General features: G+C 36.2%; 5 protein-coding genes across 5 annotated transcripts; 3 read left to right on the top strand and 2 right to left on the bottom strand.

Annotated features, from left to right (window-relative positions):
* Positions 1 to 8,856: 8,856 nt before the first annotated feature.
* On the top strand, positions 8,857 to 21,192 carry GPRC6A (G protein-coupled receptor class C group 6 member A; the record flags this gene model as incomplete). Its single annotated transcript, XM_082669403.1, is given in 10 exon segments — positions 8,857 to 9,050; positions 11,471 to 11,622; positions 11,625 to 11,770; positions 14,154 to 14,237; positions 14,241 to 14,457; positions 14,460 to 14,737; positions 14,740 to 14,865; positions 14,869 to 14,991; positions 20,689 to 20,703; positions 20,706 to 21,192. Coding segments are annotated over 10 exon segments (1,557 nt in total). The 3' UTR covers positions 20,928 to 21,192.
* A 5,295-nt stretch (positions 21,193 to 26,487) lies between these two features.
* On the top strand, positions 26,488 to 37,757 carry FAM162B (family with sequence similarity 162 member B; the record flags this gene model as incomplete). The annotated part of the gene is given in 6 exon segments (XM_082668709.1): positions 26,488 to 26,492; positions 32,941 to 33,313; positions 33,315 to 33,378; positions 33,523 to 33,634; positions 37,088 to 37,196; positions 37,716 to 37,757. Coding segments are annotated over 6 exon segments (696 nt in total). The 3' UTR covers positions 37,749 to 37,757.
* Positions 37,758 to 50,473: 12,716 nt separating this feature from the next.
* KPNA5 (karyopherin subunit alpha 5) lies at positions 50,474 to 97,183 on the bottom strand. Its single transcript, XM_082668974.1, has 14 exons — positions 97,071 to 97,183; positions 92,094 to 92,227; positions 90,605 to 90,706; positions 90,392 to 90,491; positions 85,802 to 85,896; positions 83,495 to 83,626; positions 81,492 to 81,580; positions 67,121 to 67,220; positions 64,348 to 64,511; positions 62,250 to 62,328; positions 60,177 to 60,302; positions 59,479 to 59,606; positions 56,350 to 56,528; positions 50,474 to 51,560 (listed from the first exon to the last, which is right to left on the bottom strand). Exons 2-14 carry the CDS (start codon positions 92,220 to 92,222, stop codon positions 51,373 to 51,375), a joined length of 1,611 nt encoding a protein of 536 aa, XP_082525100.1. The 5' UTR covers positions 92,223 to 92,227; positions 97,071 to 97,183; the 3' UTR covers positions 50,474 to 51,372.
* Positions 97,184 to 98,504: 1,321 nt separating this feature from the next.
* ZUP1 (zinc finger containing ubiquitin peptidase 1) lies at positions 98,505 to 121,552 on the top strand. Its single transcript, XM_082668943.1, has 10 exons — positions 98,505 to 98,802; positions 100,048 to 100,623; positions 103,535 to 103,645; positions 105,375 to 105,496; positions 107,088 to 107,256; positions 113,499 to 113,687; positions 113,975 to 114,140; positions 116,790 to 116,941; positions 118,023 to 118,243; positions 119,739 to 121,552. The coding sequence occupies exons 2-10, from the start codon at positions 100,062 to 100,064 to the stop codon at positions 119,784 to 119,786; spliced, it is 1,740 nt and encodes a 579-aa protein (XP_082525069.1). The 5' UTR covers positions 98,505 to 98,802; positions 100,048 to 100,061; the 3' UTR covers positions 119,787 to 121,552.
* Positions 121,553 to 122,637: 1,085 nt separating this feature from the next.
* RSPH4A (radial spoke head component 4A) lies at positions 122,638 to 138,203 on the bottom strand (the record flags this gene model as incomplete). Its single annotated transcript, XM_082668942.1, has 6 exons — positions 122,638 to 122,875; positions 124,391 to 124,508; positions 127,927 to 128,074; positions 129,137 to 129,865; positions 134,876 to 135,110; positions 137,527 to 138,203. 6 exons carry the CDS (start codon positions 138,201 to 138,203, stop codon positions 122,638 to 122,640), a joined length of 2,145 nt encoding a protein of 714 aa, XP_082525068.1.
* Between the last annotated feature and the right edge of the window lie 5,976 nt (positions 138,204 to 144,179).

Here is a 144,179-nt window from a genome sequence, read left to right as displayed (position 1 = left end):
CTTTTATCATCACTTGTTTACTAAAGCAAGTTATAGTGGTTTTAAACTAAGCATGAAAGCGAAGTGTGAAAACACACTAAGTAAGAGATAGTGACAGAGTTCAAAAGTTGAAAAATTCAAGTATTATTCTTTTCCTGTTTTCCCTTTACTGTCTTTGAAGCCAAATGTTTGATCTTTTGCATTTTCCGAGATGGACATATTCTGTTATTGTTAGGTAAACACAAAGACAGAACCATGAAGTTCAAAATAAATGTTTCGGCCACACCTCATTAAAAATAATATTTACTATATACTTAGTAAGAGAAAAGACAAACTGTTTGCATTTTATCTTTTATACCATTTTATTGAATATCTTAGGATAAATATAATAATGGTACAAAATATTGAGAAATATTATGTAGTTTTTCTTGAACATTTATCTACTTCAAAATATAGTCTCTATAGCCAAGTAATTTGACTTCCTGAATCTATACCAGCGTCCTTAGTGTAGCTATATAATGGAAACTGAGAAATGAAAAAAATATTTTAGAGCTGGCCATTTTTCTAAGTAATGATGTCAACAAATTCTGCTGGCTCTACTTTTTAAATACATCCAGAATTTGACTACTTCTCACTTTCTCTGGTGCTACCAGACTCATCAGAGCCAGCCTCATCTTGCCTAAATTATTGCAACGGCTACCAACTTGCTTCCAATCTACTCTCCACACAGAGACAAACTGACCCTTTAAAAATGTAAACCAGGTAGCACAACATTGTCAATCAACTATACTCCAAAAAAAATTAAAAAAAAAAAAAGAAAATGAAAAAGCAATGAAGTGATCTAAGAAAAATGTAAATCAAGATATATCACTCTACTACTCAAAACCTTCCAATAACTTCTCATTTAAAACCAAAGTCCTTGCAATGATTTGCAAGGCCCTCATATATGGTCCCTGTCATTTCTCTGATTTATCTCTTACTACCCTCCTCTTTGCTCCCTTTACTCCAAATGCACTGGCCCCCTCGCTATTCTGGGTGCTCCCTCTTCAGGCCTTTGTACTCCTCTACCTGGATCACTCTTCCCTCCCATATCCATAGGTTTCTCTCCCTCACCTTCTTTAAATCTTCGCTCAAATGTTATCTTTTCAGCAAGCCCTTGAATAACCAACTTGCCTGACCAAAATTCCAGACTGACTCTGGAACTTCCTATGTCCCTTCACTGCTTCATTATTCTTTATAACCTTCTTAATACCTTTCAATATATTATAAAACATACATTTTGTATAATTATTTGCCTCCTTTATTAGAATGTAAGCCTCATGAGGGATGGTTTTTTTTCTGTTTTGTTCACTTCTGTTTTTCCAGCACCTATGCCAGAGACATAGCAGTAAGTATTTACTGAATATGAATACACTATAGGCGCGGTTTAATACGCCTCTTTACCAAGAAAGGAAAGAATCTACAGACAAATGAAAAGTAACTTTGATCAATTGCCAGGCACTGACACTAATTTAGATAAAGCATGCCTTAGATCAGAATTGCAAGTATAAATGATCCAAGTTCTCTCTACATTTCCTCAAAAGCACTGAACTGATACATAATCAGTTTACCTTTGATAGTACCTCAGGAAATGGATAATAGTCTATCAGCACACATATGTTTATGATTCAACTTTATTTCTTGTTTCTAACTCTCATTCTCTACTTTACAGATTTAAAGAATTATATACATTTATTTCTACAGTATTTGAGGACAAATTGATGGATTCAAAGAGCTAAATGATGCTGGTCAATTGAGTCTAACCAACTAGGATTCTATATAGCAGTCATAAGTATATTGTTATCTTTCTAAATAAGTTACCTGTTACATTGTCTTTTGTAACCATAACAGAGGAGATTTTACCTGTTTGTTTTCAATAGCTCTGTTATCTCTTTCTATAAGTAAACTTTGAAAAAACCCTTCAGTGATTGCTTGCCAGCTGAAGCAGCCAGATCTGCAATAATTCACCAACCTGGTTTAAGCAAATTTGTCTGCCTTTGTTTGAGGGATTAAATCTGTTGATTATCTGGACTCTCAAGGGAGAAGAGCTGAGCTTGTCTCTTACATAATGTCTTATTTCCCACTCAAACTCACCAACCTCTTTATTTCTGCCTATATTGATGTGAAACCTATAAAGGGAAATACTCCCATTCCTGAGCAATCTTGCAATTTTTCCACTAATAACCTGTTCATATGACAGAGTTTCTGAGTTTGTTGTCTAATTACTTATCATTTACTTTGGCCTGTTCCTGCTACTGAACTGAAACAAACTGCTGCATGTGAAGCACATATAAAAAGTTATTTATCCTTAAAACACAGACATGTGACATTCACAATGTGAACTGTGAACCCGATGGAGTATGTTGAGAACAAATAACAGGTCATGAACAGTCTGTTGGATCTATAATCAGCCAGGTGCTTACTATTCCACCTCATTAGGAGTGGAGGGTGGAGAATGAATAAATAGGGGAGCAGGTATCACTGATTCCCCAAACAAATCTTCCTTCTGAGATCACAAACCAGAGAAAACCAATGTGAACTTGGAGTTTCTGCTTTTAGCTTGTGAGTGGGATTTACCAATATTCAGCTTTCAGAGTTCCCCTGGGTGCTGCAGGTTCCTAAAGTTACACGCACCCAGCCGAGAAGGGCAGTCTAAACTGTAGCCACCCATTTTTGTACTGTTCCAATGTACTCATTCATTTGTCCAAAAGCTTGTTATTGAGTGTCTACCATGTGCTAGGCCCTGTAAAAGATACTGGATATAGCCAAGTAACCCTATGGACATAATCTCTATCTTTATAGAGTTTTAAAATATAATGGAGCAGATGGGCAGTAAACAAATAACTAACTGTGAGAGATATTAATAAATGCTGTGAAGAAAATGAATAAGTTCTCTAAGGAAGTGACAGTTAAAGCCAAAACCCAAATACAAACAGGTTGAAAATACTCTAGTATCAACATCTGTAGGGTAAAAAAAAGATTATCTTCAGACTTTTTCAACTTTGAGCTCAACACAGTAACCTAAGAAGGAGTAGGTTTCTCACCAACATAAGCATCTGTTGTATGCAGAATACTTATTAAGGAATGTGGGGATACAGGAGCACAGTTTGCCAATTCCTGAAGAAAATTTATTTTATAAATTATGCATTATTTATTTACCATAGAGAAAAGAGAGCTAAGCACTTGTCTTGGACTATGTATGTACACATCAAAAAACTGAAAAGTAGGGCTTCCCTGGTGGCGCAGTGGTTGAGAGTCCGCCTGCTGATGCAAGGGACATGGGTTCGTGCCCCGGTCCGGGAAGATCCCACATGCCACAGAGCGGCTGGGCCCGTGAGCCATGGCCGCTGAGCCTGCGCGTCCGGAGCCTGTGCTCCACAACGGGAGAGGCCACAACAGTGAGAGGCCCGCGTACCACAAAGAAAAAAAAAAAAAAAAAACTGAAAAGTGAGATGTTCACTCAATCAACTAATTGTATCAACAGCATGAAAGTAGTGATTCAGCAGATTTGTTTTTCCAATTTAGCTTGATATTGAAAATGGCTTTAAAGCATGTGTAACTTATACAAAAGATGAAAGCCTTTTAACTTTTTTATAATTCCACTGAAGATAAAATATAATTTGAAATTTGAGATTCAATTAATACATAAAAAGAAGTTGAGGCAATGATTGGATACTGAGGCAAATCCTTTGGGATTTTGATCTCCTTGCCTATTTTACAATTAGGGATGAGCTGGGTGACAGAAGTACTTTTATAACTGGAAGAGTAATATCAGAGCTAAAAGAGAAGATGATGAAATGCAACATTACCATTCCATGTGAGATTATGAAATGTAGATCTAAATGGTAACCTAAATTATTAAAGTTCTCCTCTTAAGAGGGAAACACACACACACCCTCAAATTACAACAAAATAATTGTTTTAATAACAGCATTTTTTGCATGATTGGTAGAAAAAAATAAAATGAAAATAGCTTTGAAAAATGAACATTTGGCCTGTTCTGTTCTGAACTAATGAAACAGTATAGACTGTTTCTGCTGCTTAACTTCACTGGAAAACAACAATCCTTCCCTTCATTTTGTGGCAAGTAAGGTAAGCAGGCCTGGTCTTCTTAGGGTGGTGAGCTAGTTGTGCTCTGCTTTGCGATGGATGAGAAGTACTTTGTGGGTCTTTTGACTGGTGGTGTTAAATGATGAATGGGTATCAAACAAATGATGAAGTTGTTGGTGGAAGATTAGTGGGGATGATTTGAGTTACAAATAGGTAACAATAAAGGCAGGATCATTATCTCAGGAAACATTCCTGTGTTTCCTGGGAAGCAAGGCTCAAGTTAGTCATAATAGACAGTAGTGCTTAACTTCTCTGGGGGAAACAGACTCTGATAATCTGATAAAAGCACTGAATGCTCTCCCCAGAAAAACCCATATATGCATGTTCACTCAAACTTTTTATGCAATTTTAAGGGATTCACAGACTTTTATGAAGTCTATCCATAGACATCCTAGGATGACCTGAGTAGGATAATATCCTCTATGTTGAACATTAAAGAAAATTAATTTCCTAATGCTAAAACTATATATTACATAAAAAAGTGCTAGGAGAGAAATTTCAGTTACAGACAGGAGTACAGCAGACAGGGTATGATGGAGCAGAAGTGTTGCAGTGATAACTGACAATTCAATGTGGAGTACACAGTGATGGAATACTGAGACAAGCTGAGTAAGTACAGGGGAACAGGGGACCCAACAGAGGAAAGATTGCAAGACGACCAAAACTTGACTCAATTGTTTTATAAGCTTCTTAAGAACCAACTCTAAAATTATTGATATATTTGAAACCCACCTAAACAAAATCAATTACTTAGCTACGCAGCCAACTGGGTCCACTGGGGATTTAGGCCTCTGCCATCTAATTTTACCTCTAGCTGAAGTTTGCTGAACTTTGTGACTTACAGTACAATGGTATCCCTCTAGCATTCAATGCTGCGTAAGCATCATATTAATTGATAATTTGATTTTTGCAAGTGAATGATAATAGTAATAGGCCATCTAAGATGCTGATCATATCTAGTGACTACTGTAGCTCAGATTAGCTTACTGGGGCTGTAGTAAGTCATCCCATCGAAGTGCTACAAACTAATGATAGAGCAAAGCACCCTTACTCATTGATTTTACATCCCTTACTATACTTGTCCCAACAGGGCAATGGTGTCTTTATAAGAATTACTTGGGTAGTGCTATCACTTCTGTACTATTCTCTTTAAATAATATTAGGCAGATATTTCTTCATATAAAGATAGTCACAAAGAAATATAGAACCTTGAGATCAAAAGGAGGAGTAAGCTACTGCCATCAGTAATTCATCTCTCAAAACTTCTTCCAGTTTTTGTCTTTCAGAAACAGTTAAGGCTAAAAAAAAAATCTTTTGAAATAGTAAGACTTATTGTTGTCATTTTTAAGTCTTTGTAAATTGCAGAAAATGTACAGTAACTGTAGATTAAAACTGATGGCTAAAAGTTTTGTCCCTAGTCCAAAATCAAATCTTGATAATAATAGAAACTACAACAATGAGGATAACGTGTCCAGTGAAATTCTGAAGTAATTAGTATACTCTGTATCTTCCTTCACCCTGAACTCAGTAATGGATTTATATTTTAGGGAGACAATAACCAGCTAATGGTTCAATTATAAACATCATCATTTCTACCAGGCATGCATTTAAGATGTTTGAGAAAGAGCTCTGAACAATGATTTAACCAATTGTGGAAAGCATTCCAAATTCAGGAATTAATAACTTTCAGTTTGATTTTGGGAAGGGGAAGGAGGGAACTGCTATGTTCTGAATGTTTATGCCCTCCCAAAATTCAGATGTTGAAACCTAAGCCCAAAGCTGATTGTATTAGGAGGTGGGGCCTTTGGGAAGTGATTAGGTCAGGAGGGCAGAGCCCTCCCAAATGGATCTGTGCCTTTATAAAAGCAACCTTGAAAAAGCTCCCTTGTCGTTTCCACCGTGTGAGGTTTATAGCAGGCTCTTGGCAGACACTGAATCTGCCAGCGCCATGATCTTGGACTTCCAAGTCTCCAGTACTGTGAGAAATAAATGTTTGTTGATTACAGGCCACCAAGTATATGGTATTTTTGTGATAGTAGCCCTGATGGATTAAGACAGGAGCTACTTATTGAGTGCCAACTAGAATATAGGAGCTTTACAAAGCAAGCCAGCTCAAGTTTCAAAACATATCCATGAGATAGAGTATCTTACCTATTTTATATATGAGAAAATTATTGCTCAGAAAAGTTCTCATTTTATATATGAGAAAATTATTGCTCAGAAAAGTAACTCATTCATGGTCACATTCATGGTCACCCAGTCTGTCAGCTTCTGAAGCTTGAGCACTTTCTGCCACATGACACTGAATTTTACAGGACAAAGGCTTTTGAAAACTTTTGTTTTCCTACTTTCAGAAGGCTCCTTTATAGAAACAGATTTTCCAACTTAGATTATAGTTATTAAAATAAGAAAGTCAGGGGCTTCCCTGGTGGCGCAGTGGTTGAGAATCTGCCTGCTAATGCAGGGGACACGGGTTCAAGCCCTGGTCTGGGAGGATCCCACATGCCGCGGAGCAACTAGGCCCGTGAGCCACAACTACTGAGCCTGCGCGTCTGGAGCCTGTGCTCCGCAACAAGAGAGGCTGTGATAGTGAGAGGCCCGCGCACCACAATGAAGAGTGGCCCCTGCTTGCCACAACTAGAGAAAGCCCTCGCACAGAAACGAAGACCCAACACAGCAAAAATAAATTAATTAATTAATAAACTCCTACCCCCAACATCTTCTAAAAAAAATAAAAATAAAAATAAATAAGAAAGTCAGATAACAAAGACCCTAAATATTGTTAAAATTACATCCTAAGAGATCATGGGTATAACTTTTGTCACTGATTTTTCAAATAAATGTCAGGTCTGAGCAATATGGTCACATGAGGGTCATATCTTCCAAATCATTCTGAGTTGCTTAATACCTATTATATACTTTTGATAGACAATTATCTGAATTTCTTATTTTTTAGTATATTTTTACCAAAATCATCTTTGAACTTATAATCATAGCAGATCTTGGAGATATCTGAGCAAAATAACTAAATTCATGAAAACATAAATTTAGCCAATTGCACACATACACAAATGAATAATAAAGATTAATTAGGTAAAATGCAATTGCTAAACATCTGAAGAGTCTTCAGACTCCTGTATATTAAACTTTCTGGACAACTGAAGTTCACTGGATTGGATCCTAAGAGGAATTCCGGCCGCTAGTAAAAATGGTAAGACTTAAGGAAACATGTGACACCGTGTGAAGGGCTGTGACTTCTCCACCCTTCAGCTGGCACAGCTCCACACGTCAATGGAACCTAAGGATAATTTCAATGATGAAAAATATCATAATTGCCACTGGACTCTTTTATTTTCTGAAATTCTTTTAAATGTATCTGCTACCCATCAAATAAACTGGATGTATTAGATTTGGAATTGCTTGCCCATGATATATTCCTCCTTAAACCAATGTTTGAAAAAGACTGATTTTAAAAAGTAAATTTAAAATTTTTTAACTTCTTGATAGTGCCAGTTACTGAGGCTTATCTATCTTCTGTTAAATTCTATAAGATATCCACAAAGTCATGTTAGTTCAGATTCTGAAGCACTGAGAACATGTAGCCTGAAGAGTTCCAAATGTATAAAAATAGAATCCACAAACAGCGTGGAAACGTCAATGATCTATGACAGAACTTTCTTGTTCAAAGCAAAATACTACTACATCAGACAAGTTTCATCTCATGTTTAGTTTTGCCCATCACCACAGAAACTACTTATTTCTAACACATGTGAACTCACAGTGATAAATACCTAAATATAACTGAAATTCATTTTTTACATAGAGCTTTTCTGGGGAAATAAATTTGGAATGCTATTTTTCTAAACAGTTTATAAGCTACTTTTCAGCTTTTGTGCCTTGAATGTGATACCTCGGAAAATGCAAAACTGTCCATTTCTTTTTGTTTTTTTTAATTTTTCAGAATTTTTTAAAATTTATTACTTCTAAAATTTATTTTTATTTTTTGGCTCGTTGGGTCTTCGTTGCTGCACATGGGCTTTCTCTAGGTGCAGTGAGCAGGGGCTACTCTTCATTGCGGTGCGCAGGTTTCTCACTGTGGTGGCTTTTGTTGCAGAGCATGGGCTCTAGGCACGTAAACTTCAGCAGCTGTGGCACGTGGGCTCAGTAGCTGTGGCTCGCGGGCTCTAGAGCGCAGGCTCAGTAGTTGTGGTGCACGGGCTTAGTTGCTCCACGGCATGTGGGAACTTGCCGGACCAGAGCTCGAACCCGTGTCCCCTGCCTTGGCAGGCGGGTTCTTAACCACTGTGCCACCAGGGAAGTCCCCAAACTGTCCATTTCTGAAGAGGGAAAACTTTCCCAAACTGCTCCCTCTTGAAGATTCTATATCTTACTTCAAAAGAAATGCCAGCATGACTCAAAGCCTTTGACATGTCAGTTGAGTAAAAGATGCTTTCACAGTGAGGAGCTGTGTTTCTAATTCTATCAGCTTTACCTGGCATTACTGCCATCACACATCAACAACGGAGTGTGAGAAAGTCTGCTATGTTCTTATTGGTGAAGAACTGTTTTGACTGTCATCAAGGATGTGAACACTGAGTGTTTCTGGCCCTTGACACTATCTAATACGTTATATGGTGTTTACAGGTGAAATAAGAATGATGTTGCTGGCACTCTGTGAGCTCAGTGATTCCTCAGAACTCGCAAGAAGTGAGCAAATGAGATAGAAACATGGCACTACTGATAGTACTGATTACCTGTTTTGTGATTATTTTTGCTACTTCCCAGCCTTGCCAGACCCCTGGTGACTTTGTGGCTGCCACTTCTCCAGGGCATATCATGATTGGAGGTTTGTTTGCCATTCATGAAAAAATGCTGTCCTCAGAAGGCTACCCCAGATGGCCAGAAATCCAGAAGTGTGTTGGGTGAGTAAAGCTTCAGAGAACACATTTAGATTTCAAGATTATGCAGTGAGAATAGGGCACGTAAATGTTTACTTGTGTTAACATCTAAATTATTTTAACAAAATGTAAACTCATACATTTTTAAGTTGCATAAAGTTAAGTCTTGCTATTCTTCCTTACAAGAAAGATATATTAGCGCTATATGTATAATCAACCTCCAAGTACAGAGGCAATGAATGCTTCCATTAATATATTTATTTGGATTTTGCCTATAAAGAATAACCCCTGAAGTCACAGGAGAAAACCAATAAGACACAGTAGCCCGTCCACTACAAGCATAAATAGCACAATTATATTCCTATCACCCACAGATGTGGGTTGTTTCAAACATGGATCTTTATTTAATTCTTTGTTTAAAATAGACTGCACTTAAAATTTTTCTCCATACTAACATTTTTGTCAACACTGTATTTATTTCATTCTTGAAATCGTCTAATTCTTTCATAATGAATTAAGAACCCTACTTCAACTCAGAATGTTCCTTCTTCCTTGATGAACACTTTATATTGTGAAAGTTTGACTGTAGACATTTGTCACGGTGTATTATAGAAAAATAAAGCTGGATGGAGGATACTACAGATGGTTTTCTTTAAGGAGAACAGGCTATTTGAATTCTAATTTCAGTTTGGTGACAAAGTAATTTTGTAGATTTAGGCAAATCATTTAAACTCTCTGAGTTTCAGCTTCTGATTTTTCTCTTCTGTAAAATAAGGGCCTGGATAACTTTTAAAGACAGGCAGCATCAGCTTCTGTTGCTATAGCAATGTGATCCCAGTGCTTCCTTCTAACTCTCAAATCCTGATTTCTATCTTGATACTTTTGTATATAAATTTAGTCTCCTCTTTTCCCCTCCTTTTTTTTCTTTTTTTAATCACAAAGTGTTTGGCATGCCCTCTATGAATGCTTTCAGGTGAAATGTGATCCCACATCACTCTAAGATTCCTTCCTGGCATTAAGTTGGGTAATTTGAGCTACTGTCATCTTAATCATTGATTATCAGGAATACCAGTGAACACCCTGAAATAGCTAATGAGGATTTTTCAGAGCACTAAATAGACACTGCAGATTTAAGGCCCACAATCATAGGCCAACAAATAAGGATGGAAAATGATTTAAAAAAAATCATTTGGTCTAATAAGCAAATTTATTCTGGAAAAAAAAAGTCACTGAACATCATTTTGCTTTACTGTCACTCCTTGAGAGAAACAGTATTCATTCAACATTGAACAACTATTTATGAAATGCCTACATTACCTAGGTCGCATTCTAGGCATAGGAGATCCTGAGGTAAACACCAAAGGGGTTCAGACTCTCATGGAGCTAACATGTGGGAGACTCTGAAAATATTACACATTTTATTTGCCAGACAATTCATTACTTTAACCTTTCTTCTTTGTTTCTTTCTTTAAATTAAACACTTAATGTTCATTGCCAAACTTCACATTTAGATAGTCTGTAATGACAAACAGCATTATCCAAATATTATTTAATTTATCATGACTAAATGAATTAAAAGAAACTTGAAAATATCAAAACCCTGAACAACAATATCCCCTTTTATTCATTCAAAAAGTATTTATTGAATTCTTACTCTGTATTAGGCACTGTTTGTAACCTTCTGTATAGAGTGGTGGGTGAAATAAACTTAACAGTAAATCAGTAATTAAACAACTCAATGCTCTGGAATAATCACAAGTCCAGAAACCAACTGGAAAAACCCGCTAAAAGGGGAAATATCTATGCCTTGGAACTGAAATAGTGCATGTTATCTAGGAGAAAGCTATTGTGCGTTTACCCAGAGCCTGTTTTATAAGTCATTCTTAAGAGTCTTATTTGTCTGCTTTCCAACCACAATAGATTAGCCTCACAAAAGTAAAAAAAAGGGAGAGTCTATAAAAGCAGATTCTTGGACAGCAATAAAATGCTGACATCTAACTACAAAAACATCATCATACTGTAGAATACTAAACTGAATATTCAAAATGATCCTGAAATTAACCACGAAAAGGTTAAATCCTGTTCTGTAGACTCCATTTGAGAAACTGTGGGCTCCTATATACTCTTTTTTTTTTTTTATTTTTTATTTTTGGCCTCACAGCATGTGGGATCTTAGTTGCCCAAACAGGGATCGAACCCGTGCCCCCTGCATTGGAAGCACGGAGTCTTAACCACTGCACTGCCAGGGAGGTCCCCTTATATACTCTTGAGAAAGGTTTCCATCAAAAACTATTTTTAAATAAATAAAGTTTAGATCCTTCAAGAGATAAGTGTCACCAATTCATAAATTGTCTATTATACGGCAGAAATGAGAATAAAATAGGATATCATCATGTCTGTAGAAGAGTTATGTTCTAATTTCAAAAAAACTTGTTTCTCAACAGCTTTGAAATATCAAATTTTCTTCAAACTCTTGCCATGATACACAGCATTGAGATGATCAATAATTCAACACTATTATCTGGAGTCAAACTAGGGTATGAAATCTATGACACTTGCATAGATGTCACAGAGGAAATGGCAGCTGCTCTGAGGTTTCTAAGTTCAACTGCTCCAGAGAAATCGTGGAGCTTAAGTGTGACTATTCCAGATACATGCCAAGGGTTAAGGCTGTCATAGGTGCTGGCTACACAGAAATAACCATGGCTGTCTTCCAGATGTTGAATTTACAGCTCATGCCACAGGTGGGTTTTGTTCTACCTCCATACTTTGGGTTTGATCATATTCTTTATCATGAAAGGATCAGGGTAATCTGGGAAACGAGTGGGGGAGGTGCTTTTACTTTAACCTTTCTTTCTCTTCAGTAAAAGAAAAAAAGAATGTGCCCTATTATGGATAGCATAGTGATCAAAGCACTAAGGGAGTAGTCATCCCTCAATCTGTCAGGTCTAGTTTCTGACAGTTTTCAGTGTGATTTGGATAAGACAGAAACTTCTGATCACCTCAACTGCCTTGTTTCTAAAATAACATCAGTCAGGTACCATGAAGAAAACTGCAGGGGAAGTGAGGGGTAAAGGGGTGTGGAAGTCAAAGAAGACTCTCAAGGAGGTGACGTTTAGCCTGAAACTTGAATGAAAAGGGACAGTCAAGAGGAGAGTACCTAGGCTGAGAAAGCAGTAAGTACAAAGTTGAAATGTCCAAAGAATAACAAAAGGTCAGTATAATTAGGTCAGTTTGAGCAGAAAGGAGCAGAGTAAGAGATGCATTTGTAGAGAGGGGTAAGGGCCGGGTCATATAGCATCTTGTAAGCTGTGGTATGGTTTGCACTTTGTTCTGAGTATGATGGAAAGGCTTTGAGCAGAGACTGTGAACTACTGAGCTTCCTATAATGCAAACCATTAACCAGGAAGTAAGCAAAATGGTCTCTGAAAGACCAAAGTGTGTATTAGACAGCCCTGCACTAAGTCCTTGCACATTACTCAGAGTCAAGCAAGCTCTCTTGGCTTTGATTTTGAACGAATTAATCTTCATATCACATCACTCTGTAACTCACTAGGTCATTACTTTCTAAGATCAAGGAAGATTAGAAGCAAAATGTTAGAAAAGGCTTATAGTCAGATTATCAAGAAATCACCATCTGATAGAAATGAACAGATAGAAATATATACATGTATAATATAAGTACATAAGAATTCAAAATATATAACTTTCTGGAGCTAGACTAAGTAAGTGCATATACCCATATAAGACTCTGAGAGTTCCATTATATTATAGCTTAGAGAAGTTGATAATGAAAAGTTTAAGTCCAAAACAAAACAAAACAAAAAGAACTATTCCCCCAAATATCTCAGAGATAAGGTTTTGGCTCAAAATTTCTAGACTACGTATAAAGTTAGTTAAGTGACAAGTAAGAAAAGTAGACTATTTTTAACAATGGTTGTTTAATGTGAAAATGTAATTTCCATGATAGACCACACAATAGGAGAGGGGACTCTCTGTGGTAACACGGATTTTGCAGAAGCCCGGGCGGCACAGTGAAGGTGAGCATAGTTATGTCAGGTACTGGGAAGGGAATTAAGGTTTAGTGAATGTCCACTGTGTGCCACTATCCATTTAAAACTTCTTCAGTCTTCACAAGAATCCTGTTGTTTCACAGGGAAAGAAGTGTTAACTAACTTTGCCAAATTTATTGGAGTCAGGATTCTAACAGTTTGTTTGACTCCAAAGCCTATTGTCTTTCCCCCATACCATGTAGCTGCTGTAAATAGTAAAAAAAAAAAAAAATCACTGAAGAAGTGGCACAGTGCAATTGCAGCTGTGGAAGGTAATAACCCTCCCTAGAATAAAATCACCAAAGCTGTAAATTAGGCAAAACTTTGCACACATTAGGGAGGTCTCCTAAAATGCTGCTGCTCTTTTGAGTAGATTAGGAGTCCGAAAACTATTGAATGTATAGCCTGTGGGTCAAATGTGGCTCTCAAGCTCTTGAGATGTCAAGCTAAGCATGATTTTTAAATTTTTTAAAGGTTGTAACAAAAAATACAAAAATATTATATGACAGAGACCACACGTGACCAACAAAGCTTAAAATATTTTACATCTGGTCCTTTACAGAAGAAAGTTTGCTGACCCCTGGACAGATGATTATTTGTCTGGATGATTTATTTTACCTAGAATAAAAATCATCAAAGTTGTCATTTATACACATTTTGAACAAACTAGGTGTCTGAAAATTCATTTTGCTTATTTGACTGGCTGCATTTTCCCATATTTATCTCTAAGTATTTAAAAAATATCCACTATTGGCCCTGGCCTGAGATATAAGATAGATATAAATGGATATAGGAGTGTAGATGGAGATTTAAGATAGAGCCTAAACCCTTGAAGGGCTTATACTATACACAGTACCAAATGATTGAAAAGCAATGACCCTCAACAGTCACCAGGTACTAAGTATCGTGATTCAAGCCATTTATAAAGTAGTTCATTGAAGGGGAAGGATGGAAAGGATCAAAGGATTTAGAAAATGTTATGGAAACTCACAGAAATCAAAGAGAAGAATATCTACTATGAATAGCCACCTGCAGCTCATCAACACCGTAACTAAAAGTTTCTGTCCATTTCCAGGTGAGTTATGAATCAACTGCAGAAACCCTAAGTGACAAAATTCGCTTTCCTTCATTTTTACAGACTGTACCCAGTGACTTCTACTAGACTAAAGCAATGGCCCACCTGATTCAGAAATGTGGATGGAACTGGATTGGCATCCTAACCACAGATGATGACTATGGACGACTGGCTCTCAACACTTTTGCACTTCAGACCTCAACAAATAATGTGTGCATAGCCTTCAGAGAAGTTCTCCCAGCCTTCCTCTCAGATAATACCATTGAAGTCAGGATCAGTCAGACACTTGAGAGAATCATAGCAGAAGCCAGGTTAATGTCGTTGTGGTATTTCTGAGTCAGCTCCATGTTTTCAATCTCTTCAGTAAAGCCATTGAAAGGAATATAAATAAGTTCTGGATTGCTAGCGATAACTGGTCAACGGCCACCAAGATCACCGCCATTCCTAAGGTTAAAAGGATTGGCAAAGTTGTGGGGTTTACCTTTAGAAGAAGGAATATGTCCTCTTTCCATTCCTTTCTTCAAAATCTGCATATGTTTCCCAGTGATAATAACAAGCCCTTAAATGAATATGCCACGCTCAAGGCTCTGCCTGTGCATATACTAAGGACAGTGATCTGAGTCAATGCATTTCCAACTATTCTCAGGGGACTTTGTCCTACAAGGCTAACGAGGATATAGAAAGGAACTTCTCGCTGAGAAATGACTTCCTGTGAGATTACACTGAGCCGGGACTTATTCACAGTATTCAGCTAGCAGTGTTTGCCCTTGATTATGCCATTTGGGATCTGTGCCAAGCTCGAGACAGTCAGAACCCCAATGCCTTCCAACCATGGGAGGTACCAACTCACATATCTGAGAAAATTCCCCTACCATCATTTCTCTCCTTTCTTTAATCTGCAATATTTATATAAACTGCTCTTAACTGTATTCCTTTTATAAGTAGATACTTGCAGTGTTTGAATAACCTGAATTTCTATCACTAGTTCTTTGTTCTTAAGAATAATAGAGTTTTTATTTTACCTTCACCTCCTACTCTGACCCACCAAAGTCGTGTTCTTTTAATTTCCAAGAAGACTCTGTTGATAGTGCTCTTTTCCTTTGGTTTATGTATTTGTATCTGATCTTGCAGTTTTTCAAAGCTTCAAATGATTATCTCTTTTGATGCTCTTAACAAACACAAGACCAGGCATGTTTAATGATCCCTTTTATTATTGCTAAATATTATGCATAAAGAAACTAAAGCTGAAAGTACCAGAAATATGACTCTCGTCTGGGTCTTCTGACTCCATACCCTCTGGTTTTCATGGTATCTCTGGTGGTTATAGTCCTAATGCCTCCAGTTATGACTCTTACTTAGGGCAGTCTCCCTAGGACTCCAGTCTTCTTCAAATGAATGTTGTTAGGTCAGTCGTAACAAGTCTTATGATATCTCAGGTTTAAATGAACCACTAATTGTGTAAAAGAAGTCTTTCCCTTTCTTCTCTTTGATTAGTTTGTAGAAACTCTAATTAAAGCATAATATGGCCCTATTTAGTGAAAATTTTCCATTGTGTTTTTAAAATGTTCATAAACAAGGCATTTAAAAGCAAACTGCTGCTTTATATGATAAATTTTACTCATTAGAAACAAATTTCTCATTAATGTGTATTCAAAGCCAAACCTGTCTGTCTTAAGGCAGAATCATGTTCCAAAAAAGATATTTATTTTACATTTGTTAGGGAAAAAAGGTAAAAGGGAATAAGATCCAATTCTTCTGATCACATAAGTGAATGTCCATGGCAAGCTGTTTCTACTTTTTTCATTCTTACTTTAAACACCCACAAACACAAGCTCCAAGTGATCAGCTTACATCTGGGTGAATCATGTGATGGTCATAGGGTGTTTTAAGTTGCTCATTTTAAAACAAGTTTTCACCTTGTAAATGCAAGGCAAGAAAAACCTAATGAAGAGGTAAGACTAGAGATTAGAATTTTTACTTTTAATTAAAACTCTCTTTAAAATATGTGTGTATACACACACACACACACACACACACACACACACACATTTATTTGTCTAGTGATTTTTACTGTTGTGGCCTCTCCCATTGCGGAGCACAGGCTCTGGACGCACAGGCTCAGCGGCTATGGCTCACGGGCCCAGCCACTCCGCGGCATGTGGGATCTTCCCAGACCATGTGGGATCTTCCCAGACCGGGGCACGAACCCGCATCCCCTACATCGGCAGGCAGACTCTCAACCACTGCGCCACCAGGGAAGCCCTGTCTAGTGATTTTAAGATAACTGTTTGAAAGCATACTCTTTGTAATGTAAAACTTTAATGAGGGATTGGTTTAAAAAAAAACTCTAAGTTAAGTGGACCAACATAATGAAACCACTACATGAAATTTTAAGAATGAGAGGTTGAGAAAGAGTAATGGAGAGAAAATAGACAATCAGAGACAGATGGGATAAAGGGGAGAAGCTATATAATTGCTAATTGCATTAGCAATTCAGAGAACATTCTCCAAAGATCATGACATCTCTGGTGAATATGATAGATGGGTAGGAGTTAAGCAGGACAGAAATTCCCCAGCAAAGTCACAGAGAGAGAAAGCATGGCATCTTCAGGGATCAGAAAGTAGTGCCATAGAACTGGAGTCTTTTGTGGAAATTACAGGCAAACGAGAGTGGAGGGCTAGTGAAGCATCCATCATCAGGGCCTTATCAATCAGAGCGTCTCAAACTTGATTACCTGGTAATATGATTATCATGCTGATGCTAATTCAGTAGTTCCAGTGTGGGGAACCTGAAAGTCTGCACTTCTAACAATCTCTCAGGTGATGCTGATATTGCTGGTACAAAGACCATCCTTTCAATAGAAAGTCTGCAAGCTATGTTTAAAGGTTTGGACTTGAGAGAGCAAAGGGGAGCCAATTAAAGCTAGTTTTAGACAGAAGAGTGATGTGACCTGCTTTCCATTGTAGAAATAGTATTCCTACTGCAATGTAATTGACTAGAGGAACACAAGACTAGACAGAGAAAGACCAGTTTGGTAATCCAGGCATACAATAAGGATGCCTTATACTTCAGGTATAAGTGCTACAGGTACTAAGGGTGTGACAATGAGGATGGAGAGGCATATACTTAAGAGGAAAGACGAAGAGTATTTGGAGATAGATTGGATGTAAAGAATGACAGAGAAAAGCAAAGATGTCGCAAATGATTCTAAATTTGGGCAACTGGTGCCATTTATTGAGATGGAAACACAGAGAAAAGTGAAGGTCCAGAAGCGAGAAGAAGTATTAAGCATTCCATTTTGGACATGTTGAATGTGAAGAACTTATGAGACATTCAAGTGTAGTGGTCCAAAAGTCAGAAGAGACATGAGGACAAAAAGGGAACGATTGTGGAGCAATGAGGAAAATAATAACTAATAATTTTTAAGGCCTACTATACTAAGCATTGACACACATCATCTCTAATCTTTAAATATTATGGTAGAGTCACCGATTCTTGTTCATTACACTTCGTCCTAAAGAACTGGCAAGAAGAAGTGTTACTGGTGACTGAGAATTGCAGCAGTTTAGAGATGGAGGGGACCTCAGCCATAAGGGTCTGGCCCGTGGGCACTCATAGAGTTAGCAGTGAAACTGTCCCAGCCTTAGTCATGTGCGTTTTTGCTACACCATGGAAAAGTTTACAAAAGAAAAAGACATAGGTTGGGTACCAGACAGAGATGCAAGGCTGCTTCCTTGCTAGTCTCTAATTCGCTCACATAGATACCTCTTTTCACAAGCACAGCTCACTTACGGAGATGTAGTGGACAGCAGAGAGGCTGGGGACATGGAAAACAGCATCAACCACAGCAGCTTAATTGGAGTGGTCTCCTGACCTCGTGTTTTCAGAAACAGGTCATTACCATACAGAGGTGAATTATATATAATCATGGAGATGCAAATCCTACTCTCTAAATATTTTAGAGTCAAGTTATCATGAGTTTCAGAGTCTTGATGAAAAATAAACAAATAATGGATGGAAAAGGCCTTAAATAGCTTAATAACTGTAAGCATTAATGTTCAAAATTACCTTAATCCAGAGCAAATGTTCGATAGAATATTTAACAAGTGATGAATGTACTGTTTTGTTTGCCTCCACCCTCTTTCCTGTAAGAACAAACATGGAATTGTGCTAGTTTATTTACATCATACAATGTTATCATTATTTACAGAACGTATATGTGTCAGAAATTTACCCTGTAAAACCTGATTAAATGGAGGAAAAAACTGGTGGAAATTATAGTTCAAACAAAAGAATGGAAGAGGATATGCTCTCTAAACAACTAAGTTCCTGGGGCTTACGTGTGTATATTGCTTAAGGAAGGAACAGAAGAAAAATCAATACACAGGTAGAGATGGGAACATTGAAGGCAGGGCTTTACTTGTTCTATTTTTGTTCCCTCCATATTTTTTGTTCCAGGCAATTGCTGGAATAAGATTTTGTCAGTTAATTCTACCACCTTAGATCTGACATCCTGCTTCTTTAAAGCAATACTAATTAATTTGAATTGATTAAAAGAACTAAGAAACCTGTGAGGACATATAATAAAATCAATATACATGCTTAGAGATTTTGCTAAAGTGATATTTGGTTATTGACATGACTACTGTAGCTAATATATTTACTTAAAATACAATTTGATTTTCTTATATTCTATTTGCCAAAGGGGAAAAAAACTGAAGGAAAGAAACACTCATAAAAGGTTAACTAAGGGACTTCCCTGGTGGTCCAGTAGTTAAGACTCCACGCTCCCAATGCAGGGGGCCCGGGTTCGATACCTGGCCAGGGAACTAGATCCCACACACCGCAACTAAGAGTCCACATGCCGCAATGAAGATCCCGCACGAGGCACCAAAGATCCCACATGCCACAACTAAGACCCGGCACAGCCAGACAAACAAATAAATAAATATTTTTTAAAAAAAGATTAACTAGGAAGAAATAGAATAAGAATAACTCTATTCAAATAGAATAATTTCAGCCTTGTTCCATAGATTTTGCACCCAACAAAAGCCACATAAACATCACAGATATAGATGCACGGGACCGTGGAGCCAGAACTCAAATGTTTCCCTCCCTCCCAGTCCAGTATTCTTCTCCTGCAGCACAAGCTCAATACGGCTGCCTCATTTGTCAGTAAAACATTTTCTGTTCTAGCTATATTGCATACAAGTTCTCACTGAACAAACTGGGTAACAAGAAAAGTACTTTTTCATTATATTTCTTCTCAAGTTAAAAAAAATCATTTTCTGAACTAAATTGGAAATAGAATTTAGAGATCACTTTACTATACTTTCCATTACTGAAACAGACTTGAAAACCATTGGAGATGAGAAGATCTACACGTCCCACCAAACGAGTATGGACTTAGAAGGCAGGCACTAGCAGTTACCTTGGGCTCACCAATTAAACTTCTCAGGTAGGGACGCCCCTCACCCTGCCCCAAGAGCAGGGTGCTGTTGTTACCGGACTGTTGCCCAGGTCTGTAGTTCTGTCCCCTCAGCCTTCATTTTGGGGCTGGTGAGCATGACAGCTACTGGCTTGGATTACCTACTCAGACTTGGCCAAAGGCCCAGGCTGATTGTGACTCTAGAAGGAAAGGACGAATTTCCTGCCTTCCATAACTCCAAATGGCACAGGGGTGATTGCTTTGAGTCAGAAGGAAAAAAACAATGAGGAGAATTTAAATGAATATATTGTTAGGTGCAATGGCAAGACCTCATAATGAAAGTCAAGATGTGTATCCTCAGATAAGGTCCTTCACCCCTTGGCTGGGGTCCTCCTCTGAGAAAAGAGGAAGACGATCCCTGCTCAGCTTGCTTTGCTGAGTTGTTATGGAGTAAAAGGGCATCACAGATTTGAGTATTAGCATGTAATGTATGAATGCCAGGTGACTTTATTAGTTGGTAGATGCAAAGTATTTTTATTTATTTGCACAACATCCCTATTAGCCAATAACAGGTACTTAAAGGTATTAAGCTAATCTCTATTAACCCTTAATCTGTGCCATATACTGGGCTAAAGTGCTTATATCCATAATTACATTTAATTCTTATAATAATCATATTAAGTAGGTTTCATTTACCTCAACTGTGGCCCAGAAAGAAATTGTAACTGCCAAGATCACACCACTAATGAAATATGGAACCAGAATTAGAGAGCCCAGGCATCTGCCCCAGAGGACCCATTAATTCTGCAACGTGGAGAAAGTAAAGATGGTCAGATTTCAATTTTGTAGGCTAGAGAAGCTACCTCCATAAACATTAACTTGCTTTCTCAAATTCACAGAGCAAGCCTTTGGCAGAAATTCTCAACATTTCTCAAATTGTTGCCTAGCAGTTAAGCACCTTCTCAACTAATTACCACACTCACTGATCCAGAATGTCCTTTTTCCAATTTTTAAGTGATATTCCTGTAAGGCAGTGTTACAGTTGGGATAATGGATACACTTACAATATTTCTATCAGTCTTTGCTTCTGTTTTTATTGTTCATAGTTACTTGATGTACTGAAAAAAATGTGACGTTCACAGATGGAGGGAGTTCATTTCATTTTGATGCCCATGGAGATATGAATATTGGATATGATGTTGTGCTCTGGAAGATCAACAGCCACATGACTATTGCCAAGATGGCACAATACGACCTGAAGAATGATGTCTTCATTGTCACAGACCAAGGAACAAAACATGAGTTCAGGAATCTTAAGGTAATTTTGCTGTTGGCTGCTTTGTAGCATTCAAATCAATTGGTACTTCAACTGCGAAAGTCCTTGACCCCGCCAGGACCTCCAGTGGTCCTACTGCCTGTTCTCTGTCCCCAACTTCCCTCCTTAAATTCCATAGTCAACTTGTATATCACTCCCTTGTACACACCCTCAATTTCCTTGCCCATCTCTCTCTTCATCTTATTCATTGGACCGAAGTATAATCCTGGTTATATTAATCAGTATAGCCCCCATGTAGCTGAACTTGGCAAAAACAAGCAAAAAAGAAAAAGAAAAAAACCCCACCTACCTTGCTGACTGTTCTCATTTAAAATTCATGATCTCTAACCTCCAGTGGGTCCTAAATGCTATTGGGCAATCAGACTATTACCCTAGCCCATAATCTGTCCACCTTCCTAGATGGCTTTTTATACTTTCTTTTCTCTCCTTTGACTCCAACACATCTTCCCCATCTTCACTTTCAGTGGACCCTGCTTCCTATTTGACTAACAAAACTGAGACAATCAAAAGAGAACTCCAGTGTTCTGCTGCCACCACATCTGTGCCTGTATCCCTGCTTTCCATCTGGCACTGTGGATGGACTGTCTATGCTCCTAGCCAAGGTCAGCTCCTCCAGTTGACCTCTGAACCCCAACCCCTTTTACTTACTCAAGGACATTGCTCTGGCAATTCTCCACTCTCTTCTGCACCCTCAAGTATTTTCTGTGTTATTTAAACAGTGATACAAACATGCTGTTTTTCCTCCCATCTTAAGAAAAAAACCGAAGAACTCCATTGACCCCCCACTTTCCCCTCCATATACTACCCATTCCTCGATTTCTCTTTACTGCAAAACTCCTTGGAACAGTTGAATATATTCACTGGCCTCAATATCTCTCCTCCCATCATTCTTTTGAACTCTTTTCAGTCCATCAAAATTCTTTCTCTCTAGTTAATAAATACAAACATCATCTTACTTCACTTACTGGCTAATTATTCTCCCTTCTTTATTTGCTTCCACAACAGCACACTCCCTTGGTTTTCTTCCTCTGTTTCTGGCCACTACTTCTCAGTCTCCTTTGCTGTTTCCTTACCATTCTTATTGCCTATAAATATTGGTGGGCCCAGAACTCAGAACCGCTCCTCTTACTGGTCTGCACTTTTCCTTAGTGATCTCATCCAGGCATTTAAATAATGTCACTATATAGAAGGCAGATGACTCCCAGATTTTTATCTTCTGAATTTCAACTCAAGTAAATATACAATTGTCTGACTGACATCTCTACCTGGGTGTCTGGTAGTCATCTTAACTAATTATCTCCAAAACTGAGTTCCAAAAGCTACCCCCATTGCAATAAATGGCAACTCCCTTCTCCTAGCTGCTCATGGAAAAATCTGGTGGGATCCTTGTCACTTCTCTTTCTGTCACACTTCATATCCATCCTAAGTTATACTTTCAAAATGAGTCCAGAATCTGACACTTTTGTCCTCTACTCTGTTGCTACCACCCCACTCCAAGCTAGGATCACCTCTCACCCAGATTCAGATAGTAGGTTTCTAACTGCTCCTTGCTTCCACTCTTAGCCCCTTCAGTCTGTTCTTAAGACAGAAGCCTGAGTCATCCTGTAAAATATCATGCTCTGCTCAGAACCCTCCCTATACATCCTATTTCTCTCAGAGGAAAAGCCAGTGTCTTTAAACACCATACATTACCTGTCACCAGCACCTCCCTGACCTCATCTCCCACTACCTTCCTACAACCCCACGGGCTTTCTCAATCTTCCATACATGTCTTCCCTTCTCCTAGCTCGAGGCCTTTTACCTGCTGTTTCCTTTGCCTATAATAATCTTCTCTGATGTCCACATGGTACACTTTCTCACTTCCTTTCTGTCTTTCCTAAAATGTCACCATCTCAGGGAGGCCTTCCCTGGTCACCTTATTTAAAATTGCATTGTCAACCTAATACTCCTTCTATACCCTCCTGTCTTTAGTTTTTCTCCTTAGCACTTATCACTATCTAGCATTCTGGACATTTTGCTTATTTTTATTTTGTTTATTGTCAATCTTGTCAACTAGAACAGAAGGCCTCTGAGAGCATGGAATTTTGTATTTCATTCCTTACTGTGGCCCCAGTAATTGCAACAGTGCCTGGCATATAATAGGCCCTCAAAATGTATGTGTTCAACGAAAGAATGAACATAGAAATGCTTTAAGCCACTATCTTATTCTAATTTTCCCTGTCATAATTTCAGTTAAGTAAGGTACTTTTTCCTTGAAACACAGAAACGTAGCCATCCTTCTGCGTTCTCAAACTTTCCTCATTGTCTTCGTTATCATCACTATCATCCTCACAACTACATTGTGAACCCAGCACTCTGCTAAACACCGTAACTCACGCTGGATTTTTTAAACCACGCTGTGACTCATTTTATTATTGAATATAGAGAGGATTCCCTATTATAATTTCTGCAAGAAGTGCTACTTTTAACCGTTACCAAGACATCTCCAGACTTTGTAGGGGAGACACTAAATGTGGGGGAGATGATAGGATGACAGATAACTGAGTGGGGCTTTTAGGGACTAAACGGAAGGGACTGACAACCATGAAAAGAGGGACAAGGCTTCCTTTCTGATGGAAACACCCATACATATTTCAAGGAGGTAGCAGAAACCAACAAGATCTGAGATCAGTTAGGTCAGACTTCAAGAAAATGACAAACCACGCTTCTAAGACACGTGAGAGAGGGTCCTTTTCCTGTTCTCCTTTAAGAGCCAGTGTGTACTGAGTTCCGGGGCTACCCCTAATAACCTAGTGTGCAAGGCCCCAAATCAGTGCTTGTAATGAAGCTCTAGTGGAAGTTGAGAAAACAGAAGTACAAGTTAGATGTATAACCAAGGCTTCCAGTGGTGACCGAGGCAAGAGGAAACTTGCCTATTTTATTTCCACTGGGCATGGGTGAGGCGAATTGCTATACAAAGGCAATGGCTGTCTAATAACTCACAGTACTTTTATCATGTACACATTTCTAAATCACACACATATTTCTATTTTCTGGTAATTAAACTTTTCCCTATAACTGTATACAAAGAGTTTTGGTGGGAAAAGCGGAGGGAAAACAGTTGGTCACAGACTGGTCTTTTCCTCATTGTAAACATCCTCAGGAACGTTGAAGAAATGCCATACGTACACAGCAGTGCCTGAAACTATTTGCCAGGAACTCTTATGTAAGTGTTTCCTTGTCCTTGGTAGTAACATTAATTTGTCAAAGAAACGTTCCTTGATATTGTTACCACATCTTAACCGTGGCTTAGTTTTCTTATGTGAAAAAATGATGATAAAAATGCTTGTTCTGTCTACCATATAAGGTTACTATAAAGATCTACAGAGATAATGCACGTTAATGTGTTCTGAAAGCTATAAATCACTATTCGAAAATATTATTACTATCCTTATCATAGTTGTTATTTGTTTTCACAACAATCTTGTGAGGTCGGTAACTATTACCAAGGAGGAATTTAAGGAACAGTAAGATTAAGTGTCTTGCCTAAAGTCCACAGCTTTTTGGTGGCCAAGTTGATGTGAATTCAGACAGCCCAACTAGCTGCTATACCATACAAATCCATATACACTGCAAATTAGGGAGAAAAAAGGTTTCCAGAGTTGTATATCAACACTTATTTTCATGCCTTTGACCTAAAATGTTTAAACTTTTAAGGAGATACATTAAATAATCTTACAGCCATCCAAGTATCAGGTTAGAATCATAAACCTGTTTCTCCAGTGGGTCAGTCAAAACACATACAGGACAAGAGGAAAGGGTATGTTCCACACAGTGCTTACCCAAGTAGAAAAAGATATTCTTGGACCTTCAAAATTTGTTAAATTTACTAGTTTGGAAATAGGAATTATTATATTCTGTAGATGAAACAGTAATTTAGAACACCTGGTTTGTCAGTATCTATCACAACTGAAGACAGTCTCTGACTTAGCAATTCTCCTGATAGAACATTTAGACCTCAGAAATAAATTCTCAACTACATAGAAATACATGATATTCCTTGTAAAAATCCTTATAAGAATAAAAAAATTTTAACTTCAAACAAGTTAAATGTCTATAAAGAATTCATTAAATAAATTATGGTACATTTGTTCAATAAAAGACTGTTCAGCCACTTGAAAAAGTGAAGTAAGTTTATACGAACAGCGACTAAAAGGCCCTGCCATCTATTGTGAATGATGGAAGCCAGTTGCAGAATAGTATAATTTTTGTATACATACTATATATAAAGATTGGGAAGACAAGTATCTAACTGGTAATACTAGTTTCCTCTAAAGGGTACATGATTTAGCAGACTTTCACTTTCTGTGTTTTATTACTGTTTGAATTTTAATTACAATGAGCATGTTTTACTTCAGAATAAAAATTTTAAGAAAAATAATTTCTTAACCAGCCCATTTGCTGATCTGGTATTATTGCAATGAAAATCATGAAAAGCTGTTTTATATAACAAAAATAGAAAGTAAGTGGTAAAGAACATTCTAAAAGAGAATAATAATGATAAAGGTGGGAGAACTGCCAGGAGTCAGTAGTTCTTCCAGATAAAGTAACAATAATTAAATGATGCAATATTGAAACAAACATAAATAAAATGGAATCTTAAAATCCAAATAAACCCATTTATATATTATATTTAAGCATTCAGTAAAATAAGAATCCCATAATTCCAGGAAAGTGAATATTACTTAATAAACAGGGAGGGATAATTGTAGTGCTGTATAGGGAAAATTGATTTAGATCGAAAACTTATACCCCAAATGAACTCTATGTCAGTTATTTGGTCACAGAAATGCAAAAAGAAAAAAAAAGTAAAGCATTAGTTACCAAAAATAAAGTTATGCTAACATATGAAGAAACATCATAACATTGGATTACTTGGACATTTTTTGTGTGTTTGAACTATTTCCTTAAGTCAACTTCCCAGAGTAAAACTGTTGGTGTGCTCACGCGCACACACACACACACAAACACACACACACACACAAAACACACATTTACATGGTTCTTGACAGGAGTTGGGAATCAAATTCAGAACACATGTTTTGAAAAATATGAGAGTACATATTTAGAGATAGAATTAAACAAAATATCTAAACTAAAGCCCATCCAGAACATCATATATTCTGTAATTAATTACAACAGGTAAAGTTAGAAACAACCTACGTCCACCATAGAAATAAAATAAATTATAACATTTCTTTATAACTAAATATTAAGATGCCACATAAAAAGATAAATATAAAGATTAGGCTGCAAAATGGAAATGGTTTATGTTCTATAAGTGAAAAATTTTAGATGTTATGGGTACTTTACTTAATAAAGATTCTAAGGAAGCATAGAGAAATAGAAAATATTTGTGTTCAGGATGTGAGAATATGGGATAATTCTATGTTCCCTTTAATGTTATTTTAATAATATGTTATATATTTAAATATCATAATGGAGTATACTGAAATGTACAGATGATAAGAGTAAGATTGTTCCCATCAACTTGCAATTCTATTGCCACTAGTTAGGGCGAAAGTAGACTATGAAGTAAGTGTAATAAATGTGAACTGGATGCCCTAAAGCACAGCTGCTATCTAATCCAGTTTTAATTGTCTGGAGGCTGACAATTAATTTAATTGTCTGGAGGCTGAGAAAAATCATGAAAAAAAGCAATGCCTGAAACCACATATGTTTCTAGCAGAAAAACTATCATAGAATGTCTATTAGATTTACCTTTGGGGACTGGGGGTTGTGACACTAAGCTCATAATTTGCTTCCAGGTACAGCACATAACACTTGGTAGCTCAGACTCCACACTGGCAAAATGGCTATATTAAACTCACTTTTTCTTCTGATACTTGAGAATAGTCTATGCTTAGAATTTTTAACGACCAAAAAGAAATGAAAAAAAAAAAACAGAAAGTACGTATATTTGAGCTGCAGAATACAGACTGTGAGCTAGTTGAGGGCAGGGACAGACCTCATCCTCTTCATATGTATCATGAGAATTTAGGAAAACTCCCCTACTCTGTAGGTGTGTATTAGTAGAACAATTTGGAATACTGTTGCCACCTAGTGGGCAATTATATTTTTACTTTTTATTTATGGTCAATAGTATAACAGGAACTAGGACCCTCATGGAACACTTTTAGAACAGCTTCATGATAAACACTTATATAGATGTTCCTGCTTAATTCAATACTAATGAATACAAGCATTAAACTAAAATATATTTTTTATTAGTTTACCAAATAAAGTAATTAAGAAATGGTAATGTAAAAATATATTCTTAGGAGCGAAGAAGTTACTTTTAAATTGACTCCAAAAAAATTACAACTTTTAATTTTGGCAGGGCAATAATCCCTCATTTTCAACTTATATACATTTTTTTCCTTGGGGAAAAGTATAGAAATTGCCCTTATAGAACTTGCTCTTTCTTCCTAAATATTCAAACTATAATAAATACATATGAACAAAATCTTCACAAAAAATTTAAAAACTTTTTCACCATTTATTCATTCATTTAATATTCCTTGTCATAGCCTTTCCCTTTTCACTTAAGGAAGATCCTTTACACTTCTGTAAGGTCAGTTTAGTATAGATGAACACTTTCAGTTTTTTCCCGCCCTAGAAGCTTGTTCTCTCCCCTTCAATTATGAATGATAACCTTGCTGGGTAGAGAATCCTAGGTTATAGTTGGTTTTTTTTTTTCTTTAAGCACTTTAAATATGTCATGCCACTCCCTTCTGGCCTTATAACTCAATTTTTTAATAAAACACTTACACAACTATCAAGTGCTTCGATGGACTCTTAGAGCAGTCCAGCTTTTTATGAACTAGGTTTCAAGATTTTAAATGACTACTAGAGGAAGCTAGGAAACACTTCAAACTCAGAACATGATGTTTGTAACAGAAGTAAAGACTACTTAACATTTAGGTACCTATGCCTCCATTCCTATTTAACCTTTTTTGCATCATCTAAACAGAACTTTGTTATTGAATCAATGTTTCACCCTGTCAGTGTCATAAATTCTTTTGGTTTAGAGTTAGCATTTAGTCAAAGTACACATGGGCCTTCCAATAACAAGTATATATTCAAGGAGACAGCTGTTTTTGATACTTTTAATGCTTTATTTTTGGACAGCCTAGCAGGGATAACTCTTGGATATTTTGTAGTACTAAGCTTTTGAGAAAAGGTGTTTAATCTACACTTTCTGGTTGAATGAAAGAATGAAGGAATAATGAACAAATAATAGCTGATTTTTAACCTCTATAACATTCTCTCTCCTAGGTTATACAGTTTTAATCTTAAAAAATTTCCCTAGATTTTGGGTTTTTTACCCAACCCAGACCTCTTGTTGGAGAGCTCTGATAATTTAAATGATTTGTGGTATTAGTGCCCTGCCAATTATCCTTAACAAATTCTGTTGTTAATCTTCATTATCACGATCATAAATAGTAAATAATAATTAAGTGTCCATTTGTAGATAGTGGTGAAAGGAGAAATATGAAAAAAAAACTACCTGAGACTCTGTCATCTTAATTAGCTATGCCTAGATATTATTAGACTTCACATTGGAAATTAGAAATCGGTATGAGTAGCCCCAAGTAAAAAGGTTCAGAAGAGAAAAAAGAAAATTATTTTGATAAGTTGATTTTTTAAATTCCTGAATAGGGAAAACATTCAAATAGGCCAGTTCTCTGTCTCCAAGAAAACATGACCATATAAACCAAGAGAGAGACAAGCAGCTGAGGGAAGCTGAAGAACTGTATGAAGGCATGTAGGACAAGAGGTAATTGTCTTAAGGGAATATAAGGTGGCATCATTCACATCATGATTATGAAATAACAACCCTTCTTCAATTGTAACTATAGAAGTAAGGTATTATATTGTACACTTATAATGGGTAGGATTAATTTTGCAAGACCACTTCCCTATACGTGTATGAGGAGGGTGGCGTGGGACACGGAGCTGGAGAAGCACTGGCAAGTCATCATAAAAGGCTATTGCAGGATACAGATTTGAAGCACATAAAGTCATAATTGTGCCTCAAGTGTGAAAAGTCTGTAGCAAATTCAGTGTTGGGGACCATAAAATCCTCACTTTTTCATACAAGATTATTACTAGGGGGCTTCCCTGGTGGTGCAGTGGTTGAGTGTCTGCCTGTCGATGCAGGGGACGCGGGTTCGTGCCCCTGTCCGAGAGGATCCCACATGCCGCGGAGTGGCTGGGCCCGTGAGCCATGGCCGCTGAGCCTGCGCGTCCGGAGCCTGTGCTCCGCAACGGGAGAGGCCACAACAGTGAGGGGCCCGCGTACCGCAAAAAAAAAAAAAAAAAAGATTCTTACTAGGAATTTTGGAGTTTGAAATTGATCACGGGAGCCAGAGGATGCTCCACCAAAAATGATTAGCAATTACACACAATCTGACATATATGAGTCTTAACAGACATTCAAGTAGGCTACAAAAATAACCTTTCAGCCAACGAATGTGAGAGACATGATCATTGCAGATGCCTCTTCACCGTCCTGGGGGCAGTTTGCATAAATAGTACTTCATAAATATGCATATATTTCAGATTTGCTATTTCTAGAACGAATACAAGCTATGTATTATTGAAAGTATGAAAGGTTTTGATCAGTGCAGGAGCAATTAATCCAACCTGGTTTCTTCTGAATGTATTTTTTCAGACTAATGTTTAGAACAATGGGACAATAAGCAACTCAACCAGTCAGAACTCAGCCATGCCCTGATGATCGCTGGTCACACACACAGTGCCTACCCAGCTATACAAGCCAGAACTAAACTGTGATGTCAATTGATAGTTGTTGTGCATCACTATTAGCACAGAGTAATTCAATGTAACCTACCTACCTGTGCTTAGTGACATTTTAAACATCTAGGGATATGACAAGGGCATAGATTTGAATCAGACTATGCAAAATATCAAAGCAGAAGACTTTGAAAGAGTCCTCCCTGCCTCATTATAATATTTTTTCAGGTTGTTTCTGTAGTCTGTGGATAGGGATGTAGGGTGCAGGGTTAGAAAAAAAAATAGGAAAGAGATTGGCGTCATGAAAGTTTTATACGATAACATCCATGTTTTAGAAAACTATCTCTGGAAGCTAGGCAGAGAAAGGATTGGAGAAAGAACTGACCAGAGATGAGGAAAATACTTTGGAGGTCATTACAATAGATGGTTGAGAGAGAATAAAATACTGAACTACAGCAATGAAAATGGGATTTAACAGGAATAACATGAAGAGCTGTATATAGATCTTTTTTGGGAGGTTGAGATCTCATTTTGAGCTTTTGCTGGTGTCCTCAGCACATGCTTAGTACCTAGCAGGTAATCAGGCACTTGCCTGGACCACCCACTTGATAAGGTTGCCGGAACCACTGGAGGCCACTGTAAGCTGGGTCTGCAGGGAAACTGTCACTTTAGTAACTTTCCCTACAGAGAGACTAGTAGGGGATGGGAAAGCAAGTTAGTTAAGGTCCCTCCCAGCTCCTCCTTTGGAAGCAAGGCATTTTCTGATGAGGGAATATAGTGCCAGCCAGACTGGGAACTTCTTGGGGACTGCAGCAATCTTTGCATTTCCTGCCTTAGCCCAGTGCAGAGCACACACTAGCTTTCAACAATAAAAAATAATAATAATTTTTAAGTTACCACACTTTCCACTTAATCTATGAAATCACTTTATTTAAAAATTATTCCTAGCTATAGCAGTATACCTTAAGAAGTAAGTAAATTAACTGTAGGAAATGGGAACATAAACCATACTAATCAAAACAAGCCTTGAAGGAACAAAACTGTAAATAGTATATGCAAATTAGATGAACCATTGGACTGAGAAATAACATAGTACAGAACGTATAAACTGAAACCACTGTGGATTAATAATAAACTCTGTGAGGAGCAAAGATTTTTGTATGCTTACCTGCTATGCTGTAACCTCAGAGCCCAGAACAGTACCCAGCACATAGGAGACATTTAATGAACATTTGTTCAATGAACAAACGAACTGTCCTGGTTTAAAAGAAAGAAAGAAAGGAATATAATTAGTTTTTCTTCTATTAGAAGTTGATTCGAGTTTTTGTTTTTGTTTTTTTTTTTGGTTGTTGTTCCAATTCTAGAGCTAAAGAAAACATCTCTCATGCAACTGTGTTTTTTTTTTAATGTAGAACACTGCCGAATAGTGATATTTTAATTGCATCAGGAACAGAGAACAGAATGCAAACTGTTCTTTCTCTCATGACATAAGCCACGATTCTCTTGCCCTGTGGTTCTGCAATGCTAGAGAAGCTTGAGAGAGAAAATCATGTGTAGATACCTGACATTTGGTTCTCTCCAGGGAAATAAACTTATTTAGTTAGTTTAATATTCCTTGGTTATTATATATATAAAATTATAATATATTATAATATTACAGTAATATATAATATTACTGATTGGCTGTTTCACACAGATGTTTTTCTCTAGCTCTATGGGTATTTTCAGTGATGTGAAGAAAAATAAAATATTAAAGGAGAAAACAACACATTTGAATAATGGGAGAATTTTCAAGTAGCATATTCCTGCAACCATCAAATATTATCTATGGCAACGGACTTTTTCAGGTAGGAATTCATTCTGTTCATCATGCAGCATGTCCTCAAGTATTCAGTCTTTTCTTAAACTAGCCCAGATAGAGTCTATTTCATTATTGAAGATTTTCATTCATTTTTTCATCTATTTAACAGATTAAAATTAAGGATCTACTAAGTGCCAATGTTTCAGCTACACTCTTAGGGAGCTCATTGCCTCCTACAGTTCCCTACAAGAGATTTCATGAATTAAAATGCCCTTGTGTTTGGGGACTAGTTAAAGAATGTGAAGGGAAAGAAACATCTTTGAAGTGTTATGAACGTACCAGGCACATTTAGAGGGGCATCTCTAACCATCCTTTTTAAATAGCGTCCACCCCCATGCCTGCTTACTTTTTTTCATCCTGCTTTTTTTTCTTCATCTACTAATCCCCACTTGACATTGTTCACTGCTCTATACCCAGATCTGAGAAGTCGCTGGCATACAGTAGGGTTTTTTTTGTAGTTGTTGCATGAACGAACTTGAAAGGAAGCAACTCTTATTTTACAAATGAGACCAAGACAAATGACTTAAATGATTTGCTTATAATTGTGTAACCCTTAAATCACAAATTAGGGGATTAAACCTTAGTGTGAAGGCAAAGCTCATGGTTCCTTCCACAATTGTGTCTCTAACTGCATATTTCTTTACTGAGATATGAATCTGTCCTCTTTCGTTAAAACGCCATTATGTGAAAGACGCAGAGTTACAGAGATCTTGCCTTCAAGAGCCTGGACAGTCTAGTTAGGAAGGAAAGAAATATGTGGGGATCCAACTAAAAGTAGGGCAGTGTCTGTGTTGGGAAGGGACCTCCGAGACAGTAAGGAGGAGGGTGCGGTAGCCTGGGGCTGGGTCCTGGAGAGCACTTTAACGTGGCTGGGGTCTGTTGTCCCTGGAATGTGAGGAAGTAGACTAGGTAGATTCCTTCGGAGTAGCCAGCTTTCCTACAAGCCCTTTCTCTGAGTCCCTGTTCCCATTTAGATACCAGAGAAACGTGGATTCTCCCCTCTTTTTGAGAGGGAAGATAGAAAAAAAGCTCATTTTGAAGGGAGTTTGAAGAGTTTGTGGTCTAAGAAATAAAAAGGTGGAGAAAACCAGTGGTAGGAACTGAGGTCGTTTTACCTGGAAAAGAGAAAAGGACGGGAGTGGAGAGTGGGGTGAAGAGCTAACTTCAAAAAACCTCTTCATGGGAAAATCAGAAGTTCGTTGAAAGTCCTGACACTTACTTGGTAAACATCTGAAGCGACCTGAACTTGAAGGCCTGACTGTTGCCCTTCTCTGGAGGAGAGAGTTTAGATTTATTCTCCTGGGCACCAAACAGTGGAACCTAAAAAGCTCTGACGGAAACTCGTTTCTACTCCACACCAAGAAACGCCTTTAACACGAGCGGCACGGAGCTGCCTCAGGGGGAAAGTAGTCCCGCCGTCAGGTCGCTACCGGGCCCCGCCTGGCGACCGTCTCAGCCCCCGTCCCGGGTCGCCGGCTGGGGCCGCAGTCCGGGAACCCAGGAGGCGCACGACAGACTCCGGCTGCGCATCCGGGGCTCCCCTGGTAGCTGCGCGGGGCGGGGCAGGCGTCCCGGGAGCTCGGTCCCTGGCTCCGGCTGGGTTTCGGCCGGGAGACCAGGACGCAGCTTGCTCGCCAACGTCGGGCGCCTCCTGCACCTCCGCCTGGGGCGCATCCCCCGCTGCGCCCCGGGACCGCCCCCAGAAGCCGCGCGGCTGCCCGTCACGTCTCTCCGGCCCCCCCGGTCACCCCCAGTACTCCAGCGGCTGGGCCCCCGGCGGCTCAGAGCCCCCAGGCTCCTGTGAGCAGGGACTGGGAACGGCCTGGGAGGGAGGGGTCCGCGGAGAGGCGGACGAGGAGCCGGGGCTGGGGGACGGAGGCGTGAGCGTGCACTGGTCTCTGTGCCGTCTCTCGGTGCCTCCGTACATCCCTGTCGCTGTCGCAGCAGGGAAGGCCCATAGGGTCCCCGCCGAGCACAAGCCGTCGCAATTAGACAGGGAAATCCTGCTGTGGACCGGGCGTTTCACAAAGATGGAGGAGATCCCGCCTCGGACTCCGTAAGTGTGGCCTGTGCCCGGCCCGGGTTGCGTGCGCCCGGCAGGGTCGGCGCCGGGCCTGGGGGTCTCGGGGTCCATCCACTTCCCGACCAATGCGCACCCTGGAGCGGAGGCGGCCGCGGAGCCACACAGGTCTTCACAATAACACCTACCACCTTAAGGAATTTACCCACGCCCCCCGAGTGCGGTTAAATGCCAGGCTCCGTGATTGGGCTGTGGGAGCTAAGCTAAGCTTACAGAAAGATTCTTGAAGTCGGGTGAAAATCCAGAAGTTCAGTGGGCACTTCCACCGTCGCTTAGATGCCCGCCCCCAGCGAGCTCCGGGCCATGAGACAGTGGAGTATACTTAGGCCAAACGGAAGGCACCGGCCTTGCGTGCACCCGGGTGGCTGAGAGGGAGAAGGGCTCTGGCCTGGGAGGGGAGGGCGGCTCCCTGAAGCACCCAAGGAAGCATCATGGCTCGAGGGGTGGCTAGAGAGTCTCTGGGAAGAAGCCACATCCATGTGACCTCCTCTTCTGGGGTGGGAGATGTCAGGTGTACGCGGTCCTGCAGCCCTCTTGAGTACGGGTTTACTCGGACTGGGACCCACGGCGCATCAGCGTCGCTGGCCTCTTCCTCATCCCAAACCCAGGACAGAGATTCGCTTAATAAAACTTAAGCTGACAACTTCAACTCCAGGGTAAATTTAATATTTTTTTTTTTTAAAAGTAAATGTAACCTGTAAAAACCATCTTTCTACAGCTTCAGTTTATGCAAAGCCCAAAAATCTTCCGGGAATTTTACAAGGCAGTGGTTACAAGGGGAAGGAAGGAAACTAAGGATAACATCAATCTACTACTTTTTGAACTGATCTCAAAAAAAAACGGGAGACTAGAACTATAAAATCAAATAAAGATTTCAGATGTTCAAATATTATATTTATATGATGTAATCAATGCCTATTAGAATGGATAACGGAAACTGGGCCTACATCTTGTGCTGTGCATATTGCCCACACTTTTATTGATTGTTAATTTATTAGTCACCAAAAGCATCTCAAATAAATGGAAAACAAAATAAGGCGGGAAATGTCCATTCAATAATGAATTCTCAAACATTTTTATTCCTTTCTTGTATCAAATTATTTAATGAGGAATGGACATGGAATTTGAAATAACATGGAATTTGAATTCTATTTTCAGCATTTATTCAACCACGAAGATGTTTTTTAATATTATAAAGCAAATTTTGTTTTCCTTGAGATCTATAGCCTCTAAACTAAAGACTTAGCCCAAAGAAGAAATTAGCCCCAGAAAAGCTTAAAAAGACCATGCTCAGTGTTTTTGGATTTTGAATTCTAGTGCTACACAACAGAGTAATCAAAAATGTAAAGAACCTGCATTATTGTAAATTAATGCTTGTCAAGAGAACCTAGATCCATTTTAGCATGGCTGCATATGTGAAGAGACCCATTTTACAGAAATAATTTAATTTCCCCAGGATCACAGTCAAAAAAAATATTATAGGGCTTCCCTGGTGGCACAGTGGTTAAGAATCCGCCTGCCAATGCAGGGGACACGGGTTGGAGCCCTGGTCTGAGAAGGTCCCACGTGCCGCAGAGCAACTGGGCCCATGCGCCACAACTACTGAGCCTGCGCTCTAGAGCCCGTGAGCCACAACTACTGAGCCTGCGTGCCACAACTACTGAATCCCGCGTGCCTGGAGCCCATGCTCTGCAACGAGAGAAGCCATCGCAATGAGAAGCCCACGCATCACAGCAAAGAGTCTCCCTGGATTACCACAACTAGAGAAATCATGCACGCAGCAATGAAGACCCAACACAGCCAAAATAAAATAAAATAAAAAGAAATATTATAAACAGAAGAATTTAACTTTGAGCAAGGTGCCTAGAAAAAGTATTGTAGTTTTGGGTTGAAAACATGAAAGTATTTGAATATTTTATTATTTTCTATAATTTTTTAAAAGCATTGCTATTTAGGAGAGCTATGCCTCCTAAGCTAAGTGTTAGATTTACAATATAAACAGCTTTCATTTTTATGCTTTTAATGGACATATAATTAAGTGACCTATAATTTTTGGACCATACACTAATGATATTTAATAATAACTGTACTTTTTCTTTTCTTTTCAGTGTTAAACTAATTTACACTAATGATATTTAATAATGACTGTACTTTTTCTTTTCTTTTCAGTGTTAAACTAATTTGGTATAGCTGTTCGAAGCCAGATGGATGGGTAAAAAAGATCAGATCTTTCAGGTTCCATCTGGAACAAAAGTCAACAACAAGTATAATCTAATAATGTGCTAAAATTCATCTGTTGACAACTACCTTCAAACTTACATTAATCTGCCTAAAATCTGAGGAAAGCAGGCTAGATATTGGTTTTCTGTGTTCTTTCAACTAGTGGAAAGTTAAAGAAAAAAATTTTCATTTTTAAGAAGAATTGCAAATTGTCTTCCTGGAATTCTTTTTTTATGTGACTACATTCTATTTAAACTTGACAAAGATAAAAAATACTGCTGAATACATTCTCAAAAGTCATTCTTTAATTGTATGTATTTATAAACTGCCACTTCATGTTACTGCAAATTGTTAAAATTTATTTTATCATAAAGGCCTACAGGCATGATTACTTTTGTAACACTACTTTGCTAAAATCTGGATAACTTGCATATAACTTTATTAATAAATAAGACTATGCAGTATTCAAGTAAGCATATAAAATGTCAGAATAATAATAAGAAAATGTTTGTGTTTGTGTTTGTGTTTGTTGTTTTTGTGTTTGTGTTTGTTGTGTTTGTGTGTTTGTCTTTTCTTCAACAAATCATTGTGATTTTGATCACTTCTTTTGAAAACTTCATGCAGAAGCCACGAAGGAAACACCCTAATAGACATTCTCACAAAATATATAATGTATAATAGCAGTATAATAAGAGTCATCTTCACAAAATGTAAAATAGTCTCTTTAATGGAGTCAGGATGGGAGGGGGCAAGAAGAGATTTGGAGGCTAGTGAAAAACCAAAATGATGAAAATAAGTTTTCAGAAACAACCTGTTCAAAACTGAAAACAAAGCCCACTTAATAACACAGGGGCCAAATGAACATGAGTCATAGACATACATAGGCATTAATTCTTACTTTTATCCCAGTCAGTGAAACAAAAATAATGGAGAGTCAGGTCATAATCTCCAGTAGTTATATTTTGAACAGTTAGAAACCAAATATACTGCATTGTCATTTCATAGTGGCTAACATTATTTAGGACCTGAATAAATACCTGTTAACTTGAAATCGGTAAGATAATGGGCTAGCATTTGGAAATATTTCACATCTGCCATTTGCATTCAGGGACACTTTTGGAATATTTACATAAAAAATCATTGTTTATTATGCCAGTCAGAAAATCATATTGCTTTAATATAATTAACAGAATACACATCTTGGTTTAGGCCAGAAACGATAGATGCTGCAAGAAACAAAGCGCGAGTGAAAGCTTGTTACATAATGATCGGACTCACAATCATCGCCTGCTTTGCAGTGATAGCGTCAGCCAAAAGGGTGAGTACCTCTTTAAAGTAAAGATAGACTTGTGAATTTTAAGAAGGATTATGAGCTTTGTTCTCCTTTGGGGGATTATTGCTGTTTTCTCAATGTAAGAACAATTTCATCTCAGACACCTTAAGCCACCTGCATATATTTATCATACTGGAAACAGCATTGTTCATGGAAATTTGAGTCAACAAATTAACTATATGGACAGGAGGGACAGAAGTTGTTTCCATTTATAAGATAAGCAAAAACAAAAATAACAGTTTATAACATGGTTAAAATCTGCACAGGAAGAACTTTGTTGTATGAAAGTTATCCAGACTACATCATTCCTTAAATCATGAACTCAGTTAGCTATTGCATAGAATCATGAAATAGTTAGAAGTGCAAAAGTTGGAAATGATGACCAAGGCGGGCTAGTTTGCCTGTATCCTGTGTATAAGCCCTTTCCTTGTCATCTCCAATATGTAGTTTCTAGAGGGGAATTAAGAGCTAATTACTGTCTAATTTTGCTTCTTGCTTCCCCAGATTCTTTCATCTGCTGATCACTTTTTGCCATGAAGAGCAGCCCCACAAATATTGGGAGATACCTGATACTCCTCTGTGAGTCATCTTTTCTCTACTCTTAATTTCTCCATCCCTAACAGCTTTCCTCTATTTTGAGCTCTCCTCTGGACACACTCCACTTTATCAGTGTCCCTCTTCATTGTGATACCTGCAACTGAGTCCCTTAGAGTGCGATTATAACCTCTTTGTTTTTGAACACTGCATTTCAGTAACACAGCCAGAGTTGGAAATAGATTTTGGCAGCCACATCACACAGAATAGTTTGCCTGGATCCGTCTTCACTCTCTAGGCACATTTAGCCAATGACCATTCTGCCTAGACCTATGGTCCTGCTCTTCTTTACTTCTCAGGTTTTCAAGGGTATTTGAGCCCAATATTTCACACAGGGACTTGGTCTTCTGAGCTTACTGATGTTATATACATGTCTACTCATTTCTGTTGGCTCAGCAAAGAGCTTATGCTTTGAAATTATTCTCATCAAATGGAAAATTTCTTAAATGTTTGCTGGCTGAACACTTAAACATAGAAATAAAGAAATTCAGTCATCTCTTGTTTTTAACCTATCCTAGATAAAATGACTGTCTACCCAGTTGGTGATTCTCTAGCTCCTAAACGATAGATTGGATTTTGATACTACCTGGACCCTCCGTGTTTCATACCATCCTCCCTTGGTTCCTTATGCTTCAGCCACACTAGTTCTTTTTTGTTTTTTAAGGCGTCAGACCCTTTATTCTCTCTAGGCTTTCCTTCCTTCTCTTGGCCTTACTGTAGCTGACTCATTCTCCTTCTTCTCAGTGAGAGCTTCCGTGACCACCCCATCTGAAATGGCCTTGCTCAGGCACTCACTATTTTATTATCTTTCCAACTGCTCATGAGTAAGTCGTTATATACCAGCAATCCTGTTGACTCCACTTAAGACTATATGCACAATTGGACCACTCCTCACCATCTCTCTTGATATCACCCTGGTCTGAAATAACCACCATCTGTTGCCTAGTTTATTGCAGTATCTTTTAAATGGTCTTACTCTGTCTCTCTTGCCTCTCTCCAATTCACCTTTCATTTTGAATAATTAATGCATGTACCCTAAATAAGATGGTGTCATATAGAGATGGAGAAATGGTTAGCAATTTGAGATGTATTGGGGGGTCAAAAGGATAGAATTTTGTGGTAAATTCAATGTGGGAAGAGGAGAGAAAAAGGAAGAATGACATCAAAACGCCTGGGTTTTTGCTTTGAGCACCTAGGTGGATGGTGCTGCCATTTGTTGAGATGTCTAAGGCTGGGGAAAGAACTGATAGGCATGACAGGCAAAATATGTCAAGTCCTCTATTTCAGATATACTGAATGTGAGATGCATATTAGACTTCCATCACTATCTATTTTTATTTTTTCCGCTAAGGACTTTGTATGTTCTTCAGTCTGAGGACCTATAGCTTTCCTCACTTCTGAAAAAGTCTAAGCTGTTATCACTTCAAATATGGCCTCTTTCCCCATTCTGACTATTCTTCCCACCTGTTAAAAATATATGTTGGGGGGGAGACCTTCAAGATGGTGGAGGAGTAAGACGTGGAGATCACCTTCCTCCCCACAAATACATCAAAAATACATCTACATGTGGAACGACTCCTACAGAACACCTACTGAACGCTGTCAGAAGACCTCAGACCTCCCAAAAGGCAAGAAACTCCCCACGTACCTGCATAGGGCAAAAGGAAAAACAGAGACAAAAGAATAGGGATGAGACCTGCACTTCTGGGAGGTAGCTGTGAAGGAGGAAAAGTTTCCACACACTAGGAAGCCCCTTCACTGGTGGAGACAGAGGGTGGGTGGGTGGGGGAAGCTTTGGAGCCATGGAGGAGAGCGCAGCAATAGGGGTGTGGAGGGCAAAGCGGAGAGATGCCTGTGCAGAGGATCGGTGCCGACCAGCACTCACCAGCCTGAGAGGCTTGTCTGCTCACCCCCCAGGGCAGGTGGGGGCCAGGAGCTGAGGCTCGGGCTTCGAAGGTCAGATCCCAGGGAGAGGACTGGGGTTGACTGCGTGAACACAGCCTGAAGGGGGCTCGTGCGCCACAGCTAGCCGGGAGGGAGTCTGGGAAAAACTCTGGAACTGCCTAAGAAGCAAGAGACCATTGTTTTGGAGTGCGCAAGGAGAGGGGATTCAGAGCACCGCCTAAACGAGCTCCAGAGATGGGCGCGAGCCGCGGCTATCAGCACAGACACCAGAGACGGGCATGAGATGCTATGGCTGCTGCTGCAGCCACCAAGAAGCCTGTGTGTGAGCACAGGTCACCATCCTAACCTCCCCTCCCGGGAGCCTGTGCAGCCTGCCACTGCCAGGGTCCCGTGATCCACAGACAACTTCTCCAGGAGAACACACCGTGTGCCTCAGGCTGGTGCAACGTCACACCGGCCTCTGCCGCCACAGGCGCACCCCACATTCTGTACCCCTTCCTCCCCCCCCCCCCGCCTGAGCGAGCCAGAGCCCCCAGATCAGCTGCTCCTTTAACCCCGTCCTTTCTGAGTGAAGAACAGGCGCCCTCAGGTGACCTACACACAGAGGCAGAGCCAAATCCAAAGCTGAGCCCCTGGGAGCTGTGAGAACAAAGAAGAAAAAGGGAAATCTCTCCCAGCAGCCTCAGGAGCAGCAGATTAAATCTCCACAATCAACTTCATGTACCCTGCATCTGTGGAATACCTGAATACACAACGAATCATCCCAAAGTTGAGGTGGTGGACTTTGGGAGCAACTGTAGACTTGGGGATTGCTTTCTGCATCTAATTTGTTTATGGTTTTATGTTTATCTTAGTTTAGTATTTACAGCTTATTATCATTGGTAGATTTGTTTATTGATTTGGTTGCTCTCTTTCTTTTTGTTTTTAATATATATATATATTTTTTCCTTTTTCTCTTTTTGTGAGTGTATATGTGTATGCTTCTTTGTGTGATTTTGTCTGTATAGCTTTGCTTTTGCCATTTGTCCTAGGGTTCTGTCTGTCATTATTATTATTATTTTGCATAGTTTTTAGTACTTGTTATCATTGGTGGATTTGTTTTTTGGTTTGGTTGCTCTCTTCTTTCTTTTTTTATTTTAATAACTCTGTTTTATTTTATTTTTTCTTTCTTTCTTTCTTTTCTCCCTTTTCTTCTGAGCCCTGTGGCTGACAGGGATTTGTGCTCCAGCTGGATGTCAGGCCTGAGCCTCTGAGGTGAGAGAGCCAAGTTCAGGACATTGGTCCACAGAGACCTCCCAGCTCCACGTAATATCAAACGGCAAAAGCTCTCCCAGAGATCTCCATCTTAGCACTAAGAGCCAGATCCACTCAATGACCAGCAAGCTACAGTGCTGGACACCCTATGACAAACCACTAGCAAGACAGGAACACAACCCCACCCATTAGCAGAGAGCCTGCCTAAAATCATAATAAGTCCAAAGACACCCCAAAACACAACACCAGACGTGGACCTGCCCACCAGAAAGACAAGATCCAGCCTCATCCACCAGAACACAGGCACTAGTCCCCTCCACCAGGAAGCCTACACAACCCACTGAACCAACCTTAGCCACCGGGGACAGACACGAAAAACAACGGGAACTATGAAAATGCAGGCTGCAAAAAGGAGACCCCAAATACAGTAACATAAGAAGAATGAGAAGACAGAAAAACACACAGCAGATGAAGGAGCAAGATAAAAACCCACCAGACCTAACAAATGAAGAGGAAATAGGCAGTCTACCTGAAAAAGAATTCAGAATAATGATAGTAAAGATGATCCAAAATCTTGGAAATAGAGAAAATGCAAGAAACATCTAACAAGGACCTAGAAGAACTAAAGATGAAACAAGCAACAATGAACAACACAACAAATGAAATTAAAAATACTCTAGATGGGATCAATAGCAGAATAACTGAGGCAGAAGAACGGATAAGTGACCTGGAAGATAAAATAGTGGAAATAACTACTGCAGAGCAGAATAAAGAAAAAAGAATGAAAACAACTGAGGACGGTCTCAGAGACCTCTGGGACAACATTAAATGCACCAACATTCGAATTATAGGGGTTCCAGAAGAAGAAGAGAAAAAGAAAGGGACTGAGAAAATATTTGAAGAGATTATAGTTGAAAACTTCCCTAATATGGGAAAGAAATAGTTAATCAAGCCCACAAAGCACAGAGAGTCCCATACAGGATAAATCCAAGGAGAAACACACCAAGACACATATTAATCAAACTGTCAAAAATTAAATACAAAGAAAACATATTAAAAGCAGCAAGGGAAAAACAACAAATAACAAAAAAGGGAAAACCCATAAGGTTAACAGCTGATCTTTCAGCAGAAACTCTGCAAGCCAGAAGGGACTGGCAGGACATATTTAAAGTCATGAAGGAGAAAAACCTACAACCAAGATTACTCTACCCAGCAAGGAACTCATTCAGATTTGATGGAGAAATTAAAACCTTTACAGACAAGCAAAAGCTGAGAGAGTTCAGCACCACCAAACCAGCTTTACAACAAATGCTAAAGGATCTTCTCTAGACAAGAAACACAAGAGAAGGAAAAGACCTACAATAACAAACCCAAAACAATTAAGAAAATGGGAATAGGAACATACATATCGATAATTACCTTAAATGTAAATGGACTAAATGCTCCCACCAAAAGACACAGACTGGGTGAATGGATACAAAAACAAGACCCATATATATGCTGTCTACAAGAGTCCCACTTCAGACCTAGAGACACATAGAGACTGAAAGTAAGGGGATGAAAAAACATATTCCATGCAAATGGAAACCAAAAGAAAGCTGGAGTAGCAATTCTCATATCAGACAAAATAGACTTTAAAATAAAGACTATTAGAAGAGACAAAGAAGGACACTACATAATGATCAAGGGATCGACCCAAGAAAAAGACATAACAATTGTAAATATTTATGCACCCAACATAGGAGCACCTCAATACATAAGGCAAATACTAACAGCCATAAAAGGAGAAATCGACAGTAACACATTCATAGTAGGGGCCTTTAACACCCCACTATCACCAATGGACAGATCATCCAAAATGAAAATAAATAAGGAAACACAAGCTTTAAATGATACATTAAACAGATGGACTTAATTGATACTTATAGGACATTCCATCCAAAAACAACAGAATACACATTTTTCTCAAGTGCTCATGGAACATTCTCCAGGATAGATCATATCTTGGGTCCCAAAGCAAACCTTGGTAAATTTAGGAAAATTGAAATTGTATCAAGTATCTTTTCTGACCACAACGCTATGAGACTAGATATCAATTACAGGAAAAGATCTGTAAAAAATACAAACACATAGAGGCTAAACAATACACTACTGAATAACGAAGTGATCACTGAAGAAATCAAAGAGGAAATCAAAAAATACCTAGAAACAAATGACAATGGAGACACGACGACCCAAAACCTATGGGATGCAGCAAAAGCAGTTCTAAGAGGGAAGTTTATAGCAATACAATCCTACCTTAAGAAACAGGAAACATCTCAAATAAACAACTTAACCTGGCACCTAAAGCAATTAGAGAAAGAAGAACAAAAAAAACCCAAAGTTAGCAGAAGGAAAGAAATCAGATCAGAAATAAATGAAAAAGAAATGAAGGAAACAATAGCAAAGATCAATAAAACTAAAAGCTGGTTCTTTGAGAAGATAAACAAAATTGATAAACCATTAGCCAGACTCATCAAGAAAAGAAGGGAGAAGACTCAAATCAATAGAATTAGAAATGAAAAAGGAGAAGTAACAACTGACACTGCAGAAATACAAAAGATCATGAGAGATTACTACAAGCAACTCTATGCCAATAAGATGGACACCCTGGAAGAAATGGACAAATTCTTAGAAATGCACAACCTGCCAAGACTGAATAAGGAAGAAATAGAAAATATGAACCAACCAATCACAAGCACTGAAATTGAAACTGTGATTAAAAATCTTCCAACAAACAAAAGCCTAGAACCAGATGGCTTCACAGGCGAATTCTATCAAACAATGGGAATAGGAACATACATATTGATAATTTCCTTAAATGTAAATGGACTAAATGCTCCCACCAAGACACAGACTGGCTTAATGGATACAAAAACAAGACCCATATATATGCTGTCTACAAGAGACCCACTTCAGACCTAGAGAGACATAGAGACTGAAAGTAAGGGGATGGAAAAAGATATTCCATGCAAATGGAAACCAAAAGAAAGCTGGAGTAGCAATTCTTATATCAGACAAAATAGACTTTAAAATAAAGAGTATTAGAAAAGACAAAGAAGGACACTACATAATGATCAAGGGATCAATCCAAGAAAAAGAGATCTCAAACTCTTCCAAAATATAGCAGAGGGAGGAATACTCCCAAACTCATTCTACGAGGTCACCATCACCCTGATACCAAAACCAGACAAGGATGTCACAAAGAAAGAAAACTACAGGCCAATATCACTGATGAACATAGATGCAAAAATCCTCAACAAAATAGTAGCAAACAGAATCCAACAGCACATTAAAAGGATCATACACCATGATCAAGTGGGGTTTATCCCAGGAATGCAAGGATTCTTCAGTATATGCAATACAATCAACGTGATATACCATATTAACAAATTGAAGGAGAAAAACCATATGATCATCTCAATAGATGCAGAGAAAGCTTTCAACAAAATTCAACACCCATTTATGATAAAAACCCTGCAGAAAGTAGGCATAGAGGGAACTTTCCTTAATATAATAAAGGCCATATATGACAAACCCACAGCCAACATCGTCCTCAATGGTGAAAAACTGAAACCATTTCCACTAAGATCAGGAACAATACAAGGTTGCCCACTCTCACCACTCTTATTCAACATAGTTTTGGAAGTTTTAGCCACAGCAATTAGAGAAGAAAAGGAAATAAAAGGAATCCAAATCAGAAAAAAAGTAAAGCTGTCATTGTTTGCAGATGACATGATACTATACATAGAGAATCCTAAAGATGCTACCAGAAAACTACTAGAGCTAATCAATGAATTTGGTAAAGTAGCAGGATACAAAATTAATGCACAGAAATCTCTTGCATTCCTATACACTAATGATGAAAAATCTGACAGTGAAATCAAGAAAACACTCCCATTTACCATTGCAACAAAAAGAATAAAATATCCAGGAATAAACCTACCTAAGGAGACAAAATGCCTGTATGCAGAAAATTGTAAGACACTGATGAAAGAAATTAAAGATGATACAAATAGATGGAGAGATATACCATGTTCTTGGATTGGAAGAATCAACGTTGTGAAAACAACTCTACTACAGAAAGCAATCTACAGATTCAATGCTGTCCCTATCAAACTACCACTGGCATTTTTCACAGAACTAGAACAAAAATTTCACAATTTGTATGGAAACACAAAAGACCCCAAATAGCCAAAGCAACCTTGAGAAAGAAAAACGGAGCTGGAGGAAGCAGGCTCCCAGACTTCAGACTATACTACAAAGCTACAGTAATCAAGACAGTATGGTACTGGCACAAAAACAGAAATATAGATCAATGGAACAGGATAGAAAGCCCAGAGATAAACCCACGCACATATGGTCACCTCATCTTTGATAAAGGAGGCAGGAATGTACAGTGGAGAAAGGACAGCCTGTTCGATAAGTGGTGCTGGGAAAACTGGACAGCTACATGTAAAAGTATGAGATTAGATCACTCCCTAACACCATACACAAAAATAAGATCAAAATGGATTAAAGACCTAAATGTAAGGCCAGAAACTACCAAACTCTTAGAGGAAAACATAGGCAGAACACTCTATGACATAAGTCACAGCAAGATCCTTTTTGACCCACCTCCTAGAGAAATGGAAATAAAATCAAAAATAAACAAATGGGACCTAATGAAACTTCAAAGCTTTTGCACAGCAAAGGAAACCATAAACAAGACCAAAAGACAACCCTCAGAATGGGAGAAAATATTTGCAAATGAAGCAACTGACAAAGGATTAATCTCCAAAATTTACAAGCAGCTCATGCAGCTCAATAACAAAAAAACAAATAACCCAGTCCAGAAATGGGCAGAAGACCTAAATAGACACTTCTCCAAAGAAGATATACAGACTGCCAACAAACATGAAAGAATGCTCAACATCATTAATCATTAGAGAAATGCAAATCAAAACTACAATGAGATATCATATCCCACTGATCAGAATGGCCATCATCAAAAAATCTAGAAACAATAAATGCTGGAGAGGGTGCGGAGAAAAGGGAACACTCTTGCACTGCTGGTGGGAATGTGAATTGGTACAGCCACTATGGAGAACAGTATGTAGGTTCTTTAAAAAACTACAAATAGAACTACCGTATGACCCAGCAATCCCACTACTGGGCATATACCCTGAGAAAACCATAATTCAAAAAGAGTCATGTACCAAAATGTTTATTGCAGCTCTATTTACAATAGCCAGGAGATGGAAACAACCTAAGTGTCCATCATCGGATGAATGGATAGAGGATGTGGCACATATATACAATGGAATATTACTCACCCAGAAAAAGAAACAAAACTGAGCTATTTGTAATGAGGTGGATGGACCTAGAGTCTGTCATACAGAGTGAAGTAAGTCAGAAAGAGAAAGACAAATACTGTATGCTAACACATATATATGGAATTTAAGGGGAAAAAATGTCATGAAGAACCTAGGGGTAAGACAGGAATAAAGACAGAGACCTACTAGAGAATGGACTTGAGGATATGGGGAGGGGGAAGGGTAAGCTGTGACAAAGCGAGAGAGTGGCATGGACATATATACACTACCAAACATAAGGTAGATAGCTAGTGGGAAGCAGCCGCATAGCACAGGGAGATCAGCTTGGTGGTTTGTGACCACCTAGAGGGGTGGAATAGGGAGGGTGGAAGGGAGGGAGACGCAAGAGGGAGGAGATATGGGAACATAGGCATATGTATAACTGATTCACTTTGTTATAAAGCAGAAACTAACACACCGTTGTAAAGCAATTATACTCCAATAAAGATGTAAAAAGAAAAAAAAATTGGAATGCTCAGAAAATAGTCATGCTGAAACCCTAAACAAAGAATATATTAAATTTTGCCATGCTTTTTTAGAACAGTTTAAGAAAACAACCATAACTGAAAGGGAACAGGAGGGATCCCTCAAAAGTAATATTGTCCAAAGTTTAAAACTCCCAATTTTTAAATAACAGGTACTTTGGGGAATTGCACATTAAATTCCCTAAACTGCCTACTGTTTCCAAATTTAAATATTTATTCATAAACTAGTGAACACTCCAAGCTCTTTACTTGGTGGAGTTGCTCCCAATCAACATTTTAGTTCTGGTAGTGCTATAGAGCAGTGCTTGCAAGTGCAACTACTTGAAATTTTTATTTCAAAACAGAATGGAAAATTGAAATGTTAAAGTGCTACTAATAATGATATGATGTATGTATCTCTTAAAACTTAAACTACTGAAGCAAACATGAAAATCATTAGATGTCCTGAAAGGGGGGAATCATATGCTCATTTAATTTCCGTGGTAAACTGTTCAAATATGAAAGGAAAAAAATGAAAGAACAAATATACAACTGAGCAAACACATAATTAAAGGGTATACTTAAGGATTTCTGTGATGGGAACTCCACTGCGTGTTTAAATCTATTGTTTGACCTGTACATTATATTTTCATACATTTTCAGGAATTCATTTCCCACTAAAATTGCTGACCACTTTACTGGGAGCAAGAAACCCTAAAAATAATTGATCCAATTAGTTTCACTACTCTGTGATTAACATAGTTTCAAATACTGAAGGAAATGACGCCAGCCAAAACAAACAAACACCCCCCCCACAAAAAAAAATGAACAACAGAAAACCATGGTAATGGAAGAAGAAAAAAATAAAAACAGTAAGCTAGGAGGGCCTAAGCTTGGCTACTGTGTGATTTTGTGTTTCACAGTATATTAAGGAAGTTAAATCAGACATTCCCTCGTATTTATTAGGTTTAAAACTCTAAGCCTTAAATAAATGCATTGTACTGCATTAAAATAACAGAAAAAGAAAAATAATCTCAGCTGAAACATGTGAATGTCCCACTAGCTGCCAAGACTTGAGCTACAAAGATAAATTGGATATGTTCCCCGTTACAGCTGAATATACAAGTTCTAAAATAAAAGCAACATACTACTTTATCAGATAATGCTACCAATGAAATCTTACTGGTTTTAGAAAGGGGATGGAATTTTAATGAATCAGGGCATCTGTTTTTGCTTTATTAGGCATATACAATCATAAGTGAAAACAAATGAAACACATATAAATGCAATCGTAAAATAGTATTTTATTATTTTTAATATAGTGCTGTAACATTTCATAATATTGCATACTACTCAAATGTTGGTTTATTTAGTTTGGCAAGAATATCTTCCCCTCATCCCACTTCCCAATTAGAATTTAAAGATGCATTATCCTTTTAGAGATCCATCATATTGGCTCCTAATATGTTACATTTCATAAAACAGTAATGCTATGAACTAAAATGAGTAAAGGCTAACAACAATTACTTTGATTTCACAGTTTCACAAAGCAGCCAGTAGATTGCTGAATTTAGAACAGCAACAAAAATCCACGAAGACTTTGTATTATAATTACTTTATCCATAATGCTCCTTCTTGAGAGAAGAAAAAATATGAAGGCAAAGGTAATGCTTTGTCCAACAAAAGTCCTTTATCCAAAAAATCAACCTTTATCTGCAAATAGGTTTTACAGTTACCAAATGATATGCTGTTTCTGTGCCAACAGATTTTATCACTTTTTTTTGGTTTTTATTTTTTGCTTGCTTGTTCTAGTGCTACCAGCAAGTGAACAAAATGACACTAAAAATTAAGTTCTAGGAACAATTTTCAAAATAAAACTTAGAGTAAAAAAAACCCCAGGGCATTGAGTCAAGTACTTACAAATATAAAACAAGTAAGCATAATTGCATAGATTAGCTAGTAAAAATTCAAATTCAGACAAAAATAAAACACCGAATTTAATTCAATAAATGTAAAGCACTCTTTCAAGTATTCTCTTGATTTTTACATTAATGTTGCATGCATTGCCCTTTTACAACATGTTTTCATTGTTTTTTTTTTGGCACAGCTTCTCTCGGATTAAAATATAATAAATCTTAGGAAAGCAAGTTGAAAAAAGAAAATTTTTCCCACAAGGGTCAGTGAAGATTAATGAAAATACATTTTGGAGCATTTAAAATAGTACATTTGAAAAGAGTAGTCATATTAAAAAAATTTGTAGGAACAAAGTATTTGCTAGTATTGGTTCAATAAAGTCATCACCACACCAACTATTACATATTACCCCTTGCATTCACATCTAATCAAATTAATTACCCAAGTAACAGATCCAATGAATTAAATATAATTTTATATATAAATGCTTAAAATATGGTCAAATTCTATACTTAGAGATATAATGCTTATTTCACTGGCAAAAATTTAAAAATCCTCCCCTCAAAGGTCATTCTATTATTTCTATTATTTTTCCTTCTGTAAGAACTATTTTGTTTGAAAGACTTAGCTTAAAGATTTATTAATGTGACTACAGGGTCCTCAAAAAAAAAGCAGGCACAGCTGGTTAGTTTATGAATTATGCTGCATTAACAAGTTCAATTGATTAGAAAGAGTGGAACACCCTGTCACCTGATACTTATAAACTATCTGCATCACAAAAAAGTGTTTATCTGATAAATTCACCATCAATTTGGTGATCTTTAATATAACTACCCTGTTCTTTTGAATATACATATACTGAACTTCATAACTTCTACTACAATAAAAAGGGCACAGATACAATCTTCTACTTAACAATATAAAAGAGGTTTGGCAGATGCAGTCAGCACTGTGGACACCATTTAAACCTGTATTGTATAGCTTGTAGGTTTTTAAGTGTCTTGCCAAAAGCTTAGTTTCATGATATTTAATTTACAAAGTGTCATACTATTTAAAAGTACTCCTATATACATTTCCTTCTTGTAACATACCTCTGATTTCCAGCAGAAACATTATAAATGCTATCATAAATGAAACCTTCTTTACAGAATAGACTATGAATCATATCAAAAATGCTTTTAGTTCCCATCTTAAAACATCAGTAAACTAATTTTTAAACAAGTATTTTAGGTATACAATTGGAAATGTAAATAGCCTGCACATAACTATAATAATGAAAAGACTGATTCAACAGTACCATATCTGCTTAGAAAACTACCAAGTATAGTACTGTGAGAAAAACACACACACACACACACATATATATGTACCTGTAAATAAATATATATATATAATTTTCTATTGAAACTTTTTTTTAAAGTTTCACAGTATGAAGAGGTTTTTGCTGTTAATACATAAACACATACATTATATTGACAAATCTGATACAAATGTAATCTAATACGATGGTTCATTAACAAGCAGCAGTTTGACCCTTTGAGGATCACCAAAGGGGAAAAAAATCCTAATATAGGGTTCAACCAATTAAAGAATCCTTAGTAATTTTCATGAATAGCATCCTTTTGTGTCCAAACCATTAAGTCCATTTAATAAAATTTAACACATAACAAGGTGATTTCTTCAGGAGAATTTTGCCATTCAAGTACCTAAGTTCATTATTACATAGAAAGTGAAACTTTTCAATTACTGCTCTGAAAAATCAGAGAAAGGAATACAGTATTTTTGCTATGCAGCACTACTTTAGATTCATGATGGCATCTCATGATGCTCTTTAAAATGAGCAGTGAAAAAATAATAAAACACTATTTCAAAAATGTTGGCATATTTGGTCAAAATACAAAATATACTAATATAATAGCATTTATATGTTAAAAACACAAACATTTAAATGTTGTGTAATCATTTTAATGTGTTCAACATGAAGAACAGCTTCTTTCTTCACAATTGCCACATTTTAATTGATTATCAGTACAATATTTCTTCTGTATTTTATAAGTAACTTTTACAGGTTTTCTGTAGTAATTTTTTTTTTGCAAAGTATAACTTACAGCACAGTGATTTATAATTTAAGGTAATAGCTATTTTCACATTCTAATTTAGCTTTTTCTCTGTTTCATGCTTCTGAAGCTCTTTTGTTTTGTTTTTGCTTTGAGAGGTAGATTTAGTAAAGAATGGGCATATCAAACTTACTGCCAAAATGCAATTATCGACAGCTGTACTGCTAATGTGCAGTTTCTAAGAATGCTAGAAAAATTCAGAACCATTATTGTAATACTTTACTAAAGTTTTCCTTTTCAGGCTTAAATTATTAAATAATCTCATAATGTATTTAACTGTTCACAAATAGATACAAAAAAAACAATGAAAGACATATATACAGGCACACCAAAATAACAACAAAACTATAATAAAAGGTTGCATATGGATGGAAACTTGTTTTGTTTTGCTTTTTAAAAGTGCATTAACGTCTCTTTTTTGTTCTACATAAAAACACATCAAATATTCCTAATGACATTACAAGAAAAGGGAGATATCTGAAGCTACCCTTTTTAGCCATTAATTTTTCCTCCTACCAAGTTAAAGTTGAAACCCTTCCATTGGTGCTTCCTGCTGCTGAAATACAAACTGTTGTTGGTTTTCATCCACGTGAGGTACAATACTGGAGTCGTCATCTTCTACACCAAAGTAATGTTCAATCAGATCAAAAGCCTTTTGGTAAATTTCCTGATTTTCATGACTTTGAAGAAATTCGATTTTATCCAGGCCTATTAACGCAAAGCATATGTCAAAAACAAAGTTGTTACTCGAATTTCAACATACATTTAAGTCAAAATAATGAATCAATAGCATCCATCAGTCCACTGGCAATTGGATTGTTATTTTTATCTAATTAAAAAGATGAAAATATAATTTTTAAAGGTTACTTTCCATTTACAGTTATTACAAAATATTGGCTATATTCCCTGTGCTGTATACTACATCCTTGAGCCTATCTTACACCCAATAGTTTGTACTTCCCACTCCCCCACCCCACAGGTAACCACTAGTTTATAAGAGTCTGCTTCTTTTTTGTTATATTCACTAGTTTGTAGTATTTTTTAGATTCTACATATAAGTGATATCATAACTTTAATCTAATTTTTGCACATACTGATAACCAACACTTATGCCTTATACTTCAAGAATGAAAGAATGGGGCAATGTGGTATGAAGAATAAGCACAGGCTGGGCAGTAGGAAGATCATAGACTCCACCCTTCCAGTTGTGTGATTTTTCCCAAATAAGTTTGGTTCCTCTGTACTTTAGTTTCTGAATTTTAAAATGACAGTTTTACATTATGTAACTCCACAAGTTGTTTCCAGAGTAACTGTGCTAAATAAAAAGCACAAAAAGGGAAAGCAACAAAATAAAAAGAAAAAAACTAAAATACAAGCAAGCTACCACACAAGTTCTCTCACAGAATGAGCCAAAAGGTATCAATAAGGATAAATGAATACTATTTGCAAATCCAATACAGCCTATAAGTGAAACTGAAAAAGCTCATTTCAATAGTATAAGGAGAATCTACAGTGCTCTAGTTTATTGCTCACAAGAAAATAATCTACATACAAGTCTGGGTGATGCTAAAAATCTTTTTCACTTATTACAGATAAACCTCTTCAATTATATGATTGCAGGATATAAGGAATAAGCAAAGTAGTCATATCTATATACAATCATAGAATAGCCTAAACTCTAGTATAACTTGGGATCAAAATAATGATTGTAGTAAGGAAATATTCTTATATCAGTGATTGATAACTTTTATTTATATGATGTTTTAACCATTGACATTATATAATTTGAAATAAAGGCAAAGTGATCTCCCAGGCTTGGTTCAAGAATCACAAATAAAAGCTTGACTCAACCATATAATATAATAGGACTTAAGACAGAAAGTGAATATTTAATGGAAATATATTGAGAGGAAAAAATACTGACTTAGATTCATGTGTTATCCTAAAATAAATTCCATGTGAGTTAAGCTAAATATCTTAAGACTCCAATCAGAAAAATCTAGCCAATAAATAAAATAATTTTCATCAAATCTCTGTGAGGACAATGACTTTGTAAACTTTGAAGGAATAGAATATTAGGCTGAACCATTTATTAATTATAAAAGAACACAGTTTATCTCATTAAATTAAAAAGGTAAAAAGGATGGGAGAAAAGCTGTATTAAAATAAACTATAAAATAAAATTCAAATTTTTACAAAAAATGACAAGTTGGTAACTGGACAAAGTATAATAAAGATGTAATTGAGATAAGGAAATATACTAACACATGGAAAATACACACCACTTTCTACATGAAATAAAACAAGAAACACATAAAAACAACTTGGTGGTACCATTTTACATTGGCTAAATCAGCAAAATCAACAAAACAAGTAAGAGGCAGTGACACTGCCGAGTAACATGCCTTCAGAAAGCAAAATGAGAAAACATATCAAAAACTTAAAAAGAAGTTTGTGCCCAAGCTCAGCAATAATATCCTTGAAATTTTATCCCCAAGTATTAACTCAACAGAAGAAAAATATTAATAAATATTATATTTTTGTATATTTTGTATTATTTGTATATTATAAATATTAAAATATATTAATGATATATTTTTAATAAAAATATTAAAAAATAAGCATCAGAAAGATGTTTATTTTGGCATATGTAAAGTGCAAAACGAATTGGAAACAAACTAATGGTCAACTACAAGAGTGTGGCTAAAACCCCACATAATATGGCTAAAACAGCAGGCAACATTCTCTTTTTATAACGTTATGTGGCTATTGCAAATCACAGAAAATTATGCAAATCATAGAAATTATGTATTGTTTGGAGAAAATGTAAAATTTCTCCAAAATGTTGAAAGTAGAACACCAAACTATACATGGACTGCAATTATATCAATGTAAACTAATTCTGCATAAGGACAATGTAAAAAGCATGGTAAATAATAAAAAGAAATTGTTAGGATAATAGAATTAAGGGTAACTGTAAAAAAAAGATATCAAAAATATTATACTGCTTTTACACAAAATATTTTTATAGAATTAGAGGGGGAAAATGCCTATGGTAGATAATTAAGAATTGACTAACTCTCAACAAAGTGGGTATATAGTGAATGTACCTTAACATAATAAAGGCCATATATGACAAGCCCACAGGTAACATCATACTCAACAGTGGAAAGCTGAAAGCTTTTCCTCGAAGATCAGGAACAAGACAAGATTGTCCATTCTCATCACTTTTATTCAACATAGTAATGGAAGTCCTAGCCAGAGCAATTAGGCAATAAAAAGAAAAGTCATTCAATTCAGAAATGAAGAAGTAAAACTGTCACCATTTGCAGATGACATATTATATACAGAAAATTGTAGACCCCACCAAAAAACTGCTATAACTAATCAATGAATTCAGTAAAGCCACAGGATATAAAATCAATATACAAAAATCTGTTGCATTTCTATACCCTAGTAACAAACTATCAGAAAGAGAAATAAGGAAAACAATCCCATTTACAATTCCATCAAAAAGAATAAAATGCCTTGGAATAAACTTAACCAAGGAGGTTCATGAAAGACCTGTACCATGAAAACTATGATGAAAGAAACTAAAGAAGACACACATAAACAGAAAGACATTCTATGCTCATGGATTAGAAGAATTAATACTGTTAAAATGTTCATACTATCCAAAGCAATCTACAGATCCAATACAATCTCCATCAAAATTCCAACGGCATTTTTCACAGAAATATAACAATTAATCTGAAATTTGTATAGAACCACAAAAGAACCCAAATAGCCAAAGAAATCTTGAGAAAGAAGAACGCAGCTGGAGGTATCATGTTCCCTGATTTACACACTATATTATAAAGCTATAATAACCAAAACAGTATAGTATTGGCATATAAGCAGATCAGTGGAACAGAGTAGAGAGCCCAGAAATAAACCCACATATATAGTCAATTAATTTATGACAAAGGAGCCAAGAATATGCAATGGGGGAAAAGGACAGTCTTTTCAATAAGTGATGCTGTGAAAATGATAGCTACATGCAAAAGAATGAAACTGGACCACCATCTTACACCATACTCAAAAGCTAACTCCAAATGGATTAAAGACTCAAATGTAACACATGAAACCATAAAACTCCTAGAAGAAAATATAGGCGGTAAGCTCCTCGACACTGGTCTTGGCGATGGTTTTTTGAATTTTGAAGTTGATGCCAGAAGAAAAGACCACAAAAGTAAAGATAAACAAGTGGGACCACATCACACTAAAAAACTTCTGCACAGCAAAGGAAAACATCAATAATATGAAAAGATAACCTATGAAATGAGAGAAAGTACTTGCAAATCATATACCTGGTAGGGGCTTAATATCCAAAATATATAAAGAATTCATACAACTCAATAGCATAAAACCAAACTATCCAATTAAAAAATGGGCAGAAGATCTGAATGGACATTTTTCCAAAGGAGATACACAGATGGCCAGCAGGTACATGAAAAGATGCTCAACATCATTAATCATCAGGGAAATGCAAATCAAAACCACAACAAGGTATCACTTTACACCTGTTAGAATAACTATTATGAAAAAGACAAGATAAGCGTTGGCAAGGATGTGGAGAAAGGGAACCCTTGTGCAGTGTTGGTGGGAATGTAAACTGATGCAACCACTATGGAAAACAGTACAGAGGCTCCTCAAAAAATTAAAAATATAAGTGTTGTATAATCCAGCAATTCTACTTCTGGGCATTTATCTGAAGAAAATGAAAACACTAACTCAAAAAATATATGAACCCTCATGTTCACTTCAGCATTATTTGCAATAGCCCAGACATGGAAGCAATCTAAGTATCCATCAAAGAATGAATGGATAAGAAAATGTATATGTATATGTGTGTGTATATATATATATATATATATATATATATATATATATATATTCCACACACAGTGGAATATTATTCAGCCATAAAAAAGAAGGAAATCTTGCCATTTGCAACAACCTGGATGGACCCTAAGGACATTACAGTCAGTGAAACAAGTCATAGATAAAGACAAATACTGTATAATATCACTTATATGTAGAATCTAAAAAAACAAACAAACAAACAAACAAAAAACGAGCTCATAGATACAGAGCACAGACAGATTGGCGGTTGCCAGAGGCAGCAGGTGGGGGGTGAATTATATGGGTGAAAGGGGCTGCCAAAAGGCACAAACTTCTAGTTTGTACAATCTTTGGGGAAGTAATGTACAGCAATGGGGACTATAGTTAATAATACTCTATTGTATGTTTGAAAGCTTCTAAGACAGTAAATCTGAAGAGTTCTCATTACAAGAAAAAAATTTTTAACTATGTTTCATGACATGAACTAAAATTATTATGCTCATTTTGCAGTATATACAAATATTGAATCACTATGTTATATACATGAAACCAATATATCACTTGTATCTCAATTAAAAAAATTGATAGTAATTATAAATTTTTGACTGCTTACCATATGCTTCTTCAATGAGGGCACAGTATGGATTAATGCCTATTCCATTCTGCTTACATTCTTGTTCTCCAAGACGTAAAATATTTTCAAGTCCATTTAAAGCCACTTGGACTATTTTAGAGTCCATAACAGTCAATAGGTCACAAAGTGGTTTAATGCAGCCTAAGGCTACCAAATACCTTCAGAGTAATTAAAAAAAGAAAAGTGGGGAAAAAACATTTTAAAAGATTTAAATAAATATTATTTATAGCAATGACATGAAAATATTCTTCAGCGAAATGCTACATAAACAATTAAGTATTCCTATACAATCTGAAACATCAAAAAATTTAAATTTTCACTTACATAGGAACCTGAAAATTCTTACTCTCCTAGTTTCATAATTTAACATAATTAGCAATAAATGGTATTACAAATATTAGAAAAAAATACATGCAAGCAAATTGGTACTTACACCTGTTTTTGCATAGCATATGAGCACTAAGAATAATGGGCTCAAGGTTTATTTTTGGTTTTGATTTTTATGGTTAGTTGGCCCATGAAACACATGGAGTCATATGGGGATAGGTAGAAATGAAGATGGAGAAGACATCTAAATCAAACTTCAGGAAATTTCCCACAAAAACAATTGTAGTTAATGTTCTAAAACATCTGCTATGTTTCAGAAGCATAGACGGCTTCTAGGAGCAAAACAGGCCATGTTGTGAATAATTTTAATAAATAATGATCACAAAAACTATTCTACTCATTTCCTAATGCTTTTTTCCTTTTCTAGTTGTTATTAGCTCCTTAAAGTAACTGATTTGTTCACTTGGCAAAAAGTCCACATTAAGCATGTCCTGAAGTCCATATTAAATATGCTCTAAAGCCAGGCTGCATGGCTTCAAGTCCTAATTACACTCCTTATTAGTTGTGTGATTTTTGAGTAACTTCTCTGTGCCTCAGTTTCCACATCTTAAGTGGGAATAATAATAGTACCAAACACAGAAGGTTGCTGTAAGAATACTGCAGGTATTCAGTAACAGTTTCCATCCCCCCACCCCCTGGCTTTTTTAAATGTGCATACCTTCACTGGAGCACTCACTTGCCATATACTATTATTACCGTGACTGATCAAATATAATTGCTGAATGAATAACTATCTCACAGAGTTATAAAGTTAAAGAAAAGAAAATACTTGAAAGTATCTGATGCACTGCTGATGCTCAATAATTGAAACGACTTAGCACAACAACTGGCACTCAGTAAATATTAGTGATATGCATGCTGAACCTTATCTGAGATCAAGACTTCTTCCCATATATGTAGAGTTAATGAAATAGTGAAAACTGGCTAGAAAAATAATGATCTCAGTTTGGACACCTGATTCATACTAATACTTTTTTTTTTTTTTTTTGCGGCACGCGGACCTCTCACTGTTGTGGCCTCTCCCGTTGCAGAGCACAGGCTCCGGACGCGCAGGCTCAGCAGCCGTGGCTCACAGGCCCAGCCGCTCCGCAGCATGTGGGATCTTCCCGGACTGGGGCACGAACCCGTGTCCCCTGCATCAGCAGGCGGACCCTCAACCACTGCGCCACCAGGGAAGCCCCATACTAATACATTTTAAGGAATAATATACGGAACAGACACAAAGATGAAAATAAATGGAAAAAAATACAACTGTTTATAGGTGGACAAACTTTGGGCCCCTAAGCACATAAAAATAACACCAGCATTAAAAAAAATACAAGTTAGAACAAATGAAAGACCTTGTTTTATTACTGCTTGTATTCATGACACAAATGAAATGGAAATAATACTAATTAAATCAAAGAAGAGGAATGGAAAATAAAAAGCAGACAGATGTTATCAACATGTAGAGATATGAATCTGAGAAAAGAAGATAACAGTAGAAATGAAGGCAATAATAGACAATGATCTCCCAATAAGTAGATTTCAAAATCCTCTACATGATTTGTAAAATGGCATAGCAGACTGACTTCTTGTTTTATAAATTAAGAAATAAATCAAATATGCATTAGAAAATATTTCCTAAATAGTCACTTCAAGAAACCTAAAAAGTCCTGAGTTTCATGAAGGGATCCTCAGAACAAGAAGATTCTGTAGGAAGTCAGGCTTTTATAGAATTGCAAAGTAGAATTTTGCTATCAAGGAAAAAAGAGTAAAAGCAGGGAATTCCCTGGCAATCCAATGATTAGGATTCTGTGCTTCCACTGCAGAGGGCATGGGTTCTATCTCTGGTTAGGGAACTAAGATCCCGAAAGCTACAAGGTGCAGCCAAAAAAAAAAAAAAAGAGTGAAAGCAGAAGATGAAAAGAGATTTAGGAATTGATAATAAAAATTATAATAAATTATAATAATGATAATAGCTAATCTTAGTACAGACCTTAACGTTTAGGCACCATGCTAAAGCACTTTAAATGTACAAATTACATTTAATTGTCAACATACTACCACAAGGTACTATCCATTATTGAATCCATTTAAAAAATGAAGAAAACTGTGGATTAGAGAGACTAAATGACTTTGTAAAGGTCACACATCTTTTATTAAAGGAACAGGATTTGAAAGCAGGCTGACTTCAAAGCCCATATACCTATTATTTATATTGTTAGTAAAAGAAACAAATAAACAATAAAAGGCTAGAATCAAAAAGCTATCCTAAGAAAAAAAAAGAATAATTTATGGAAAAATAAAAGTGAGATACTATCCATAGGTAAAGCTAACAACCAATTAGGAATGTTTGTTTCAATTTTATTTTAAATAAGTGGATATTTAAATTTATTAGCCATTTTATAAAGTTACATGCATGTGATTTTAATGACCTAAAAAATACTTAATGCCTATGATAGTATATTTTTCAAATTAACACAGGCTTCTTCGATTTTTTAAACCTCTGATTTTTCATAAGTAGTCTGCCGAGGAGAATGATGTTAATTATACTTTAAATGAAAAAAATAAACCACTGTGAATGAATAATTGATATAACAAATGCTGTCATTTCATATTAGAAATGCTTAAGAAACTTAGAAATAATGTTTTAGTTTCATCAACAAATAAAAAATATGTATTATTTGAAATTTTGTCCTATTTACATTTATAAAACAGTTTAAAAAATCTGTTTCACACCTTATCTGTTCTGGAGTGCCTCCTGATGTCGCATTAGTTATCGCCCAAGCTGCTTCTTTCCTGGTGCGAAACTCTGCTTTCTGAAGAATCTCAATTAATACAGGAAAAATATTTGCATCTATAACACCCTGAGGAGAAAAAAATAATCATAATCAATGCAAATACTATTTTAAAAATATTAGGAAGTAGATGAATTTTGAAACTTGTTGGCTTTAAAATGACTTTTTGGAAACACCTTTGGAAATATTTTATTTCCAATCTTCCAACAAACTTTCACATACTTTCTTTTTAAGACTGGAGAATATATTAGCAGAATATAAATTTTAAAGATGATAAAGCACCAACATATGATTGATCAAAATGCATTAGTCATCACTGACTCAAGGAGCTTGATGGGACACTAATAAATCATTATTTAAAAGCTTTGAGAGGAAGATCATTGCCTAACTTATATTTAAGCCTAATAAAATTCAATCCCTTTTTAAAGACTAAACGTCAGGCACGGTACTAGAATGCCTACTACAAGTAAATGTTATTATTTTAAAGGAGGAAAGTCCAGTTTTTAAAACACTTTTCAAGAATCTTTTAAGAATCTTTTTTTAGTAACTCACTAAAAACAAATCACTGATAAAATGCTGACTTTTGCCCAAAATGACTCCTGAGATCTTCTTGTTTTTTCAGATCTGAAAGGTATTTACCTGAATCTGAGCTCTATTTCCAGCAGTGATGTTTGAAACAGTCCAGCAGGCTTCTTTTCTGATTGACTCCTTTGAGCTACTCAATAAGTGTAAGAGACAGGGTAATGCAAAGCAATTTAAAATCACCTAAAACAAACAACAACAACAAAAAATGGAAATAGAAAGTTTTATTGGAGAAAAACTACACAAAAATATACTAATTATTTGGTACAGATGAACTGGTTTGCAGGGCAGAAATAGAGACACAGATGTAGAGAACAAACGTATGGCCACCAAGGGGGGAAAGCAGGGGGTGGTAGTGGTTGGGAGATTGGGATTGACACAGCTACACTAATATGTATAAAATAGATAACTAATAAGAAACTGCTGTATAAAAAATAAATAAAATTCAAAACTTCAAAGAAAAATACTATTTAGAAACACAAAAATCATTCTGCATTAAAAATCATTAACTGCATTGAGAAAAAAGAAAAAAGCAATTCCTCTCAAAGTAAAACTTAAGCACTTGCTGTCTTCTACCCTCCCAATTTGCCAAAAGTTGTTCAATGTTGGTGTAGTGAGGTGCCCTGCTCTCAATCCACTCATCTGCAAATAAAAGCAGCATATTCAGAGGTGTGTCCTTCAAGTTTACAAATACATGCACAGTTCGACTGATACAACTACTTGAAGAGAGATTTAGTGATTGGTCAGCAACCATCCTCTAAGTTTTGCCAAATGAAAAAAATATACAGGGAAAAATATATCTGTCTATCAACATATCTCAAACAGTCTGAAAGTATCTAATTCCATAACTGTTACGAAACCTTAATGTGTATAAGTCTGTTTGTTTCATTAAAATTTTTACTGTTCCATTTTCCATTTTCCTTTTCTAAGTAAGTATAGTCTGCTTTGTCTCTTTACATTCTTTATTCCATGGCAAGATTAATTATGTTCCATTTTCAAAGTACCCACAATGATTTACATTAAGTTTACTTGGTTAAAAACATATGAAGCAGTGCACCGAAATTCTGCTCAAAACAGTGTATGTTTAGAAGTGCATTTTATTTTAAAGAGCTATTTTAAATTAATAACTATCAATTTCTAAAGATCTGTTTGATAACTAAGGTAAGTATCTAAATATGACCTTAAAATATTAAAACTGAAAGAATGTAGATTAGAATAAAAAGTTTACTTTATGATGGCAAACAAAGGAGGATTTAATGTTTCAGAGTTTAAGCTTCTGTCTTCAAGAAAGACCACCCCACATCTGAAGTCAATCTGACAACACACCTTTTTTTCTTGACACCTCACCATCCTCCAAGATAGGCAGACAAAGACACACACACACACACACACACACACACACACCACACACACACACACACACACACACACACACACACACACACACACACACATACACAGAGTTAGCTACCAATCTGGAAATGTTTCCTTGCTATCATTCCTTCCATTCTCATAATCAGTCTTCAATTTACTATAAAAGGCCCTTCCATTTCCAACCCCACTTTTAACCTATTTATAACCAATCACCATCTCACTAGCAGTTTCTTTACCAGTCAAGTTTCACGCTTCTTAAACATAACTCACACGTCTGTCTCTGTACCTACAGTCACATGAATTTCTTCTAGTCTGCTGAAATTCTTCTCCACTTTTAAGATTTAGCTTTAGTTCCAACTCCTTTATGGAATCTACAGAGTTCTCAGCACACTGATCTCTTTTTTAAATTTTTATACTATTTACTGACAAATCAGTTCTCAGCAAACATACTACCTCAGGTAATTTGCTTTGTTTCAATATATATTTTCTCCTCAATTGAACTGTAAACCCCTCAAGAGCTGAACTCCTATCTTGTACTTCTTTACATCAATATAGGTCTAGGATAGTGCTTTCAGATAGAGGTATCTGAGATGGATTGCTTACTATCAAAAATATGCTTACTGTCACATTGTAGATGCCTGCATAATTATGGTAATGATAACATCTTGATTAATATGTAATCAAGTGGTATGAAACATGATAAACTTCTTAAAGTTCATTATGTCACCAGTTCATCACATTAAAGTCTGAACTCACCTGTGTTTGTATATCATCACCAGTCACAATATTACCAACTGCTCTTAATGCAGGTGATACAACTTTATAATCATTGTGCCTAAAAGTAATAAAAATATGAACTTACATACTATACTAAAATTTAAAGAAAATTTGCAAAAATTGTACAGAAAATTCTTGCATACTCTCTACCCAGAGATCCCATTCAAGTTTCACTAATTATCTCAGTAATATTCCTATAACAAAGAATCTAACCCAGAATCACGTGTTGCACCCATGTCTCTCTAGCCTCTTTCAACTCAAAACAGTTCCTTAGTTTTCCCTTTGACAATCACAAGCTAGTTATTTGGGAGTTTTTTTGTTCAGTGATTAAGACCAAGTTATATGCTTTTGGCTGAGGTCACAAAAGCTATACAGTCTTTTCATTACATAGTATTGGATGGCATATGGTATCTATTTTGTCCATTATAGTGGCACTGGCCTCTGGTCACTTAAGATGGTGTCTCCCAGATTTCTTCACTTTAACACTACTGTTTTTCCCTTTATAATTGTTTTGTGAAGAAATACTACTTTTAGACTATGTAAAATCCCATTCCTTAACCTACTTTCACCGTAAGTTTTAGCATATCTTGATATTTATTGTCTGAATTATTAATAATTATTAGTATTGTTGCCCATGATGATTTTCTAATGCTATCACTTCAACTATGTGTCTTTTCTATCTATTGATCTACTTATTTTAGTGTGGACTCATGGATTCCTATTTTATTCAATAAGTTATGTTACTACAATTTATTTCAATGCTCAAATCATCCCAGGTTTAAGCAGTAGGAGTCCCTTCAAGTGGACTTCTGTGGGCTTTCGACATTTCTCTATTCTTTGAGTACTCATTACTTTCTGGGTTCATCTTATTTTTTTCTCAGTCCCAGCCCTGGAGTTAGTCTATTTCTTCAAGAACCTGTTAACTCTATGTGGTGGAGAATAGTGTTTAAAAACCAAGATTTATGCATTTGGTGTGCTCATCTTGTTAGTACAGATGTGTCACTGCTCTCAGGCCCCTAAGAGGACACATAACATATATACACATATATTTACATATACATTTTTTTCTATATCTATCTTTTTATGATGAAAGCCATGAGTTCACACTGATACCTCTATTTCAGATCTAATAACACAAGATTATTTTGGCTTTTCTCCTTTTCATATGTATATCTCCATTTTCTAAGAATAAGAAGCTGGCTTCCATGATCATAATCTCTCTATATATGACCAGTCTTCTGATCCAGCTAAGCTGCTATCCTATCCCATAGTGTGTTGGCTCCAACCCCTGTTCCAGCCTGCTTACCTGCTCTGCTCTAGTGGGTGCCATCCTTAACCTGGGTCCTGATCTGATCCCCCTGTTGGATCTGCCTTCCCATCCTCCTCAGATGCTGTCCTCAAGCTAGGGCTACGACCCCTTATCGAACCTCTCTTTTTCTACCATCTACCTTGTTTAGGCCTACCTAATGGTTTTCTGACAAAAGAAGAAAGGATGAAAGATTATACACTTTTTTAAAAGAAGAGGATGAGGAAACTACAATATCTTTCTAAAACAAGTTTTCTTACAACTTTTTAACTTCTTTGTAAAGCAAATCTGTTCTTTTTAAAGAAGGTAGCAATAACAGCCCAGCAAAAAGAAACATGATCTTTAATACAAGTGAAATACTAAATGCTTTTCACTGCACGGACTTATACACAAATTAATTACTGTAATGAACAATTAACTAGATTATTGGTTCTGTGAGAGCAGGAACTGTATTCCATATATCACTAATACATTGCACAAAACTAGCAGGTAATAGGCATTTCATAAATACTTGTTGAATTAAGTCCCGCCCATTCCTGAAGAGATTAAAACTAGTAAAATTCATTAACAAACTGATTAGTTCCAAATAGAGGATATAAGAACTAAGTTTAAGGGTCAAATTCTCAGTATTATAGCTATTCTGCAGAGTGGACTTGGTAGCTTTTCAATCTTTCCTGAAGATAGTGATTCTTGAGATGTTTAGAAGGCCATTACTCTAACTGCTAAACTTAAAACACAATCATACACTTATTAACCATAAATTATAGTTACATCAAAAGTTCCACCAATCTTCGACAGACTCCAGAATCAATGACAGCTTGAATTTTATCATTGGATCCATCGGAGAGATAAGAAAGGGCCCAACACACATCTGCTAATACATCTGGGTCACTGCTAAACAACAATCGTGACAGGACATTTAAGCAAGGTGAAACCTGGAAGGGAAGAAAGAGCCAGTATTTAAAATTTTTCTCTATCTAAAACAAAGTTTCTTTAGGAAAATTGTTTCTACTCTGTTTAAAATGAAAATTTAATGCTACAAAAATACCAGAGAAACTAAGACATTCTATTGTTTTAAAATTATGATCATGAAAACTATATATAAATATGAAACTGATTACGATTCCTATTTATCTTATATTGAATAAGATATGTGGTAATTTAAAGTTCTTAAAAATAATTAAATACGTATTTGGGATGCCCTGTCTATGTCCAAATCATACACACACACCCTCAATGATTTAAAAAACAAAGTCCTACAGAGTTCTAGTTTTAAGAAAGTAAAATAAAAGCATTTGTTTCTGGCTTCTCAGAAACAAGGAAAAGAAGAAATAGCAATATAAATCTCATCTTTGAGGAGTCCAGTAGACATTTATACCTGACCACAACTGGTGAACTACAGAAACTGAATTTTGGGGTATCAAGCATAGAGGAGGTTGAAATTAAACACTGGATTGGAAACTATAGAGATTAAGTAAAAGTTACATACTGATTGAATTGAAAACTTCCAGCCCTCTTGCAACTCCCAGCTCCCAGATCTCCAGTGGTATTACCTAGTCAACCCAATCTACCCACCTTCCAATAGGAGAGTGGAAAATCTGTCTCTAGAGAAACAAAACGGTTTTAGAAAACATACTGAAATTTTGAGTTCCTCATAGAAAATATGGTTTTGCTGCCCAATTATCCTACAATGAAGCCCATAAGATAACAAGCCTGTACACCCATCTTCCAATCAGCTTTTTAGTGCCTGCCTCCTGAGTATTTCCAGCATGTCAAGGATCACCAGATATATGAGGAGAGCCTCCAGTAGGAAAGAGATCAAGACAAACAAACAATAAACAAAACAAAAATGTAGACAGACATCAGAAAAAAGAAAACTTCCAAAATTATAAATCCACAGATAAGAACATTTGCTGAAACCATAAAAGAACAAAATTCTACATGAAGATGAGCAATCAAAGAACAAACAAAATTATTGTTGAGAATATAAAATATGATTGTGGAAATAAAATTTCAAAAAAATCTGAATGATAAAGGAATCTGTCTCATAGAAAATCACAGAAAATTTACTTAACAAAAGTCTTAAGCCCTATTAATGTGATATTACACTGTAAGTTTGGAATATGTAAGTAAACAAAAAAGACCAAGATTCCTAACTCTAAAGAGTTTACATTTTAGAGGAAGATTTTTTTTAAGTTAATATAAATAATAAACACATATTATGTTAAAAGGTGTTAAAAAATGAGAGTAAAATGTGGGGGTCTGTGGCTGGGGGATAGTGATAGATTACACTAAATACAGTAGTTAGGGTAGAGCTCATGGAACAGGTAACTTCTAAGCAAAGACTTAAAGAAGAGGGAATTAGGTAGATATTAAGCAGTGTTGTAGGGCAGTGGCTCTCAAAGTGTGGTCCATGGACCCCCTTGAAAACTTTAGGGGGTCTTTAATGCCAAAATTATTTTCATAATTATACTAACACATAATTGGCCTTTTTCATTTTGTTGACATTTGCATGAAAAATATAAAAGAAATGGTGGGTGTCATACAGAGTGAAGTAAGTCAGAAAGAGAAAAACAAATACCGTATGCTAACACATATATATGGAATCTAAAAAAAAAAAAATAAAGGTTCTGATGAACCTAGGGGCAGGACAGGAATAAACATCCAGAGGTAGAGAGTGGACTTGAGGACACGGGGAGGGGGAAGGGTAAGCTGGGAAGAAGGGAAAAAGTAGCACTGACATATATACACTACCAAATGTAAAACAGATAGCTAGTGGGAAGCAGCTGCATAGCACAGGGAGATCGGCTAGGTGCTTTGTGACCACCTAGAGGGGTGGGATAGGGAAGGTGGGAGGGAGGCACAAGAAAGAGGGGATATATGTATACATATAACTGATTCACTTTGTTATACAGCAGAAACTAACGCACATTGTAAAGCAATTATACTCCAATAAAGACATTAAAAAAAAAAAGAAAGAAACGGTGGGTAAAACTATCAGCACATTTACACAAATCAAAGCAGTGATACCAAAATGTACCACAGATCTTTGTATTCTTCATGTCCACACACTTGTAGTTAAAAGTGGGGAGGAAGAATAACCTTGAAGAAGCAGTAAAAATTACTAATTTTATTAAATCTCAACCCTTGAATATATGTCTTCTGAATATATTGAGATAAAATGGGGAATACACATAGAACACTTCTGCATATCAAAAAAGTAAGATGGTGATCCCCAGGAAAAACACTCATTTGAGTTACAAGCTGAATTAGCTATTTTTTCCCATGGGAATATCATTTTTACTTAAAAGACTGTTAATCGTTACTCAGTCTTAGATATTTGGCAGACATTTTTTTTTGGAAAATAAAGTGAGCCTTTCCATTGTATATCTTTTGATTTTATGTATGTGCAAATATTGTCTAGTCAATAAAAAAAGTAATTACTAAAAAAAGAGTAAAGTCCCTTTAATCTCTAAAACTCTATAATAAGGAGACTTAAAAGTTTATGTAGACAGATTCCTTAATTTTTGTATTTTACAAATACCTTACTAAAGTTTGGAGGAGGATTTTTGCCTCTACATAAATTTGAGAGGGCCCATACTGCATTTCTGGTTGTTGTAAGTCTGTTTGAATTTGTTAATAACCTGCCAAGAAAAAGAAAAAAGGAATTGTCACTTTACATTCATTTTTCCTCTTTAGCTGTTTTCTACTATCATAACATAAAAATTCTTAATATATTTTAGAAGGAATTCAAACCGACCTGGTAAAATAGGAAAAGGAATTTTTAAAAATTCATTATATTTCCAGAAACAAAAATAAATATATCACAGCTCTATTTTGAAAATTTTAAAAATATGACCTGAATGGATTCTTATAAGATATAAAACATGTTCAAAATAAAGCGTGCTATGGTAAACTGACTTATTAATTTCTATATATTTTAAAAAGAGTATATTATTAGATTACTTTTTTTAACCGTGAAAATAATACACTACACAAATTCATGAAGTAAGAACTACAGAGTCAAAGTGAATGAAGATCAGCTGTTGAGAAGAGATAGTTTGTTTTCTTCTGTTTTGTTTTAAACAGATTGCCTATCTTAGTATTTTCATCTGCAACCTGCTATCAACCTGCTAGAAGTACAGAGAACCTAGCTTTAAAAAAAATTCTTGTTCTGGAGTGACTTCAGCAAAAATGGTAGAGAAGGGAACTCTGGGGGCCTATCCTTCCCCAAAACACCAAAAAAATTTTGCAAACTCTGTCAGAATCAACTTTATCAGAACTCTCCAAGAAAGTAAAAGTTCACAATAAGCAAGTAAACTTTTAATCAGGAAGGGGCTGAAATGTGGTAGGAGAGCTTTCTGGCAATATAACTTGCCTTTGCCCAATACCCTCCCCAGCCTGGAAGCAGCCTTGAAGACAAAAGCTGGAGTTCCCACTGTGAGTTCTGGTTCCAAAAGGGGCTATGGAGACTTGTTTCCAAGGAATTGTGTTTCTCTGTTTTGACCTGTCTGGGTACTCCCTGAAGGACCAATGAAGGGCTTGCCTTTGTTTTGCCTAACCAGGAACTCTCTCATTAAGATGAATGTCTGATTTGTCATCAAAAACCATGGAGGACAGAAGGCAATAATATATTTGAAGGGCTGAAAGAAAACTGTCAAAGAAGAATTCTATATCCAGCAAAATTACACTTCAAAAATGAAGGAACAACAAAAGCTGAGGAAATTCCATCACTAGTAGATCTGCTTTATAAGAATAACTATAATAACTAAAATGTCCTGAAATAAAAGGACAATAAATAATGACTCAAGGCCATATGAAGAAATAACATAACTAAAAATAACTACACAGGTAAATGTAAAAGGCAGTATTATTTTATTTTTGGTTCATAATTTCTCTTTTTTCTATGATTTAAAAGATACATACATAGAGCAATAATTACAAATCTATGCTAACAGGCACACAATGTTTAATAATGTAGCTTGTGACAACAGTAACTTATTGTACGACAGAGATGTAAAGGAACAGAGTTTTTGTATAATATTGAGACTAAATTGGTATAAATTCAAAGTTGTTGTTAGTTTAAGATGTTAGTTGTACTCCTTAGATTAACCATTAAGAATATAACTAAAAAATATACTAAGAAAGAAATGAGAAGTAAATCAATACAGTATATTACCAAAAAAAAGAAAAATCAATTAAACACAAAAGAAGGCAAGAAGGAAGGAACTGAGGAACAAAAAAAGATTTAAGCCATAAGACACATAGAAAACAACAAAATGGTAGAAGTACTTCCCCATCAGTATTTACACTGAATGTAAATGGACTAAACTCTTGACTTAGAATTAAAAGGCAATGACTGGCAGCATGCATTTAAAAAAAACAGAAATAAACAAAAACAATTCATGAACCATCTGTAATGCACTCACAAGACACTCCTTTTATTTATTTATTTATTTTAATTTTTGTGTGTGTGTGTGTGGTACGCGGGCCTCTCACTGTTGTGGCCTATCCCGCTGCAGAGCACAGGCTCTGGACTCGCAGGCTCAGCGGCCATGGCTCACGGGCCCAGCCGCTCCGTGGCATGTGGGATCTTCCCGGACTGGGACACGAACGTGTGTCCCCCACATCAGCAGGTGGACTCTCAACCACTGCACCACCAGGGAAGCCCAAGACACTCATTTTAGATTCAAAGATACAAACAGGTTGAAAGTGAAAGAGTGGCAGAAACATTCCATGCAAGTAATAATCCAAAGAGAGCCAGGGGAGCTATACTAGCATGAGAAAAATGGATTTAAGTCAAAAATTGTTTAAGAGATAAAGAAGAACATTATATATTGATAAGAATGACAATCCATCATGAAGTTATAACACATAGCAACAGAGCAAGCATACAAAGCAAAAATTGACAGAATTGAAGGGAGAAATAGACAGCTATAGAATCATTGTTAAAAACCTCAATATAGGGCTTCCCCAGTGGTGCAGTGGTACACTCCATGTTAGATCACAAAGCAAATCTGATATATTTTCAAAGATTGAAATCATATAGAGCACAACGAAATGAAACAAAAAATCACTAAAAGAAGGAAAATTGGAAAATGCACAAATATGCGGAAATTAAGTAACATACTCTTACACAACCAATGGGTCAAAAAAACTTCCAAGGAAATTAGGAAATACTTCGAAATAAATGAAAATGAAAACCCAACATGCTAAAACCTACCGAATGCAGTGAAAGCTCAGAGGAAAAATTATAGCTGAAAACACCTACATGAAAAAAGAACATCTCAAAACAATATAACATAAACCTTCATCTTAATTAAGAAACTAAAAAAATTAGAGCAAACAAAACGCCAAGCTAGCAGAAGGAAGGCAATAATAAAGAGCAGAAATAAATGAAATAGAGAAGAGAAAAACACTAGAGAAAATGAACTAAATCAAAAGTTGATTCTTTGAAAGAAAAATCAACAAAATAAACAAACTTTTACCTAGACTGACAAAGAAAAAAAGACTTAAATTAGGAATGAAAGTGGGGATATTACTACTTATCTTTCGGAAATACAAATAATTATAAGAGAATACTATGAACAATTGTAAGCCAACAAACTGGATAACCTAGAAGAAATGAACAATTTCTCAGAAACACATAAACTACCATGACTCAAGATGAAACAGAAAATCTAAATAGATACATAACAATAAAAGATACTGAACCAGTAATCAAAAACTTTCCAATAAAGTCAAGTCCAGCACAAGACAGCTTCACTGGTTAAGTTCTACTAAACATTAAAGAAATCCTTCTCAAACTCCTCCAGGAAATAGAAGAGAACATTCCTACCATTTTCTTTTTTACATCTTTATTGGAGTATAACTGCTTTACAATGGTGTGTTAGTTTCTGCTTTATAACAAAGTGAATCAGTTATACATATATATATGTTCCCATATCTCTTCCCTCTTCCGTCTCCCTCCCTCCCACCCTCCCTATTCCACCCCTCTAGGTGGTCACAAACCACCAAGCTGATCTCCCTGTGCTATGCAGCTGCTTCCCACTAGCTTATCTTTTACATTTGGTAGTGTATATATGTCCATGCCACTCCCTTGCTTTGTCACAGCTTACCCTTCCCCCTCCCCATATCCTCAAGTTCATTCTCTAGTAGGTCTCTGTCTTTATTCCTGTCTTACCCCTAGGTTCTTCATGACATTTATTTCCTTAGATTCCATATATATGTGTTAGCATATGGTATTTGTCTTCCTCTTTCTGACTTACTTCACTCTGTATGACAGACTCTAGGTCCATCCACCTCATTACAAATAGCTCAGTTTTGTTTCTTTTTATGGGTGAATAATATTCCATTGTATATATGTGCCACATCTTCTTTATCCATTCATCCGAAGATGTACACTTAGGTTGTTTTCATCTCCTGGCTATTGTAAATAGAGACACAATAAACATTTTGGTACATGACTCTTTTTGAATTATGGTTTTCTCAGGGTATATGCCCAGTAGTGGGATTGCTGGGTCATATGGTAGTTCTATTTGTAGTTTTTTAAGGAACCTCCATACTGTTCTCCATAGTGGCTGTACCAATTCACATTCCCACCAGCAGTGCAAGAGTGTTCCCTTTTCTCCACACCCTCTCCAGCATTTATTGTTTCTAGATTTTTTGATGATGGCCATTCTGACTGGTGGGATATGATATCTCATTGTAGTTTTGATTTCCATTTCTCTAATGATTAATGATGTTGAGCATTCTTTCATGTGTTTGTTGGCAGTCTGTATATCTTCTTTGGAGAAATGTCTATTTATGTCTTCTGCCCATTTCTGGATTGGGTTGTTCGTTTTTCTGTTATTGAGCTGCATGAGCTGCTTGTAAATTTTAGAGATTAATCCTTTGTCACTTGCTTCATTTGCAAATATTTTCTCCCATTCTGAGGGCTGTCTTCTGGTCTTCTTTATGATTTCCTTTGCTGTGCAAAGCTTTTAAGTTTCATTAGGTCCCATTTGTTTATTTTTGTTTTTATTTCCATTTCTCTAGGAGGTGTGTCAAAAAGGATCTTGCAGTGGTTTATGTCATAGAGTGTTCTGCCTATGTTTTCCTCTAAGAGTTTGAAAGTTTCTGGCCTTACATTTAGGTCTTTAATCCATTTTGATCTTATTTTTGTGTATGGTGTTAGGGAGTGATCTAATCTCATACTTTTACATGTACCTGTCCAATTTTCCCAGCACCACTTATTGAAGAGGCTGTCCTTTCTCCACTGTACATTCCTGCCTCCTTTATCAAAGATGAGGTGACCATATGTGCGTGGGTTTATCTCTGGGCTTTCTATCCTGTTCCATTGATCTATATTTCTGTTTTTGTGCCAGTACCATACTGTCTTGATTACTGTAGCTTTGTAGTATAGTCTGAAGTCTGGGAGCCTGATTCCTCCAGCTCCGTTTTTCTTTCTCAAAATTGCTTTGCCTATTCGGGGTCTTTTGTGTTTCCATACAAACTGTGAAATTGGAGGACGATGTTGGCTGTGGGTTTGTCATATATGGCCTTTATTATGTTGAGTAAAGTTCCCTCTATGTGTACTTTCTGCAGGGTTTTTATCATAAATGGGTGTTGAATTTTGTTGAATGCTTTCTCTGCATCTATTGAGATGACCATATGGTTTTTCTCCTTCAATTTCTTAATATGGTGTATCACATTGATTGATTTGTGTATATTGAAGAATCTTTGCATTCCTGGAATAAACCCCACTTGATCATGGTGTATGATCCTTTTAATGTGCTGTTGGATTCTGTTTCCTACTATTTTGTTGAAGATATTTGCATCTATGTTCATCAGTGATATTGGCCTGTAGTTTCCTTTCTATGTGACATCCTTGTCTGGTTTTGGTATCAGGGTGATGGTGGCCTCGTAGAATGAGTTTGGGAGTGTTCCTCACTCTGCTATATTTTGGAAGAGTTTGAGAAGGATAAGTCTTAGCTCTTCTCTAAATGTTTGATAGAATTCGCCTGTGAAGCCATCTGGTTCTAGGCTTTTGTTTGTTGGAAGATTTTTAATCACAGTTTCAATTTCAGTGCTTGTGATTGGTTGGTTCATATTTTCTATTTCTTCCTTATTCAGTCTTGGCAGGTTGTGCATTTCTAAGAATTTGTCCATTTCTTCCAGGGTGTCCATCTTATTGGCATAGAGTTGCTTGTAGTAATCTCTCATGATCTTTTGTATTTCTGCAGTGTCAGTTGTTACTTCTCCTTTTTCATTTCTAATTCTATTGATTTGAGTCTTCTCCCTTCTTTTCTTGATGAGTCTGGCTAATGGTTTATCAATTTTGTTTATCTTCTCAAAGAACCAGCTTTTAGTTTTATTGATCTTTGCTATTGTTTCCTTCATTTCTTTTTCATTTATTTCTGATCTGATTTCTTTCCTTCTGCTAACTTTGGGTTTTTTTTGTTCTTCTTTCTCTAATTGCTTTAGGTGCCAGGTTAAGTTGTTTATTTGAGATGTTTCCTGTTTCTTAAGGTAGGACTGTATTGCTATAAACTTCCCTCTTAGAACTGCTTTTGCTGCATCCCATAGGTTTTGGGTCGTCGTGTCTCCATTGTCATTTGTTTCTAGGTATTTTTTGATTTCCTCTTTGATTTCTTCAGTGATCACTTCGTTATTCAGTAGTGTATTGTTTAGCCTCTATGTGTTTGTATTTTTTACAGATCTTTTCCTGTAATTGATATCTAGTCTCATAGCGTTGTGGTCAGAAAAGATACTTGATACAATTTCAATTTTCCTAAATTTACCAAGGTTTGCTTTGGGACCCAAGATATGATCTATCCTGGAGAATGTTCCATGAGCACTTGAGAAAAATGTGTATTCTGTTGTTTTTGGATGGAATGTCCTATAAATATCAATTAAGTCCATCTTGTTTAATGTATCATTTAAAGCTTGTGTTTCCTTATTTATTTTCATTTTGGATGATCTGTCCATTGGTGAAAGTGGGGCGTTAAAGTCCCCTACTGTGAATATGTTACTGTCAATTTCCCCTTTTATGGCTGTTAGTATTTGCCTTATGTATTGAGGTGCTCCTATGTTGGGTGCATAAATATTTACAATTGTTATGTCTTTTTCTTGGGTCAATACCTTGATCATTATGTAGTGTCCTTCTTTGTCTCTTCTAATAGTCTTTATTTTAAAGTCTATTTTGTCTGATATGAGAATTGCTACTCCAGCTTTCTTTTGGTTTCCATTTGCATGGAATATCTTTTTCCATCCCCTCACTTTCAGTCTGTACATGTCTCTAGGTCTGAAGTGGGTCTCTTGTAGACAGCATATACATAGGTCTTGTTTTTGTATCCATTCAGCCAGTCTGTGTCTTTTGGTGGGAGCATTTAATCCATTTACATTTAAGGTAATTATCAATATGTATGTTCCTATTCCCATTTTCTTAATTGTTTTGGGTTTGCTATTGTAGGTCTTCCCTTCTCTTGTGTTTCTTGCCTAGAGAAGATCCTTTAGCATTTGTTGTAAAGCTGGTTTGGTGGTGCTGAACGCTCTCAGCTTTTGCTTGTCTGTAAAGGTTTTAATTTCTCCATCAAATCTGAATGAGTTCCTTGCTGGGTAGAGTAATCTTGGTTGTAGGTTTTTCTCCTTCATCACTTTAAATATGTCCTGCCAGTCCCTTCTGGATTGCAGAGTTTCTGCTGAAAGATCAGCTGTTAACCTTATGGGGATTCAAGGGAATTATTTTTATTTGTTTTTCGCTTGCTGCTTTTAATATGTTTTCTTTGTATTTAATTTTTGACAGGTTGATTAATATGTGTCTTGGTGTGTTTCTCCTTGGATTTATCCTGTATGGGACTGTGTGCTTCCTGGACTTGATTAACTATTTCTTTTCCCATATTTGGGAAGTTTTCAACTATAATCTCTTCAATATTTTCTCAGTCCCTTTCTTTTTCTCTTCTTCTTCTGGAACCCCTATAATTCGAATGTTGGTGTGTTTAATGTTGTCCCAGAGGTCTCTGAGACTGTCCTCAGTTCTTTTCATTCTTTCTTCTTTATTCTGCTCTGCAGTAGTTATTTCCACTATTTTACCTTCCAGGTCACTTATCCGTTCTTCTGCCTCAGTTATTCTGCTATTGATCCCTTCTAGAGTATTTATAATTTCATTTATTGTGTTGTTCATTGTTGCCCGTTTCTTTAGTTCTTCCAGATTCTTGTTAAATGTTTCTTGCATTTTCTCTATTCTATTTCCAAGATTTTGGATCATCTTTACTATCATTATTCTGAATTCTTTTTCAGGTAGACTGCCTATTTCCTCTTCATTTGTTAGATTAGGTGGGTTTTTATCTTGCTCCTTCATCTGCTGTGTGTTTTCCTGTCTTCTCATTTTGCTTATCTTACTGTGTTTGGGGTCTCCTTTTTGCAGGCTGCAGGTTCATAGTTCCCGTTGTTTTTCGTGTCTGTCCCCAGTGGCTAAGGTTGGTTCAGTGGGTTGTGTAGGCTTCCTGGTGGAGGGGACTAGTGCCTGTGTTCTGGTGGATGAGGCTGGATCTTGTCTTTCTGGTGGGCAGGTCCACATCTGGTGTTGTGTTTTGGGGTGTCTGTGGACTTATTATGATTTTAGGCAGCCTCTCTGCTCATGGGTGGGGTTGTGGTCCTGTCTTGCTAGTTGTTTGTCATAGAGTGTCCAGCACTGTAGCTTGCTGGTCGTTGAGTGAAGCTGGTTGTTGGTGTTGAGATGGTGATCTCTGGGAGATTTTCACCGTTTGATATTATGTGCAGCTGGGAGGTCTCTTGTGGACTAGTGTCCGGAAGTTGGCTCCCCCACCTCAGAGGCACAGCTCTGACTCCTGGCTGCAGCACCAAGGGCCTTTCATCCACACGGCTCAGAATAAAAGGGAGAAAAAGAAGGAAGGAAGGAAGGAAGGAAGGAAGGAAGGAAGGAGATAAAAGAAAATAAAGTAATTAAAATAAAAAAATATTAAGAAAAAAAATTTTTTTAAGTAAAAAAAAACAAAAACTGATGGATAGAACCCTAGGACAAATGGTGAAAGCAAAGCTATACAGACAAAATCTCACACAGAAGCATACACATACACACACTCACAAAAAGAGGAAAAGGGGAAAAAATAATAAATCTTGCTCTCAAAGTCCACCTCCTCAATTTGGGATGATTCGTTGTCTATTCATGTATTACACAGATGCAGGGTACATCAAGTTGATTGTGGGTATTTAATCCGCTGCTCCTGAGGCTGCTGGGAGAGATTTCCCTTTCTCTTCTTTGTTCGCACAGCTCCCGGGGTTCAGCTTTGGATTTAGCCCCACCTCTGCGTGTATGTCGCCAGAGGGCGTCTGTTCTTCGTTCATATAGGACGGGGTTAAAGGAGCCACTGGTTCGGTGGCTCCGGCTCACTGAGGCAGGGGGAGGGAGGGGTACGGAGTGCGGGGCGAGCCTGTGTTGGCAGAGGCCAGCGTGACGTTGCACCAGCCTGAGGCGCGCCGTGTGTTCTCCCGGGGAAGTTGTCCCTGGATCCCGGGACCCTGGCAGTGGCGGGCTTCACAGGCTCCTCAGAAGGGGGTTGTGGAGAGTGACCTGTGCTGGCACACAGGCTTCTTGGTGGCGGCAGCAGCCCCCTTAGCATCTCATGCCCATCTCTGGGGGTCCGCGCTGTTAGTCGCGGCTCGCACCCGTCTCTGGAACTCCTTCAAGCAGCACTCTTAATCCCCTCTCCTCGCGCACCAGGAAACAATGAGGGAAGAAAGTCTCTTGCTTCTTTGGCAGGTCCGGACTTTTTCCCGGACTCCCTCCCCGCTAGCCGTGGTGCACTAACCCCTTCCGGCTGTGTTCACACCACCAGTCCTCTTCCTGCGCTCCGACCGAAGCCCGAGCCTCAGCTCACAGCCCCGCCCGCCCCAGTGGGTGAGCAGACAAGCCTCTCGGGCTGGTGAGTGCTGGTCGGCACCGATCCTCTGTGCGGAAATCTCTCCACTTTGTCCTCTGCACCCCTGTGGCTGTGCTCTCCTCTGCGGCTCCGAAGCTTCCCCCCTCCTCCACCCACTGTCTCCGCCCGCAAAGGGACTTCTAGTGTGTGGAAACCTTTCCTCCTTCACGGCTCCCTCCCACTGGTGCAGGTCCTGTCCCTATTCTTTTGCCTCTGTTTATTCTTTTTTCTTTTGCCCTACTCAGGTACGTGGGGAGTTTCTTGCCTTTTGGGAGGTCTGAGGTCTTCTGCCAGTGTTCAGTAGGTGTTCTGTAGGAGTTGTTCCACGTGTAGATGTATTTCTGATGTATCTGTGGAGAGGAAGGTGATCTCCACGTGTTAGTCTTCCGCCATCTTTCCCCGGCCCGCCGTCTCCACAACTGTCGCAGCTTTGGCCGCTGGGGCCCCTCCAGATCCGGCAGCCTCAGTGAGGCCGCCCTCCCCTCGGGCTCCGGGGCAGTTCTGTGACAGTGGAGGAAAGAGACACCAAGCTGCGAGTTCCAGCTGTGCCCTACCTTGTTTTATGAGGCCAGCATTACCCTGATATCAAAGCCAAAGACACCACAAGTATGTATGTATATTCCTAGTAGATACGAAAGATCTTTAACACAATTCTAGGAAACTGAATCCAGCAACATATTAGAAGGATTATACACTATGAACTAATGGGATTTATCCCAGGAATGCAAAGATGATCCAATGAACAATAGCAAACAATATAATACACCACAGTAATAGCATGAAGGAAAAAAACATGTGATGGTGTCAATTGACACAGAAAAAGCATTTAACAGATCCCAACACCTTTTCATGATAAAAACATTCAACAACCTAGGAATATAAGGAAACCACCTCAATGATAAAGGTTATTTATGAAAAACCCACAGCTAACATCATTCTCAATGGTGAAAGAGTGATAAAAAACAAGACAAAGATACCTGCTTTTACCACTTTTATGCAACGCTGTACTGGAAGCTCTAGCCAGAGCAATCAGGCAATAAAAATAAATAAAAGGCATCCAAATTGGAATGGAAGGACTATCACTATTCACAGGTGACATGACCTTATATATAGAAATCCAAAAAAATCCACAAAATAACAAATAGTGCTAATAAATGAATTCAACAGTGGTGCAGGATACAAGATCAACACACAAAAATCAACTGTATTTCCATACATTGGGTACTGAACAAGTCAAAAAATCCAAGAAATAACTGCATCTAAAATTGCATCAAGGAAATAAAATACTTAAAGATGAAATTTAACCAAGACCTGTACAATAAAAACTATGAAATATTGTTGAAGAAATTAATGAATACTTAATTATATTAAAAGATATCGCATGTTCACAGATGGAAGACTTGATTTTGTTACAACAGAAATACTCCACAAAGTGATGTGATATACAGCTTCAATGCAATCGCTATCAAAATGCCAATGGTATTTTTTAGGAATGGAAAAGTGAGGCATCAAATCTGCATGGAATTACAAGGAAACTTGAACAGCTAAAACAACATGGAAAAAAAATTTGAAGGTAAACTGAAGGACTCACACCTCCTGATTTCAAAACTTACCATAAAAGCTACAGTAATCAAAACAGTTACTGGCATAAGGACAGACGTACAGATCAATGGAACAGAATGTAAGAATCCAGAAATAAACTCACACATGGATGGTCAACTCATATCCACCAAGGGTGTCAAGACCATTCAATGAGGAAAGAACAGTCTCTTCAACCAATCATGCTGGAACAAGTGGATGTCCACATATACCTCATGTCATATTAAAAAAATAGCTCTAGATGGATCAAAAATGCAAATATAAGAGATAAAACTATAAAACTCTTATTAGAAGAAAACAAAAGGGTTTCATGACCCTAGATTTGGCAATGATTTCTTACAAATGACACCAAAAACATAAGCAACAAACGAAAAAAATAGATAAGTTGGACTTCATCAAAATTAAAAACTTTGTGAATCAAGGAAATTATCAAGAGTGAAAAGGCAACCCAGAGAATGCAAAAAATATTTAAAAATCATATACCTGACAAGAATCTATCCAGAATATATGAAGAATTCTTATAACTCAACAACAAAAAGACAAATAACTGAATTTAAAAATATGCAAAGGAGTTAGATATTTCTCCAAAGAAGATACACAAATAGCCAACAAATGTATGAAAAGATGTTCAGTGTCATTAGGAAATGCAAATCAAAGCAAAATGAGATACCACCTCACATCCACTAGGATGGCTTAAATCAGAATAACAGACAAATGTTGGTGACAAAGTGGAGAAACTGGAACCCTCACACACTGCTGGTGGAAATGTAGAATGGTGCAGCTACTGTGGAAAAAGTTTGGTGGTTCCTGAAAAGTTAAAGATAGCGTTACTACATTACCCAGCAATTCCACCGGTAGGTAATATGTAAAAAGAATTGAAAACTGGTGTTCAAACAAAAACTTGTACACGAACATTCATAGGAGTACTATTCACAGTAGTCAAAAGGTGGGAATAATCCAAATGACCATCAACTGACGGATGTACCACAAAATGTGGTACATCCATACAATGGAATATTATTTAGCTATAAGAAGAACAAAGTATTGATACATGCTACCATATGAATGAACCCTGAAAACCATATGGTAAGTGAAAGAAGCCAGACACAAAAGGTCACACACTATAATGATTTCATTTATATGAAATATCCAAAATAGGTAAATACATAAAGACAGAAAGAAGATTAGTGATTTCCAAGGACTGAGGCACTGGAAAAAGGGGATGTGACTGCTTAATGGGTATTGGGGTTTTGTCTGGGGTGATAAAAAGTTCTAGAACTAGATAGTGGTTATGATTGCAAAACACTATGAATGTACTTACTGGCAGTAAATTGTATACTTTAAAATGGCAAATTTTATACTGTGTATATTTTATCACACACACAAAAAATATGTTCTAAAGGTTTTCCTATAAACAGTCTTTGAAGCCTCCTAAAACCATAACTCATTTAGAAATAAATTAGTTACACTGATTTTCTATATCAGGGGTTGACAAACTTTTTCAGTAAATACTTTTGGCTTCACAGGCCTTTCTCTGTTGCAACTATGAACTCTGTTGATGTAGCATGAAAGCAACTATAGACATTAAGTAAGCAAACTGATGTGACTGTGTTCCAATAAAATTTAATTTTCAAAAACAGGGGACAGGCCAAATTTGGCCTGAACACTGTAGTTGGCCAAGCTGTGATGTATACTATTTTTCTTCACTTGTATTAATGGGATTATTATGAGAAATTGCAAATCTTTTCTTATCCAGATTTGCTGTATTATAAATTAAAGTTGAATTAAATTAAAACAACAAAGCTATATCAGTATAGAATGTCCATAGACGCAAAAGGCTTATATTTACTGAGAATAAAACAAATTGAAACTCCCCAAGGCAGAATTGATAAAACCATATTATATTAATAGAAATTTTATGTATACTTAAGCATTAGCTAAATGTGAATTTTAGTGTGAACTACAGATTATCCATCATCTTTTTTAAGTTAATACCATTTTTCCTTTTGACCAACTACAGTGAGAACATCTGGCAGCTAACTTGACATTACTTCCTTTTTACGACCTTTCTCAATTTTTTAATGAACCTTTGAAACTTTCTAAACCTACTCTTTTTCTGAAATTTATTATGTTTATAACCAGGACTACATAGCTGGGTACTATTTGTCATTAGTTTTTTTTTTTTAGTTTGGTTTCTTTTTTCATAATTAAAAGCTCCTTAGAACATTTAAAGGGATTAGAACTAATAAATACTTACTGCTTAATAAACCATTACCAACTTGAGATATTAACAAATAATAAAATGACCTAGAGACAGAGAGCAAAAGTGAAAAGAGAAACAAAGTGCTCACAGTTAATCTACAAATCATATAATCAGGCCAAAAAAGTCTCAAATTGAAAATTTAAGAGATGTTTTTAATAGTATGAACTTCAAAATAACTCTGATATTGAACCCTGAATCAGTGTTTTCCTTCATGGCTCAACTAAATTCTCAAATACCATAAAGCTTAACTCTGGATAAGCCCAAAGTAAATGAAATCACAAGTGGTTCAGTGGCCTCCACATAGTAGGTACTCAATGTTAGTTGAGTGAAATGATGCTGAGAAATCCATTTTGTCCATGGAAAGTTATACCCCCTAAAATAATAAAATATCTTTTACAAAATCATATCTAAAAATTTATTCTTCCTATCCAATTTCTCAGTTTGGAAAGGATGGAGAATGGGCTAGAAATGATGAGTAAAATTTTCCCTTTCAATTAGTTTTTCCTTTTTCACTATTTACCACTGGCATTTAGCCTAAATAAAAATCCTCTTAGTAAATGATAACCAACATAGATAAAGAAACCTATCTTTCAAATAATTTTATGTCATTTCTGTAAAGAACCTTACATTACAGGGTAATGTCTTTTTTAAAAAAAGTATAAGGTATTTGAAAAAGAAACCACTAGCTAAGTCATTTTAAGTAAAATTCTAATTCTGAAAGAAAACTCTTTGTTCTCTGAACATTTCAAAATCAAATATGAAAACCTGACACCCTCAATACATCATCTGTTCATGTATTAAATACTCCCTGCTTTAGCAACTTTTATTGTATTAAAAACTACTACTTATCCTTGTTTTGTAGAATAATTATATTAGCAGAGTAAGCATCAAGTAAGCAAGGACCACTGTGAAGTGTGGCTTAAGAGAACATAAAAGACAGATATGATACAATTGGAAAATTTTTGTTGTTGTTAGTTTTACGTACTTTCAAGCTATTTCAGGCTTGGATAAACATAAGCGAAATTTAAAAGTATCATTGAAGAACTTAATTGTGTATGTAGTAATATAGTGTAGAAAACAGTCTGCTTTTCCCAAAGTAGTATTTAATCATGATAACTTAAAGTACTTACTCTAAAAGAGGTGGAAGTATTTCACAATTCAAAACAAAATCTCTGCATTCTGCATTGTCACCAGCAATATTACCAAGTGCCCAAACAGCCTTAGAAAAATAAGAAAAAAAGATTCTTTTATGACAATATCTTAAATAAGATGCTCTCTCTTAAGAATGAGATTTTAGTGTAGAAGGAAAAAAGTGATAGTTTTCAAGATGTTAAAACAAAACATGCTAGTAGGAAACAAGAAAGGAAAACTTTAAAAGTACCTTTAGTAATATTTTTAGTCAAATTGAAGCATAGGGCATTTAAAAACTTTTTCTTACATTCTAGTGAAATGTTTATTCTGTTCAACAAAGTGATAGTTTGTCTACTCTGAATCTACATGGAGAGACAAAATAGAGTTGACCCTTGAACAATGAGGGGGTGAGGGGCACCAAGCCCTGCACAGTCGAGAATCCATGTATAACTTTACAGTTGGCCCTCCTTATCCAAGGTTCTGCATTTGCAGATTCAACCAACCTCAGACTGCATAGTACTGTAGTACGTATTTATTACAAAAAATCCATGTGTAAGTGAACCGCACAGTTCAAACCTGTTGTTGTTCAAGGGTCAACTGTATATCTATATTTAGTGAATCTTCCAATTACCTATGCTAGAGGTTTGCTCCTATGCCAAGGAATCCACTCACTGGGAAGGGACTGACTTGTAAAAGAAAAAAGGACAGACAAAGCATAGGAAAGGAAGGTAAAGCTAATGTGAGAATTGGCTTGAATTGATGCTTGAAAATAAGTTTAGAGTTAGTCCAGCTTAAATAAATGGTAGTAAAAGATTATTCAAATATTAAATTTCAATTAGATGAGAAATTACACAGATGCAAATGATCATTATATTCTCATTTCAAGCTTTTCATATAAGTATAAAAGTAGACATTAAGTTACTTTTTCAATTGGGAAAATTTTATTTTAACATCTAAAATATGCATTAATATTTTTAACATCTACTCTAGACCAACGCTTATTGTCTATTTTTTTAAGAAAAATTTTTTAAAGTGATGACATTTTGCAACCTGTGAAGTATTTTGTTGGTGGGGATATAAATTTGTTAACATTTTTGGAAGTTTACTTTGAAATATGTAATAAGAAATTGTAAATTTTTTCTTTGACTGAGTAAAGTCATTTTTCCCTAATGAAATAATCGCGGTACATATATATGTCAAGTCATATTAATATCAAGACCGATATACAATGATGTTCATCACAATATTATTAACACTAATAAGCTAGAAATAACTCAAATGTACAACTATTGAGGAATAGATAAATTATGGTACCTACCTGAATGGATAATGAGTAATCAGTAAAATTTTCTTGGAAGAATAATTAATGCTGTATGCAAAGGCTCTCAATACTAGTGTTAAGTGGGAAAAAAATATACACATAAAAATATAAATATAAACAAACAGATGGAATGGTAGAGAGATCTACAGATCAATTTGCATGAAAATGATCCAAAACGAAAATATAAAAACATTCGACTTTCTCTGGATGGAACAAATTATATGTGATTAAATTTTCCCTGTTACAACAACTATGAGAAAGTTTAATCTAAAATGGTTCATTCAAAATAATGTGATATATTAAAAAGAAACAATGAAATAATCTACATACATGCAAAGAACAAGGAATCAGACTGGCCCAGGTTTAAAACCTGGTTCAGCCATTCACTGTGACTTTGGGTAGATTACTAACTTTTCTGGGTCTCACTCAGTATACTCTTTTATAAATGGGAATAGTAATTCCCAATAGCTGAGATCCCATGTTTACAAAACCCAGGATTATGCCTAAGACAGTTCATTCTTCCTTCCTTCTAATTTGACAGTAAATAGAAATTATTGTATTCTAATAAATGTAAAACACAGGCAACTTGGTAAAACTGAATTTCAAACCATAATCGCAAATGGTACTTTTAAGAGAAAGTTAAAATCTAGTAGATATAATAGGTCAAATTAGAAACGTTACCTGTTCTTGAACATCTTCATGCTCTGAATTAAGAAGTTTGATAAAAATTGGAACAGCCCCAGTTTCAATCACTACTTTGGTATGTAGAAAAGTTCCAGATGCTATATTAGTTAATGCCCATGCAGCTTCAAACTAAGGAAAAATAAAAGTAGAATAAATGAAAGCACCCAAAAAATGTCAGAAAGGGGAAGAAAGGAAGAAGAGAGGGAGTAAAGACTTAGCTGAACAAATCGGAGAGAAAGACTGACTTACGATTAATAAGATTTAATGTGAAATCAGATTTGATAGGTAAAAATGCTTTATTTTTAAAAAAGGACTCTTCAATCTGGAAAAATAAGAACTGAGAAGAATATAATAAAATTTACAAATCATGAGCAATAAATGAACACATTTGAATTTATAATTCATAAAACTCCTAATGTTTACAATTAGGGAGCCAGGTATTCTAAAGCAAGCAGTGCAAAAATAAATGAGACACTACTTAATAGAGTAATAGTATACCTATGGAACTTAGAATCATAAAAGGTATTTTTGTTTCCCTAGGCATCATCTAGTCCTAACCTCCTCACTTAAAAAATAAGAAAATTATAAGTCCAGACATTTAGGTGATTTGTTCAAGGTCAAAGAGTTCATTATTAGCAGATATCTTTTAAAACATGTGCAGGCCAAAGAAAATTTGTTTGTGGGCCAATCTGGCATGTAGGCCCCCAGTTTGAGGCCTCTCTATTAGATCAATGTTTCGAACTAGCATATTTCATATGAACTTGGATGATATGGCACAGCATATAGCTGCCCCAAGAGCATACTGCTGAATTTCATTAGGTTTCAAGTGTAATGATTAATAAACACTCAAATCACCAATATTCTTCTTGAATACTGCATGCTCTCTGCACATGTTATTCTCACAACCTGAAATTAATTTTCCATTTTTCAGCCTATTAAACTCTCATTCACCCTCAAGACTAGCCATGCGACACTACTAAACCAAAAAAACCCCAGATAAGTTGCCATGTTCTCTGTGCTCCCAAAGCACTCTGTATATTGTTTTGCTAGCATTAACTGTACTATGGTATCACAGATCTGTTTGTGTGTTTGTCTCCCCCAACAGAGTGAAGAATTTCTGCAGAGAGGGACAATATCTTACTCAATTTTTTAACTACAATGCCTTATACAATGTATTGCTTAAACTAACACTCAATTTTATTCATTCATATTCACTCATTTCTTCTTTCAATCACTTAGAATTAAAGAGCCAAATAAAAAACTAGTTATCAGGAGGTTTAGGTTTTAGTCTGGACTCAGAGCTTATGAATAAGGCAAATGGACTAGATCATGATCTCCCGTCCTTTCAGCACTATCACCTAAAGACTCTGAATGCTAATTGACAATAAGACTATACTATGGATAAAAGGGTCTTTTCCTCAGACACCCTTGTTGTAAACATTCTCAACAATTTTTCAGCATAAAGCTCATGATGGTTAATAGTCACAGGTTCAACACATTCCTTTGCTTACAACTAGATGTGAGGACCTTTCCCAAATTACTCAGATAAGTGGAACACAATTCTAAGTTGTAATTTCAACAACTATTACTCAAATATTAGTAAAAGTCCTCCATGACCAACAAGAGCATTGAGAAATTAGGTGTAGGTCTTGTGCAATTCCTGATAGATATAATTCCACCCTGTACACTTACTTAAGAATATTTATAGCAATGAAAGTCAGGAAGAACAATCTTAAACAGTAAAATACCTGCAAACTTCAGTAATTTACTATTAGTAGCCAATTATTTGGAAGACATCTTACAATTTTCACTATAGTATAACTGAGAAACAATGCTCTTTAGGACAAACTTAACGTTGGTCACATTTTAAGTAGATTATACTGATTCGTTCTTTTTTCAAAAAAAGAACTAATCAATCAGATTAAAATGTTTTAAGAGGTACAAGAGTTTATACTAAAAAGTTACAACTTTAGTTAGCTAAGAGCCAAAAAAATTTAACCATTAAATTAACATTTTGATTTATGGTTTTCTAAAACAAAAGTTATTAAAGGTTGACAACTACAAAATTTTTCTTAACATTAGGAATGATTTTATATATTTTTCCCAAAATTGTTTAATAACAGTTCCTAGAAAAAATTAGCATTGCAACCTTGACCAAGGCAAGACAGGTAGCACCACCTTTAATTGCCAAGTATTTACTGAATGCTTACAATATACTCAGTACTGTAGAAGCTGCTTTCACTAGACACATTAATCCTATGTCATTTCTGGAAAAAGATTAAGAAAGTAAACTACAGAACTCACTTGTAATGTACAATTTTCATTTCTTTCAAGAAATTTTACAAATCTCTGCACAACTCCTGGTTTCTGTATAACTTGATCAATTGGTGGATTAGGTTCTGAAAATTAAAAAATAATTAAGTTATTACATAGACACAAAAACACAATGATCTGGACCCTATGCCAATTAACAGGGCACATAAAATAACTCTTTCCTAGGTTTCACTGATCCAGTTTAAAACCCTTAGCTGGATGTAGCTGAAGAAAATAAACGTTCTCATAATTGCAATGTTTACTGCAAAAAAAAAAAAAAAAAGCAAATTGTTTTTCATTACCATAATGATAAGAAAATTTTAAAATATTTCCTATACAAATATTTATAATTCATAAATTGAACGCTATTTAGGAGGTCACCTTCACAATACGGGAATATTTCAGTCCAATACTCAAAATACCAATCGAAGGATAAAGTGTCTTCTAATTCTTCATAACTATACTCCAATTTCCAGGGATGTCTCTTTCACTATCAACCACGAATTGCCTAATGTCTTTCAGCTAGATAGGTTCTATTTTGTCAGGGTATTATTTATTATTTACAAAAATGCTATTGAAGTACCTAGAATTCTTGATAAATTCTCATGAAATGCTGAGGACTTTTGAGAATCATAAAATCTCTAAGAAATTTTAAAACAAAGATATGTAAATTGAAAACAAAGATATTTCTGGGACTTCCCTGGCGGTCCAGAGGTTAAGACTCTGCGCTTCCAATGCAGCGGGCACGGGTTCAATCCCTGGTTGGGGAACTAAGATCCCACATGCTGCGGGGCACAGCCAAAACAAAACAAAGATATTTCAGCTCCCAATAATATAAGTACCAAGAATTCTTTCTCCTCCCTTGGCTTCAGCAACAAATACACTCTTGTGGTTCTCCAGGAACTTCTTCACTGTTGTTCCTTCGGGTTAGTTTTCTCCGTTATTTATTCTCCTCCTAGAAAATGTATTTCTAGGAAATCCCCTCCTAGAAAATCTGTTTCTATTTTATTTCTATTTTGCTAATTCAGTTATCACTTATCATTCACAAATCTAACCCCCGTAAATTCTTTTTTCCTAGATTCTGTCCCACATTTTTAAGTGCTTATGGTTACATTTTTCCCCCACAGCTTCTTTAAAATGTAGCATAAACAAAACCAAACTCATAATATCACTATGCTTATTCCTTCCCCTTGCCCTGTGCCCACCACACAAATTTGTCTGAGCTATCTGTCCACCTGGTTACACGAGAGAAATCTCATTTCCACTTTTGACTCTTCCTTTTCTTAATTCCTGTTTGAGTATGTTACTGATCATAAATAATGTTTAATAAGTAGAATTAATAAATGAATGATAACCATAAAAGGTCTACAAATCCTGCTTGTTTGATACAGAAAAACCTTATTATTAAGTTTTAAGTCAGTTTAAATCTTAGAAATTGTGTTCTCAACTGTTAAGAAAGATTTATTTAGGAATGGACTTCTTGGTAATTCCCTGGCGGTCCAGTGGTTAGGACTCCACGCTTCCGCTGCAGTCCGCACAGGTTCCATTCCTGGTCGGGGAACTAAGATCCCACAAGCTGCATGGTGTGGCAAAAAAAAAAAAGGAATAGACTTTTTTCTTCCTTTTCTTCTTTTTTCTACAAATCTGCTATCTTTCTAACTTGCTCAAAAATTGGGAGATTTCTGCAAAATTAGTAAAGTTAAAACTATAAAATTTTGTTTGGGTGTTCTAAATGAAAAGTCTGGATTCTTCAAAATGTAAATTCCAGACCATAGCTTAAACTGTTCTTATAGTTATAAAACATCAACAAGATAAAATAATATATATTATTAATGCCTTTATTCCCATCTTAAAAAAAATCAAAACAAAGTTATTAGGTTGTGGTTACCATCTTTACCTTCCAGTTCTTTCTCTTTTCCCAAAAGAAAATTCTAAATCTATTTCCCCTTATTTTTGTAAAGGACAAAATTTTGTCTTGCTCTTTTTGAGCAGAGAAGAAAGGGGAGGTTGAGAAAAGGAAGTAAACATAGAAAATTGGTTTTCTAGTTAGAGGGTGGGGAGAAGTGGGTATTGAGACTACCTGAATATGTAGATAAAGAAATATAGACAAAGATATATATATAGATTTAAGAACCCAAATATGATCTCTTCCTGGGGAATTACTTTACAGTTACTTTCATCTAAAAGAAAGCAATTAAAGTGTGCTTGGATCATCAAGTAATCTAACAAGTATCATGAACTTTTAACTTTTACATTGATATTATACTGACAGAATAATAGCCTACCTTATCTTATAAAGGTGATGAACTATTACAGGGAAGACAATATGGCAATGTAAACATAAGTAACATAGAGGAATATCTGCTTCAGCACTGAAGACTAATCAAGAGTCATCCACAACAAAAAAGCCTTGGAGAAACAAAACTGGGATTGAAGAAAAGAATAATTTGTGATTTACATCTATAAGAGTGGCCATAATAGGGAAGTAAATAACAGATTCTAGCAAAAGGTCACTATCATGACTTAAATCAGAGGAGTTCTATTTCTATTTCTAGCTCCAGTTCTAGTTCTAGCTCCTTCCCCATATTTCCTACAGTGATGGATCAAGGAAAATTATAGTAAATCTAATATTCTTCTAGACCTAAAATATTTGGCAGGAACTCACACCAATCAGCAAAAGAAAGTATCTATAATTGTTGACATATGCCCAACCTGGGCAAGCATAATCCCACTACAAGAAACAGAAAAATCATTGAATCTATGAAAAAGATACTATATTTTAAAAGACACAGAACACCCTGAGGAATTAAGAATGAAGATAAATTCAATAATGGGGAAGTTGTGGTGTAAAAACTGGTGGCAAACTCTAACATTCTTAAATACAATTAAATCTAAATTAATTCTGTTAATTGGTTATAACATAATACATATGCCAAAAAGAAATCTTAAAAGAGAATATGGTAATATAAAAATTATTGATGTGTTACTATTAATACATTTAACCTATTTTTTAAATTAATGTTTTAATTTATAAATATTAATCTGACTAAAAAAAATCCAAATTAAAAAACAAAAACTGTGGAATATGGTGAGGAAGAGGAAGCTACTCTTGATTTTATAGGGTCTCCTAACATTGCTAAGCTACTTTTGCTTGGAAGATAAGGGATGGAAAAGGAAAATTAAAGGTACTTATGAAAAAGAACTACAATAAGAAAGCAAAGGTAATAGCCTGTAATCTGTGCTGAACTGAACACAAGATTTCTTTTATTCCTCGTACGTTACTAAATTTTGTCTTGCAGGAAGATACGGCAGCTAGCCAAGGGCAATTTCAAAATCTTATCAGTTCATGTATACAGCTCAATAAAATTAGAATTACTAATCCTATAAATTCCATGTATGAAAGATGAGATAGACTAAGGGTTAAATTTTTATTTAATAAGGAATTTTTATAAACTCAATATAATATTGGATAAATAACATAAATAGGCAAATTATAAATTATAATGGTCAATAATAGAAAATATTCAACTTAGGTACTCAAAAACTGCCACACTATAAGCACTATTATATAACCATCTTTTTCTTTTTTAAAAATAGCTGTGTTGGTAAGAATATAGTGAAATGAATATCTGCACAAACTAAAGATGGGAATGTAAATTAATACACTGTTTATTCCCTTTGACCCACGATTTCACTTTTATAAATTCATACTAAGGAAGCTTTAGGTTATACAAGGATTTATGTAGCTTTGCTTATGATAATCAAAATTTGGTGAATCACTTTGCTGTATACCTGAAATTAACACAACGTCGTAAATCAACTATACCCCAATATAAAATACAAATTAAATTTTTAAAAGTTTAGAAAAAAATATCTGATTGATTGATTATTCATTTTACAGTCATGCTCTGATGTTAAAGAAATGTCTGAGGGCTTCCCTGATGGCACAGTGGTTAAGAATCCACCTGCCAATGCAGGGGACATGGGTTCAAACCCTGGTCCGGGAAAATTCCACATACCACAGAGTAACTAAGCCCGTGCGCCACAACTACTGAAGCCCACTGACCGAGAGCCTGTGCTCCACAACAAGAGAAGCCACCGCAGTGAGAAGCCCACACACCACAACGAAGAGTAGCCCCCTGCTCCCTGCAACCCAACACAGCCGAAAATAAATTAATTAATTAAAAAAAAAAATCAACTGATTTTGACCACAGATGTATGGGTTTATTTCTAGACTTTCAATTTAAAAAAAATAAATAAAATAAAAAATTTTTAAAGTCTGAAAAATATTTCTACAAGAATTTAAAAATATGTATTTCTAACTTTCTTTCTTGGCAATGGGACTAATTTGGGACTATATTTGCTTCTTTAAATCGTTTTATATTTGCAGATATTCTACAATCAACATGCGTTACTTTGATAATATAATGTTTAAAAAAGAGATGTTATTTTAAAATATATTTTAGAGAAAAATTAAGACCTACTGGCAAAGAAAGTGCCTTGAAATAAAAAAATATAATAAATAAAACTGTACTACAAATTCTTGTAAGATCAAATAAGCATACTGAAAATAATTCTTGCCTTTAGAAAGCAGCTTTCTAAATTTCTGTGTTGCTGTTAGTTGTTGATCAGCATTATTAGAAAAAATCATCTGAACCATATCTGTGGTAATAACTTCTTCCTAAAACACAGAAAATACAATTGTTATTTAAATATTTTGCATTAGTAATTTTGCTGTATCATCTCTGTAATACTGTTGAAATATAATTTGAAATACGTTTTTGTAATATCTACCTCTGGAATGGGTACAGTGGAACTGATATCCGGATCCTGGATAGGATTTTCTAACATAGATTCATCATTTCTGGGCAAAGAGACATTTCGGCGTTTGAATAACTATAATAAAGAGAAATAACAATATATTGAGCTTTCCATAAAACAAATTCCCATAGAATTATATTTTTCCTTTACTGAACAAAACAGTAATTTTATCATTCAAAATTCTGAATATTTTAGTATTTCTTAATCATCACACCATAACAAATTTATGAGTAGTTTTGGGGCTAAATTAGCTCTTGTCCTGTAGACTGCTTCTTAATCTCAGGTCTTTTACCAAAGTCTAGTAGCATAAGCAGAGTACACATTTATATTTTACAGCACTTGGAAAACCACATATGCTTATACTAAATTATGAGATGTCTAAGAAGAAAATCTTAGTTAAAAAGCATATGTGTTATATGAGTGAGATAATGTGGTATATTAACAGAGTTAGTATATTAGATTAACAAGGAATAGAGAGCAGCTCTCAGGAAAGAGGACCCTATGCTTATTAACTCAGGAGTGAATATAAAGAAAAAAAACAGAGGAGGAAAGAGACATGGTCAGGTCACTGAGAAAGATTTATAGGTACATCTCATAAATCAAAACTGATGAAAAAAATCTGGTATCACATACTTTTTGATAGCTAAATAAATTCTGCTGTTCCTCAGTCTGTACACAGTTCTCTTTCTATTCATTTATTCAAGAGATTTTTTTTTTTTTGAGTACCTACTGTAATATAGTAGAGACTATGTTAGCTACTACAAATAGGGGAACGACAAATAGTCATATTTCCAAAACAGGCCTTTTTCTACTTTCTTCATTGCTAGTCCTTTTTACACATTAGTTTTAATTCATGTATGTGAGGACCATACCCTCCTAATTATTTATGAATACTCCTAAATTTAGGTATATCCTGGAATGAAAAATGTTGAGATGCATTCTTTTAATTTTTCTATTCCTTATGTCACATATATAAAGTTCAAACAGAGAAGGCTAAGAGGTCTGCCTGATAACTATAGGAGGAACAGTATGAATAGCATAGGAAAACGATTATAATTAATTTAGGGGCAAGAGCTATGAAAATCATAAAGCAACAAATGAATACAATTAACATTTTTTTAAGAGGCAAATTTTACAATGACAAGTGGAAGTGATCTAAATAGGCTCAAGAGTAAAAATTACTTAGCACTGGAGCAGAAATATTAATGTAAAAGGTTTATCAATGGAAAGGAGAAGCCATTCTTGTTGGTGATTAAAAATAGCACAGGATTCTGATTCGTGAATTTGCTAATATTATTACTGGAGCCTAATAAACTAAAATATATATTTACCCATATTCAATTTCCTAAAACACTTTTTTCATTTAAAATTATCTAAAAATTAGCAGCAATAATAATACTACTTCTAAACTCTTTATATAATGTTTTTACGTTAACAGAATTAAATATTTTAAAACACCTACCTGTTCTTCCCTTTTTTGTTTTCGAAGTTGTATTCCTTCTTCTTCTCTTCGTCTACGCATCTCTTGGGGATTTAGGGCTTTATTCTTATAACTTTTCATTCTATAGTTATCTTTCCCTGGACAAGCCATGGCATCTTAAGATTAGGAGAGAAGAAAACAGATACTGATCTCTCAAAACAACACAAGATGTTTACTCTAGGGCAATTAAATTCAGGCTCATGGATTAAATAGACCAACAAAACCCATTCTGAAAATTATGTACAAAGAATACATTTCTTCACCGCCATATCAAAATTGGAGCAAAATGACCAAATATTTTAGAACTTAACTATCAAATAATAGATTTTGGTCTAAACACAAAGTCATTACCCTAATTCCACTGATTCTGAGATGCACTCCCCCATCCCTGGTATTTTAAACTTTCTGTAAGTGAGATGCATCTTAAAATTACTGTCAGCCAGGAACTAATCATGAAATAGTTGGGTAAAAAACTTCTAAATTACAGCTTATGGAAAGATCAAGAAATAACCAGCAATGAATTATCTTATTTTCAATAAAATATGGTATCAGGCTTCAGTAAGCACACCTCACGTATTTATTGGGGTCTGTCTTCTTTCATTTACTTAAGGCACTGCCTAAAGAACTAAAGCCACACAGATCATGACCTGAGTTATGGCTGCCTTACCAGTTTTCAGTACTAGAGTATAATTAGTTCTTTTAAAATACTGAAATACTTCTACTTTATTTTTAAGTAGTTTTATTATAAATGTTTTTTTAAAATTAACATTTATATAAACATTTTAATAAGTATATTTAAAATATATATTTTATATAAATATAAAATTGTATATTTGAATATATATAATAGTTTTAGAATAAGAATTATAAACACTTCTTAGTATTATATTAATATTTTGGTATTATTGGAAACAAATACAAAATTACTAATACTATAACCTATCCTGCATTTACACATTAAAAAAAATCAGTCTAAAGCAGGGTTTCAATTTGAATTTAATATGAGAGATAATTAATACCTATCTAGAATGTTATTCTGATAAATTCTGATGACATACCCATGTATAGCCAGAGAGAATGCTGTAATCAATTAGCACTTATGAAGTAAACAGGAGAGAAGGAGAGATGGGCATTTATATGCTGTCCCTGATATAGAAGAGCTAGATTAATGAACTGGCAAATTATATTTTAAGTAGTAAAGTACACTAAAACATAAGCATTAAATCCTGCAGGAGCACAGAAGACACAGAAACTAACTGTGCCTTAGGGAGTTCTGAAAGTTTTCCTAGTTATCCTGTCTTAAAGAATGAGCAAGAATTTGCCAGGGAAGAGGATGAAAGGGGAAAAGGAAGGGAACAAGTATGTCAGACAGAGGGAATATATGTAAACACAGAATTCATGAAGAAGCCTGGCATAAACATGGAACAGTAAGAAATCAAGTGTACCTGAACAAGAGGATGCATGGGAGAAGGGGCAGGAGATAAAGCTGGAAAGGTAGGTAAGAAAACATATGCTTCCTGCAATCTGGTTGAGAAATCTGGACTTGATCCTAAGGAATAGAATTAAAGAAATTAAAGTGAAGGTTGTTTCAAGCTTTGATGATAAAGGCCTAAACTATATTAGTAGCTGCGTTGAAAAATATAGAAGACAGATTGATTCCAGAAACATTTCAGAAATTGATTCAATAAGAATTAGAGGCCAAATGAATGTAAGGAATATGCAGTAAGGAAGAAAAAGGAGTTGAGTATGACTCCATGGTTTTTAGTGTGAGCCATTTCAGTATAAGGACAAAATAACCCAAAATAAGGAATACCGATAAAGGAACAGAGTGGTGGTTTTGTTTTCTTGCCTCCATGTTTTTGAGATGAAAATAATGCATTCAATTATACAGCAAAAATCACTCTTTCAGTACTATGAATTTGACAAAATGCACAGGCATATAACCAACACAGTAAGATACAGAACAGCTTCATAACTCCCCCCAAAACTTCCTCACGCTGCTCCTATTAGTCCTTCTCCCACTCTTAAAACCTGACAACCACTGATTTGTTTTCTACTTCCATAGATCTGCCTTTTCCTGAATTCCACATACATGAAATAATAACAGTATGTAGTCTTAATTGGCTTCTTTCATTTAGCATAGTGCATCTATAAGTCATCCATATTGTTGGCATGTAACAATAGATTATTCCTCCTTATCGCTGAGTAATATTCTATTGTACAGATATACCACAGTTTATCCATTCATTTACTGAAGGACATTTAGGTTGTTTCTAGTTTAGGGCAGTTACGAATAAATCTGTTATAAACATTCATGTACAGGTTTTTGTGTAAAAGTAAGTTTTCATTTCTCTCGGGTAAATACCTAGGAGTAGGATTGATGAATAATACGACAAGCGTATGCTTCGCATTTTATAAGAAACGGCCAAACTACAAAGTAACTATAACATTTTGCATTCTCATTAGCAACATATAAGAGTTCCTGTTACTCTGTATCCTGGCTATACACTTGGTATTGTTAGAATTTTGTTATTGTTAATTGTAGCCATTCTAATGGTATACAGTGACTTTTAATTTTAAATGTATTAAATTTACAGTACATAGGGCACAAACAGAAAGTTTTTATTTATGGATGGTTAAAAATGAGTCAAAGCTCAGGAAAAGAGTGCTGAATGATAATCCAAGAGCATTAGAGATATAAAAGAAAGATGCCCAAAGGAGAAATCTTAAGGATATTCACATTTCAGTGGAAAATGGAAAGAACAAAGGAAACCAAAAATAAACAGGAGGATCAGAAGAAAATAAGAGTCATGAAAAAGAAGGGAATTCAAAAGATAAAGGAGTATTTCAGTTGTAGTAGCACTAAAAACAGGTCACCCAATTTGTTCATTCATTGATTTATCCAGCAAGTTTAAGTGCCTACAATAAGCCAAGTACCATAGGAAGGAAGCAATAGATTTGATAATTAGGTCACTGGTAAAGACATTGAGAGAAATTTCATTAGTGGTGGAGCTAAAGGGCGAATGGAATGGGCTGAGGACTTCACAAGGATTTAAAACTTTGTGCTTCTGAACTTTTATTATTAACTTTCTTAATAATAACAATGTTTAGCATTATTCTCTACTTCATATACAAAAATTCTGTCACATTAATAAAAGCTTAGGCTCTTGGAAGGGAAAAACAGAGATCAGAGTTCATGACAGAGCAAACTGGGCTTCAACATTAGCTGCTCAATTATGTTCAACAGTATAAAATATCTTAGCAAAATCAACTGTTTGCAGCAATAAACCTCTTTAATATACTTACCACCTATACATTAGGCATCTTCTAGGCCACTGGCCTCTAAACTTTTTGATCACATATCCTATGTACACAAAATACATTTGGGAATTCCATGTACACAAAATACATTTGGGAATTCATCCTCAACATGTTTATTTATATACATGTATTACCAGCTTAATAAACTATCCCATTATAAATTCACAGATAGAAAAGTTTTTTAAAAAACAGAGTAGTTTTAAAAGGTAAACAAACAGAAGTTCTAATATTTTCTCCCCACATCTGATTGAATCACCTTGTGCCTCCCAACACACACAGCAGACACTACTCCTTAATACCATCAGTCTAGGCAAAGCTTTCAATATAAATGTTAACCAAATAAAATCTAGCCCCAACAACTCATACATCATTTGTTCCTTTTTCTTCTGTAGTACAAACTTCCTGTCTCTTATTTAACATCTGCATCCTCACTGCAGTTGCTTCAAAGGGGATGTAAAGTTCAAGGAAAATGATCTTTAAAGGGGCCTCACCCAAGGGGATTGTTTCTTTCTCTGGATTATAGCTTTAAAAACTACTGTACTTCAAAGGCTGCTGTCTCATACAAGTTATTTTAAATATAAGAAATGCTATTCAAACACTGTAAAGTTGCCAGAGGAATTTTTTTTCAGTCATAAGCTTATTTTTTCACTCTCCTCTTTGAAAAACTGCTGACGTTGGGCAAACAACTGGAATCCGAACTTTTTCTAATATATATTAACGGAATTTCTTGTCTCCATAAAGCCTCATTTCCAGGGGCTAGGGTGGCTGTTAGTAAAATTACAAGATCAGTACAAAGGGGAAAGTGCACCAACCAGAAGATCTAAAGGACAGAGTCGTTTCTTTACCAAGAGGGAAAGTCATTTTCTTACAAAATATAAATCACTGAATGTTGTAATTAAGAGACCTCAAATCAGAAGGCTTTTTTTTTTAAAAGGTGTTCAAAAAGCCGAAGAGTTAATGCCCATGTCATATTCTTTTGAAGTATCACTATCCCGTTTAACAGCTTTCAACTCCTTTCATCTCTTATGCATTATCGAGGAGACACGATTAAATTTTCATCTTGGAAGTGAGGTGGCCGACTATTAGAGAGAAGCATCTAAGCCACGCTCGCCCGCGTCCAGGACTGAGCCCTTCCCGGCACCTGCATCCAGGTGGAGGGCAGCTCGTGGAGGTAGAGGGTGCGACCTAACATGTGTAGGCCCCTGGGACTGAACCTACCTTATTCTGGACACGGTGAAACTTCTAATAAGCTGAGCCGCGGGACAGATTGCTGAGCCCCAGAAATGACAGGCAACGTTTGACAAGACCATGTACCAAAAAATGGAACTACCGAGAAACAGTGGAGCAGAGCGGCGATAGGATGAGATCCTCTGCCTGAAGCTCCTTCAGAGGACCAGCCCGGCTCTCGGAGAGGCTCAGTGCTCCCCGCGACTTCGCCTCCTCAAGAGAAAGGTCCGGCTGCCACGCCCCCGCCACCGCTCTCTCCTTCTGGGGAAGCTGAGAAAATCAGGGCTTGGCCTGGTTCTGAACCCTTTGTAGGGGAAGGGGTAGATCAAAACAGTGGCCTCAGGAACTAGTAGCTCCCGAAGGGACCAAACCCGAGGCTCACCCAACCTGTCCAGTGTCACTCCTACTTACCTATTAATGTGGCACTATCCGGCGCTCTGACTTTCCAGTCCCCAGCTGCGGCGTCTGCTGCGGTAACAGCGGGGTCACCACTCCGCCCCTAGCGATGAGTCTGAAGACCAGGCTCGCAACTCAAGATGGCGGCCTCCTGCGCCCCTCACCCGAGACCCCAAGGCTCGCCTCCCAGAAGCCCTTGCATGCGGCGGCGGCGGCGGCGGCGGCGGCGGCGGCGGCACTGACCAGCAGAGGGGGCGGAGAGAAGCGGAAGCCCCAGCGACACCCACCCATTGGGGAGCCGGCTCCTGCCCGGACTCCGGGATTTTAACCCGGAGCGGTTGCCGTTGCAGGAGTGTGTCCTACTGCCCTAGTCCTCCGTGCCAGCTCTCAGTCTTTCATTCACTCATTCGTTGGTTTGCTCACCCATCCATCCATCCACCCATTCATTTGTTCATTTTACAACGTGGTATATTGATGGAGGGCATAATCTGTGCCAGGCATTGTTTGATATTGGAGGTACAACAGTGTACACAACGGATAAAAATCTTAACCTCGGGCTTCCCTGGTGGTGCAGTGGTTGAGAGTCTGCCTGCCGATGCAGGGGACACGGGTTCGTGCCTTGGCCCGGGAGGATCCCACATGCCGCGGAGCGGCTGGGCGCGTGAGCCATAGCCACTGAGCCTGCGCGTCCGGAGGCTGTGCTCCGCAAAAAAAAAAAAATCTTAACCTCATGGAGCTTCATTTGTTTCAAGCGTTTCAGTTATCTATTTATTAAAATTTTTGTATTCTGTAACATCTGTGGATTTTTGACAAAAAAGTAGTCACTGATATATGAAATAAATAACTCCAGATAAAGTACTCTAAATTATTATAACACATATATAGACTTGTAATCCACCCTGGGGTTGAACAAGCAGTATTGAAAACAGACTGTTTTCTACATGTAGTGTTAGGCACAGAATATGCAAGATAAATAACACGATTCCTTCCCTGAAGAAACTCCTGTTTTCCATCTCTTGTTCTTTTTGTTCTCTTTTCTGAGAAATTTTTTGGGCTATACTACAGCTCTCCATTGATGTCTTTTTTAAAATGCTGCTATTGTATTTTTTAATTCCCAAGAGCTGTTTCATATTTTTAATTCAGGGATCAAGATAGCGTTATCTTGTAACCTTGAGGCAAGAACGTGTCTTTGTCATCCTCCATAGCTCTGAGTTTGGCACGCTGTAGCATTATAAGCCCTTTATTGATAACGTAATAGAGTGCTACTCAGTCAGGCCCTGGATAGTGGGTATTGTGGATTCGTGTAATGCCCTGGGACTTGCCCTCTCCTCGTAAATTAGGCGTTGGAACCTTGTCGGGAAGATGCAAAAAGACTACGACTCCCAGAATGCACTACAACCCAGATTGGCGTGAAGCGGTGCATGCTGGGAGTCCTTCCCTTCCGGGGAATAGAAAAAGAGCTTTTTTGAATTCGTTCCTGGAGGCTGAAGCTTTTCGGAGTCCCTGGTTCTCTTCTCGGTTCACCGTGAGTCTCTGGGTAGAAAGAGGGCCTGCCTCAGTCTTTTAGGCCGGGAAAGGTAATCGACGCCGCGCACGAACTCCTCTGCCCGCAAGCCAGACGGCGTCAGCCGCGGGATCCGAAGAGGAAGCCAAGCACAGGGCAGTGTGGCCGGCCTGTGGCCGGCTGTCCAGGCCAGTAGGAAGTGACCGTCCAGCCCAGGTTCCCTGGGCCCAACGCTTTGACCCAGTTAGTATCGGGGCTGGTTTCCTGTCCTGGCCCGGGATGCTGGCATGGACCCTTGGGTAGGCTCCGGCACCTCTCGCCGGCCTCCGTACTTCTCTCATCCCCTTGTTGTGATCTAAGTGTTAGGGAGTTGAAGCGCATCATTGTGCGTCCAGCTGTGTCCCAGCCCAGGGAACGTAGAAACTTCTCTGCGTGTGACGTTCTTCCCACTGGGGGTTTGGGAGAATTTTCATCTAAAATCAGAGACTATTTTCACTTACCTGAAGGGAAATGGAAAAAAGGACAAAGTTGGGAGTTCTTAGAAAGCTACATTTATTTAAATGATGGGAATAATTTTCTTATTTTTCATTTCCTGTTTGTTTTCTGAATAGTTTTTAGCTGAACGGTAGTCTGTAGTAGAAAGGTTGTGATGGTGATTGCTTTTTGAAAATTACTTTTAGCAAAATCACCTTTGTGTCAGTAGCCAGTACATTATTTGTCCGTAAAACCCAGAAATGACTGCTGATTTAGTACAACTCGTTTTGTAGACCGAACCTCAAAGAGGTGAGATGTCTCACCTAAAATTATGAAACCTGAGATTATAATCCAGTTCTCTTTGACTCTGGAATCAGTGCTGTTTTCTATGATGCTCACTCTGCTTTTATTTCTTTGGGTGGAGAGTACAGCCTCTGGAGAGTGACTGGGTTAGCATTTTGGCTAACCATTTTCTGGCGCTGGTTACATATCTGAGCCAGGGTTTTCTCCATGTAGAATGATAATAATGATGCTTGAATTGGTTTGATACATGTAAAGCTCTTTAACTGTTAACTGCTATTATAAAGATTTATTTACCCAATTCATTGTTAATAACTTTAAAGTTTTTTATTTAGATATATCAGTTGGTAAGGTTTCTTCTCTTTGTTTTCTCTTACTTGACTTATTTTACCTGGGCAAGTTTATAAACGTTATTTTTTCTCTACCTCAGTCCAGATACACACTTTTTGGAATTTTTGAAAAATTATTTACTTTAATTTGCATTATTATTGCCTTTGTTTTATCGAAACCATAAACTTGAAATACAGTAGTGAAATTTTGGTTGTGATTTATAAATAAATTTGTGTATTTGAGGAACAGTAAGTACATTGAAAATTTCTTTATCTAAATAATCCAGTTATAAATAACAAATATAATTGCTTGAAATCATTTTATAAAATGTATTTTCTTCAACTTCTACTTTCTAACTTAAAATAATATTGTATTCTTTTCTAGTTACCTGCTGTACCATGCTATCTTGCAATATATGTGGTGAAACAGTAACCTCAGAACCAGACATGAAGACTCACCTCCTAATTGTTCACATGGAAAATGAAGTTACATGTCCATTTTGCAAGTTGTCAGGTGTGAATTATGATGAAATGTGTTTTCATATTGAAACTGCTCATTTTGAGCAAAATGAACTAGAAAAAAACTTTGAGAGGATTAATACAGTACAGTGTGGAACTTCCAATAGCAGGAAGGACAGCACCCTACAGTGTAGAATGGAAGTTAATTCAAGTATTCATTCAGCTTGTGCATCTAATCATCCGAAAATTTCAGCTCAAGGCCCGCCTAACAATGGTATTTTAAAACATAAAGGCTTTCATTCAGAGAACTTAACTGAATCTAGAAAATTCCTGAAAAGTAAGGAAAAACAGTCTGACCGAACCAAAATTAAAGGATCAATTTATGAAGCAATGTATAGTCCTCCTGAATGTCCATTCTGTGGAAAAATAGAAGATTGTAGTCAAGATATGGAAACTCATGTGAAAACAGAGCATGCCGATCTTTTAGACACTCCATTAGAAGGTAAAGTATTCGTTTTATATAATAAGTAAGTAACAGTAGTCTCAGTTTAATATGTGGTGTCCCAAAAGTTGATTTGTAGATGAGATCACTACAAATGTGTTTTCAATTTGTTTATAACATTGTTCATTTGCCATTATTGCAATATGAAAATACAATAATGGAAAAGAGTTTTGATGCAAATAGTAAATGTTTCAGCTACATTGAAAATAGTTTTAGAAACTTTCTGAGGAGAAATACACTCAGAGTCCAGTTTGCAGAGGCCATTTTTTTTTTTTTTTTTTTTGTGGTACGCGGGCCCCTCACTGCTGTGGCCGCTCCCGTTGCATAGCACAGGCTCCAGACACGCAGGCTCAGCGGCTGTGGCTCACGGGCCTAGCCACTCCGCGGCATGTGGGATCTTCCCGGACCGGGGCACGAACCTGGGTCCCCTGCATCGGCAGGCAGACTCTCAACCACTGCGCCGCCAGGGAAGCCCTGCAGAGGCCATTCTTTTATTTACCACCAGCCCAGTGGCATCTGAACTGTCTGGAACTCAGATTTTGTTACCAAGTTCTAGTTTGATTCTGTTATGATCAGAGAACAAACTTTATGGTTTAAGTTCTTTTGAATTTCTTGAAACTTGTTTTATGGCCTAAGGTATGGTATATGGTCTATCTCAGCACATGTTCCATAGACACTTGGGGAAAAAATGTGTGTTCTGTGGTTGTTGGGTTGAGTGTTCTATATTTGTCAGTTAGGGTATGTTGTTTGATCGTGTTCAGATCTTCCATGTCCTTGCTGATTTCCTGTCTAGCAGTTCTACCGGTTTTTGGAAGGGAGTTGAAGTCCCTAATTATAATTGTGTATTTGTCTGTTTTTCCTTTCAGCTCTATTAGGATTTGTTTCATGTATTTTGAGGCTCTTTTATTGGTGCATACACATTTAGAATCATGTATTTCTTTGATACCATTGAGTTTTTAAGAGTAATTTATATATTTTGGATGCAAGTCCTTTATCAGATAATGTTTTATGCAAATATTTTTTCCTGGTCTGAGGCTTGTCTTTTCATTCTCTTAACAGTGTCTTTCACAGCACAGAAGTTTTTACTTTTAATGAAGTTCAACTTACTTGATTTCTTCTTTCATGGGTTGTGCTTTTGGTGTTGTATCAAAACTCCTTGCCAGACCCAAGGTCACCTTTCCCACGTTATCTTCTAGAAGTTTTAGAGTTTTGAATTTTACATTTAAGTCTGATTCATTTGAGTTAATTTCTATAAAAGGTTAAGGAGAGTGCATAAATTCATTTTTTGAAATCTAATAAATGCTATTTTTTAGGGAAGTTTCAGGTTCACAGCAAAATTGAGTAGAAAGTACAGAGATTACCCGTATACCCCCTGTCCCCTTATCCTCACAACCTTCTCCATTATTCAACAACCCATACCAAGTGATAGTTTGTTAAAATCAGTGAATCTACATTGACACATCAATATCACTCAAAGTCCATAGTTTACATTAGGGTTCACTCTTGGTGTTATATATTCTACAGGGTTTTTTTTGGGGTTTTTTGTTTGTTTGTTTTGCGGTATGCTGGCCTCCCACCGCTGCGTCCCCTCCTGTCACGGAGCACAGGCTCCGGACACGCAGGCCCAGTGGCCATGGCTCACGGGCCCAGCCGCTCCGCGGCACGCGGGATCCTCCCAGACTGGGGTCGAACCCGCATCCCCCGCATTGGCAGGCAGACTCCCAACCACTGCGCCACCAGGGAAGCCCTATTCTACAGGTTTTGACGAATGTATAATTACATGAACCCACCATTTAGTATTTAGTATCATACAGAATAGTCACACTGCCCAAAAATTCCTCTGTGCTCCACCTATTCATCCTTCCCTCCCCCTGGCAACCACTGATCTTTTTACTATCCATATTTTTGCCTTTTCCAGAATGTCATATAATTGGAATCATACAGTATGTCACTTTTTCAGATTGGTTTATTTCACTAAGTAATGTACATTTAAGATTCCTCCATGTCTTTTTATGGCTTGATAGCCCATTCTTTTTTTTTTTAAGCGTTGAATAATATTCCTTTGGATGTGCCACAGTTTATTTATCTGTTCACCTACTGAAGGACATCTTGGTTGCTTCCAGGTTTTGGCAATTATGAATAAAGCTGCTATAAATGTCCATGTACTGGTTTTTGTGTGGACAGAAATTTTCAATTCATTTGGGTAAATACAAGGGAATTCATGATTCTGGATCATATGGTGACAATGTGTTTAGTTTTATAAGAAACTGCGAAACCCTTCCAAAGTGGTTGTACCATTTTGCATTCCCACCAGCAGTGAATGAGAGGTCCTCTTGCTCACATCCTTGCCAGCATTTTGTGTTGTCAGTGGTCCAGATTTTGGTCATTCTAATATATGTGTAGTGTTATCTTGTTTTAATTTGCAGTTCCCTAATAACATAATAACATTTTCGGTACCCAGTATCAGCCAGGTCTTGGTCTTGTAGAGGTACCATTTCTTCTGTCTTGGGCATGCTCCCAACTAGGGCATTTGATCCCAGTGTCCTGCTTTTTTGCTGAATGCTTGAATTCTGCATGTCACCACGCAGTTTGGAGGGTACTGAGAATCCAGCCCCCAAAGTCCATATCTGAACTGGTCTCTACTTACCATTTGATTTTCCTTTTTCCTTTTCTTTTCTTGTTTTGACTACGGAGCTAAATGTTTATTATTAATATTTTCCTTTATTGTAAGAGGTTTGTGCTTATGCTCAGGCTTTCATCTTGACCCTAGAAGTAGAAAAATTGCTTTAAATCCAACTACAAAGAGCTTTTACTTATTTAATAAAGTTAGTGGGTAGTAGAGTCTTTGACTTGGGGTGAAAAATTTTAAGGTTTTAAAAATCAAACCAACTAAATTATATCTCTAATACAGATTGTAATCAACCACTCTATGACTGCCCTATGTGTGGGCTCATCTGTACAAATTACCATATTCTCCAAGAACATGTTGACTTGCATTTGGAAGAAAGCAACTTTGGACAAGGTATGCCTATATGTTTAAAGATAAGAATGTCATGATTTAATTTCTACTTCCTAGGATACTATCTACTTTTTAGATTAGTGTTATAGAGGGAAAAAAAACCCCACACTGGTTAAAAATAAATCTGTCCCTTAAAAAATTCTAATACCGCTTCAACTTTTTAAAGAAGTTCTTTCACAGAAAAGTTATAAAGGATGAACTATTGTGACTAACAACTGAACTAGGGGTGTGAATCCAGGGTTTTGACCTAGAACATCAGTATTTAGAAGACAGTGAAATATTGTACAATTTAAAAAATCTTTTTGATTTATAAGTTGAGACCGTTCTTTCAGCAGCTGGAAGTAGTTGAATTTAGCATCTTGTCAGTAAAAATTGTTTATGAACTAGGAAGCTGCCATATGGCACATATAATTTTAAAAAGAATATGAACTATGAGACTTAAAAGTTTTTCAAGTGCATTTTCAGATACTCTTCTAGTTTCTTTATTACCACCTACTAGTTTTATAAGAGATTCTAAAGTTTTCCTCTGTCCCCTATTTTTTTTAATAGTGGTATTGATTAAGTAATCATGAGGGTGCCTTAGAAGTGGAAAGATCCTATATGATTTTCACAATTCCATTGAAACAAAATGTAATGTAGACCTAAAGAGAAACCAATTGTGTTCTACTGGATTTCAGTTTCTTAGGGTACATAGATATCTCCTGTTAATGCAGGGGTTTTTAGTGTTCATTATCAATGATCCTAGCACCACTTAGTGATGTCCAGGGACAGCATTACCTGCTCACTCAGCCTAATACGAAGATGAGAATTACTGGAGTAAAGATGGAACAGTTCTCTACTGTGGTGGTTCTTTACTAATTACTATGGAAGAATAAATCTCTGAAGTTGAGAGTCTAATAGTTCTTACTTTGTTTATGATAAGCTTTGTATGGGTACATAAATTATTCTGTAAGCCTGTAGTGGGTAATGAGAGAAAAATATGGTCTGAGTGAATCACTGTTGATAGCTTCAGAAGTATGCTAAGAATCAGTTTTGAATTGCATATTTCTACCAGTGGAAGTAGGGACAAATTAGGAAGATGTAGCAGAGGCTGAGAGATTTGAAAGGAAAGAAAGAATATTCAAATACATAATTAAACCATCAAATTGGGAGGTCAAGGAGATGCTGGCCAGAAGACACTCACTAATGGATCTGTGGGACACTGGGTAGAGAGGAAAAAGGGCAAGATGTTCCATAGTTGTACTATTTGCTTAGGGGTCAGACTGTAATTAAGTTACAATCTAATATCTGTACTTTGCAAACTTACATTTTTACCTTCTTTATTATTTCCTTCCTCCCCCTAGTATTTCTTTTAAAAACCAATATGCCTTATTTTTGTTAATGAGGGGCACTGCTCAAGGGTGCTACTTAATTTCTCTAAGTTCTGGTTTCCTTAGTAGATAATAATACCTAACTTCCTAAGGTTGTTATGAGGATCCAAATGAGATAATTAATAAGAAGTGCCTGTCACAGCCTAAACACTCAGCGAGTATTAGCGATTTAAGTGGAGGTTACACCCTTACAGAAGCAGTCCAAGTTCTGCTAGATTTGTTCTCAGTGTTTCTGTGACATCGTAGTCATGAATAAATGGCAAAATAATAGCATTTACTCCTTTTAAAAAATATGTATTAACATATAAGTGAGCCTTTATTTCAGTAGTTATTTTATTCTAAACATTAAAAATGTATAATAGGTATGGATAGAGTCCAGTGTTCTAGAGATCTGGAATTGGCTCAACAGCTTCAACAAGAAGAAGACAGAAAGAGGAGATCTGAAGAATCAAGACAAGAAATGGAAGAATTTCAGAACCTGCAGGTACAAAGATTAATAGCAATTATATTATTTTGGTTTGGTTAGAGTTCTTATTTTTCAAACATGCTATCAAGCCTTCAGCCTATTATTTTTGTCTTTATTATACAAAATTTTTTTTTACATATATTTTTTATAGTTCATAACAGCCACCATTTATAAGTACTCATTCTGGTCATGTACTAGGGTGAACACTTTGTATAAAGTATCTTAAAATCTTCACTGCTCCATGAAGTTATTTTAGACTTTTTTTTTTAACAGAAGATGAAGAAATGGAGACATAAAGTACTTAAGTAGCTTAACTTGCTCAGGGTTTGGCAGTATTAAATGGTAAAGCCTGGATATAAACCTATGTCAATGGGAAAAATTAGGAAATTGAGACTCGGAATTTTAAGTGTTTGTATAGGTACTTAAAACAGAAACTTAGAATTAATGTCTCCTGAGTCTTAAATTCTTTTAGTGATTGCAATTCAGGCATTTAGAAAGAACCATTTTTAATGGAAAATGCTTTTTGATGATGTTTGAGACTTCATTTTTTTTAGGTGAGTGGTGGTATCTGTTGAACTAAACTGGTAGCATCTATTATATTTTTAATGCATTAAAAATTTTAACATCTTTTTCTACTTTTTTCAGACCTAATTTGCTGTAGACTATGATGTCATCTGTGTTAATAATGCTCATATAGTTTTTGAGTGTTCTTTTTCTATGTGCTAATAGGGTAATGTATGAGTAAAAAGGGTTTATGATTGAATAGGTTTGAAAGTGTCCACTTAAACAGGTTTGTGTACTTGGGGTCTTCTCAAAGCCTTTAAAATACTAATATGCATTGTACATATCATAATCTTCCTGATCTTATTTGACCTCTTACTTTTTTTTCTCCAGTATCTTAGACATGGCTATTCTTCCTTTGGAATATCTAATTTAGGCTATTTTTCTCATTCATGATTCATTTATTTGCAAAATTATTTTCCCACCAGGATTCAGAGGAGAAAAGAAAGTTGGCTTTTCCTAAGTCGTCTTTGCCTTATATAATTTTGAAACATTTATCAATACAAAAACTTTTCGGTGTTTAAGGGAGTTTATTATGTAAGTTTGCAGGTTACTTGTTTCAGATCTCAGAAATGTTTTCCATAGGGGCTGTTTTAACATATTATTGTCAGTGTGCAAAAACATAGTTCATTCACTACATAGAATGAATACCTGAATGAATTATGGATTAAGTAGGCCTTTGTAGGCTAGCCTAGGAACCAAATAACAAGTACTGACAGGTTGTCTTGAAAAAATCAGCAATGTGGTCAGAACTCATCTGCCTTTCACAGTACCATTAGTAGGAAGACAGGATTCTCTACTTTCCCTACTACAAGGAAAACAAGTCTCTTACCATGATGGTTGTTTGTAGAGAAAGGCTGCTATTAACTTAGGGATTTTTTTGTGTGTGATTTATTTTTCATAAAAATCTTTAAGTTGACTTGTATAAATGTCTATAAACCAGAATGTTTCAAAATATATTTCCAGATATAAAAAATAGTGGGAAGTTTCCATCCTCATTAATGTAAAGGGACATAAAAATTAAGTCATTTGTTTTTATGTTCAATAGAGACAATATGGTTTAAATAATTCTGGAGGGTACAAGCAACAGCAGCTACGAAATATGGAGATAGAAGTAAATAGGGGAAGAATGCATCCATCTGAATTTCATAGAAGAAAAGCTGATATGATGGAATCACTAGCTATTGGTATTGATGATGGAAAAACAAAAACTTCTGGTGAGTATTTAAACATCCAAATCATGGTTTTAATATTCCATACACACTGAAGTAATAATCAGAATTATTTGAATTTTGTGTAATTTTCATAACCCATAGTTTATATAGTTTTAGGTGAGACTGTGTGTTCAAGTAATTTTTTGTTTGTTGTTTTAAAACTCCTGAACTTTTATTTTTATAGTAAATAATTCACTTAAAAATAATTCACTTTTATATTGTGTCAATTTATTTGACATTTGGAAACAAACCTTTTAGAAAAGTTTTTAAGTGCTTACTATGTTCTAGACAATTGCTGTCTAGTAGAATGTGAGCCACATAAATAATTTTAAATTTCCAGTAGTCACATTAGAAAAAGTAAAAAGGACTAGGTGAAATTAATTTTAATATTTTTCCAGCGTGTCCATAATATGTCAACATGTAATAGGTATTAAAAACTGTTAATGGGATGTTTTACAATTCTTCAAAATCCAATGTGTATTTTACTTTGCAGGGCATCTCAGTTTGGACAAGCCACACTTCAGGTGTTCAAATAGCCACCTGTAAATAGTTTCTACCGTATTGTTCAGTACAGTTTTAGATACTAAGACCTTTATATATATTGTATCATGTAACTCTCAAAAGAAAAATCTTGTGTACTCTTCGATTTTTCTGGATGAGGTCATTGTGACTTAGGTTAAATTACTTTCCCAAGGTAAGGTTACATAGCTAGTTATTGGCCCAGCTGGTATTCACAATCAGATCTGTCTTGTTGCAAAGAATGCCATTTTTCCTGATGTTTTTAACATTTTTTTTTAACATGTCTGTTAGTATAGTTTAAAAAAAAACCAAATTATATGGAAACAGCTTTGTTCCCACCACCCAGTTTTTATGAAATTTAATGTTTTAAACCTGTAAACCCTTTCATATGTATTTTAAACCCCTTGCGTACCCCTCATTCATTCTGATTTCTGTCCTCCACAAAGGGAATCATTATCCTGAATTTGGTATTTATCAGTCTCATTTATGTTTTAATAATTTTATCTTATATGTAGGTTTCCATAATAATACATAATCTTTTATATTTTAAACTACGTGTAAATTGGTATACAATATGTATGCTTTAATTGAATTTGCTTAAATATATTGATTCTTATAACTGTACTTCATTCATTTTGATTGCTGTATAGAATTTCCTTGTATACTTAGGTTGTTTCCAGTGTTTTATTCTTACAAATTGTGAACAGGTTTCCCCCTCAAGAGTTTCTCTAACATCCAGACTGGAAATACTAGATCAAAGGGTATTTGCATAATTAACTTTGTTAAGGGTATTATGGAGTTGTTTTCTAAAATGGTTGTAATCTACATTAGCATCAGTGTGTTCTGACTTATACTTTGTATCGTGACACTTTTTAATTTTTGCCATTTAATAGGGCATGAGAGGAGGATACATCTCTTAATTGTATTTCTCGGATTACTCCTGAGTTAGTTTCTTCTGTAAATAACCTAGTCCCTTCCTTTTCCCCTTCTCTGTTGGGTTGTTTGTCCTTTTCTTATTGATTTTTGGAAGTCCATTAAGTATTCAGGATACTAATTCTTCATTGATTATATGAGGAGCAAATATCTTCTTCAAATCTATAATTTGCCTTTAAATTTTGTACATGGTGTCTTCAATTAGACAGAATTTTAAATTTGAATATAATTGAATTTCTTAATCTTTCCCTTTATTTGTTTTCTAAGTGTCTTGTTTAAGAAACCCCCCCATCTTTGAGATCATAAACATATCCCTTTATATTGTCTTTAAATATTTATACCCTTAAAATGGATAACCAACAAGGACCTACTGTATAGCACAGGGAACTCTGCTCAATATTATGTAACAACCTAAATGGGAAAAGAATTTGAAAAAGAATAGATACATGTATATGTATAACTGAATCACTTTGCTGTACACCTGAAACTATCACAAAATTGTTAATCAGCTATACTCCAATATAAAATAAAAAGTTTTTAAAAAAGTATATATTTTTTTAAAAAGATAGTTCCTTCACATAGATCATGGTATTTTTTTATGCCAACTGGAAGTGATTTTAGCACATAAAAATCAACTCACTGTGATAAACCATAATATGGAAAAGAATATTATATGTATAACTGAGTCACTTTGCTGTACAGTAGAAATTAACACATTGTAAATCAACTGTACTTCAATCAAATAAACTAAAATTAAAAAAAATAGAACAAAACAAAAGAAAAATTTATGCCTGCTTTTCATATTCAGGAATTCCCTGGTGGTCCGGTGGTTAGGACTCCGCACTTCCACTGCAGGGGGCACAAGTTTGATCCCTGGTTGGGGAACTAAGGTCCCGCAAGCGGCACTGCCAAAAATATAAAATAAAATAAAGTAGCCGTTACTAAAAAAAAAAATTATACCTTGCTTTTCATATTTTGACTTTTAATCAACTTGGAATTTATTTGTGCATATGTCTGTGTGAGAGAGAGGGAAGGAGGGAAAAAGTTGAGTGAGCGAAAGAGAAGGTATGGATCTAATTTTGCCCCTTATTTGTAGTGATACTTATAATACTAAGTTGTTATTGCTTGTTTATCTCAGTACCACTTAGCAAATCTGTACTGTCTCCATGTATTTGTAACACATATGTCATATTTTCATATATCCATACGTCTGTTTCTGAAGGCTGTCTTTATACTTCAAGGGTCTCCCTGCAGAAAGTTTCCATACAGGATAGGACTTCCCAGCAGATGTGTAATATGATGCATTAGGGTATATAGGAAGAAAATATTAGAACTTCTACTTGTCTTTAATTTATGGTATCCTTTAATTTCTGTTTATACATATGTTTTAGAGTTACTGGAGAATATAGGAGTGTATGTATAATTTAAAATAAATATATCTGTAAAAGATTGAAGAACACTGACCTGTAATGTACTGTGTCCTTTTTATTTAGAAGTAATCGATTTAGTGCTAAAGATTTTTTTTTACTCCCTTCACTCATTTCTCCCATCCCCCCACATCCTGCCTCTGGCAAAGACCAGTCTGTTCCCTGTACCCATGAGCTTGTTTTTGTTGTGGTGGTGGTTGTTGTTTTGTTGTTGTGTTTTTAGATTCCACATGTAAGAGAGATAATGCAGTATCTGTCTTTCCCTGTCTGACTTACTTCACTTAGCATAATGCCCTTAAGGTCCCTCCACTGTTACAAATGGCAAGATTTCATTCTGTTCTGTGGCTAAATAATATTCCATTGTATGTATGTATGTGTGTGTTATCTCTTCTCATTTTGTTTTTTGTTGTTGTTGTTACATTAATTTTTTTTTTATTGGGGTATAGTTGATTTACAATATTATATTAGTTTCAGGTATACAACATAGTGATTCAGTACTTTTTAGATTAAAGTTATTATAAAATATTGGCTATATTCCTTGTGCTGTATAATATATCCTTGTAGCTTATTTATTTTATACGTAGTAGTTTGTACTTCTTAACCCCCTACCCCTATTTTGCCCCTTTTTCCTTCTCTCTCCACACTGGTTAACCACTGATTTGTTCTCTATATATGTGAGTCTGTTTCTGTTTTGTTACATTCCTTTGTTTTATTTTTTAGATCCCTCATATAAGTGATAACATACAGTATTTGTCTTTCTCTGACTTATTTTACTAAGCGTTATTACCCTTCAGGTCCATCCGTGTTGTTGCAGATGGTGAAATTTCATTCTCTTTTCTGGCTGAGTAGCATTCCTTTGCGTGTATGTATGTGTACCACAATTTCTTTATCCATTCATCCTTCAGTGGACACCTAGGGTCTATATCTTGTTTATTATAAACCGTTATGCAGTGAACATAGGGGTGCATATATCTTTTCAAGTTAGTATTTTTGTTTTCTTCTGAAACAGATTGGCTTGCTGTGTCATATGGTAGTGAAATTTCTGGATCATATGGTAGTTCTAGTTTTATTTATTTGAGGAACCTCCATACTGTTTTCAATAGTGGCTGCAACAGCTTTCAAAAGTATACAAATATATACAGTCCTGTTGGACTGCTAGTATAAGGCCTGCTGACCAGGTGATATGGCAGTGTCCCCTGGGTGACAATCGCAAAAATCAGGGTTGCACACAAGTGTATGGGCTCTTTTCTGGAAGTTACTGGTAAGCTGGAGTAAGAGGGAGAATGCCAAGGTGGCATCCACAGCCTTCGTTCCTTGAGAGCAGCTCCCTAGTCCACTAGATATGTGCCAATCCTGAAGCTTGCCTCCCAGGCTGAATCTCTAAGACAAAGAAAGAGGCTGCCTTCAGAGAAAGACTTGGGGATATGCCTCAGTTTTTTGTCTGTGCAGTGCCCTGGAGATGGCGGCCTTCTAAGAATTGTCTTCCCGATTGCCATAGTCCTGTGAGACCCAGGAATGCAAGCCCTCCTGGCCACCAGAATCAGGCTGTCAGGGTGGCAGCTGTGAAAGCTGGGGTACCAGGCGTAAAAACCAGGACACCAGCCGTGTGTAAGGCTCCCCTCCAGGAGACACTGGCTCTCTGAAAACTTCCCTAACCTTGGGAAGGAAAAAGAAATCCAGATCCAGGAAATCCGGACTTCCAAATAAAATTTGTATTTTTTGTTAGTTATGCAGATGTTAATTGAAGCTGCTCTCATTTGAAGAGTCTCATTATTTTAACATTCTATATTCTATATAGAATAGAATAGAATTTAACAGAAGGTACATTCATCTTGGAAAATATCTAAAGACATTTAGGTGCGAAGAAATAAAGAACTTTAATTATGAGGAAATTTTCCTTTAAAAGCAAGTGCTATGATGTGGTTACTAGGACAGTATTACATACACAATGAGGCATCATTGAGTTAGTAGTAACTATGCCAAAGTATATTAGAATGTACATTACTTTTTTTCCCTATTTTTCTATTATTCCACCTCACTCTTAAATGTCTCTCAAATCTTGATCTCTTTATCAAAGTCTGTGATACTGAATCTCACATTAATTTCTCTGAATTCCTAGAGTACCCATTCCATGCTACAACATTTAGTACTCAGTTATATAGCATTTTAATTGTTCTTTTTCTTGACGGTGAGTCTAATCTTTTTAAGTTCCCTGGAAATGGTTATAATGGTCTATATTTCTGTCCTTCATAGTGTAGGCACAGCTACAACTCTTGGTTCCTTTAATTGTTTTGATTTATTGACTCTGCCTTCTTAAAGACAAAAACCCATTTTCCTATAGGATAATCTTCATTCAAGTAAAGTATTTAGTGATTGCCTTTTTGGTGCCATGTTCTATGTGAGAAAGTATGGGCTATCCAAATAAGATTTTCCTGCCAATAAGCTTCCCAGAGTCTGTAAAGTATACACAAAGAACTGTAGAATTCTGCCATGAAATATGACCAGTACCTAGGAGACACAAGTAAAATGTAGTGATTGTTCAGAAAAAGAGGACCTTTTTGTTTGGGGTTATGGAATCAGGAAAAGTGTTTACAAAGACTGTAGCATTTGCTTCTGAAGGTATCAGTAGGATTTTGAAATATAGGGAGAGTTACTAGAAGGAGGAAAGGGATAGAATCAGATGTACCCTGTCCTAACACCTTGTTATTCATGCTATAGCACTTATTATAATCTGGGTCCAGGAGGTTTTAAGGAATATTGTCATAATACTTTGTATCCTCAATGCTTAGCATAGTGCTAAGTATTTTAAAAGTGCTTAGTAAATATTGTGATTGAATGAAAACTCCATGGTCAAAATCATGTTCAGTTAGGCCACAGCCAAAATTGTGGCAAGAAGAGTGGTTTGAAATAAAGATAAGTTAGAGGATAGCCTGCTGTGGGCTTCATATACCATGGATTAAAACTATTCCATGGGTAATAGGAAGCTATTGAAGTTTTTAAATTGAGAGCAAATTGACTAGGACTGAGCTTCAGAAAGAATGATGTCCAGCAGAATGTATAATAAAATGGGGGGTCAAGAACATTCATTCAGCAGTGTACTTTTATGTGCTGGCCCTGCAGATGCAGAAGTGAAGGAAGCAAACAGTTTCAATTCAGCATAATAAGTAATATGCTAGTATTAGGAAACTCTCATAGTAGTAAATAAGCAGGACAATAACCAAGATTATATCAGTAAAAAGATAAAGAAGATGGAATCAACAGGATTTAGATGTGGCCCTTGAGAAAGAGGTTGATATTAGAAATATATGAGACAGCCATAGAAAGATGATATCCCTCTAAACTTTCTAAATCTCTTTTTCACTTTAGGAATTATGGAAGCACTTTATAGGTATTATCAGAATGCTGCCACAGATGTGAGGCGTGTGTGGCTTTCTACAGTAGTGGATCACTTTCAGTCATCTTTTGGTGACAAAGGTTGGGGTTGTGGTTACAGAAATTTCCAAATGCTGCTTTCATCATTATTGCAAAATGATGCTTATGATGATTGCTTGAAAGGTATGTGAAATACGATACCCTGAACTTATCATCTGATAAAGTACATTTGATGTGGAATGAATTAATATATAGTAGGCACAATTAATAGCTTTAATAAAGATGTATTTTAGTGGATATTTACATTAAAAACCTGAATTCTGGTTGAAGGAAGAGAAAATGATATGGTAGAAGATGTCAGAAATAATGGCATAAAAACTGTAGGTTCCTGTAGAATGTATGGTGTACTGCTAAATGATATTATTCAGTACTTTACTGTCATATTACATATTTGCTTTGTATAATTTTAGGTATGTCGGTTCCTTGCATTCCAAAAATTCAGTCTATGATTGAAGATGCATGGAAGGAAGGTTTTGATCCCCAGGGTGCCTCTCAACTTAATAACAGGTTACAGGGAACAAAGGCCTGGATTGGAGCATGTGAAGTATATACACTTCTGACCTCCCTAAGGATAAAGTATGTACCTAAAAAACCAAGTTAATGTTATTGTCATATCTGGGAAATTTTTGTTATTGTGGTTTTTTTTTTTATCAAAGGGATAGTTAAAAAATAAAATTTAAGTAGCATTAAAATGAAAGACTTACAATGAAAACCAGCAACTCATTCCCCATTTCATGCTCTTATCTATTCTCAAGTCCTGTCTCTCAGAGGCAGCTGTCACTTCCATTGTTTTTTTTGTTTGTTTGTTTGTTTGTTTTTTGCGGTACGCGGGCCTCTCACTGTTTTGGCCTCTCCCGTTGCGGAGCACAGGCTTGGGACGAGCAGGCTCAGCGGCCATGGCTCACAGGCCCAGCCGCTCTGCGGCATGTGGGATCTTCCCAGACCGGGGTGCGAACCCGTGTCCTCTGCACCAGCAGGCGGACTCTCAACCACTGCGCCACCAGGGAAGCCCACTTACATTGTTTTTAAATAATATGCTTTCATGGCCTTTCTTGGTTTGTCACTTTTAGACATTGTCTATTGCATTCTCCTTATATCTCCCATCTGTTTCCCCTCAATTTTTGTAATATGGTTAAATCTCAGTTTTTATTAAGTTAAAGTCAGGGTTTACATCATGACTGTGTAAATATTATTCATTGCTGATTTTATATCTTTCCTGAAAAGCTTTTTAAAATTTTCTTTGAGGTAAGAATTGCCTTTCCTTTTCCGTTTTACAGTTTGGCTGCATCATGGTCAAATTTTTCCAAAAACTCCATTTATCATGAAATCTGAGGTGCTCCTTATTCCTGGACACCTTTTTCTTGAAGCTGTCTTTCCTCTGCTCTAGTCTGCATTATTTGCCTTCTAGATCCCTTCCACAGCTCTAATCATGTTGCATTTCTTCACTGTTTTCTTGAATTGGGTCCTGGATTTTTCCTGGATTCCATGTGTCTCTCTTTTTTGGATTACTCTCTTTTGCTTGAACACTTCCTTTATTAGCCTTCTAAGAAATGGTACCTAGTCTTATTACGTAAGTGATAGTTTGTGTGGCTGTATTATTCTTAATCCAAAATCATTTTCAAATCAGATCAAGTTGTTACTCTGTTGACTTCTAGCAATCAGTATTACTAAAGAGAAGGTAAGCTGCCATCTGATTTTTGTTCCTTTGTGTATAACCTATTTATTTTCTCTGGAAGTTTTTTTGCATCTTTTCTTAGCCCCGATACTATGAAAATTCACCATTGGATGTGGGGCTTTGATTCATTGTGTTGGGCATTTGTTTTTCCTTTTGAATCTGGAATTGTAGGCTATAAGATCTCAGTATAGTGGTTAAGGGCTTAGACTTTTTGAAGTAAGATTGCCTACAATTGATTCTAGCTTTCTGCCTACTAGCTCTACGACTTAACTTGTCCTAGTCCCACCATTGATAAAAGAACATGTAAATAGTTACTGCTTCATAGAGTTGTAGTGATAATTAAATGAGATAATAATGTCCTTAGGACTATGACTGACATGTAGTAAGAGCTTAGAGGTTAAATGTTGTTTGATAATTATGATCCCTCCATTTTCTTTATTTTTCTTTCTGGAACTCCTGTTAGTTGGCCACTGAACTTCTTTGACTTTCTTTGATTTTGTTTTACTATCTAAATTTACTCAACGTTATCTCCCAGCTACTCTATTGAAATTTTTATTTTAACAATCATGTTTTTAATTTTAAGGGGTAATTTCATACCATCGTATTCTTTTATGGTTGTAAAATTTTTTTCCAACATTTTCTTTTTTTCTATTCCTTGCATTTTTCTGTATCCTCCATGTTAAATTGCTTTCATGTCTATTTATTTTAGTCTTTTCCATTTGGAAGGCTTTCTTGTAACTTTTAAAAATCCTTAGCTGTCTGTTCCTAAAGTGAAGAATGAGGCACTAAAAAGTTGACTGGCGGACCTCGGCTTTCAAGAGACATCGGAGATAGATGCTTATGATCATCTTTAATGGAAAGTTTGCCTTAAGCTTCATGACTCTATATTAATTGCTTTTACTTATATTCGACCTTTTTTAAAATAGTTGTTGAGAAGTGTAAATAGTGCTCCTGTTTAAAATAGTTTGGTTTATTCATGGTTGACTTCCTCTTGAGGAAACAGTACCACCATGGTCTGTTGCCAAATAGGAGATAGATAGATAGATGTATAGATGGGGGTACATACAGGTTTTTTATGATCTTTACAGGTATTCTTTTCTTGTCTATTATTGAAATTTGAGAGAACTGACAGGAAAAATATTTAGGATATTGTTGATAGCTTCAAATGGCTGTTGAGGAATTATAATTAGAGGTCGGCTTCTAATTGATCATCGGGTTTAGAGACTTTGGAGTAAAAGTCCCTATGTCTCAGGTTATAGGTAGACTTTTAAAAATCAAGTATGACCCTCATTTACTACTAATGGAAGTTTTATATGTCAGAAAATTTTTGTAACTTTTATATCTGTCATCAACCTTAAAAGTTATTTAAATAATTTCCTCATAAAATAAGTTTTCCGATAAATAATAAAATTTTTATTTCTTCTTAAGAAAATGATGATGAAATAAAATTAATTCTAAATTAAGAATTTTTTGTATTTTATAACTCCATTGATGAAAAAATTTTTTTAAATATTTTTCTAAATAATCCATTTTGTCAATTTTTTTTATAGGTGTCGTATTATTGACTTTCACAAGTCAACTGGCCCTTTGGGTACACACCCTCGCTTATTTGAATGGATATTGAGCTACTATTCTTCAGAGAGAGAAGGGAGTCCGAAAGTACTGTTTACATCTAAACCTCCTATCTATCTTCAACATCAAGGTTAGTATAACTTACAGATACTAAGTATAACTTATAAGACAATTTATTTTTATGAGACAGGCAATTGGCTTTTGCTTTAGGATACGTTAAGATTCTGATAATTAATGGGAGGAGAGGAGTATTGTGACATTACTCTTATTTTTAGAGCTGTATTGTCATCATGACACATTCTAGTAATGGATGATGTCCTTGGTATTTTCAGGGCCACCTGGTTCACTCTCCCTTTATTGTTCATCCTTTACATTTTCCAAGGCTTTACCTCACTTCAGTGAGGCCTTCCCTGACCATCTTTTTAAAAAATTCATCTTGTTGTTCTACCCCCCTCCAACAATGGCATTTCCTATCCCTCTTCCCTGCTTTATTTTTCTTTATCTAACATGATATATATAAACTTTACCTATTTACCTTGTTTGTGGAGAATTCCTTCCTATTAGAATATAAGCTCCATGAAGGCAGAAGTGTTTGTTTTGTTTGCTTTTGTATCACTAACTGCATGGAATAGTGCCTGGCATATGGATATTTCATAAAATTTGTCAAATGGATGATTTGGATTGACAGGAGGAAGGAGAAGTAAATATTAGGAATTGCATTGTTCAGGATACAAGCTAGAAAGTTTAAGCCCTTCCCATTGAAGTTCTGGTATGTATAAATTGACTCTTGTTTACCTTTTGGAACCATGAGACTTTTTGTTCTTCAGTAGGTAAATTTCAAATCCATTCATCTGAGATAATTTGAATAAGAAGGACTATGGGATTAGGAAAGAAAAACTAAAATATACGGCATAGTGAAAGTAGAATTTTTTGCCATGAAGCCTTTAGAAAACTAAAATTGAACAAAGAAAACTGAAAGTGTCTTAGAACTGAAAGAACTCAGATAACCTATATGTCAGAGGGACTGACTGTATTTATATTCTAAATACACATGTGCACACACACTATATATAGAAAGTGTATATAGTGTGTCTATATGTGTGTGTGTATATATAGTAACATATCTGTATATAGCTACATATAAGTAGATATCACACACGCACACACACACACATACATATATATATAGCTCTTACTTGATTTTTTGATAGGTCATAGTCAAACAGTTGTTGGAATTGAAGAGAGAAAAAACCGAACATTATGTTTACTAGTATTTGATCCTGGATGTCCTTCTCGAGAAATGCAGAAACTCTTAAAACAAGACATGGAAGCTAGCAGTGTCAAGCAACTTCGGAAATTTGTGGGGAATTTAAAACATAAGCAGTACCAGATAGTGGCAGTAGAGGGTGTTCTTTCTTCAGAGGAGAAAATTGTAAGTATCTAAATATTTATTATGTGAAGCTTGGACAGGTTGGACTTCAGAGTATAAAATTTTTAGCTAACTCCTAACACCTCATTCTGTAACATTAGGTTGGCAAAGATATTTTGTATGTCATTTAATTTCTGGAATGAACATCTTTAAATTTCAAATGGTACCTAATTTTGTCAAATATTTTACTTAGAGCTTCACAAAAATATTTAATTTTATAATACATAATTTAGTTTTTAATGTCAGGGGAGTAATGAAAAATGGCAACATATATGGTAAGAAAAAGCTAACTTAATCCAAGGAGTTCTAACTCATATTGGTCTCATAATTACTGTTTATTAAATGTGATTCTAGTGATTCCTGAGGCTCTGTGTTAGGCACTTGGATATGTTGGATGAACTATTGGAGATACATATATCACACTATTGAGAGAGTGAAGTACTCTAATAGGACACATACACTTACTTATTGGATATATACAATTCCAGAAATTAACTTCAATACAGTTACCTCTTTATCCCTTGCATTTAAGTGATGAGTAGTACATTATAGAAGAATTCCTAGGAATTGGAAACCCTCCACTTGTATAAACTGAAGCTATGTGGTAGCATATCAAGTCTAGAAAATGCACAGTTCTCAAATCTTAAAGAAAAAAAAAATGTCCCTATTAGAGTACTTCACATTTGTTTCCCTCTAAAGAGAGAAGAGATAGAGCAGTAGAAAGGAGCGTTTATGAAGAATAATAGGATCATGAGGGAAAGGACTAAAATTGTTTGAAATGAGAGATAGAGCTAGAGTAATCTTTTCAGCATCACAACTTGGGATATACAGGCAAGGACTGTTTAAGACGTTCTTCAGTTTAATTACGATACATTAGAGGTTTCTTTGCAATGACTTAAATACCAAAATTGCATTCATTTTTTTCACCCTATCATTAATTTGGCTGAATAAAGTTAGAGGTTCATTTTAACTGTTACAAAATACCAAGATGCTTGTTCACCAATATACCGATAACTTTTGACATCATAGGTGGGGTTAAGATGTTATGGAAAAGCCCGAGTGAACTTTTTGGCCTACCCAATATCATGGAGGCTAGCTGCACATTTTATTTAGCTGTTAGCTTTCTGGTCTTGGAAAGTGAGACCTTGGTGGTGGTTCTCTGCTTGTAGCCCCATCTCTATCTCTCCTTCTCTCTGTTTTTACCTCTCTCTGACTTTGAGCCAGGATTTTTAATTTTGATTCATTATTCCATAAAAAAGGTGTTATTTTCTTTTTAATCCTTTGTGTTTTGTCTTTATCTGGAATTTTTTTAAATTTTTTAATGGCTTGGCTTTAAAAATGTTTTTCCTAATTTCCTAAATTTGAAGTTGTAATATTCCTTAAGGAATTTTCATTATCTTGGAAAAAATTCCAGATTTTTTGTATTATAAAATTAATACATACTTTAATTAATTGACTTCTCCCTTACTACTAATATTTTTTTAAATTTCTTTTCAAGGCCAGGAGACAAGCTTCTCAAGTCTTTACAGCCGAGAAGATCCCTTGAAGAAGTAAGCATTTCAGTGATTGTGAAATTTTACTTTATTTTCCAAATTCAGATATTAAACTTTTAATACAACATATGAATTCTCTAAATACTCCATTTAATTTCTAAAATTCTAAATTATACCTTTAGTACTCCATTGTTTAGTAGATATTCCAATAAAATATCTTGTTTGCATTGTGGGTTTTATATTTCTTATCCATGTTTCAGAAACTGGTTTTGTATTATAGTCATATGACTATTTATTGGGTTCTTACTTGTGTTAGGTATTCGCAGTATTTTGTGTGTATTAATTAATCTCCAAAATAGTTCTGTGAGACAGGTACTGTTATTAGCTTGTGAGGAAGCTGAAACTCTGAGAGATTAGTAATTTGCACAAGAAAGTGGTCATCATCCAGAGTGTGAACCCAGACTGCTCACCTCCAGGCTCTTACCATTATAGCATTCTGCTTTCTTCTGTATTATATATGTAATGAAATTCCCTCCTCACTACTTAGAAATAACCTTAATATTTAATAGGCATAGCTCTAAAAAGAGGGATTTGCTTTTGTTAAATATTTACACTCGTACTTATACAACGGTGATGTAGAGTGTTGTGTTTAATGTGTCCTGTAGGAAAGAAACTTTCAGATTCTGTTGGATTTGCCATGTAAGGTTGCAAGCTAGAATCCTACTCTGGCCAATTTAAGCAGAAGAGAATTCATTCAAATTATCAGAAGCTCACAGAATCCATAGGTAACTAGGGAACTCTGCTAGAACAAAGGCAACAGTAGGGGCTGGAATATGGCATAATTTACAGCAGGGTCAATCAGGTTAGGAGCAGAGGTAGAATGTCTGCTCAAATTTCAGATTCCAGAGAGGGCACATCTGATTAGCATGTGACTGTATGCCATGGGACAGAGGCAATTTCTCAAAAGGAAATCCGGGCAGATGAAGAAATGAATATTAAATAACAAAAAAGAAAAGCAATAAGTGTCTACTGCCCCATGAAAAAATGAACAAGAACTTATTTGAATGAAGTTCTATAAATATTATTTATGGCATCAAATACAGAAAGTTGCACTCCAAGAATGAATAATATGTATAGCTGATTCACTTTGTTATACAGCAGAAACTAACACACCATTGTAAAGCAATTATACTCCAATAAAGATGTTTAAAAAAAATAGTGTGTATTAACAGCAAGAACTGACAAAACCATAACCTTCATAGTCTTAAAAAATAATATTGCCAGCTGGAAAATTCTGGAAGCTATCATTTCTAATATTCTGTCATCCAGACTGGTAAACAGGTTTCTACTCTATATTCCCATGCAGTTACGCTCCTTCATGCCATCATTATCTCTTACCTAGACAATGTAATAACCTCCTAAATGGGCTCCCTGTCTTGATCCTCTGTCAGTCCATCTTCCACACGGAAGGCAAACCGTTCTAAAATACACATGCGATTTTGTGACTTCCAGTTGAGTCCTCTTCATTGCTCATTGTTAAAATCCAAACATCCCACACAATCTGGGCCCTGCATACCTCTCCAGTTTCATCTCTCCCCACTCTCAAAGTTTCACTCCTTTCAGCCTAGAGACCTTTGCCAAAATACAGCTGGTGCTGCCTAGGGCCTTTACCCCCTTAGTTCTCCTCTTAGAAGGGCTTCTGCTTAGAAATGCTTCCTGAACTGCTCAAGTTTGGATTAAATGCACCTTCTAAGTGTTTGATAAGCAACGTTTCTCAAAGTATAGATTGCTGAGCTGCAAACCGCCAGTCTGTGACAAGATAATTATAGAAGTTACAATTGCTGACATACTTTTATTCTATTTTACACAGATAATAGCCATGGATTAGCAGTTGTTTTTTTTTTAATTGGTTCTTCACCACAGAGTTTGACAGACACTGTCCTATGGTGTAATATTTGTATCACAATACCTGCTATTCGAATTATCTACCTTTATATGTTTCCCTCCTTGAATGTAAGCGTGAAGATTTCAGGAGCAATGTCTAGTTTTTAACAGTAGCCCCACAGTGCCTGGCACATCACATATAGAACTTAAAAATACTATTTTGGTTAATGGAAATAACTAATTTTAGAAAAGCAGTGGTAGAAGGTATCAGTTTGAAGTCTTCGGATGTCCCAGCTAGCCATCTCTGTGCAAATTGTTTTCCCTGAAATCAGATAAAACCAGTTTCTATAGGATGAAAGAAGAGTTACATTGAGACATTTCTTTAAGAAGCAACAAGCAAAAGAGTTAAAAAATTTGAATGTTCCCACAGTCTTTGAGCAGGTGGTGGAGTTACGTACCCTCTCCCCACAGTGGGGGAATATATATATAGATGTATATACATACACACAGTATTTGCATACAATATCACAGATTGCTTAAGAACACACGCTCTAATTTAGTTATTTTCAATATTTTTGGTCTCAGTATTCCTTGATGCGCAAAAGATATTTACGTTCCCAAGGAGCTTTTGTGGGTTATGTATTTCCATGTTTGCCATATTAGAAATTCAACCTGAGACTTAAAAAAAAAGAGAAAAAAATATAGAGGCACATATGCCATTAGCTGCAGCCATCGAAACAGTAATGTAAGAAAATGTCATTTAGCCTCTGAAAAATCCATTGAGTATCTTTCTAAAAGTACATATTAATAGTTCTACATACAAAATTCCGAATTTTATATTTTCAAGGAATGGTATTTTGCACATCAGTAGTTGCCTATATATATATATATATGTATATATATAGGCAACTATATGTATATGTGTATGTGTGTGTATATATATATATATATATATATATCAGTCCCAAATAAGGAGTATGTGTGTATCAGTCTCATAAAACTGGGCTAATTTTATTTTTATTAGTCATAGTCATCTTCCTCATCTTCATCTTCCTCAGTTTCTTCATTTTCCTCTGTTGAATTTACAGCTGCTTCTTGTGCAGCCCTGAAAGCCTGCTCCTCTTCCACACTAGGGTCATCCATTTCTGTAATTTCTGGTCCACTGAGGTACTCTTCATAAACTGGTGGTGGAACTGGAGGTGTATAGCTGTCTGGACTGTATTTATGACCCCAGCCTATATAGAAATTTTCAAACTTTCTGTAAGTTAAAAAAAAATGTAGATCATTGTATAATTTTTCAGTAAGAAAAATTGAACCTTCTTTTCTGTAAGGATAAGGTACTTAGAGTATCATAGTCCCATAATGTTAAAACAGTACAGTATATTTTAAATGCATTAGAGATGAAATATCCCTAAATGATTCTTTTACCACAGGGAATTACTATGATCCAAACTGCTTAAGCTGGTTAAGAAAACATTGGGCCAGACCCTGTCAAAATGTACCCTACACCTGGACCACAGCCTTTCATCTTTTAATTATTTTCAGAAAAACAAAACAAAGCAATGAAGTTAAAAATTACATACCTTCCTTAGAGTTAGAAAGAATTAAGAAGTTGCCAGCCTTGAAAACTCTTGGCTGGGTGAGAAGTCGGACTTGTGGTTAACAACCTATGTGTGTTTTTTCAGGTCCATCCTTGAGCAATTACAAAAGCTTTACATAGTTAGGCCTCACGGAGGGGGGGGGGGGAAACTGCCCTCTCCACCCCAGACTTGGTGCATAGCCAGTGCACTGCAATCTCTAAGAGAGCGTTGTGGTCAAGGATTCTGGCCCCTCTGGCCTGTCATGCTCTTAACACAATTGTGTTCCTGGCCCAGGTGCCTTCATTCCCAGGCCTCTTCATCTGAGGCCTTCAGCAGAGGTCTTCTTCAGGCCCCTTTGCCAAGGCTTCCTAATGAGGGTTGGGTGAGAGAAGGGGAGACCTTATAGACACTTCCCCTACTCTTGACTCAGTACCCAGTACTTTTCCCTAGTCCTCCCCACCTTTCTCTGGTCACAGGTCCTTAAAACTGCAGGAGCCTTATGTGGGGACTTGCTTGTCATTGAGATGACCCCACAACTCTGCTGACCCATCTGACCTTCCACCAGTGTGCCATTCCATCGGGGCAAATGGAACGGGGTTGGGGTGGGGGGAATCAGTCCTTCAACTTGGTTATACCATCACAGTAAGTGATTAAAGGCTTAACATTTTCATTTCTGACTTGTTGCTTTAATGGCTACTCTGACATTTGACCACTCAGCTCTCCAGCTCAGCCGAGCTTCTGACACTAGGTTATTAAGTAAGAAATGGAAGCATAAGACGAACGTGTAAGCTCTGGGTGAGGAATTAAAGGACGTTTACTGTCCTCTTATCCTAACTCTTTTGAAAATGATAGCCTAAATCATACATATTTTAAATTATCTTTTATCAAGATATCCAACAAAAATGATGAGATTTAAACTAAATACTGCTTAGAATTACCTCCATGAAATGAATATCAATTAATCAAATAATCATAGAAGAAAAAACATATTTTAGCCCCATTAATTGGATAATTCAGATGAAAAGGCAGAAGTCTGAATTACTCTAATGTTCTAAATTTGATGCTTTGTTGTATAAGATGGATGTTGTTTGAATTAATCTTATTCCATACACACTTGACATTCCAGTGATAACTTATAATTTCCAGAAGTTAAATAATCAAAATAATAGCCTTGTAAGTTGTCACATACTTACTTGCCATTGGAAAAGGCATATGCTCCAGTCCAAAGGTTGGATCTAAGGACTGCAATAGCATATTGAGGAATGAGATTTGAGGATAACCGTGTTGTCCAAGGCGGTATATTCTGCATCTCTGTAAACCAAAGAGAAATTCAAAATAGACTTAACTGCTAAATAGACAAGGATATACTGTGTAACAGAAAAGCTGTATTTATAAATCTTAAAATACACACTTGACATAAAGTTAAAACGTTAGCAGCTTAACATAAGAGCAGGAGGGTATTATATGAACGTGTAAAAATGAAATTTGAAAAAAATGTGTGTATACATTTATATAGATATATATATACACACGTGTATATATATATATATATATTTGTGTGTGTTTATATGTGTGTGTACATTTGTAACGCAGAGAAAATGTTTTACAAGAGGAGGCCTATGTGGCGGAGGGAAAAATACGTGATGACCAAATCATTATTACGAAAGAGAGCTAGGGTTATAAGCATGAATGCTCCAAAACTGAATAGGAAGAAAAAAAGAATATGAAAGCAATAGTAGATCAGAAAAAAACCAAAAACAGTATCTCATATTTTAGCTGTGTCATGTGTTTATGATCTGTAGAATGCAAAACAAGAATGATAAAAAAGATAGCTATCAGCATTTCCACTAAGAGGTAGAGCCACCTTATACTTCCTCTGCAGTGCACTCCTGCAACCTCTGTCCTAGGCAGTTCTCAGTGGGGCCAGCTACATTACATTCTTTATTCCTACCATGTACTGTAGTGTGTGTGTGTGTGTGTGTGTGTGTGTGTACACAGGTTTCTCCCGCTATCCAAAAGTAGAGCATTCCTATGAAACCTTTTTTAAGCTGAAATGACATAGAGTGAAGAAGCTATTACCTTAGGACACATCTTGCTAATGTATTGACGAGATTAACTGAGATAAAGCATAGAAGCTCACAAGCACAGTTCAAAGCTATGGCAACTTGATGCTGAGATGCTGAGTGTAGTTCCTGGAGAAGGAGCTTGGAGGTGCCCCTCTGACACATTGAAGTGTGTGCTGCTTCTATAACTGCTCACTGGAAAACAAGTGCTGAACGCTATTTTTGCCTTTTTTTTTTTCTTCGTAAAAGAGAAAATCCTCTGGATTTCTATCAGTGAAAATAGGTACTAATGTAGTTCTCTCATAAAAGCAAAGTGGTGTAAGTCTATCTTTTGAAAAGCAGGAAATACCTGTGTATATATACATATATAGTATCAATATAGAGAGAGTATTTGGTATATATATAAAAATATATATTACATTGTATACATACATAGTACGGCATACCTTGTTTTATTGTGCTTAACAGGTATGGAGTTTTTTACAAATTGAAATTTTGTGGCAACCCTGCATCAAGCAAGTCTGTTGACACCATTTTTTCCAACAGCATTTGCTCACCTCGTGTCTCTGTAACATTTTGGTAATTCTCTCAGTATTTCAGACTTTTTCATTATTATTGTATTTGTTATGGTGATCTGTGATCTTTCATGTTACTATTGTAATTGTTTTGGGGTACCACAAACCATGCCCATGTAAAACAGAGAACTTAATTCTATAAATATTGTGTGTGTTCTGACTGCTCCAACAATGGTGAATTATGTTGTGCACCAGGAACTAATATTGTGCTGTAGGTCAATTATACTTCAAAAACAAACAAAAAAGCTCATAAAAAAAGAGATCAGGTTTGTGATTACCAGAGATGGTGGGTTGTCGGAGGGGGAATTGAAATTGAAGGAAGGTGGTCAAAAGGTACAAACATCCTATTAAGTAGGTACTAGGGATGTCATGTACAACATGATTAATATAATTAACACTGATGTGTGTTATATATGAAAGGTGTGAATAGAGTAAATCCTGAGAGTTCTCGTCACATCACAAGGAAAATTCTTCTTCATTTTTCTTTTTTAACTATATGAGATAACGGGTGGTGACTAAACTTATTGTGGTTATCATTTTGTGATGTATTTTAGTCAAATCATTATGTCTTACACCTTAAACTTATACAGTGCTGTATGTCAATTATATCAATACAACTGGAAGGAAAAAATAAATGGAGAATTTAACAAATAAAATTTAAAAAGGAAAACCTGGAAAGGATTCACCTTTCTAGATGCCATTAAGAACATATATGATTCATGGGAAGTGGTCAAAATGTCAACATTAACAGGAGTTTGGGAGACATTGATTCCAACCCTCATGGATGACTTTGAGGGGATCAAGACTTCAGTTGGAAGAAGTAATTGCAGATGTGGTGGAAATAGCAAGAGAACTGTAATTAGAAGTGGTGCCAGGGCTTCCCTGGTGGCGCAGTGGTTGAGAGTCCGCCTGCCGATGCAGGGGACACGGGTTCGTGCCCCGGTCCGGGAGGATCCCACATGCCGCGGAGCAGCTGGGCCCGTGAGCCATGGCCGCTGAGCCTGCACGTCCGGAGCCTGTGCTCCGCAACGGGAGAGGCCGCAACAGTGAGAGGCCCGTGTAACACACACACACACACACACACACAAAAGAAGTGGTGACTGAACTGCTGCAATCTCATGATAAAACTTGAATGGTAAGGAGATGCTTCTTATGGATGAACAAAGACAGTGGTTTCTTGACATGGACATGGAATCTACTCCTGGTGAAAGTGCTGTGAAGATTGTTGAAACGAATACAAAGGATTTACATATGACATAAACTTAGTTAATAAGCAGTGGCAGAGTTTGAGAAGATTGACTTCAGTTTTCTACTGTGAGTAAAATGCTATCAAACAGCTTTGCATGCTACTAAGAAATCGTTTGTGAAAGAGTCAATGTGGTAAACTTCCTTGTCGTCTTATTTTAAGACCCCAACCTTCACCAACCACCACCCTGATTAGTCAACAGCCATCAACATCAAGGAAAGACTCTCCACCAGTAAAAAGATTATGAGTCGCTGAAGGCTCAGGTGATGGTTAGCATTTTTTAGCAATACAATATTTTTTCTTCCAGTTTGATCTGTTTTTCTTTGAGTTCGCATGTATATTTGTTTTTTTGTATAATTGACCTACAACACTATGTTAGTTCCTGTTACACAACATAGTGATTTTTTTCTATACATTTCAAAATGATCACCACGACAAGTTTAGCCACTTTGTATGTCACCATACAAAGGCCTTTTTATTTGGACTATATTCCCCACACTGTACATTTCATACCCTTGACTCATTTATTTTGTAACTGGAAGTTTGTACCTCTTAATTTCCCTCACCTAATTCTCTCATCCCCCCACAATACAGTATTTTTTAATTAAGGTATGTACATATTTTGGGAAATAATGTTATTGCACACTTAATAGACTACAGTAGAGTGTAAACAAAACTTTTATATACACTGGGAAACCAAAAAATTATTGACTCACTTTATTGCAGTGGTCTGGAATTTATCCCGCAATACCTCCAAAGTTTGCTTGTATGTACATGTGTACATACTTATGTATGCCTATACACACACACACACGCACACACACACATGTAGTGTGTAAAATTACCTAAATCTTCAGAGATTGGTGTCAAGAGAGGAGGCCCTACTTCCTGTTCTATGTAGTCAGGCTCTTCTCTTTCTTCTTCTTCTTCTTCTGCTTCTGCTGCTTCTTCCTCCTCACTTTTTTGTATGGGGTTGAACCAATTACAGCGACCCTGGGTATAAATATTGGAAGATTTAGTAGTCTAACAAGGACCTTAAAATATCAAAATATTCTTTTGGATTGAAGTAATTATCTGCATGACATCCCATTATGTGGCATGTTGATCATTCATTCGACATATATTTACTAAAAGCTGTTTTGATCAATGTTATTTTAAGCAAAGACTGTACTATTTATTTCAAGAATCTGCCCACTTCTTGAAGTTACAGAACATTTATATATTAAAATCATTAGAACCTTGGTGAAGAAGGTAATCACTTTACTGATTTATGTGAAGGTAAGGTACTATTATTATTATTAATAACAAAAATGTGATAATAAGATTAGGTATGGAGTTTGGGGCTTATAATTTCTCATTTAATTAACTCATCTAGAGGTATTTAAGAATATCTCTTATGTACATCAAAGTATAATGAAGATTTTCTACCTGCAGATGAGACAGTTTAACAGATTGATTAAGAGTATGGACTCTGGATCCATTCTGCCCATTCACATCTGACCCTGTTGTTTATTAGCTATATTCCCCTTGTGACATTTCCTAAACCCTCTGCCTTAATTTCGTCATCTGTAAAAAAAAGGATATTAGTCTTTCATGCAGTTGTGAGTTTTAAATGAGATAATACATATAAAGTGCTATTAAGAACAACTGGCAGAATAGGTTCTATATAACTGTTATAGAACACTGTTTTTGTTAGAATCTTTTATCATTCTTGGCAAAAAAAAGTTCCTTGTATTATAAAAATAGAATAAAATAACTCCTACCAAAATTAATGTACCATCTCTATTTAACATATAAAAAATAATTTCACAACACACCTAAATCTAAATCCTTATGTAACTTGTCAAATACTCCATAGAAATATTTATTTTATTTACATTTGGATCACAGGTTTATACTACTTGGCAATTATACAGTACTCTGTGTTTTCACTAGGTTTTTTAATTGTCTCTGGAGTCTGAAGGCCTTTGTCTTGTATATATTGTATGCATTGTAGACAGAATTTAATAAATATTTGCTGACTAGATGATAGATTGAGAATTGCAAAGCCCCTACCTGAGGGAGTATATGTTGTACATGATGAACCCAATTGGATAGGGATTCCACTAGATCAATCACTTGGATTCCTTCAAAATCAGGGTTTTCTTCAAAGCTATCTCGCCTGCCTTCTGTTTCTTCCTCCTCTTCTTCTTCTTCACCAAAATGATAGAATCCTAGAGGGCTGACCTGAGTCCCTGCTGAAATTCTGGCAATTTGTGCTCGTAAGTAATTACTCTCATTTCCTGGGAAGGGTGGGTAGCTTACGATGGGGGTATCCAATCGCCCAGTGAAAAATTTCTTGATTTTTCTTGCAATAACAATTTGTGCAGGTGTAACTGCTGGTAACTTCACCCATGGTCTTCCTGGTTCATTGCAAACAAAATAGACATATTTGTTGGCACCTGTTCTGCTTTCTTCCTTTGGAATAGACTGTGGGGCCTTGTAAAAGGACCTTGGTAATTCATCTTCATCAGCTTCATTGTCTCCATTGTCCCTCTCTTCAGGTACATCTTCCTCTTCCACCTCCTCTTCATCTTCTCCCTCACGGAATTCCACTTCAGCTACAATGTAATTCATTTCCAGACCTAAGATCTTACCCCAGAAACGACATTTTTGGATTGGGTGGGTGTCAGTAAGCTGCTTGAGGGCAAGAAATATGCGATAAGTCTCATCTGTGCCCAAACCGACTCCAGCTTGTTCAAAATAAAAAGCTGACTCCATTACATTTGGAAGAGAGTGTTCTGCCTGGGAATACAATTGCTGTGATTAATATTTTATCCATAAGAGAACTGCTTGCAGTCTACATTAATGTGATCCCTATTTTTAAAAACCATGACATTTTTCACAGAACTAGAACAATTAATTCTAAAATTTATATGGAACTACAGAAGACCCAGAATTGCCAAAGCAATCTGAGGGGAAAAAAAGCTGGAGGTATAACCCTCCCAGACTTCAGACAATACTACAATGCTATAGTAATCAAATCAGCATGGTTTTGGCACAAAAACAGACATATAGATCAATGGAACAGAATAGAGAGCCCAGAAATAAACCCACACACCCATGGCCAATTAATCCACGACAAAGGAGATAAGAATATACAATGGAGAAAAGACAGTCTCTTCAGCAAGTGGTATTGGGAAAGCTGGACAGCTACATATAAATAAATGAAATTAGTACACTCCCTCACACCATATACAAAAATAAACTGAAAATGGCTTAAAGAGCTGAATATAAGTCACAACACCATAAAACTCCTAGAAGAGAACATAGGCAAAACATTCTTGGACATAAATCATAGCAATATTTTCTTAGATCAGTCTCCCAAGGCAAAAGAAATAAAAGCAAAAATAAATGGGACCTAATCAAACTTACAAGCTTTTGCATAGCAAAAGAAAATATTAACAAAACATAAAGACAACCTAGGGAATGGGAGAAAATATTTGCAAATGATGCTGCTGACAAGGGGTCAATATCCAAAACATACAAACAGTTTATACAACTCAATATCAAAAAACAAACAACCCAATCAGAAAATGGGCAGAAGACCTAAATAGACATTTCTCCAAAGAAGATATACAGATGGCCAACAGGCACATGAAAAGATGCTCAAAATCACTAATTATTAGAGACTACAAATCAAAACCACAAACCTCACGCTGGTCGGAATAGCTATCATCAAAAAATCTACAAGGAGAAAAGGAACTCTCCTACGCTGTTGGAGGGAATGTAAATTGGTGTAGCCACTATGGAAAACAGTATGGAGGTTCCTTAAAAAATTTAAAATAGAACCACCATATGATCCAGCAGTTCCATGCCTGGGTATGTATCTGAAGAAAACAAAGACACAACTGCAAAAGATACGTGCACCCTGATGTTTATAGCAGCACTATTTACAATAGCCAAGACATGGAAACAACCCAAGTTCCCATCCACAGATGACTGGTTTAAGAAGATGTGGTATGTGTATACAATGGAATACTACTCAGCCATAAGAATGGACTATTGCCATTTGCAGCAACATGGATGGACCTAGAGAATATCATACTAAGTGAAGTAAGACGGGAAGACAAATATTATATATCACTTACATGTAGAATCTAAAAACTAATGTAAATGAATCTATATACAAAACAGAAACAGACTCACAGACACAGAAAATAAATTTATGGTTACCAAAGGGGAAAGGGAGTGGAGGGATAAATTAAGAGTATGGGATTAACAGATACAAACTATTATACATAAAATAGATAAGCAACAAGGATTTACTGTATAACACAGGGAACTATATTCAATATCTTGTAATAACCTACCATGGAAAAAAATAGTCCAACATCCTCTCCTTATAAGAAATATTTAAGTGGCCCCTTTACTATCTTGAAATAATAAAATGTAGCATACAGTAATATGTATAAAATAGATAACCAATAAGAACCTGCTGTAGTAAAAAATAAAATTCAAAAAACATTAAAAAATTTTAAAATGCCATATTTGCCAAATAAATAAATATAGCAAAACCTACCTACAGATATTTAGAAAATAATTTTTATAAATATATGTTTATATATGTTTTTAATATATTATCATACATTTACTAAATAAATATTTATGATATGGATATGGTAAGATATAGAGTAAATAAAAATCAATATGGGTGTAATATACAGGATAAATAAAAGGAACGTATAATAAGGTAAACGCTCAGGCATGACTACATTCGAAGACATAATTTAGTTAGATGCTTGCTTCTACTTATGATAAATAATTTTGGGTTTAAAATGAGAAAAGCAGAAATAATTCTGAAAAAGAAATACAGGAAAATAAAAAGAGTCTCAAGTGAACTCTAGAAAAACATTTTTGAGAAAGTAGAAAATAACCTTAACTGAGCTAGGGATAACTTGGCAAGACAACCTTTAGACCCTGAGAAATTAAGAGCGCTTTGCTATTCTCACAAATGATCTGCTCTTATTTGTGTTATAACTTGAGTTGAAAAATAGAGTGTCAAAATAAGCATAATGACTTTTTTCAATCCTAATCTCATCTGATTGTAAGACTGTTTCTTTGGGATCTATTGCACCACACGCTCTGATCCTACTCTGTCTTCTATAACTATTTCTTCTTAGTCTTTTTAATTAATTGAGGCCTAAATATCGGTGTCCTCAAAATTTCAGTCATCTCATCACTCAGCACTTTATGCCTAGAAGATTTCTCCCACACCAACCCAAGTGATATGTGGTTTTTAAAATCTACTTCTCTCACTCTGACTTTCCTCCTACATTTCACACTCTTATTCCTAGCCAGCCACGAGAACTTTCAATCTGAATATTTTCCAAAGATATCACCATCACTCAGTTTCCCGAACTAGAAAGTTCAGTCATCCTTGCTCCCTCTGACTCCCTTGACTCTCATATTTAGTTAAGGTCCTATTGATTCCACCACCTAAAGAGCTGTTGGCATTATCCCCTCCTCTTTAACATGCTAGTATCCACCTGGACTACTTGTCCTGTCACAGAAGTCTTCTAATACTGTCTTCCTTGTCCCCATTCAAACCCTTCTTCTTTCATTCTGCTCCACATTACTACCAAAGTTATGTTCCTAAACCATAAGTCAGACCATGCTTTCTCTACTAAAAGCCTCTATTAATTTCCCACTGTACGCAAGAGATCAATTTCTTATCAATACACGGTGAGCAGTCTAGCTTTAAAGCACCTTGCTTGCTTCATTTCCTTCACTCAAAATCCCTCAAATCTGAAGTCAGTTTCCCAAATGCTAAATAATCTCTCTTGACATTTTATTGTGCTTTTGGCCCAGAATTTTATGCCTTATAGTCTTCACCTGGTGAACTTCTACTTATCCTTCATGATCCAAGTGAAATATCACTGCCATTACAAAGCATTGCCCAGACCCTAATAGCAGTTAGTTGCTCATAGCTTGTCGAAACAACGCAGTAGTAACTGCTACTCTTCATTAAGTTTCTAGGATGTGCCAGATCCTTTATATATAGGACCTCTACCCCTCAAGTTGTTGCCATGTGATTATCCCTGAGGCTTGGAAAGGTTTAGTCATTTAGAGTCACACAGGGAATAAGTGATTGAACTAGGATTCAAATTCAGATCTAATTCAAAAGCCCCTGTTTTTTCCACCATATCTCTATTACTGCAGTAGTCAAATAACTTTAATCTTTTTTTACCTCTTTCACTAGACTGTGACCAACGTAAAGTTAGAAAAGTCTTTTTTATGTGTATGTGTCAGTACCTAGCATGCAGTAGGTATGTTTGCAAATCAATGAGTGAAGGAATAAATGAATGCTGAAGACTAAGAACAGGAATTCTGGTGTGGTCAAAGACATGAATAGAAATATTAATACTCTAAACATACCAGTCTGGGACAGAGTTCCAAGAGCTACGTGTCTTCCTGTTCCTGAATCTTTCTACTCTCTGAGGCAGAACTTTTTATCTTCATCTGATGACTTGGTTCATCCTTTCTCTAAAACCAATCCTACTCTTTATTAGGAGGAATTGATGGAATCTGGTTAAGAGGCTCAGGTTCCAGCATCAAGACAGCTTATCTGTATTCTCATCCCAAAACCTAGTTCAGAACACAGATCCCTGCCTTGTAATACTGTGCCTATAGATAGTGCAGTGCACTATTCTCATACTGGAGTTGAACCTTCTTTGATAAACTGCATGAGAGTGCCTGCCTTCTGTTTGATCCCCACATGCTGTTTGCCGCCAGACTTGTCAATACTATATGTGGCTACATAATCAAGTGTTTGGAGTAAGATATTTTTAGAAAAGGTCAGCCAATATCAAATCCTTGACAGCTATCACTTGTTCCTTCTGAGTATTCTATATCTCACTGTCAATTTGTGTCTCCCTATAACAGCTAAGGAGCTCTAGAGGGTAAACCTATTGTGCATATCCCTACTCCTCCTCTTTCTTTGACTGAACTCTATGTTCTTTTCTGAACATATGTTACTCCAAACATCAAATTAGCAGGTATGAGGACAGTTTTAAATAGTCTAATAGTAACAGAACATAGAAGCTCAGTAGATGTACAGTATAAATTACTCAGTAGAATAAATTGCAAATATGCAGGCATTTAGGAAACAGCGTATACTGATTTGAAATATTTGGAGGTAAAATTTCAATAATACAGCTGATTTTATTCTCAAATGATACCTTTTTATCTCTGTCACCAACTTTGTAAATATTTTCAGCAATTTATCTATGAGGATTAAAAGAAATATTTTATTTCTCTCCTCTTCTGTCTCATTGACATAATATATATACTGTCAAGACACAATATGAAGATGTAGCCTTGGAAGAGAATGCAAATGACATTAGAAGTTCTTTTAATTTTTCCAGTAAATTAAAGGGGAAAATATGCAACTTGATTTAAAGCCTAATTTTAAATTATGTGACATTTATTCATTCATTCAGCAAATATTTAATAAGAAACAGCTGCACACTCAGATCTGTACCAGGTACTTTGGAGAATATAAAAGATGAAGAAAACATTTTTTCTGATATCAAGCAGTTTAACCCTACAAACATATAAAACAGCTAAGCCTCTGAAATACTAAAACACTGTGTGAAAACGTAAGAAACTCTAACCAAGGAAATGAGTGGTGTGAAATGAGGCTGCAATACTATTTAGTACGCTATAAAAGGCAGTGGATATGAATTTAAAGCCACACCCCACTAAGCTCAAAACCCTAAGGTTGACCTATTCAATTTTACAGGAGTGACTTACTATTTCATCTTCCATTTCTTGGTCAGCTCCTTCTAAATTTCCCTGGAGAAAAAGCGCTTTTTGGTTCTCTGCTATTTCATAGGCTGGAAGCATCTCATTCTCATTTTGGAGTGTATCCAGTTTTATACTAAAATGTTCCATCTTCACATCTTGGCTAACATTTTCAATGATGTCCACAGCATTTTCAGGACGCTTATCTAAGACCTTGGTCAGCATTTCAGAAAGATGATCATATCTACCCAAAAAGAGAAAATTCCAGATAATAACCGTGTCAAAAGCATTTGAAAAACATTTCATGCATTCTCAGTGGGTTTTTAGGAAACTTCAAGAACTCGAAGACTTTAGATATTTTTAGTGGAAAAACACAGTAATTTCTACCACTGCCAAGAAAAACTTTGAGCATAAAATAAATCAAAGCAAGTTCTCTCTTTTTTTTTTTTTTCTGGCAGTGCTGCGTGGCTTATGGGATCTTAGCTTCCTGACCAGGGATTGAACCCTCACACCCTGCACTGGCAGGTGAAGTCTTAACCACTGGACCGCCAGGTTAGTTATTTTATTTTTTCTTTAATATCTGTATCTATCTCACGGATCTTAAGAATGTCAAAGAAAAATATGTAGATTATATGGGCAACCAATGTGAAGGCCAGTTTACAAATATTATACATGAAGAATATCATATTCTTTCTCAAAATATTGCTATTTTTATAAATGAACAGAAATATTATGACTGGCAAAAAAGAAGCAAGCAATTATTTTCTGTAGGCTTTTTATTCAACAATGTGAAATTTTATATTTTAGGCAAATATTGTTTTAATTGCGACAACAACAAAAAACAGCTTTCATGGCTGTCATAGGTCAGCATATAGGAGATGGAGTTAAAGTTGTCCTTTACTAAAAGCCATTTTTAACTACAGGCTCTAAAGCACTTAGAAAATAATAGTGAATATTATGGAAGGTATTCATTTGTTACCTCAGAGACTTAATATTTGGAAATTAAATTAAATTTAGCTATTTAAGTAATGTCAGTTACAAAATCATTCAGTAAACGAAATTTTCCCATTTTTTGTTTTGTATTCAGTTTTAAATTGTGAACTTTCAAGTGTTTATAATGAGCTCTTTTGGCATTTTATCAAAGTTTGTAAATTCATGCTTGTTATTTAACCCAGGGAATTGTGACAAGAAGTTTATATCAGTAATTCAAATAGAATGCACTGCTAAGCAGCAAATCACATCCCTGAAACGTAAGTAAATTGTAGTTAAAAACAGTAATTTATAAATAATATTTTAATTTGGGTTTTGTGAAGATTTCTCACATCGAATATTCATTGGTTTCTTATTCTTCAGACTTTAAAATTATACCTCATATTTTTAAAAGCCAAGTAATGGCTACAAACATTTGCCACATACTGTATATTGAATGGGCATTCATTTAATGTTTGCTGATTAATCAGGAGGCATCTCAGCAAATTACGTGGTGGATTAACTAGATTCGAAAGGTCCGGGCTGTATTTCCTGTACTTCCATTCATTAATTCATTCTTTATTCAGTAAATACCTGATAGCACTGTGCTAGGCATTAAGTATATAGTGGTGTACAAAACTCACATGGTCCCTCACTCTGAAGGCCTGCACTTAAGTGGGAGAGTCAGACATTAAATATAAGTCTATAAGTCTATGTACAATTATAAATGGCCTTACGTGCTATGAAGGAAAGAACAGGCAGTTATAATAGAGTTCTGTGGAAGTTGACTTCTAAAAGATGAGAAGCCAGCCAGGCAAAGACTTAGAAAGACTTAGGGCAGAAGCCTTTCAGGCAGAGGGAGCAGCATGGGAACTGAAGAGGACACGTGGCTAAAGCATAGGGAGGGAAAGGTAAGAGTCAGTGAGTGCTGTAAGCCAGAGAAATCTTGAGCAAATTAATTTTTCCATGACTCAGTCCCCTCACTTAGAAAACAAGTGGATTGTATTAGATGTTTTCTCAAGTCCCTTCTAGCCCTAAAAGTCTGTTGATTCTATTGTTATGTAACCCCGGCAGCAAGAATCTCTAGAAAATTATACTCAACGATAAGATCTGAATTTTAGCTATAATGGGATGGTCAGAACATTCCTGGGCCATTGATCACCACATTTTAAGAGATCTGGATAAAATGGCATGTATTTTTGGGTGGCCTGTATGGCGACCAATTCTCCTGGTTTGCCTAGGACTGAGAGGTTTCTCAGGATGCAGAACTTTCAGTGCTCAATCAGGACAGTTCCAGGTTAATGCAGGTAATCTATCACCCTAGCACTGGCCTGGGTGGGGACTCAAAACCAAGCCATATAAGCACTTAGAATGCTTAGATTTTGGTAGACAGTCCTTTTTTACAAGCATCTTGGAGAGATGCTTGGACTTCACTGTCTTTATGGTTTCTTTCAAACCCGACTCCACAATTCCTAGATTTTATTTCTGTGCACCTAGGGTCTTTAAAGAAGCTAGAAGAATCTCCACCAGTGACCTATTTTGAGTCCTATGATACAAAGAGTTATTAAGTCACTCTCTCACTCATACAGACATTTCAGATATATTTCCATTCACCCACAGAAACACATCCCCACACAGAGATACTTTCCTTTGCCAAATTTCTCCCCCAACCCCCTTCCTCCAAGACTTACAGATTTAAGCCCGACTTGCTACTGGACTTTAGTAGGTAAGCCTTAGCATTCTGAATGGCAATCTCAGGCATGCTGGGGGCCACTTCAGAAGCCCCAGACTCAGGCTGATCCAGATCATAGTTACTGTTTGAGTCTTCTTCTTGAAAAATGTCAAATCTCAGCTCTTTCCGTTTAGAGTTGTTGTAGCTCACATCCCTCGGTCCATACAGGTGACATTTGCTTTGCTGAGATTGATGAAAAGTGTTTCCCTCTGATTGGCATGTTTGATGAGGAGTTGATTCTCCTTTATCAGATGATTGTTCCAAATGGTCAAAGTGAGGTGTCTCAGCTTCAGAAATCACACTAGTGGTGTTGTCTGACTGCCATGGTGCCATAAGGTCCTGCACGGCCAGAGCCAGGGGAGAAGGAGTGGAAGAGGGCTCCTGAGATGGGGAAGGTGGAGATGACACACCTGGTCCTACGAGGTCATCCACAGGCGTGCTGGCTCCAGATTGGGGGATCCCAGGAGGGCTGCTCCTGGGCTGGGGTCCAGTTTCCGGCCCCTGCTCCGACTCTGAGGCCTCGAATAACCCAGGTTCAGGATCTTGGGAGGCTGTTACCATTTCTTCCCACGGCCGCCCTGTTTCCCCAAGTTCTTGGTGTTGTATTTTTTGTTTCAGGGGGGTCGAGTCTTCCATGGAAGGAGTCAAGAGAAAAAAAGTTCTGGATGAAGGGGGCGTGCAGATATGGAAGGAGGCAACGCAAGGCAGTGGCTTTGCTAAGGTCTGCTCGGCGATTTCTGGGTCCTACTTGCTCTGCAAGTCGCAGCGTCCTATCTCCATAGCAACCCCAGGCAGGGTTCCCCTAAGAGAAATAACACACATCTGTTGCCAGGATTCTAGGGAGGAGACCAAGAAAGATGAAAATCCTAGATCTGTGATTTGGTGGAGCCTCTGCTCCTCTACCTAGCTCAGCCAATCCAATCTGCAGTCCATCAGTCGCGGTTGGAAACCTGAGAACTGGTCCGACGCAGAGAGGAAGAGCCGCGACCCGGCGGGATGATTTTCAGGGTCTGATAGTTTGATTCAAGTTGCACGTTGAGGAGTGAGTCCTGCATTAGTGGAGGGACAATACATTTACAGAGCTTGTGTGTGTGTGTGTGTGTGTGTGTGTGTGTGTGTGTGAGAGAGAGAGAGAGAGAGAGAGAGAACGAGAGAGGGAGGGAGGGAGAGAGAGAGAAAGGAGGGATGGAGGGACGGAGCGAGGGGGAGACCTTGGTAATGTTGAGGTGCAGGTGACAATGAGACTCTCGTGTGCAGAACATCAGAGTCCAAGACTCAGAGGGCAAAGGTTTCTCATCTGTGCCAACCAAACTTGGGCAACTTCTGAACAATAAACAAGGAAGTCCTGATTTTTGCTCTTCTCCCTCATGTGGAATCTGCCAGATGAGTAGGCAGAAAATTACCTTCAAGGAGAAGGCAGTGCAGAAGCTTACCCTATATAAATAGACAATTCATGGGTTACCTGTTTCCTAATAATTGAAATTCAAATTAACCCTAAAGCTATATTAGTATAATGTAACCTTTATTTGATAATATGAATGTGAATTCATAATTTTGCAATATTTAAGATCATGACTATTAATTCATATTATTCCATCTCCAACATAAAGAAGGTATAGAGGATGGAACCATATCTGGCCTTGACTAAAAACTGTAAATGAAAGTCTTTTTTTTAAGATTATAATTAAAAAAAATTTTTTGGGCCACGTGGCTTGTGGGATTTTTAGTTCCCTGACCATGGGCAGGGAAGAGCAGTGAGAGCAGAAGAGTCCTAACCACTGGACCACCAGGGAACTCCCTAATTAAAGTCTTTAATGTTAATTTGTTCTGTATCTCTCTCTCTTTTAAAATAAACCAATTAATACTTGATATAACTTCCAATTAGCAACATGTTGGTCATAAATTCTAATTTCATGAAAGAGCATCATACTTACCTCCCACCCCCAATTTGGTGGGAGAAGCACAGAACTCTTCAATCATTTGTTCAAAGCTGTGGATATTTACCCTTCCCAAAATACACATGGGTGTGCACACACCAGATGTTGCATGTAATTTCTTCTGGTTCAGGGACTCCTTGAAGTCAGAGTCCCAGATTAGAACTCTTGGAATAAGACTCGGAAAAACAAAATGAAAGGTAAACTGGAATTATAAATTGGAGATTTTTTGTAATTGATACAAAGGTTGAAGGGGAGATAGCATTTTTTCCCCATCATAGTTCTATTTTCTCCACCCTTGAAGCTGACAAGATATGATGGAGGATTTTTTCTTGGACTGACAAGCCAGAGCAGGGTGGTAGGACCAGAAAAAAGGCATGATAAGGAACAGTTTTTTGCATCTATATTCATGAGAGATCTTAGTCCGTAGTTTTCTTTTCTGAAATGTCTTTGTCTGGTTTTGTTATTAGAGTAATTCTGGCTTCATAGAATGAATTAGGAAGTATTTCCCCTGCTTCTATTTTCTGGAAGAGATTGTAGAGAATTGATCAAATTCACCTGTGAACCCATCTGGGCCTGTTTTCAAAGATTATTAATTATTGATTCAATTTCCTCATATATATGCCTATATATGTGTGTGTGTGTTTTGGCAGACTGTATTTTTCAAGGAATTGCTCCGTTTTATCTAGGTTATCAAATTTACGAGCATAGACTTGTTCATAGTATCTTCTATTATCCTTTTAATGTCCATGGGATTTCTAGTGATGTTACATCTTTTTTTTTTTTTGCGGTATGCGGGCCTCTCACTGTTGTGGCCTGTCCTGTTGCGGAGCACAGGCTTCGGACATGGCTCACGGGCCCAGCCGCTCCGCGGCATGTGGGATCTTCCCGGACCAGGGCACGAACCCGTGTCCCCTGCATCGCAGATGGACTCTCAACCACTGCACCACCAGGGAAGCCCCCCTTGGAACTTTTTAATGATCAGTGAAGTTTTAGTTTTCTAAGCTGTTGGAGGGGATGCCCTATTCCAATAATGATCTGCCCAAAATTTTAACTAAAGGTGAAATGGAGAAACATTTTAGAAAGACCTGTATAATTGTGATGTCGTAATTTGTTCCTCTTCTTCACTCAAAGTAATCAATTCATTTTTTTCATTTTGTCATTTGGATCTCAAAGAATTGAAGTAATTGGGAGCACATCATATCATCACATGAAATTGTACCATGTTATATTACCTAGGTCTGTCTGCTGAGGGACCTGGAAGCAATGAGAAGTCAGAGCAATGAGCATACCTAAAGCATACCTAAATCAGTCACAATCAATGACTGATTGCAGTGGAGCGGCAAGGAAAGTACAAATGAGCCTAGAACATCTTCCTATATCAGAAAGAACTGAAAGAATACTGGAAGCATGTCAAAAGCACACCAGAGCCAACTTGGACTTATTGCAACTGACAAATTCTGGTACATTTTAAATATTAAAATAAATAAAGGTAGTACAGATTGTACTGTTTAAATAAAAAAGAAGACATGAGCCTAATACGAGGCATAGGCAAACTTTTCGGTAATGGGCCAGTAATTGTTTTAGTTTTGCGGCCCAAATATTATGTGTTTATATAACAAGAAAGAAAAAACTTTCCACAGCTTTTCTATTATATTTTATTCAAACTAGATTATAATTTAAAATAATTCTTTGTAATATATGTCTACTAAAGACAAGGGTAGACTCACAGATGTTGGGAGACAGTTTACAGTCTTAGGTATGTTTATTTTCTATAGACATGTTTCTTTAGATGCTTTACTCAAACTCTAATCAACCCAACATCAATAAATAACTTATTTTGCTTGGCTAAAAAATGAATCGCTGCATATCTATTTTGATTGCAGCCTCATCTTTTACTTTTGTGAAGCGACTTTGTTGAGATGAAATATTCTGTTTAAAATTTTATATTTTTTCTGTCCATTTCTTTCCTCTGAGTTGCGAGTATTGCGATTACTGCTTAGTGTGGTTATATTCATGCATATCATATTCTTTTAGGTTAGCTGTAGTGTCATTGTGTAATAAACACGATGTTTTACCTGTTCTTCAATAAAAGTAATCCATTCTCCACTGTGCCTTAAAAGCATGACATTCAAATCTACTTTTCTTGTTTCTTCATAATGAGCATGTACTGGTAATAAAAAGTAAAATATTGAAGTATGGCCATACATACTCTGAAAGGCTGTTTCTTTATAATGACATCATTGTAATTATGCTTATTATTTATGTTTATGAATTATTTCATCAGTTTTATTAATATATGACAAAATACATTGAAAATCATTAATCACCTGCACACAGCCTGATAAATATTCACAAAGTGACCACACCTATGGAACCAGCACTAAGATGAAGAAACAGAGTATTACCAAGACCACAGGAATTCTGTCATTTGCCTTACCAGTTACTATACCACTCCTATAGGTAACTTCTCTTTTTCTAAACCCATAGATTATTTTAACCTATTTTTTTTATCTTACGTAATGTTTCATGCAGTAAGTGTCTAGCCTTTTTTCCACTCAATAGTACGTTTCTGAGATTCGTGTATGTTTTCAGTGTGGTTGTAATTCATGCATCCTTAGTAATGTACACTGTACATAAACATTGAGTCCTTTCCTTTGTTGATTGCTGTGGATAGTGGTGCCTTGAAATGTTGATGATTGTAAGCTTACTAATTTTTTCCTTTAAGTTTCTTCCATTGATTTATGCTTCACAAGTTTTTTCCCATTTGGGAATTATGATCAGATTCACTTATATTTTTCTAGTTATTCAAAATGATTTTATCTTAAATTATTTAACCAGTAAATACATATGGAATTAGTTTAGTGACTTAGATGTTATGGATAAAAGTATTTTTTCAACCAATAGTTAAATGATAGAACCATTAGATGATTATTTCACCTTTGAACCTCTGCTCTTTCATGTAAACTTTGTGATCTGGTAAATTATTAAATAGATGCATGTGTTTCATGTGAGTTCTCTATTTTGACATACACGTTTGGTTAAAACCAAAGAATAAAGTTCACTAAGAAGGATAAAGGATTTTTACTTTTTAATCCCACATTTATTTGTAGATAAAGGAAAAGTACACACTACAGAAAACTCTCTCAAGGGATTTACAATTCATGCTGCATGCTTTCTGTTTTTCCCTTTATCTTACAGGCTACTAATGCAGAGAATCTCCCAAATCATTTTAATGTTTGAAATTTCAAAGTGTTTACAAAACTCACGGCAACGAATGTAAGCACTGTTCACTAATTTTTTTTCATAATAAAGTTTTATAATCAACATTAGCATGAGAAGTATGTATTAAAATATATATTTAAATATGCCCACAAATTTAGTAGATTTTTTATGATTCTTTTGCATTGATTCTACTCCTCATTTATGTCCCAGATAAAATTCAAGGGAAAATATTTCATTTTCCTTTGGAATACTCTGTCAAATGTTTCATTTTGCTCCACGGTCAAGTGATGTTTCCAGTCTCCGATGGTACCTAGTGGGACAAGCACATCAATAACAACTGGGTAAGAAATAGCACTATGAGGTCAAAAAGTTCCTCCAACCCACTTTAATCTCTTCTCCAATTTACTTCAGGCTGTTCTCAAGCCAGCTAAATATCTGTTAGTTCTCCATAGGCTTTGATACTTCACTTTCCTTTTACAGTTATCAGCTAAGAAACAAATTTAGGACGTAGTAAGGCTGAAAATAGGATTATAGTCCACTTCATTATCAGTTAGACTTCCAACAGCCACTACCATTAAATTATAACATTTCTTTAGGGAAAAAAACTCTTAAAATATATGAAGAGATTTGAAAACTTAAATATGTTTTACTAAATGCCAGGTACCATACTTGGCAAACTACATCTATCATGTAATATTAATTCTTAATACAACCCTTAAAACAAACCAGCAACATATTAAAAGGATTATGCACCATGATCAAGTAGAATTTACTTCTGGGATACAAAGATGGGTCAACATATATCAATTAATTAATGTCATACCACATTTACAGAACAAAGGGAAGAAAACCTCATGATCATCTCAATAGAGAAAAATCATTTTATAATATCCAACACCTTTTCATGATTAAAAAAAACTCAAAAAATAAAGAATAGGGAGAAACTAAACATAAAAAGTCATATATGAAATAGCTACTGCTAACATCATAATCAATGTTTGAAGACTGAAAGATTTTCCACTAAGATCATGAACAAATTAAAGATGCCTATTCATGCCATTTCTATCTAACATAGTACTGGAAGTCCTAGCCAGAAAAATTAAGCTAGAAAAAGAAATAAAAGGCATCAGTTGGAAAGGAATAAGTAAAATTGTCTCTGGTCACAGACAACATGACTTTATACATAGTAAAACCTAAAGATTCCACACAAATATTATTAGAAGCAGTAAACAAATTCACAAAGTTGCGTGATGCAAAACCAGCAGACAAAAATCAGTTGCATTTCTATACATGAGCAAGGAACAATCCAAAGAAAAAAATTCATAAAACAGTTCGATTTAACATTGCATTAAAAAGAATAAAATATTTAGGAATAAACTTAGTCAAGGAGGTTAAAACCTTGTATACTGAAAACTACAAAATAATGCTAAACAAAACTAAAGAACACAAATAA

Source organism: Grampus griseus (genome assembly GCF_964374135.1).
Source record: "Grampus griseus genome assembly, chromosome: 13".
NCBI classification, from domain to species: Eukaryota; Metazoa; Chordata; class Mammalia; order Artiodactyla; family Delphinidae; genus Grampus; species Grampus griseus.
This window is presented reverse-complemented; position numbering and strand designations above follow the sequence as displayed.

What these genes read in the sequence shown, in the direction of transcription:
- KPNA5 (XM_082668974.1), bottom strand. Translation starts at nt 92,222, where the DNA reads ATGGCTTGTCCAGGGAAAGATAACTATAGAATGAAAAGTTATAAGAAT. An exon ending in ATGAAAATTGTACATTACAA is followed by an intron (nt 83,627 to 85,801) that starts GTGAGTTCTGTA and finishes ATTTTTCCTTAG; the next exon opens with TTTGAAGCTGCATGGGCATT. An exon ending in CCTCATTGAAGAAGCATATG is followed by an intron (nt 51,561 to 56,349) that starts GTAAGCAGTCAA and finishes TTGCGTTAATAG; the next exon opens with GCCTGGATAAAATCGAATTT.
- ZUP1 (XM_082668943.1), top strand. Translation starts at nt 100,062, where the DNA reads ATGCTATCTTGCAATATATGTGGTGAAACAGTAACCTCAGAACCAGAC. An exon ending in AAGAATTTCAGAACCTGCAG is followed by an intron (nt 105,497 to 107,087) that starts GTACAAAGATTA and finishes TATGTTCAATAG; the next exon opens with AGACAATATGGTTTAAATAA. An exon ending in TATCTATCTTCAACATCAAG is followed by an intron (nt 116,942 to 118,022) that starts GTTAGTATAACT and finishes ATTTTTTGATAG; the next exon opens with GTCATAGTCAAACAGTTGTT.